Below are 144179 nucleotides of genomic sequence, written 5' to 3'. Positions count from 1 at the left end.
GGGGTTAAATAAAAATGGAACCTCCAGATGACTGAGTATGGGCTGCATGGCATGCTCACATCTCATCTATGAAACGGCCATCAGGAGGCACCTGGGTGGCTCAGTGATTAAACTTCTGCCTTTGGCTTGGGTCATGGTCCCAGGGTCCTGGGATCGAGCCCCGCATCAGGCTCCCTGCTCCACGGGGAGCCTGCTTCTCTCTCTCCCATACCCCCTGCTTGTGTTCTCTCTCTTGCTGTGTCTCTCTCTTCAAATAAATAAATAAAATATTAAAAAAGAAAGAAATGGCCATCAACCTCCATATAGAATGGCTCAGTCACGTGGAAAGACATATAATCTGACCTGACTCCAGCTGACGAAATATTTTGGATCCTGTGGTTTTCTCCCTGGGCTGAGATGTAGGCAGTCACGCTAAGAGGAATGAACTCCCAACAGCTTCAAAAATCAATCTAACCTGATGAAGGGCACATGCCACAACAGCCTGTAGGACCCAGGTGTTCGAACCACACAATCTTGAATTTGTTCAGATCCTCTGTGCTTTATAGATTTTTTTTTTAACTTCTCACAATGTCTGAAATTGATTTAACAATAGATCTTTTACTGACTCCAGAGTTGAAGAAAATGAAGTATTTCTTCCAGGTTTGGTCTGAGGAAACATCTTTTCATATGAGAAGAAGTGAGTGAGGTTTCAATTTTACCTTGATAATACTTCAGGTTACTCTGTTTATTTTTAAAGGGTTCTGTCAGAACATCAATTTTCCTGGTTCACATTGTGTTGCCATGTAAGCCTTCACATGCTTGCTTTTAGGCCTGGGGTGGGAGAAAATGAGAATCAGCCCTGTTATCTTGCTCTGGCATTCCCTAGAATGCTGGAAGATAGTGACATGTGGCCCCAACATTAACCAATAATAGCTAAAATATGCTTCTATTACAAATACTAGTCCTGCCAGATGGCTGGCATCAGGAGGAACACACCAAGGAATCATTCCCACACTTTGTAATTAAACCTGGTTTTTTAAAAAGGGGACTTGAAGGTGAAGGGAACCTTAGTGAAAGGGGTTAAGATTAAATGATTTTATTTGCCCTGCTTGCTCTAAGATTACTCTTTAACTTGGGTCATCCTTAGATCTAACCCAATATCTACCCCAAACACTACCATATTTTATTATAATGAGTCCCAGGGCCAGAAACAATTCTCTAGTATGGGCTTCGGTTCCAGTAATGAATATTATCTCTGTAAAGAGAAAATACAGATTGTATTGCAGACTGAAATAATCAATGGCAGAGTCTACATGACATCCAAAATCCTCACTGGGATACTAAATAAAGTTGGTCTGACCTGATAGAGCTTGCTTTCATGACTTGGACTCAGAGTTAATTTCACCTTTTTTAGTAGCATGAGGCAGAAAAACAAAGTCACGGTACTATTCAGTTCACTACTGATACAAATTTGACTTTAAAGAAAAAAAGATCTTCACTTAGGCATATGAAGGGACTATGTCAGACACCTGGGAGACTCAGGAGCATTAAGCATAGCTCAAGAAAAGTTTCTGGGGTACCTGGGTGGCTCAGTCAGTTAAGGCTCTGACTCTTGATCTCAGCTCAGGTTGTGATCTTGGAGTCCGGAGATCGAGCCCCAATAGGGGCTCCATGCTCAGCGGAGAGTCTGCTTGAGATTCTCTCTCCTCTCCCTCACCCTCTGCCCTTCCCCCCCACTCTCAGATAAATAAAGAAATCTTTTTAAAAAAAGAAAGAAGGAAAAGAAAAACTTCTGCCATAGCATTTTGGGTCTGTGAGTCCTAGAACTATTGCTATGCCCAGTCTATAAAACTCACACCACTTTCCACCTGCTTTTCATTCCATCCTTCTGTATTTTTAAGGCCTCAGGAAAAGGTATTGAAACCCAGCTCACACATGAGTCTGATCTGGCTGGCCGGACTTCCATTCCTAAACCTCCGTCTACACGATTCATCTAGCATAGAGTGCTGCCCCACTGCCTTCCTTGACTGTTTAATTGTATCTCATTTATGCCTTCCCTTCCGCAGGGAGTCTGAGAGCCTGTCAAGCGTGCAGCCAGACCTTGGATTATGTTGGTACTTTTCCCCTCCTTCCCCGCTACATTTTGAGTCCATTGCCTTGAAACAAACCACTTTATTGAATAAGACTATATTCCTTTATAGGGAAAAATGCCTACAGACTAACTGGTTCTGTGACACTAGAAGTTTATATCCTAACCCCATGGGCAAATTTTTCTAAAAGGTGCCACACTGTAACACAAAGTTCCTTCCAGGAGCAATTAAAAACCAAATCTGAGTGGACAATACTGTCTCATTAATGGACTACAGAAAATACCATGGTGATATTTCTGAAATTATTTGACTTGGGAATAATATTATTGTTTTAAGATCATATTACTTCATTTGCCACTTTTAATCATTTAGAGTTTATATCCCCCATATTGAAAAGGGTTGATGAAACGTTTAATAAGTAAAGACTAATTTTGAAAGAAATTTGCTGGCTCAGTTCTCTGTAAAAAATAAGGCTTAAAAAAAAGAATTATATTTTATGAAAGACCCTCTGAGACTGTCCTTTTTATAAGAAAACAATTTGTAAATTAACCTCATACTACAAACTCTCTGTCTTCTTAGTTTCGTGTGTGGTGCCAAGCTTAGTGATGTGTAGCAAGGAAAGGCATGCATCACAGCTGGGGGGTCACGGTGACACCTAGGTGCTGTTGGTCTGGAAGGTAAGCCACACAAGCAAGCGGATGCTCTGCCCCAGGAATGAGTACATTCCTGAACCATGAGGAGAAGCAAGAGAGCATGTCTGGCCTACGTTCTCTGGAAGTCCTGACTTCCAGACTTCCAGTCTGCCCCAAGTGACAGCCTCCCATGCTTGAAGATGTAAGTTAACAAAAAGCAATTACGTTCTCGTCAGCATGTGATCTTGCTCTAGTTCTTCACATATTTATACACATACTTAAGCCCAGAGTTCTGATAAATAATCCACCCCTTACACACACACACACACACACACACCCCTTTTTCACTATCTACCCACACACACTGACCAACATTTTCTTTTCTCCTGAGACCCAACAGAATCAAGCATACAAAGCCTTAGATTGTCTTTTGAAGCAAATTTTCATTTTATGAAGAGCATTTTTAAATGCATGGATGCTATTTTATGGCATGTTGCCCCAGAGGTCTTGGCATTTGGTTGGTGGTTATCTCCAACAAATGCAGCATACACAAGTTCCCAGTAAGTGTAAAATGTCTACTAAAATCATTGATAATAAATTCTCTGTTGTTTCCCATATGAAAGCCCTCTTACAGGCATAGGAAGCTTCAACAACCGAATAATATGCATTGATTCTTGGATGAAATGTCATGCCATGTCATAACCCATTATATTAATTAGCGTCATTGAGCTGGTTCTATATGCTAACACTACTCCTGGGCTTTTGCAAGTTCTTTTTATTTAGTATGTCTTTTAAGGTGTCTTTTTTAAAGATAGTTAAACTAATAACTCACTCATACTGTAAAAGTAATGGGAAATGTCCTACTCATTTCCTGCCCTCATTTCTATCCTATTTCCCATGGCTCAGATAAAGGTCAGAAGAAAAGCATATTCTAGGGCCCTGTACAAACATCTAGCTCCTGTGAGGACTCTAGGATCCACTAGGACAGAAACCTGAGGTTTCTAAGGGAAGCTAAAAGGAAAGAATTGTGCTTCCATTGTGTTTCCGTAGAGCGAGCCACAATCCCACTGACTCTGAAGAGTAGGGGTTACTCATTAAGTCATTTGCTTTACATCTCAGTTTCTAATCTTTCACTCGTAAGAGCACTGGACAAAGTTCATCAAGATTTATTGCTCTGTCCAAATGTTTAGACAACAGGTCATACGATGTTAGAGTCATCCTGAGTAGTCTGTTTCCATAGATAAAGATAATAAAAATTTACGACCATGCATGTTTTTAGCAAAAGGAAATTGAATTGCATCCTCAAGTCCAAACAAAAGCACTGTAATGTAATTGAATAAAATAATATGACAGTTAATTATTTTGTTATGATAACTCATTGTCTAAGTATCATCTTCTCTGGGTTATTTTATTGAAACCAACCAGTGCATCTTCCTTACAGACTGAAATTTCTGGTATTCTTGCCTTTACCATCTCCTCTGATGGCCAACTTGCAGATATCAGCATAAAAGCCATAAAATAGAGCACAAAGATGCTAAGAAATTTTCAATATTTGTTCAGAAGAAATGCAAATGGAGAAAGACAGCTTCAGTGAACAACAAAATCTGTGAAACTTTTGGAGAAGAATGGTAACAATCTTTCTTTACTTAGGAGATGCAGGGCAGCACAAGGAATTTTATTTAGATCAAATTTTGGACTGCATCAGGAGCCCTTCAGAAGTTTGTTCATAATTCAGATATTGGCTCCTCACACCCTTGTATATTCTGATTCAGTAGGTTTGGATAGAGCCTATAGTCTATTCCCTGTTTCCAGCATGGTTTATCACCTTCCCTGCTTTACTTTTCTTCACAACACTTAACACCTGCTAAGATACACAATAAGTAAATTATCTAGAGTGTATATTTTCTCTTTGTCAATCTCCCCCCATATGTTTTGTCTGGCACAGATTGGTGTTGGAAGGGAAGAAGGGAAGGTACATGGGGTGATTAGCTGTGTGATCTTTTCCAAACCCTTTTAGTCTAGTGTTGGGTCTGCTGGTAATCCCAACACGGAAATGTCCACTCCAATTCCTAATAACTGTGTGCCAGGACTGACATGGGCTAATGATGATTCTTTTGAGGACTGGTATACAAACAACCCCCTCACCTCATTCTTACACACCAGCCAACTTCCTTGCCTCTCCTTATTTCTCCATCGGACAATGCAAATGTCAAGAGAACCAGGAAAGGCTATGGAAATATTGTCAAAGACTAAAAGGAGTTAATTTGTCCTTTCTTATGTAAACATGAAGGAAAAAAGGCAATGTGAAAGAAGGAATACAAAATAGACTACTGAGCAAATTCTCTAGATCCACCGGAGGCAACTGAGCAGAAATTTGCCCAGAATCTGCCTAGTTACAAGTGCAAATCAACTTTCACATAAGAAGCCTCTACGAACTCCACAGAGCATATCATTTTCGATCCACCAAAGTCAAATCTGAATCATCTTAGATCTCTTCTTCTAAAGAGTTTGATATGCATTACTTTTAAAAAGAAAATTATGAGAAATTGGAAGTACTGAGACATTAATGAGCTAGAAACTTAGTTTAGGTTCACATTGAGACTGAAACTAGGCTAATTAAGTAGAGCCAGAAAAAAAAAAATGAAATCGGATGAAATTGGGAAAATCTTAGGCTATACTTCAAGCTGTGTCATTTAACTATGTAAATGTCTCTCTTGTTTAAAAGAGATCTAATAATGTTATAAGTATGAAAATTGTGTAATCGATATTTTTGGTATTGTTTTTTGTAGGCATCATGTTATTTATGGAACAGATAGGCTCTATTGACTTAGATCAGAGAGTAAGTTTTTTTGTATTTTTTTTATTATTATGTTATGTTAATCACCATACATTACATCATTAGTTTTTGATATAGTGTTCATGATTCATTGTTTGCATATAACACCCAGTGCTCCAGGCAGAACGTGCCCTCTTTAACACCCATCACCAGGCTAACCCATCCTCCCACCCACCCTCCCCTCTAGGACCCTCAGTTTGTTTCTCAGAGTCCATCGTCTCTCATGGTTCATCTCCCCCTCCGATTTCCCCCCCTCATTCTTCCCCTCCTGCTATCTTCTTCTTTTTTTTGACATATAATGTATTATTTGTTTCAGAGGTACAGATCTGTGATTCAACAGTCTTGCACAATTCACAGCTCTCACCATAGCACATACCCTCCCCAATGTCTAGCACCCAGCCACCCCATCCATCCCACCCCCCACCATTCCAGCAACCCTCAGTTTGTTTCCTGAGATTAAGAATTCCTCATATCAGTGAGGTCATATGATACATGTCTTTCTCTGACTGACTTATTTTGCTCAGCATAACACTTTCCAGTTCCATCCACGTCGTTGCAAATGGCAAGATTTCATTCCTTTTGATGGTTGCATAATATTAGCTCCGAGAGTAAGTTTTTATAAAGGAAATTCCCCCTACTGACTTCTATTATATATTGGAGTATTCCCAGAGAAAAAATAACAGTATAATAGTGAGAATAGTAGCCCCTTCCTCAAAAAAATGTAACCTAAGAGATGCCCACAAATGCCTTTCTCATATCCTATAGCTCATGGTGTTACAAGCTAAGAACTTGAGTTTTCTGATGTGTTTGCACCATATATTGCATGAATAAAAATTAACTTGGGGCAACAATTTATTTTTTAAAACTATTTTCTACGTGGGTTAATCTTACCACTTATTCATTCGGTAATGTCTAATAACACCAAGCACTGGAAGGAATTGAATAAATTAAGTCCCTGGTAGTCTCTGTACAGCAAACACACAGTGGAATGTCAAATAAACAAGATCCATTAAATACACAATATAAACTCAGCATTATTCTAGGACTGTAGGGCTGGCAGAAAAGGTACATAGAAATAAAAGGTGATTTAGTCCTTAGGTTATGAAATTAACAAACTTCAATATCATGCTGTATTTTTCTATGAGGCACTGATTTGCAGCTTGAAGAATCCCATCAAGTGCCTAGCAAAATGAATGAAAAACAAAGAGCTTAACATAAAAGGGCAAATTTAAGATTTAATATATATATGTCATATCAATAAACAAATGGTATGGAAGGCATCTATTATGACAAAAAGATCCTCAGACTGGATATAGAGTAAAACCCATGTAATGTTGCATATGGCATATTTAATACAAAGTGATTTGTGAACACATTTTGGAAAGTTTAAAATATGGTTCCTGAAATTTAAAAATAGTAATAACAAACAATATGGTTGGAAGGTAAAGTTGAAGAACTCTGTTATACCAAAGCTAAAGGAAAATGAAAGGTTAAATAATGCCCAGCCCGCAGAATTGAAAACAAACACACAAAGGAGTATTACTTTGAAATTTTAGAACTCAAAAATAAAGAGAAGATCTGAAAAGCTTCTAAGGAGGAAAAGAAGGTCAAATGCAAAGGTACAAGAGAGCAGACATCCCAACAGCAACATGGGCTACTAGAAGACAATGGAGAGGTGCCTTCAAAATTCCAAGAGAAAATAATACCAACTTCAAATTCTAGAATCAAATGTGGATGGAGGTGGCTTGTGGAATTTCAAGCACTCGTAGTAAACCTTTGCTCTGTAGATTTGAAGTGATATACTTTTAAAAGCAAGTCCACAAAATCATGATTAGTTACAAATATTAGGTAAAATTAAGTTAAAATAAGTTATTTTCTATTTGAAAAAAAATTTAAGTGGAAATTGTTTAAAGCAGTCAAAGTACAATACAATATTGGCATCTTGGTGTCTGAAAGCAATCATATTACCATATTAAGAATTTTAAGAATATTGTTTCTTATATGGATTGTTGGTTAAAGGGCACAAACTTGCAGTTAGAAGATGAATGTCAATTCTGGAGGTCCAGTGCACAGCATGGTGATTACAGTTGAGCAAGACGGTGTTGTATACTTCAAAATTGCTAAGAGACTGGATTTTAAATGTCCTTACCACAAAAAAGAAATTATAATTATGTGACTTAATGATGGAGGAATTAGCTAACACTGGTGGTAATCACAAGGCAACATATAAATGTATCAAATCAACTGTGTACCTTCAACTTACACAATGATGTATAACAATTATATCTCAATTTGGTTACATTTTACACCTTAGACTTAAAAAATATTGTTTCTAAATATGAAAATAACTTACCGGAAGAAATACTTAAGAGTTAAAAATGGTTGCCACTTACAGTGGGACTCTGTATTAGACTGGTTTTGTGGGGTTTTTTTAAATTATAAAGCCTCCTAGTATGGTTCGGTTTTTTAAAACTACCAAATGTGTTTTGTTTTAAATGTTTAATAAAATAAAAGATATTCATTACAAAACAAATGAAGAACAAACACCTTCAGAACTTACCATTACTTAAAACACTGACCACACCCATCTTTACTCTATGACATATACCAAGGTACTTTTTCTAATTCCCAAAGTGTAAATATCACCATTATGGTTGATTTCAAGCTACCAACATGATGTTACTGAATGTAGAATTGGGAAGAGATGCAAATTAACTCACCATTACGTAGTATTTCCACTATACAGAAACAAAAATTTTAAATAACCTTAAAAACAAAGATAATACCTAAGTGTAGTAAAATAATTAGGAAATGATGAATTTTAAGTATTTATTAACATTTTTAACTCATTTAGTTCCTTTATTTTAATTCATTTAAATGTGGGTTTATATCAGTTAATTTTTTAAAATGGCTGTATTTAAAGCATGCAAATTTCCAGAAATTTAACAATTGTCACACTTGTAAACCTGTTTGAACACGCTTGAGGGCACAACTGACACTCAGCATTAACATGCCATCATACTCCTGTGGAGTTGGATGGTTGTTAGATGGATAGATAAATGGATGGACAGATGGATGAATCAAAACATAACTAACTGAAAACACTAACCATCCAAGAGGCAATTCTCAGGGAGAGCTTTCCTCTTTTATAATAAACACTTTGAAAATTGAAGGCAATGTATCCACAATGACAGTCATGCTGTGTGATAGCTGTAGTTATTTATACAAGCACTGTTAGTTGCTCTGTTATTAAGAGCATCATTGCTTATTATCTGACAGTTTTAGCTACATTCATAAAAAAAATTGGAATGTTTCATCAAGTAGCACCATCTTGAAATCTAAAGAAACTATCAATAATTATCAGAAACCATGTATCAGGACCCAGAGTGGATATTTGCCTGGATTATCTGATGAGGTTGTGTTAATGGAATTCAATTCTTCAAGGAAATTACAAGTATTTGAAGGCAGATATTGTGTCTGGCTTATTTTTCTAGCCTCCATAACACTCACACAATGTTTACAACTAGGTTGGAATTTACCAGCCAGTATTGCAATGACCTATTTATGTGTTCTTTTCTAATAGACTGTAGACTCTCCTTGAAAATGAAGTTTTATCTTGTCAACTCTGTATGACAGTGCCTGGGTTATATTAACCACTTACTAAATATTAGTTCAGTTAGATTGAAGAGTTGCCTAATAATTAATCATTGAGTTAAATTAACTAGATTTATTCAGAACTCAATTTAATGTCTTGTTGGCACAATCCAAAAAAGGCTATTAAATAGGCAAGTCTCTGTATCATTAATCAGTATAATATATAGTAGTTGAATTCAAATTCTAGCTTCATCTCTTACAAGCTTCCAGAACTTCATCAAGTATATAATCCCAATAAACCTCAGTTTCTCTATACTATCATGTAGCTAATAATAATACAATTGTTAGGATTAAACCCATGTAAAGTGCTTAACATAATATCTGACACATAGTAAGCTTTTAATAAAGGTTTGCTGCTATATTATTATGCCTTTATCTCATAGATAAATCTGATATGTGGTCATAATGCGTGATTGGCCTAAAGGGGTAGCAAAGGTGTTTAAAACAGTGAAACATATTCCCAATTGTCAGCCACAAGGCTTCTCATAAAATTAAATTTGTAACGTCCAGCAGATTGTTATAGTTTCCCTCCTAGATGTAACCTGTGATTCATTAATCTGAATCAAGATTGAGTATTAAAAGATTATTGAATTTTGATCTTTTTTCTGCCTTGGGTTTACCTTGGAGATCTGCCATGCTAATAGAAGCCATATACTTGGTCTTCTTATCTGAGTAGTTCTCATGCCAACCATGGAGGTTAACAAGTTTTATTTATTTACCTTGACAGGAAAGCTGATACTTAAAGTCAGAAAGCTCAAGCATAAATTACAGGATTTGACTCCTCAGTCCTCACCACCCAAAGCCCTTCCTATTACAGAATCTTGCCTTGCTTAGATTACAGAACATTTCATCTCACTTTTCTTCACCAAGATTTCTATCTTGAGATATGTGGTCCGGGGAAATCAATTACATGCATTCACTCCTGATCCTTAGTTGTTGACGGTAGTTTTAAAAAGTAGCTGAAGACTCTTTGGCACCTTTTCAATTGAGAAGCAGCGTCTCTTTTTACTTTCTTGGAATTTGGGTGAGCTTTTAACTACTTTAACTAATAGAGTATGACAGAAGTGACACTATGTTACTCCTGAAGCTAGTACATAAAATCTTCCACCTTGTTCCCTGGAGAACTCCCTCATGGAGTCCTGAACTGCCAGGGAATGCCTTGTTAAGAGAGGACCCAAGCTGTATGCAGAGGCCAGAAATAGACATTCTGGTCAATGGTTCTAGGTGAAGCCAAACTTGACTAAACCCAGTCCAGGAGTCAAACATGTGAGTGGAGAAGCTTCCAGATGATTCCAGCTCTCAGCCATTCAAGTTACCGCTAGCTGTTCTACTCTTCCCAACTGAGGTTCAGATTTTTTCAAAACAGATTTTATTTATTTATTTAAGAGAGAGAAGCAGACTCCCTGCTGAGCAGGGAGCCCAACTCTGGGCTCAAACTCAGAACCCTGAGCCAAAGGCTGACTCTTAACCAATGGAGGCACCCAGGCGCCTGGAGACCTCAGATTTATGGGGCAGAGAAAAGGATATCTGCTGTGCTGTGTCAGAATTCCTGGCTCCCAGAATCTATGAGCATAATATGATGGTTGTTGTTCTATATCACTCAGTTGAAGGTGGTTTGCTACACAGCAGTAGTAACTAGGACATTTACCATGAACCACAAGGGAAGCTGTAGAGGTGAAAATTCACAGGGGGAGGGGAACAAAAACAACCACCATTTGAGAAATATTGTTGGGAAATAGACTCAAGCACTTAATGTATAGATATACAGCAGCATCTCCTATCTTTGTCTGTTCAGTGCTAGCAAATGTCTTCATCTTCATCCTAATCCTCTGCCTCCATCTTGCTACACTAGACACCCCCAAAACATAGATGCCAAGACACTTTCCCTGATGAACTATATGTGAGATGCAGCTATATGTGGGAAGAAATTTTTTAAATATGAGAGGAGAAATCACTCCTGCTGGGGTAAGGAAAGAAAAGAGCATAAATTGGAGAAAGCTCTTTTTCTGAAGGTTACTCTTGAATTCTATTCTTTTGAAACAAATGATAGAGGCATGAAAGGAAAAAGAAAAACAAGATTTTTCTTAAAACTGGAAGAAAACAAAGATGCTTTATTAATTTGTCTCACTAAATCATGCACAACATCCTATGATTCCTACAAGGTCCTGGATATTTACTAGTTCCTGCTATTGTATCCTTGACTTGACTTTTCATCACAATATTAGTCATGTGACAAAATATTTAAGACTTGGCTACATGCTGTATTTTTTATTCATATTACCTAAGCTAAAAAATCAAAACACTATCAATTACAAAACTAAAAGCCATATAATACTCATGGCTGCAAAATAAATAAATCTCATACAAATAAAAGTACAAAAATAATAATTAGTACCTTTTAATTAAAAACAGAGGCTAATTTTAAAAGGTCTCTGTAATTCCGCATAGTTCTTTAGAGGTATTATTTAGCACAGATCTTGGTAATGAATAACAGCTGTAATTCAATAATAAAAATAGTAATTACCCATGTAATGCTTACAACCCTATGAGCTGAGTACATTTTCCCCCATTTTACAGCTAAAGAAAGGAACACACCCAAGGACACATCACTAGTAAGATGGGTCCAGAATAAAACAGGGTGGGGGGGGGGGTCCTATTTAAAGCCTGTCAGGCCAACTATCTAAATTGCACTTGATAATTTAAAACATACCTCCAAGTGCATCATTTAACCTCACTGGATCTGGAAAGCCATGCTGTGAGTCAGCCTGTAGTTTTTATTTTAGAGGTAAAGAATCTTCAGCTCAGGAAGGCAGAGCAAATTTCCCCAGGTCAAACCATAGCTATGAAACACTTTTGTACATCACAACCTCTCAATAAGTAATACTTTAAATGTATTCTGTGAGAACAATAAAGGATGTATCCGTTGGAAATATGGTACCTTGTGAGGAGACACCTTAGTTTTGTGAGAAATATTTTTGAGAAAAAGAAATGAATGACTACAGATATAAAATTGGCACCAAAGTGAATATTTGTTCAGAATGAGAGAAGAGATCACCATAAATTACTAATTTTAAGAAGCTGAAAAATATGGGGCACTTGGGTGGCCCAGTCAGTTAAGTATCTGCCTTCTGCTCAGGTCATGATCTCAGGGTCCTGAGATTGAGTCTCGCATGGGGCTCCCTGTTCAGTGGGGAATCTGCTTCTCCCTCTCCTTTTGCCCCTCTCCCCCTACTCATCCTCGATCTCTCCCTCTCTCTCAAATAAATAAACAAAATCTTTAAGAAAAAAAGCTAAAAAATACCTCTGACATTGCAAAAATCCAGAAAATAACAAAAAGACTTTCATGAAAAAATTAGCATAGCTCTGTAATAGCTTTTCGCCAAATTTTCGGTTGCATGCTCCTGTATCACATCTTCATATGACAATGATTTTTAAAAATAATATTCTAAAGAGAGAATAGAAAGATAATTTATTCTTTCTTTTAAAATGCCTGATTGCAATCTGTCTTTTATTATTGGCAGTTGAGATGCCTAAAACACATGACCTCATACACAGGACTGGACTGCTCCCTATCTGTAAAACGACTGCAGGTTTATGTCCTACAAGCATACAATCTCGGAAAATGTTATTTCAGCAGTTCCTATCAACAGCATTGGATGGGGGAGGGATGATAATTGTGCATCCTGCATTATTGAATATATTCCAGACATGAGAGGACTTCTATTTTGACCAGGAATCAACAAGAACTGAGTCCTCTCTTGCAATTGTGCATATCCAAGGGTTGAAACAATTGTCTGTAAATTAGCTTTGAGTCTACATACTTCAAGCTTCGTTTCTCCTCTGTGACCCACCTGCTTCCAGTGCTGGGCACTGGTGCATCGCAGCATACCCCTGGCCCAGCACCTCCATGCCACCCACCAGAACCTGAAAACAACATCATAGAGGAAAAACCAGCAATAATGTAACTGACTGTAGCTGTCTTCCACTCTAAATCTACTCTTATCTCAAGATCCCAAAATGTTCACAGCTGTTCCTAGGTCTCCGGACAGGAGAGTAAATATGACAGAGAGGAAGACAGAAAGGAACAAGACAGAGGTCTGAACAGATTGAAGTTAAACGTCATACACTTTACCAAATTGTATAACACATCTATATGAAGACAAGACTTGGATCCCTCCAGGGCTTTGGAAAGAGCTGGTCCAACTGAGGGGCCTGCAAGGGTAAGCTTCATTAGTGTCGTGGTAAACCATCTCTATCTTCGTGAAAAGGATGGTAGAGAAGAGAGCTGCAGGAAGATTAAACAATTTGGCTTTTAAAAGCTTCCATTTCTTCTTCCACTTGGACTTTCTTTGGCCAGTCAGGAGACAATCAAAATTCTAATTATCGAGTAGCACCTGGATGGCCCAGTCAGTTAAGTGTCTGCCTTTGGCTCAGGTCATAATCCCATGGGATCGAGCTCCACATGGGGCTCCCTGCTCAGAGGGAAGTCTGCTTCTCCCTCTCCCGCTGCCCCTCCCCCTGCTCATGCTCTCTTTCTCTCTCTCTCAAATGAATAAATAAAATCTTCAAAAAAAAGTCTAATTATCTAAGGATCTGCCCACAGTGCTTTCATCTCTTGGAAGAACTTGATCTACACTGGGCTGTAAAGGGACTAACTGGAGCATTTAGAGTATCCAAATAATTTAAGCTGCAGAACCACTTCATCTAGAGCAATTAAAAAGTGTTCTTGGCTAACTTCATTTGCATATTTATATTAATTCTCCACTTTACTTGTATCGTATGATCTAAAGGGCTGCATTTAATTATAACACAACCCTTCATTTATCAACCACAACCGACACTAACGGTAAATAAGGGTTATCTATCTATCCAGAATAAAGCCATCATAATCCACAAGGAGAAGTCATCCTCAAGCTGGAAAGGCTTGAACAAACATGATGGCAAGGGAATAGAGACCCAGCATAAGTGGAAAGCAGTTGGAAATAAAGCTCTTGGTGGTTTTAAATAAACACAAGTCTCCAGACAGACATTAATTCCTTCCCAAAGTACTGAGAGGATTTGCAAATGTGAACACTGCTCATTTTTGTAACTTTTGCATAATTACAGAAAACAGAGATGCTGAGAATCTAAAAGTGGAAAAGATGTCCACTCCAAAAAAGAGGAGATAGATGTATTTGAAAAACACAAGACTGAGGATCTTAGTGTCAATTCCTAGCAAAATACCAAAATAGATTACTATTTTATTAAGTAGGAATTTAACAATTACTAGCTCAATAATCAAATTTGATTTCTGGTTATCAGCCATAATCCTAGTTGATAAAGAAAACAATCTGTTCATGTCTAACTTAAATTCCATGCAACTCAGCTATTTTCTCAATCATTTGGATTTACAGTTCAAGAACGGTTAAGACCCTCTGTCAGGGTGTTTTGTTTTTTGTTTTTTGTTTTTTTCTTTCCCTTTCCTCCTTGAGGTTGATCCTAAGCCCTAGAGGGCCTTTAAAAATGGCTATGTTGTCTCCTTCCTAGTAGGGAGGGAGGGATTATATTTTGAATTTGCTCTATCTGCCATCTTCCGGTGTGAGCTTTCTGCTCCACACATACATCATCCCAGAAGAGCCTCAGGGGCAAATAATGGACACCACACACCCCCCAGTAGCAGCCTGGTTGTGCACATGGACTGGGATAGGCTGCCACTGGAGTGTCCACAGAGTCAATGTCAGCCTGAGATAAGCCCAAGGCCCAGCGGCTCTTCGCAGAGAGACCACATGCATTGCTAACTTGGTTATTTCAGGATAACCTGCTCCGTTCCAATACGTGTTTGTAAACAGCCTTCAGAGCAAATTCATGCTGCTTCGATGAATTCTGAATGATCTTCCTTTTGCAGAGGTAAAAATGATAGGTCGCAACCTGTACTGTGCCAAGATGAGGGAAAATGTCCTGAATTGCCTGAGAAATTGCAGAATTCAGTGGCGTTTTCCTTGATTTCACATCTTCTCTTAGAGAGCAGAATGGGAGTTAAAAGACGAAGTGAAGCTTAGTTTTCAAAAAAACTAATGTTCTGGTTTTGTACAGTGATCTAAAAATTCATACCTGATAAATTTACCACTGTCTTTTAAGCACCTTAAAAAGGAAGCATTTATCACTAAGAGCCCACATGAGTTTACAAATAGTAACTTCTATTAAACTAACCACCATTTTTTTTTAAGTTTAAAAGAAATCCGGGGAAAACTATAAATATGAAATCTTGATTGAAGAAAATTAATACTGTTTTTCCTCACAACATCTCAGAGCCAGAAATGGCAGGAGAGAAGAATTACCTTAAATTCCAATATTTCCAATGAGGCAACTGAGGCTCTGAGAGATTGTGACATCCTCAAGGTCAAGCACTCAATCAGCTACAGAGACTTAACTTGAAATCAGGGGTCTCGTCTCTCAGACCATTCGCAAACCTGCAATGTCTGAATCTGTGCCTCAGGTTGAGGACACAGAGATGAAGATTCACAGCCTCTCTTTAGAAGCTCAGAGCTAAGTCAGGGACAGTAAATAGACCCCAGACGGCTGCTATTTCATCTCCAGGCCCAAGGGAGCTCCTGGAACTTTTCTTCACAGGCTGGTGCAGAAGCTGGCTCTCAACCAGCTCGCAGGAGCCACGTGCATGCATGTCTTCCCAGGCCCACACCCAGTGACGTCATGTGGGTGTACTGAAATTGGCAGCGGTGGGAAAACCTACACGGGGGGCACTGGAACGTGCCACCCCCACAGCGAGTTTGCACCCGTCTTCCAGCACACCTCTGCCTCCAGGCTTGCCTCACCGCCATGATCTTTCCCTGCCCGGCACTCTTCTCCACAGAGCAGGCTCTGCAGTAAAAGGAAGGCTCATCTGTCTTTCTGTGGCCCCTAAACATAAAACACAAACAAACAAAAAACAATAAAACAAAAATTTAAAAAATCTTTCCGCGGTTAAAGGATTAAGGTTATTATAGAGGTAAACAGAAATCAGGTGAGCACACGAGCAAGTTACAAAAGTTCATAAAAGTTCCTATCGTTTGCATTGTTCGTCCCTCCCCGGCCTCTAGTCCTTCCCTTCTGAGTCCATGAATGGATACGATAACGTATATATAAAGTTCCTAGTGCAGTGCCCTGCACCTAGGATCGGTGTTCAATACAGGTAGTAACAATTATGATTATAGCACTAACATATGGGAATACCATTGGGATTCTGGCCCCAGAATCCCTGTGTTGTACTGCTGTTGGAATACAACAATCCCCCTGGCCAGCCCTCCCTCCTCAGGGGAATAACCACCCTCCCTGAAGTTCCCTTTGGAAAAAAGGAGGCCTGGAGATGCAATCCCTAGGGCTAACATGTGCCCTATTTCTCCGGTGCCTAATGTGTTTACATCGCTCGTTATGACCAGGCTGAGGCCTACTCTTTCACTGGGACCCCAATCCCCATAAAGATGACCATCCCCACACACACTGTTTTAGAGAATTCCCTCATCTAGAAAATTGTCAAAAATGAGGTGGCCAGTACAATAGTAAGGAGAAAGGCTACGTGTGACAGCAGGTTAGCCTGGAGTGGGGGCAGTGGGGAAAGCGAGAAGGCCTCATATGTTCTTCCCGTGCAAGATACATTTGCGAAGTAGATGGAGAAAGGAGGATTTATAGCTAAGGGGGAGATTGCCTCGTCGATCCAGAGGGAGATACCTAGGGCTGGGCATACAGATTTCTACTTGGCCCCGGGCTGTTTGGCCATCTGACGTAAGGGAAGACACAGGAGATCAGCTCCTTGCATTTTTGTATGGGGAATGACAAATAATGCACCTAAGAGAAAGAACAAGAGACCTCATTAGGCTGGTCAGATGAAGCCCTCAAGAAACAAAATGAAATTTGGATGTAGGATAAGCAAACTCAGGTTCTTGGGTGTGCACTTAAATGATCAGCATAGGGAACATCCCGTCCTTCAAACACGATCTGGTTAACATAAGCCCACACCAGGGAAATTTGAGCCTGCTCTCCTCATTCCAGATTTGAGGCCACGAATTTGGGAGATTGCTTGTTGGCTTCCAGGAGATAGCCCATGGCTGAGGCACCAAATGTTTCTTTTTATAAAATTATCTGGCCCTTAAAGTGATTGAGCCTTGTTTTGACATTAAATGAACCATATTCTAACAAACAAGCTAGCCAAACTCTAATATATGGATTGGGAGGGAGCTCGGTATTGAATTATCTGGGCAATTTCTCAATTCTTTATTTAACATTGCTTAAGTCATAGACATGACTTCATGACCAGTTCTAAGACATGCTTAAGCAAATGAACTTCATTACATACAAGGTGTCATCTTCTGATGAATGCATGAATATATTTTAAATAGCCTCAAAATATATTCTTTAATGGATGCAAAAGATATTTCCATATTTAAATCCAAATGGCCTTGTCTGTTTCCTTCTGAGATGCTAAATAAATAAATAAATAAATAAATAAATAAATAAATAAATAAAGTTTATTACCTTTCTTGTCAGTGGAATTTTGTCCATTAAGATATATTATTATCCCATATAATAAAAATCAGCATAGGTTGTAAATCACACGGATTATTTTTCTGAAATGCTTCTGAACTAGATAATACTAATGATTGCCCTTGTATAGAGAGAAGATACGACAAACCCATCCTCAGTTTTTTAATATAATCTCTATCCAAATACGTTTAAAGATTTAAAGTTACATTCAGCAAATGTATCCACTCAATAGAATAAAGAATGCAGAGTCAATCTGTTAGGTATAGGTAAACTATTTCTGGTAAATCAGGGGATATAGTAAAAGAAATACATGCATATTATAAAGTCCTATCCATTCATTTCTGAATTTTCAAGCCAAGAGGGTATAATCAAACTCTACATTCATAAAGTCTGTAAGATAAATAATAACCTGTTGAGGGGAAATGTAGTTCGTGCCATATAAAAATATCTAGGAGATTTTCTTCTTATGGATGCTCAGCTCATCAACAGCAGACCTGGAGTTTAATTAGTTCAGTAAGCTTTTCTAGTAAGCACAAGAACATGGTTCAGTCCACCCTCAGACACCTGGCACCATTCCTTCTGTGGTCGTTGAAACTGGTGATCGAGGCTGTGACAAAGAACAGTGGTGCTAATGGATGCATCCAGTGATTTCCCTCACTGTGAGTCATGGAGGATTGTTTGTATGAGGTGATATCTGAGAGAGAAAGACAGGGAGGAAAACAGAATGATTTTTAAATATATATTTATTTATAGCACTGGAGTTAGTCTTCTCATTTTGAAACACCCACTGCTCTGGGAGAAGGGAGCAAGGCCAACTCCTCCTCAAAATATTCTGAAAAGCTTGATAGATTTTTGAGAAAGAGGTGGAATTTGCTTGCATATTGAGCCTAAGGATTTGGGGGCGAGAAGGGAGGAAGATTGAATCTGTAGTTATCTGAGAGTGTCAGTTAGAGAAACCAGTGGTCCGAGTGGCTTCGACTATGGTTTATTGGCAGCAAATATCACCAAAGACTCCACATCGTTCAAGGGAAGTTCATTTTAATGACCTTCACTCTACCGAAGGTCTTAGAAATTGGAGAGAGGACTGGTTCCAACATAGAGGGAACCGAAGCCGGAAATCACTCTGTAGCTTAGCCCAGTGGCTGTGCTTGGAATAACAGCCACTGGCCATGTGTGTATAAACTGAGAGAGCATTAGCCTAGGAGTCTAAGCAGAGGGCACCAGGGGGTCCCGTCCAGACAGCAAGCCACTCACCAAGCATCTGACACTGGACCGCGGCAGCCAGAAGCAGCGTCAGCAGTGAACTGATCTACTTTTCCGATTTTCTGTGTACTTGGCTTTTGGAAGCATGGTGAATCCCAGCCCCTCTCCCCAAAGTAATTAAACCTTTGTGGTTGCTGGACAATTTAATGGGGGTGGAGAAAGCATTAAGAGACTGATTCTGGACCTCCCGTTAATCAGAGAAGGGGTCTTCTCAAAAGACTGTTTGGAGAAACGCAGGAGCTGTGCCCATATTGATCCCCGAGGCTTGTGGAATGGTTAGCAACGCTTGCATGGGCCCCAGGTATGGTGCTGTGATCCAGCAGGTGGAACGGATCAGCCACACAGCTCTAAATTTGCCTGTTCATTTCTGCTAATCTATGTAAAGATGAAGGGAAAGGAGCCAGGATGCACACTTACCCAGTGCCTATGTCAGGGAAAAAAAAAAAAAAAAAAGATCATGTCCAGAGGATGTTCAGAATGAATCTTGGCATCCTGTTTTAATGCCTAAAGTAGCTTTCCATAATCAAACGCTTCTTTAAGTATCTTGGAGAAGTGATTTTCTTTAATAATATCTGGTGACTTTTGTTCATCCAGAGTGCTTAATTAGTGATTATTAAGACCATCGACATATTGTGCACTTGACATTTCCCTCCTGCACATCTTGTAAAACTGAGTGAAAAATTCTCCACTGGTTAGTTCTAAAAGGGGGAAAAAGTTACAAATAAAAAGAACACATTTCCCTTGATATTCTGGTTTCCATTCATTTGTTCATCCCATTACTCATTTAAAGGACCAACTATGTGATAGTCATTTGCTAGGCACTGGGGGTATACAAATGTGTGGAGCACAATGCCTAAGCTCTAGAGATGCCCAGTTACAGCAGCAGAGGAGAAAGATAGGCACATAATGTGTTATAGGATGCTAACGGTGGGTTTCACACTTGGCAAGCTCAGGAATCATGGTGTCATTAACCAAGATAGGGAATGAAACAAGGAGGACTCCTATTTGGGAGAAGATAAAAGAGTTCAGTTTTGGAATTTCACCTTGATTTTGCTGCCCTGGTTTTGAGCAGCATGGCATAGTTGATAGGTACTGACTTCCACTTCAGCAGAACCAGACTCATATCCTGACTCCAATGATGCTGGCACTAATGATGTTACCGTAGGCAAATTTCTTAAACTCTTAGAACTATGACTTACCTGTCTGTAAAATAAAATTGATGATACATACTTCATAATGGTAAGGATTAAAATGTGCAATGGTAACTAAATGTGTCATTCTTTTAATAATCTCTCCACACACCTCCCTGCGCCCAATCTGAACCCAAACTAGATCCATTTGCTTCCGCTTCCTTTTAGTCTTTGCCAAAGGGTGGTGCCCTTCCTTCTGTTGCCTACAACCCCATCTTTCCTGCCATGCTGGCTGGAAAGGCTGGACGTTCCTAGCGTCACCCTTCAATCTAGAGCTGAATCCCCGTAATCCCAGCATACTTCATAGCTAGTGTTGAGAAGCATGTCCTATCTCACTGTTGTCTTTACACCCTGGGGGAGTGAATGAATAAAAATAAGGATGCAAGTTCTCTCCCCTGTTCAAATTATGTATCACCTGTTGTGACCACACCTTGCTGATGGATTGGGCGTTTAGGTCCATGAATTTTGTCCTAACCTCCTTCATTCTTCAATCCTCCATCCTCCACGGGGACCGATGTCCTCGCACAGTCTTGGAGCGAAGCCAGGGTACACAGTGATGTCGTTCTGCTGGACTGCTCACGTGCATTGAGGGTGACAGCTGCATCCCAGTCAGCTGTTGTATGGCAGGCTGAAGTGGGATAATCACGAGCTGGGAAGGAAAAGGAAATGCCTTATGGATTCACTGAAGCGCAACTTCAAGAAACAGAAAAACTGGAGATAATTAGGAACGTCAGGCTGACACGTAGCTATCAGAAACACAGCATTTCTTTTTAAACAAAGGCAGTTGGCCGACCAGGAAACAGTCACAAACAGCAAAGTCTCATTCCGATAGCTGTGACCAGTGGTAATTAAAGCACATTTCCTGTGCACCCAGTTTAGCAAAGACTACCGGACCAGTGAGGATATCTCTGGCTACATGTTCATCCAAATTTCGGTGCTGCCTCTCAGAGAAGGGTGACTACGTGCCTCTCTCCTAATCCCCGTTTCACAGGGCATCTAGAAGTAAGGCCTCCCAGCCACTCTTCAGTCAGATAAAAGGACGTCAGCAGCCACAAGAGAAAGGAATATAGCACATGAGGCCAGTGAGCCAGGCTGTTGGGTCACTAGGTACATGACCTGACAGGCGGACACCTGGGGATGGGATGTGCTATGGCAAAAAAAGAGTCAAGGGTAGATTCAAATCCCAGCTCTGCGACAATATGAGAATTTGCTTCCTGGTCTATAAAATGGAGAGAAAGTCTTTCTTATGGTTTTCTAAAAATGAAATTAAATAACACAGTGTGCTCATGACAGGTGTTTTAAAAATAGTTCACTACTCTCTTCAATGTACTGAGGGAAAACAGTCAGGCACAGAAGGGGGATTTCAGCTGTGCCTTAAGCTACGGCGTCTGTGACTCCCCACAGCACTCTTGTTTCACTTACTGGTCAAAGGGATAAACATGATGTTATCAGAACCAAATTTTGTCATTCCATTTATGTCATTTATGAGTTCACTGGTGAATAATGCAAGTACTTTACCATCTATCTCCCTCCCTCCGTAAGGAAGTAAACATGTAGAATGCTCATAGTTATGGTACTTAAAAAAAAAAAGTCATATTTTCTACTTCAATGTCAGGAAGGGGGAAAGAGGACAAGTAGGCAAAGCTCTGAGAACTTCCCTCAGGCAGAGCAGCCTTACTCTGAAATGGTTCCCACATTGGCTTTCTCATAAGTTCTGCCTATCTGCAAAGGATTCTGTAACTGAAAAATTAAGTCTGAAAAACCACTTTTCTATAATATTTATGCTCATGAAAACACTTGAAGAAAAAGACAACAATACTTTTACAACCTGGGTCAGTTAATAGGGCCACTCCATCCATTCAGTCCATGCAGGGATGGAAACTGGTATATAATATAGGAACTGTTCCTACCAGAAATGTCTCTGACATGAACCAGCCCCTGAAATGATAGAGGAGAAGGAAACATTTTAAGGATACAAGGTTGAGGGTTCCCAAGACCATCCTCAAGTTTGATGAGGGAGGAGGACTAGAGAGGAGGACTCTCGGGAGAGCACATGGGCATACACGTGGTTATAATGATTACAGCTAAAAGATACAAAGCAAAATCAACAAAGGAGAAAGATCCATGGAGCAGAACCTGCAGGAAACCAGGAGCAGGTTCTCAAGAGTCCTCTCCCAACGGGGTCCCAGAGCAACAAGATATGACAACACGTGTGAAATGTTGTCTACCAGGAAAGCTCATTAGAAACTCAGTGTCCAGGATTTTTGTTGAGGGAACAGTTACACCGGTGTCCTCTGCCTCGTGCTTACCAAAATTCCAGGCTTGGAGAAGAAATTCTCCACTTCAGCGTAAACCAAATTATTGGTGCAGACAGTGTGAACACAGCGAGCTACTCTTACCCATCAGAATGGCATGAACCCTCCCCAAATGCAAGTTGCCAGACGCCAGCCAAACCATTCATAAGAGAGTAGTCAGGGCTGCTATGTTAACTCTTTTTTTGTGCAGACATCCGTGAAACAGTTTGAAAGTTGATGAGGTAAGCATAATATATAAACATCAGGATACGAATGAGTTTAAATCATCCATTACCGTATAAATTCATTAACAATACTATAAACCACCATGGCCATTACGCCAAGAGAAAAGAGTTATGGGAAAGACTAGAATCAGGTGAGAAGATACAGTACTCCGTTGTAACCGATGCCATAAAATGTGAACTTTGAATTCATATACCAAGGTATGCATCTAAATAGGGGAAAAAAGCAGATAGCCATGGTAATGAAATGAGTGTAGTAAAACAATCTTAGATCATAGTTTAATCCTCCTATTTTACAAGTAAGGACATAAAAATCCCAAAAGGTTACTTGGCTGATCCAAGATCACACAGCAGGCTCTGGGCCAAGCAGAGCACAAAACCTAGCTGCCTGGCTCATGGCAATGGGCTTTTCCCCTTCGCTTCATTCCAACCTTCGTATTTGGAGGTCTCTGGGAAAAACAATCTCTAAATTTAAACACATTGCTCAGAATTGTGTTAGGTCAGGGCCAACACAATAATGCTATAGGAATATTACTTGGTGGCCACAAAATTAACCGATAGATCAATAAATACTACAAAACTCCAGTGATGGTCTTGAGAAATGAGCTCCCAAAACTTTCAACCCTGTGAAACTTTCAAACATGTAAAATGTGAGTGTTATTACAACAAGGTCAATGAGATGAGGGTAGGGTTGATCCAGGGCAAGTGGATGCTAGTTGGGTGTTGGGTGAATCGGTGTTATCCCAGGATACGTTCTCAGGGAATGGCCTCTGTTTTCAAATCAGTTTTGAACCATTATATGTTTGGTGTTCATATACCTTGCACTTTCCCACTTGCTACATCAATTTTCACAAATCTCCTTTCCTCTGTGGCTTTCAGTCTTTCGTGTGTGATTGGACAGAGTTAGGCCATCGTCGGATGTCTCTAATCGGCAGCCCAGGGAGAAAGAGGGCTGACACTACAGAGGCAGAGGTGGTGTGGTGGGGAGGAGGGGGCCGGTATTGGAGTCGGAGCGGAGGGGATCACCCTTCAACTCTTTGCTTGTTCTCTCCCCACCCACGTGTTTCTCAAAAGGGAACACTTTTCAGGGTGCGTAGGAAGTGACATTGCCCAAGCTCAGATTCCCAGGGGCCCTCAGACTCCTGGGGGATGGTGAGTAGGGGGCAGTAGCAGGCAGAGAGGGCGTGGCCCTCCACAGCTTTCTACAGGATGCTAAGAGCCAAGGAAACTTTGTAGAAGGGAGCCGAGGAAGGAAAACGCAGGCCTAGTCCCTGGGGTGGAAAATACAATGAGTGAACGCCCATTCCATGTATGTTTCTCTATCGGTGTAAGTGATGATTATTAAAGCAAAATCCAAGCACTTGGCTTGGTACAAATTGGCAGTTGTTACCTTAGTAGGGACAAGGTAAGTCCCTACATGATTTGGGGGCTAACCTCATGAATAAAAAGAGTAGGCCTCATGATTTAAGATGAGTTATGCCTTCATGATCCACTCATTTGCTCATCCTCCCACCGGCCTTAAGGCAACAAGGCTTTTATGACTAATTTATTAAATATGCTGGATTCAAGAGAATAGAAGCAAAAGACAGCTCTTTCCTTTTTGCCACTGTATCTTTGAACCCACTTTTTCAACTTGTTCTTTCTCTACCCTGGATGAACGCTGGGCAGGTCTCATAGGTTTCCAGGTCTCTATGAAATACTAAGTCACTATCAAATAAGTGAAAACTTAATCTTATCCACTAACCACATAACTCCAAACTCACCTTCAATCTAAATCTCCCCTGTAACCAGCTTCGGTCTGCTTTAGGTTTGCAGGACTGCGGAGGTAGAGGATGCCCACTGCCTGCTTCTCTATTTCTGTCCTTGTTCTTAATTAAACATTGGGAGAAGAAAAGATTAAGCCAGTCCTAGCTCCCAACATCTCCGTTCAGTCGTTTATTGAATTCGTTCTCAAATCCTGCCTTCCCGGTGGCAGCCTCAGCTGGACTGATACCCTCAGCTATGGGTGCGACTGTGTCCATTCTGGCAAGAAGAGACAGGGTGGGAGCCTCACCCCCAAGGGTCTGGCCTCCCCCTGCACAAGGTCTGAGACCATTCTAGTGTATGAGGGGAAAGCAGGGGAGCGGGCTATGTTGGCTCATCGCCACGTGTCACGGACAGGACAGGCTGCCTAATTCGTGGGGTCCTGTGCAAAATGAAAATGCAGGATCCTAGTTCAAAAACTAAGAATTTGAAGACAGTGAGAGCAGAACATTGCATCAAGAGCAGGGCTCTTCTGAGCACACGGACGTGCGACTGCACCCATCACACGCCCATGAAGCTGGCTCCCATCACAGAACAAACCCAGGATGAAGTGTGACAGGAAATTAAGAGAACTAGAGCTTCTGTTTCCAGGCAAGGGTGGAGGCTAAGAACAAAGTCCAGAACAGAGAAGATGAAAGGAGGCCCTTTAGGAGGAACGGCTGAGGATTACCAAAAAAAAACAGACTCGAAAGACTCTGCTGGTTAGTAAAACCATTCATTCATCGCAGTACCCTAAGGCGAGCTCTGGGGCAAGCAGGTGCACAGTGAGTAGCGGCCTTCCCGCAACACTTGCCCGAGTTTCCCTGCAGGGCCCGGGTTCCTGGCCAAAGCCCCGGTGAATCTTGTGGGTGGAGGAAAGCAATGTGAAAAAGGGACAGGGACTGCCCACAGACTGATGAAGAAGCAGGGATGGGAAGGTCCCCAGTGCGCCAACAGGAGCAAAACACATAGGGCTTCAGACTTTTCCCAGCAAGTCTGCGTCGTGATTTCACGGTCGTGGTATCTGTGCCCACAGAATCACAAGGCTGTGTTTCAGTTAAAATGCCGCTTGCACATGGGCACATCCAGAGCCCCCTTTCTGGGAGACAAGAGGTGAGAAGCCCGGCCATCGGTCACCATAACTTCATGGGCCTCAAGTGGGAGGCGGGAGCAGCTTCCCTCTCCTCCATTGGCGGCCCTTCCTTTCGGGATGGGAGAGAAAGTGTGAGAAGGGGATGCCACTCATCTGCGGGACTCATAGGACCTTCCCTCCCTAGGAGATTTTATCTATTTTGTGAAAGTGAAAACGCCCTCCCAAATCCTAAAAAGCTGTCAGTTGTCTCCATCTACATTTTCCTGCCATGTCATTGTGGCTCAGATGACTTCAAAAGGGTAAATGGATGTGAAAAAGATCAGAATCCTCTCTATCAAACACTTGGCACTTATCACTGAGAATGTAAAACATGACAACCCGTTTTTTTCTTTATTTTCTCCTAGACTGGCCCCTTTGGTTCAGTCTACTATTGCTTACTTAATTATTCTCAGGATAGATACTTGATACATCAGAAAAGATCCTTTAATGTTGAATACTGTGTTGACACTAATATGTTTTTAAACCTTATTTTTTTAAAAAAAGGTTTACCTTATATATGAGTATGTATATATTATTATATAATATTAATGTTAATAATATAATACAATGAAAATAATATTAAATGTGTGTGTACATACATGTGTATAAAGAGAGACAGAGAAAGATTTGAAAAACTTTCACCAAAAAATTTACAATAATTCTCTGAGTAGTAGCATTAAGGATGATTTTCATTTTCTTCTTTACATTTTTTCTGTTTTCCAACTGTTCTACATTGATAAAACATTTCATATTATCAAGGGAGAAAATTATTTTTAAATGTCCTTTGGCAACCAGTAAGATCGCACATGTTTCAACATTTCTAGGCTTACAACACACTCCTTCACATTTTCTTGCAGTAAATGTGTTTTCATAGCTCCTTTCCCTACTAGACTTTATTTTCTTAAGATCTGTGACTTATTTGTTTTTATATTCCTGGCTACTCAGCTATCTAGCACACATAGTTAGTAATAATTGTTCATAGGATAAATGGGTGAATTTATGAATGAATGCAATCAGGACACTTTCTAGTTCAGACATTAGTTAAATAACTCAACTTTTGTTACCCTTTTCTAAAAAATTTTATAGTTCATCTTACGCACTAATTCAACAGCAATATTTTAAGTGATTTTGCTTTAGACTTTTTCCAAAATATTTCATTTTATTTTCATAAAAAAACACCAAAACCCTTTTTTCTTTTTGTACTCCTTTGTCTTTGGTTTACCTAGTATTCAATTAAATCACATAGTTACAAGAACAAGTGCAACTGGCATGGATAGGCTTAAATTTAAAAATGATTTCCTGGGGCGCCGCCTGGGTGACTCAGTCTTGGTTTCAGCTGAGATCAGGATCTCAGGGTCATAAGATGGAGCCCTGAATTGGGCTCATCTCAGCACAGAGTCTGCTGGAGATTCTTTCCCCTTCCCTTTCCTTATGGTTCTGCTCTTCCCTGCAAGTCTCACACATGTGCTCTCTCGCTCTCTCCCTCTTAAATAGATAAATAAGTAAAATCTTAAAAAAAAAAAAAAAAAGATACACTATGGGGAAGCATTCAACTCAACAGTGGAAGCAGAAGTGAGGGGCTGAACTAGAAAGTGGCCCAAGGGCAGTAAGCATTCATCATGCAGGGGACATTAGTCAGTGTGCTTTTTCAGAAAACCTGAGCAAGGAGCCAGCGAGCTTAAGTGAAGGTTGCTTAAGAGAGTTCTGACTTCCTTGCATCAGGCTTAGTTTGCCTGCAGGATGCTTTTGAAGGCCTGACGGCCCTCTTCTGCATCATAAGCTTTGCTCCTGCTCTTCAGAAGCAAAAGAAAACACTGAAAAGCAATAAACAGAAGAAGCTGAATCCTTCTGTGCAATGTGTGTGTGTGTGTGTTTCTGGCAGCAAAGTAACATTAAAAAAATAAATAAATCAGTTAGATGTGAGAGAAAAAAAACCCCTAAAGTCACTTTGTTACAAAAATATCCTAAAATCTGGGAAAGTGGCCCAAATCCTAAGAAGATTTGGATTTCATATTAGACAAACAGGTCAACCATAGGAGAACTTTCTGGTAAACATTTGTGCATAAGAATACAATTGGAATTAGTTGAAAGAGAAAAACTGAGAGTAAATGGGGAAGGCAAGAAATCCTAACCTGCACTTAATTTATTTCAAAGTTAACCTTGAACCTCACTCTTAAATAGAGTGTCTGCTTAATATTACCTAGGTTTAAATGATTTAATAAAGAGATTTCTTTTTTTCAAAATAACAGTTTAGTCAGGTCTTTAATTAAGCACTTGTTGTTTGAATTCTATGACCAGAGCAGTATTCCTGGAGTCTGCAGCCCACCAGCACTTTAAATTTAATTTTGATGAGTAAATAAACCTACATCCAGATATAAAGCTAAGTACAAAGCAGCCAGCAACATCATAGGGCTGTGTATTTGCAAAAGCCCAGGTGAGGTGAGCCTCTCCACTCACTTTCCTTTCAGCACTGAACTGACTTACTTCTTTGCTGTAACCAGAATTTTCCTTAATGCTCTATTATTAAGTTATATTATTAGGGAGTGCTTAGAGTATATAAAAAAATGTTTTGAAAGGCAAATTATTTTCTAATGAAACCAGCACTATTTCTTGCAGCAGATTACTGGATATTGCTGATGTTATTCATAAAATACCTGTCAGCAGACCAGAAAGGAAATCTAATTGTGTAATACGTAGAAGCTACAGATATCTTGGTTGGTATAAAGAGACTATATTATGCTAAATGAAAATTTCAGAGGAAGTTCAAGACTTATGTATAAAATAGGGTGTTATTTTAGTAATGATATATAAACAAAAGTAAATTAGTTTAAAATAAACAGTTAAATCTTATACAAATATATATGGACAACTCATTTGGCCTACAGTAGTTTTGAAAGCAAATGTATAATACAGTGATGGTTGTTTCCACCTCGAAAAAGAATCATAAAAATTAAATGTAAAATATATTGTCTGATGGATGTACTTGGCTGATATAATGTTTGTACTATAAAGACAAAGGACGATAAACATTGCTAGTTACAAGCTATTGTTCTGCTGAAGTTTCAGTTTCAATATTTATCCCTTACCAACCCCTGATCTAGCCTTCCTTTGTTTTCTACTTTTTTAGTTTTCCTTTTCATCACGATGTAAATTTCATGAAAGCAGACACTTATCCTCTGATACTCTTATACTTTATCTCCTGACATTAACAGTAACATTTGGACATCTAATCAGATTTTCCTGTTGTTCAAAAAGATTTATCTGTACACTGAGAACACAAGCTACAAAACAAAAACTAGATACAGTAGTTATCATCAAAATTGAAAACTTTTGTGTTGGAAAGGACACTATCAGGAGAGAGAAAAGACAACCCACAAAACAGAACATTTTTTTCAAATTACACAATTTTAAAATTATATAATTATATATGATTATCAGTAAGGGACTTACATCTAGAATATATAAAGAACTATTATAACTCAATAATAGAGAGACAAATAACCCAATTTAAAAAATGGACAAAGGATTTGAATAGATATTTCTCCAAAGAGGATATACAAATGACTAATAAACACATGAAAAGATGTTCAACATCATCAGTCATCAGGGAACTGTAAGCCAAGACCACAGTGACACACTACTTCATACCCAGTAGGGTGACTGTCTTCAAAAAGTCAGATAAAACAAGTCCCAGGAGGGACGGAGAGAAATTGGAGCACTCACATACTGCTAGTAAGAATATCAACTGATGCAGTTCCTTTGAAAAATAATCTGTCAGCTTTCGAATAGTTAGACATACAGTTAGCATATGATCCAGCAATTCCACTCATAGTTATATACCCATGAGAAAAATAAACCTATGTTCACACAAAAACTTGGACACAAAAGTTCATGGCAGCACAGTTCACAATAGTCAAAAAGTGTAAACAACCCAAAATGCCCATCAATGGATAAATGGATAACCAAAATGTGGTATATCCAGGTGGTGGAATATTATTTGGCAATAAAAAAGAATGAAGTACTGATACATGCTACAACATGGATATCCAGGTGATGGAATATTATTTGGCAATAAAAAAGAATGAAGTATTGATACATGCTACAACCTGGATGAAGTTGAAAACATGTTAAAAAAAAGAAGCCAGTCACAAAGGACTACATGTTGTATGATTCTATTTGTGTGGAATACCAAGAACAGTCGAATCTATGGAGGTAAAAAGTAGATTTGTGGTTTACCAGGGCTGGAGGTGATGGGCAGATTGGGGGTGATGGCTAAAAAAGCTTAAAAAAAAAGGTCCATCTTTCATCCTCCAGGTTCTGCTGTATCAAGGTGCCAGTAAGCTGTAAGCTGTTGGAAATTCCATCTGATGAGTCTCTATGCATTTGTTTACTCACCTGCTCCTGGCTGTGCAGGAGTTCTAGATTCAGTGTCACAAGCCCAAGGCTTTGTGTCCCATATTCCTCTAATTATATGACCTTGAAAAATTCACTTAACCTTTCCAAATCTTAATGAAATAGAGATCAAAAATAATCACAGGCACTGTGAGAGCTAAATGAGATGGCATGAGTCAAAAGACTTTCTAAGCCGTAAATCCTGTACAAACATAAGTGATTCCTGTCATCAGTTCTCCAGACCCAGGGCCTTGATTTCTCTTTTCCCACAAGAAGCCAGGCCCAAAGAAACCTGATCACATCACGAAATATATCATATGCAGGAGCCAGGGTCTTAATTAACAGTGAGAAATCACACTGGCAAGCAGATTGGATAGGCATGTCAGTCTGTCCACTCATTTCCTTCCCAGGAGAGAAATCTATTTGAGAAACTCAATTACCTTTGGGAGGTTGGTTAGAGAGTACAGAATCAGACCTCAGGGAGTTGGATTATCCTGGGAGCATTATCATGAAGTTATGGCAAACTAATGAGTCCCCTTCCTTCTCTACTACAGGGATAGAGCTGTCAAGCAGACTAACATACTCCCTTCTTTAGAGCAAGAAACTGCTCACAGACATGACTTTCACCCTTAGTTTTTCAGGTAATCCTCCTCCTATTCAGGTATTTATAACCACTTCAAATTCATCACCATTCTGTATTTCATGCATTGTTATAATATATCAATTCCCAATTTCAAACTTCCTTTGTATTCATTGTATTTTGCAGGTTGACTGCTTCCATGGTGACTATTTGTGACATACAAGTCTCCACACTCTACAGAAACTTTGGCCCAATCAAAGCTGACCAGAAAAAGCTAACCTAACTTACATGGTATGGCTCCTTTTCTGATCCAGTTGGTTATCTTGTCTTCTTCCAAACAATTTATATCTGACCTAAAAAGTAGAGTCTTCTATAAATGTAAATTATTGTGATTACTGTAAGCTCTGTAGATCAAAACCTTCATGTTTGGTCATCATGGCATGATTAGAACCTGCTGGTAAAATAGTCCTCAGTCCCTCTGGCCTTCCTTCCTTTCCTGCACACACTGACCACCATTTTTTTAAAATCAGCTTTGCTTTGAAAGAATTTTGATAATAGAGAAATGAGAGTTTTGTACTCCTCTAGAATGAAAAATTAATTATTAATATATTCATCCGGTCTCTCCAGAAATGTAGATATCCTTATAGGTGTCATCTGGCATAATAGTGGAAAGAATGTGGATTTTGGAGTCAGGGAGTTGAAGGGTTCTGACCCAGCCTCTTAGTAGTAATATATCTTGGTCCAGTTACTCAACCACTCGGAACTCACTTTCTTCATCCATTACAAATATCTTCATTACTGGTGTCCTGCAATAACAAAAAAATAATGCAACACAACAAAGATTGTGACTGACATGTTTTAAGTACAGCGTAAAGAATAGCTATTGTTATTGAGATTTTTGCATCCTTTAACAAGACCTCTATCATTGTGAGTTGGGTCGTGGCTTACTGTGTGGCCTTCTGAAACTGGGTCTTTCTGTTCATTATTTGAAAAGCCAAAGGAAAATGACACTTTTTCATGTTCAAAAGTAATAACAGTGTGGTTAAGTAAGTTTTCCTCAGCACACACACATTTTTCTTATACATTTCAAAAAAGTGGCTCAGAGTATTATAGAACCTCAGTAAGATTTGTAGGGCAGACTCTTAAGAAATGTAGAGAAACACAAACAGTATCTGTACCAATTTTCTCATCTGACCTCACATACTATTTCAGGAGAGAAAGAAGTAGCCCACAGCATTACAGGCCTCTGACTTCAAAGCCTCTTAGATTTTAAACTGCTGTTTGACTTGGAAAAACCATGGGCAGATGCTTAGGCTTTAAAAAAAAAAAAAAATCAAACACCATTTAAAAGTCCTGCTAACTGCATTCCCAAGGTTTTATAACCTGATCCTTTTCCAGAAAGGAAAGAATGATCTATGAAAGGAATACTATGTAATGAAACATTTTTAGTGAGTCGAATTTTTTACTTTCTAAATGTCTTCTAAGTGCTGATTATACTAGTGCAACCCTTTCACTGAATAAAACAGATGCAGAAAACAAACCCCAAAAATCTAATACAAAAAGTCTAATAAGGAATGCCAGGTATAAGACAGTCCTAAAAGAAACAAAGGTAGTGTTTCAGATTTCTTCTCCTTAAGATGATGTTCTGTGGGTTGTTCATTATCTTGGGATAGCCTGTCAGTTTTCTTTAGCCTGTCCACCCCAGCCAAGGCATCTCTCACTCACTCAGAGAGGGGCTGCCTCCCTATTTTCCATTGCCTCCTTGTATTAGTCTGCTCAGGCTGCCACAACCACATACCATAGGCTGGGTGGCTTCAACAACAGAAATTTATTTTCTTACAGTCTGGAATCTAAAAGTCCAGGATCAGGATGCCAGTGTGATCTGGTTCTGGTGAGAGCTCTCTTCCTGGCTTCTTGACAGCTGCCATCTTTCTGTGTGCTCACATGACCTCTTTGTGTACAGAGAGAGAGAGAGAGAGCAAGAAGGAGAGATTGAGAAAGAGACATTGACAGAAAGCTCTCTTGTGTCTCCTCTTACTAGGGCATGAATCCCATCATGAGAGCCCTACCCTCATGACCCCATCTATTTACCTCCCCAAAATCCCATCTCCAAATACCATCTCATTGGGGGTTAGGGCCTCAACATATGAATTTGGGGGAGGGGGGACACAACTCAGTCCACAGCTCTCCTCTAAACCTCTTACTGTATCACTTCACTAAAACTTAACAGCTTCGTGGTTTATTTGGCCTTACAGTGTGACAATTACTCACCAGGTAAAGTGAACTGATATGCTTATAGACGTTAAGCAAAAAAGTTGAACCCCATACTAGCTTTCAGATCTGAAAAGGAAAAGGTCAATGCTTTATTGCCCAAAAGATTTCATATGAAAACTTTACCTTGATGTATTTGCCAATATTCACATATTGGTCCTCAGTCTTTCAGAGTCAGAAATCAGATTTTTGTAGATGCACCTTTTAAAGCTCAATTTTGAATCAAAAAATTCACATGCACATAGCTCAAGAAGCTAGTGTATAAATAAGAATGCCAATACATCAGTAGACAATGAGAAATAAAAGCTGTCACACACACACTAGAATACTCAAATTGGCACAGACTACAAATTCTAAGGAGGTTTTTTTTTGGAAAGCCAAATTTTAATCAGAAAGCTGCTCGCTAACCAAGAATTCAAAAGACAAGAGATTATTTGCATGATTAAAATCTTTAATATCATGAGGCTAAGAAAACCCAATACATCCAGGCTCAGTGTAGAAATAGCCTTAAACCAAAGGGACCATGAAAACCAGAATCTATCAGTAGGACTTCCTCTCCCTGAGAAGTGCCCCAATTGGCCCTCCCAAGTGAGGCTGATTTTCTACTCTTCTGCTGCTATATAACAGCGTGTACAGTGGAACCCTCCAGACTTGCTCAGGTCGGGGAGCCACTGTACCTCTTTGTATAGAGATTATAATGTGGGAGTTCAGAACAAGAGCACGAGAGCCAGATGATCTCATTTTGAATCTTAGTTCTGCCACTTCTTGGCCATGTGAGCTGGAGGGCTTGATTGAAAATGCCGTACACATCATTACAACATTGCAATATGAAGAAAATAATCCCATTTAGGCGCTCGGCTGGGGCCACTGCGAAGCCTGGACTTCGTTCTTTTGCGTGCCTTGCCCTGCTTCCTCTGCCACCATGTCTGACAAACCCTATATGGCTGAGATTAAAAAACTGGGTAAGTTGATATTGAAGAAGAGAGAAACACAAAAGAAAAATCCACTGCCTTCAAAAGAAACAATAGAACAAGAGAAGCAAGCAGACGCATCCTACAGAGGCGCACGCCACCAGTATGTTCTGTACATTCCACAAGCATTGCCTTCTTATCTTACTTCTTTTGGCTGTTAACTATAAGATACAAAGGGGTTGGATCAAGTCTAAACAACCGCGCTGCCACTTATCATCAAAGAACTGAGAACCACTGACAATGAAGGCTGGCCCTGCCTCTCCCATCTGCCTGTCTGGCTGGCAGGGAAGAAAAAGAGCTGGCATCTTGGTGAAGGAAGAAGCTAGGTGGGATGACAGTGAAATCTAGAGTAAAAACCAAGCTTTGTCCAAGGTGTCCAGCAGGCTGTAAAATGCAATTTAATCAGAGTGCCATTTTTTGTTGTTGTTCAAATGATTTAAATTATTGGAATGCACAATTTTTCAAAATGTAAATTTAAAACTTTAAAACCTGAAAAGAGAAAATAATCCCATTTAATTTGCAAGGTTGTTGTAAAGATTATGCGTGTAATGCTTTTAGCACGTTAGCCTTAATAAAATACTAAATAAATCTTAACTGTTATTTGGTGGAAATTTGCAAACCTCTGCTTTAGTCCGTTATTGGATTTTATAATTTAAACTCTCAGGGTGCAGTCTCGTGCCACTTATTTCCTACCTTCCCTGCAGCTGAGGTTTAGCTCATGTTTGCTCTTGGAACCTACAACCTATCCTATTGATGACAGAGACAGGTGATGTAACTCTATAGAGTACACGCTGTAAACTTCTTTTCTAACTCACTAGATAACATAAAATGTAACAGAGGACTTCTGGGGATAATGTTATTTACCACTTTCCTAGGACAGAAGTTCAGGTCATCACTGTGGAAAGTTTGTGATGGTATTTAAAAGAGGCAGCAGGAGAGGATGAGTATAAAGGTCAAAGGCATAAGAAAACTGCTTATGTTCTCCTGAGTTTGCCAAAACCTATGGTTCTCTCTTTTATCTTATACTTTATTGCAAAATAGAATGTACATATACATATACTGGCTTTGTTAGTAATTATTTCCTTGCTTTTCTTTATACTTTTACTGCCCAAATATTAACCCATAGCTACTGTAGGGTAGTCTGTCTTCGGACTTTATATAAACGTAACCCCACATTATTTTACATCTAACTTCTTTGTCTTAATTTTGTTTTCAACTTTTATACCTCATGATGTTGGATATAGTTGGAGTTCATTAATTTCATTACTATATGGTATCCCATTCTATGAATGTAACACTATTTATCCATTGGCTTTTGATAGAATTTATTTTGGTTCCGGTTTTGGCAATTGATTACAAGGAATGCTTCTTTGAACATACTTCTACATGTCTTTGGGTGACTCGCCACAAACAAGAATCCAATGGACAATCTACAATGGAAAAATGTAATATACTAAAGAACAAAAACATACTGGTTAAACAGCAGATGGGACACAACCGGAGACAAGAGAGAAGCAGAAGAGGAAAAGGACTGGGGAAAACAAAACAAAACTGAACAGCTCCCACGTTGGATCATATGACCTGTCCCAGTGCCAACCAATCAGAGTGCTCATTTTCCCATGGCCACATGATTAGCTCAAGAGTTAGCATGTGACTCAGGTTGGTGCAAGCAGGGCTAATCCTGGAGCGTGGACTTCAGGCACCAGAATGAGATGATTTCTTTTCCACTGGACTCCAACCTGGAGTTCCTGGGCTGGCACCTAGCCAGAGCCAAGAGAGAAAGGTAATTGAGTCCTGATAACATCATCTGAGGCCCTGGAGAGCTATGCCGGTCCTATCACTGGACTGGTAGGTTCCATGAGCAAATATTTCTCTACTTACTTTAGACCAGTTAGAACTGGTTTTTGTTTTGTCACCTTCAATGGAAGTCCTAACTATAAATACCCTTATGCATTCTTATATTCTTATGCACTCTAATGCATTCTGCCCTCATTTGTACCTTCCAAAAGGAAAGGTATATATCGTATTATGGGAAACTTCAGACCAATTGTCTGGTCTATTTCCCAACTTGTAAGTGGTCTTCCCTCTGGGCCTTTCCTAATAAAGCAACAGCATTGATCTAGGGACCTGACCGCACACAGGACATCTGCATTGAATTCTTCCTTATTGGATCCCTGTCGACCTATATTCATCTAGCAAGCCTTTGCATTTCTCTGTCCCTTGTCCATTTTTTGTACCCCTAATTTTAATATATTGTTTTAATTATCATTTTAGGAGCTGAAGTCTTAGAGAGCTGTGATTAGGTCTGAGTGGGAGGGTTCATGATTACCCGGCAATGGAATCATATTCAAAGTGAAGAGCTGATTGCGAATTGCAGTTGCTTCTGCTTTTGAGTCTGAGGATGAACTTAAAATTCAAAATGGCCATCAGAAAGCCTGCTTGCCTAGATCTCTGTAAATTGACTTATGTGAGCATCACAGACCTCTCCTATTGAGTTCTTTCTCCAGTTCCCTTTCCATTTCAGGCTTGATGCTCTAAGCCCTGGGATCTGGACTCTGAACTCTGGGGAGGGCATTGTTCATTGCGTGGCTGATTATTTTCCACACAGAGAGAAACTTCCCTCATTAACACTAGATTGAAATCTCTTTTTCTTCAAGTTTTATATTGCTCCTTATTCCTTCTTTTTTTTACTGGGATAGTATTTAAAAAAAAAAAAAAACCCTCACAGACAGGCTTTTGATTTCAATCATTTTTTTTTTTTTAGTTCTTTGCTTGGCTTTCCCTTCCTGTCCCCCACACTCCCCACACACCTAAAATTAACTAAGTCAGGACATACAAACTGGCAGGCTGTAAGGCCAGCCTGCGGACATGTCCTGCTTGACCTTTGCAATATATTTTTAAAAATTGTCTTTGTTATGCACAGTTAATATCAGGAGAGTCTACCTAACAAGTCTCACTTTGGGAGCCTCTTGAAATATCAGGGTGTCTGGTACTCCACAGATTCCCTCGTGGCAGCCATGAGCTCGAGCCAAGTAGCAGATGCCTCTTCCATCTTAAAACTGGTCCACTTGCCTTTACTAGAGCCCCAGGAAGGCAGCAAAATGCAGAGTAGGAATTGCTGCAAAGCGTGACCACAAGGCCTCAGACGGGATGCTGCCGCGCCATCCCTAGGGAAGGACAGAAGTAGCTCAGAAGGCTGGACATGAATTGGCCTTGAGGTCGTCGTCACTAGAAACCTGAAGCAGTGGGTCGTGTTTTCAGACGTGCGACCGAGGAGGCGTGAGTGGATGCCAAAGAACAGATATACCATGGGCAAGATCACAAGCCCCAGTGCCTCAGCCTCACAAAGGAATGGAATGAGGAAAGGAAACAGATGAAGTTGTGTTTTCACAATTTAAAAAGTTCTTTTTTGGGGCCTCTGCGTGGCTCAGTTGGTTAAGCATCTGCCTTCGGCTCAGGTCATGATCCCAGGGTCCTAAGATCGAGCCCCACATCGGGTTCCCTGCTCAGCAGGAAGCCTGCTTCTCCCTCTCCCACTCCCCGTGCTTGTGTTCCCTCTATCGCTGTGTCTCTCTATCAAATAAATAAATAAAATCTTTAAAAAATAAAAAATAAAAATAAAATAAAAAGTTCTTTTTTCCAGTGTATCTGAATATGTAGACTGAGATCCATGATCTCCATGCTATTAATAGAGACCTCACATAAAACTATTTTTCCTCTGTGTTTAACTACTGACCACCTTATTTTAACAGTTTTTACCCCATTCACTTTTGCACAGTCTCTGTACACACCTGATTATCAGAAAAAACATTTTTCAAAGTACGTGAGCCATTTTACTTATGCGTCCCCTGGAGAATTTACTGTTTTGGTTAGCACTGGCATTTAGCAAACCACCCCCACACGGTGACTTAAAACAACAACCATCATTCGTCAGTCTGGACAGGACATGGCAGGCTTGGTTCATCTCTGCTCCGTGAGATGTCAGTAGGTGGTCCACGTGCAGGGACTGGAACCTTCGGGACACTGGCTCACTCACGTGTATTGGGCTGGCGGCTGGGTGTTGACGGGGCCCTCAGCGGCGGCTGTTGGCTGGAACGCCTATAAAGGGCCTCATCATATAGCTGCTTGGCTTCCTTACAGCACAGTGGCTTGGGTTCCACAATGAGCGTCCCAAGACACAGAAAGTGAAAGCTACTGGTTTCTGAAGTCCCGGGCCCAGAAAACTAACTGCACAGCATCCCTTTCACTGTATTCTATTGGTCAAGCAGCGACCATGCCGAGTCAAACAGAGGGGACATAGAACGCGCCTCTCAATGCAAGAAGTGTCAAAAAAAACCTGGGGCCATGTTTTTAAAACTGCTACACTTATTAAAAAAGCGAATACTTGGATTTCACCCTAGACTCTCTGAATCAGTATTTCTGAGGCTTGAGACTGGGAATGTATTTTTAATAAACATCCCAAATTTTTCTTAAGCAGACCAAAATTTGATTTCTACATCATTTTGGAACCTCTCATTTTAACGTAAAACTTCCATTTCCCTTATGTTCCTCTAGCTGAGAGTATTTTGTAATATCCACAACACCATGCTTCATTGGATGGGAAGGGGCAGTATTAAGCGGTCTGTTCCAAACTTGAATTCCTCCTACAATGCTAGCAGAGCAGAGCACAAAAGAAAGTGCAGGAAAGTAAGTAAGGGTAGGGTCGATAATCCTAAAGTCATCATAGGTAGGCATCCAGCATGCAGCTGCCCAGCTGTTAGGAAACTTCAGCTGACTTTTATCTGCGGTACCCCTCACTTGTGAGAAAAGGTGCTTCCTTCCCCTATAAATGTTAAGGAGAGGGAAATTTTTTCAGTAGGAGTGTGTATTCATTGGGTTCCTCTGCGAAACATATACCCTGAGCTGCAGGCTGAATGCACACAGTTTCTTTGTGAGGTTCAGGGATAGATGAGGTAAAAGAAATAAGGCAGGGAACAGGAGCTTATCGTTAGCTAGCTGCCTCAAGGGGAAACCAGAGTTTAATCCAATGGAGAGACTCCGGGAAAAGCATAAACACATATACATCAGAATTATCCTGCCAACAGGTGAGGGAGCAGAGATAGCTCTATTCCCACCCTCTGAAATAATTCAGTAATTAAGTAGGGATGCCCGATGGGCTCATTAATTCCTAGGCATTTTGTTAGGCAAAGTGGGTTCTAGCAGTCCAAGAGCAGGTATCAGCCATTGTAAATCAGGCTAGTTGCATGGAAGTGGTAAGGGACCCAAGAAGGCATGAGGAGAACACACTCACAACATGTCCCATCTCACATCTATGCTCTGGTTTAATCAAAACAGATCAGACTAAGGACTTCAGCATGAGAATTTCCAACACGTTCTTTATGATTATTCTCTGCCTGTTTTGTTGTTTGAGATTATACAAGGATACTCCTTACCTTTCTTGGAGGTGAAGAGTCTGCCTGAGAAGCCTGCACTATTTCATCTTTTACCGAAGAAAGCAACCTCTTATCATTGAAAGAATTAACTTTTGGAGCATTCATGATGTTATTTCCAGATGTGTACTTTCCTGACATTACCCACCCGATCCAGAGGAGCCCATGCCTCGGTGCAGTAGCTCACGTGTGAGAGCTTTAGGGACATCTTTGATTCCATTCAGAGACCTGGACACTGCAATGATTACATATGTACTGCTCAGGTTCTTTTGAGTTGCTCCACCTCATATCCAAGGCAGCCCCAGTGCCGCCCAGATGACCCTTCGGATGCTAGTCTGCAGGTCCAGTCTCTTTAGGAGGTGAGGAAATTGCCAGGCAGCTAATGACTCCCAATAAAGATGCTCTAGACTAGAGTGAAAGCAACCATCTAATCATTATTCACTCTGGAGGTGGCCTGGAGGGAGGTCCCAATTATTTTGGCTACGTTCTTTGATTTATCCATCTATCTGGTTTACTAAATGCATATCATTCCTCCCCCACAGGAGCTGGTCTTCTTGCTAGGCCATTTCTTTTTTTTTTTTTTTTTAATTTTGTTATGTTAATCACCATACATTACATCATTAGTTTTTGATGTAGTGTTCCATGATTCATTGTTTGTGTATAACACCCAGTACTCTATTCAATACATGCCCTCTTTAATACCCATCACCAGGCTAACCCATCGCCCCACCCCCCTCCCCTCTAGAACCCTCAGTTTGTTTCTCAGAGTCCGTAGTCTCTTATGGTTCATCTCCCCCTCCGATTCCCCCCCCTTCATTTTTCCCTTCCTGCTATCTTCTTCTTCTTCTTTTTTTAACATATAATGTATTATTTGTTTCAGAGGTAAAGGTCTGTGATTCAACAGTCTTACACAATTCACAGCGCTCACCATAGCACATACCCTCCCCAATGTCTGTCACCCAGCCACCCCATCCCTCCCACCCCCCACCATTCCAACAACCCTGTTTGTTTCCTGAGATTAAGAATTCCTCATATCAGTGAGATCATATGATACATGTCTTTCTTTGATTGACTTATTTCGCTCATCATAATACCCTCTAGTTCCATCCATGCTGTTGCAAATGGCAAGCTCTCATTCCTTTTGATGGCTGCATAATATTCCATTGTATATATATACCACATCCTCTTTATCCATTCATCTGTCAATGGACATCTTGGCTCTTTCCATAGTTTGGCTATTGTGGACATTGCTGCTATAAACATCGGGGTGCACATACCCCTTTGGATCCCTACATTTGTATCTTTGGGGTAAATACCCAGTAGTGCAATTGCTTGGTCATATGGTGGCTCTATTTTCAACTTTTTGAGGAACCTCCATACTGTTTTCCAGAGTGGCTGCACCAGCTTGCATTCCCACCAACAGTGTAGGAGGGTTCCACTTTCTCCACATCCTTGCCAACATCTGTCGTTTCCTGACTTGTTAATTTTAGCCATTCTGACTGGTGTGAGGTGGTATCTCATTGAGGTTTTGATTTGGATTTCCCTGATGCTGAGGGATGTTGAGCACTTTTTCATGTGTCTGTTGGCCATTTGGATGTCTTCTTTGGAAAAATGTCTGTTCATGTCTTCTGCCCATTTCTTGATTGGATCATTTGTTCTTTGGGTGTTGAGTTTCATAAGTTCTTTATAGATTTTGGATACTAGCCCTTTATCTGATATGTCATTTGCAAATATCTTCTCCCATTCTGCAGTTGTCTTTTGGTTTTGTTGACTGTTTCCTTTGTTGTGCAAAAGCTTTTTATCTTGATGAAGTCCCAATAGTTCATTTTTGCCCTTGCTTCCCTTGCCTTTGGCGATGTTTCTAGGAAGAAGTTGCTGCGGCTGAGGTCGAAGAGGTTGCTGCCTGTGTTCTCCTTTAGGATTTTGATGGACTCCTGTCTCACATTTAGGTCTTTCAACCATTTTGAGTCTATTTTTGTGTGTGGTGTAAGGAAATGGTCCAGTTTCATTCTTCTGCACGTGGCTGTCCAATTTTCCCAACACCATTTGTTGAAGAGACTTGTCTTTTTTCCATTGGACATTCTTTCCTGCTTTGTCGAAGATTAGTTGACCATAGAATTGAGGGTCCATTTCTGGGCTCTCTATTCTGTTCCATTGATCTATGTGTCTGTTTTTGTGGCTAGGCCATTTCTATATAGAGAAGGTAAGGCCATGTTATTGAGACGGTCTCATGCACATAATGACTCAAATAGGTGGGATTTTTTTTCTCCTTACGGCCTTTTCACACTAGAGACGCTTCCCACGTGCTTCTTAATGAATGTGCCTATTTAGCTGTTCTTTTCTTGCTTTGCCACATCTTGCCCTGCACTTTTCATCAGACCCCTGCAAGTTCATATCAGCAATCAGTAAGTCAAAGATGAATTAAAGTGTGTTTTCATTGAAGTAGACTGTAATATTAAATGTTATTCCTCTAAACTAAATATATGTATATATTTATATATATACCCTCTATCTATAGCCTCTAAAATATATATATATATATATATATATATAATATATATATCAGAAAAAAAATTTATTCCTCCTAGTCAGAGGATGCAACTAGAAGCTCAACGGTCAAATTTACTATACAGATATAGATATTGATATAAAGGTATATTTAAAAAGATATATAAAAATAAAAAATATATAAATAAAAATATATATCTTTATATCTGTCTATAGCTATACATATATACATATAGATATGTTTTATTGGGTCCTGACAAAAATCTGAATTATGTATATAGATATAGCTAGGAAATCCATGTTATTATGTAAACTCTACTAATTTTTAAGATAAGCAACTAATTAAAATTGTTTTGTTTGCTCCTCACAGAAACTTAAATTAACTGCCTACATTTTTAAAATAACATGTTTTGTGTAACAACATGGATTTCCTACTTCTTTGCAGGTTAAAGATCCGGCAACGCTGGCCCTCGTTACACAGCAAGCATGTGCTAGAGCAAGTAACATCTACTCTTTCAGACTGGGTAAGTACTCCACAGTTTGCCACAGACCCCAACACTCTATTGATCCCCAGCACTGGGTCCCAGTGTCATTACTACCATCCTTAAAATAGCACTCAACCACCCACATGCATTTGTATGAGCTGCCTAGTCCCTGACTGCTGAAGTCCCTATATAGGCTGGAAGTTTCACAAAGACAGAAAATATGTTTGTCTACACTTGTTCATTCGGTACCTGTCATATGGTAGTGCTCAATGAATATGATTAAATGAATGAAAGGAAAGAGAAGCCTAGTCTTTTGCAAGATAAGATACTTGGCTATACGCTGTGAATTGTGCAAGACTGTTGAATCTCAGATCTGTACCTCTGAAACAAATAATGCAATATATGTTAAGAAAAAAAAGAAGAAGAAGAAGAAGGTAGCGGGAGGGGAAGAATGAAGCGGGGGAAATTGGAGGGGTAGACGAACCATGAGAGACGATGGACTCTGAAAAACAAACAGGGTTCTAGAGGGGAGGGGGGTGGGAGGATGGGTTAGCCTGGTGGTGGGTATTGAGGAGGGCACATTCTGCATGGAGCACTGGGTGTTATGCACAAACAATGATCATGGAACACTTCATCTAAAACTAATGATGTAATGTATGGGGATTAACATAAGAATAAAAAAAAATAAATAAAATTAAAAAAAAAAAAGATACTTGGCTATAAGAATTCTATTTCTGCTAGAATGGGAGGCTTTTTTGCCCCAGTCACCAGTAACGTTGCATCACTCGCAGCCCCTTCCTTGACACTGGACGAAAGCTACCAGCTACCTGCTTGGGGGGTGGGGTGGGGGCAGCAGGGAACCAGAGTGACTACGGGCTGCGTTTATTGTCAGAGAGTCTGGAAATCTTCCCCCTTCCAGGGCACATAATACATTATTAATAAGGGAAAAGTGACCTTCTGCACCTTATAAAAGAAAAACATAGCCACTTGAGATTTGAGCAAGTCATTTGTTGTGGCTCCAGATGCCAGGAAACTCAGATATCTCTCTCTATCTTCCTCTTGCAGCCCCTGTGTTAGCTATTAGTACTGCTCAACTAATAAGAAATAGAAATTTAATTGTTTTTGAAATAAATCTTACTGGTCACAGAGAAAGTAGGTGGCTTTGCTTGATTTTTACAGAAGGTCCTTGCTTTCTTATGTTTCCTTGTGCTCAGAGTGGGATCCCAGGAGCCCCCAACAAGCAGGAAAACGTGTCTGCCAGGGCTTCAGCCCGGCCATGCTGACATCAGGGAGCTCCTGACCCTGATGATCCAACTGCCGAGCATGGGCTCCACCCACCGGAGTCCTGCCTCTTGCAGGTTTCAGCACAACAGGAGAGAAAGGAAGCTTAGCCAGTAGAAAGCCAAACTGCAAAACCGATAGAAAGCATAAGATACTATCTATGACACTGAAAGAGGAAACATTTCCTAAGGCATGAAAAGCACTCTTCTTTCGCTTTAGAAGCAAATTCAAACTCATTATCCTGGCCTCTAAAGCCTGACACGATGAGCCAGCCTCTGAGGTCATCTCTTGCCTACCTCCCCACACCCCTGGGCCTTGTTTCTGCCCCCCAAATGCAGCAAGCCCACTTTGGGGCTCTACACTCACCTGGAGTGCTGTGATCTGCATGAGGATGGCTTGTCATCATTCAGGTCTTGGCATTAATGTCACCTTCTGAGAGATGCCTTCCCAGATGGCCCCATCTTATGCACTCAACTTCCACCTTTTTTTCTTAAGATTTTATTTATTTATTTATTTGAGAGAGACAGAGAAAGAACGGGTGGGGGAGGGGCAGAGGGAGAAGCAGGCTCCCCTCTGAGCAGGGAGATCGATGTGGGGCTCGATCCCAGGGCCCTGGGATCATGACCTGAGCCGAAGGCAGACGCTCAACCGACTGAGCCACCCAGGCGTCCTCAACTTCCACCTTTACCTGCAATGTAACCACTAGAAAGTATGTTTCAGTAGAACAGGGCTCTGACCTCCATTCATCACTCTATTCCCAAATATTTGTTGGATGGGTGAATAAAAAAATAAGAAAGGCTTGTCAGCAGAATGAGGAGTTTGACAAGCTTGGAAGCAAGACTAAAAGTAGCAAGAGAGAAAGGAGTTAGGAAGAAGAGTCCCAAGGGAAGTGAGACTAAAAACAGCTGCCCACTCTCCCTTTCCTGTCATTGCAGCTTCACGCTCAGCAGAATGGGTTTTTTTTTTCCTTTTTAAAAAACTGTGATAAAATTGACAAAACATTGTATAAATGCAAGGTGCACAGCATATTTATTTGATACACTTATATTGCAATCAGATTGCCGTTGTAGCAATAGCTAACACCCCCATCATCACGTAATTATAATTTCTTCCAGTGGTGGGAACAATTAAGATCTATTCTCTTAGCAAGCTTAGTGTTTATAATATGGTTTTGTCCATAATCACTGTCCTGCGTATTGGGTCTCCAGGACTTATTTATTTACTAGTTGCAAGTATGAGCCCTTCAACTACATCCATCCCACTCTCCCTGCCTTTGGAGATGACCATTCCAGTCTCTGGGTTTTGTTTTTTTTTTTTGAGTTTGTGTGTTTTCTTTATTCAACATATAAGGACCATCATACAGTATTTGTCTTTCTCTGTCTGGCTTATCCCCCCTCTACGTCAAACTTCAAAATTTTCTGCACTGCAAAAGAAACAATTAACAAAATAAAAAGGCAACCTATAGAATGGGAGAGAATATTTGCAAACCATGTATTCTATAAGGGGTTAATAGCCAAAACTTATAAAGAACTCATACCATTCAAGAGCAAAAACAACAAACAATCCAATTTAAAAAGTAATCAGAAGAACTAAATGGGTATTTTTTTCAGCAGAACGTTATATAGGCAAAGGGATGAGAAGTACAGTCAGCAGCTACGTCTCCCTCCGGCCGTCGCTGCACTGTGCGCCCAGCCTGCCCATTCCCGGCAAGGAGCCTGGAGGACAGAGCCAACCAACCAGCGTCGGCAGCAGGGTCCTTCCCAGAGCATGGCAGCTTGCTGGAGGCTCCCCCCGCTACTCCCCGGAAGACAAGACTGTTGGCCTCAGAACTTGTGCTGTCACCTCTCCTTCCTTCTCCTGCTGGGCCCATTTATTCCTGCCTGTATCTTCCGTAGGATCCTGATTCCAGAACTTAACAGACTTTGGAAGGGCCAAGTGTATTCCCCACAATGAGCTGTGGGATCACCTTAGTCACAGAGCCTACATTTATGGGGGCTAACTAGCTGAGTTGATGCATTATTGCATTTAAATGCTCAGCCCTTCAATGAGGTAGCTATTACTATTATCCCCGTTTCTCAGATGAACAAACTAACTAAAGCTTAGAGAATTAAACGGCCCGGCGTCAAAAAACTCATAAATGGTAGAATCAGCGTATAAACCTAGCTCAAAAGTTTCTAAATGCTTTTAAGTGTCCAAATGAGTAAAGTTATATTTTAAACTTTCTTCCTGTCTTTGGTATCTTGCTCTCAGTTTAATGAGTGGTTGATTCTTTCTTCTTCCATTACTGATACGGGGGATGAGTATCTAAATACTATGGTCGTCTACTTTTCTCTAGCTAGCCACATGAATTCCAAAGAAATGTGACAATCTTTGCATATCTGTTTAACTTTTTTCACGGGGCTAATTGTAGAGGTTATTTTTTGATTGTTTACTTTTCGAGGACTCCTTCTTTGTCGGCTTCCTGACGTCCCTGACACCAGACAAGTGTCCTCTACTTGCTCCACACTTTCTATGCCGTGCTGCCCCCTAGTGGTTCAAGTAAATGCAGCCTCTGCTCAAGCCGCACTTCCTGAGAGAACCCAGAAGCCTCATCTTCTTTTTTTTTTAATTTTGTTTGTTTGTTTGTTTGTTTGTTTTATTCATGAGAGTCAGAGAGAGAGATAGAGAGAGGCAGCGGCAGAGGGAGAAGCAGGCTCCCCTCCCAGCAGGGAGCCCGATGCGGGAATCGATCCCAGGATCCCGGGATCGTGACCCGAGCCGAAGGCAGATGCCCAACCATCTGAGCCACCCGGGCGCCCCAGAGAAGCCTCATCTTCTTCCAGTGCCCAGAGACATACAAATGTAGGGCCAAACCTCCACTCAGTGGATCCTTTAAGAATAATTTTCCTGCATTTATTGAACGGCACATGGGCTGCCATACACTGTCTCTGCCTCGTGACCCAGGATTGGGCTATGGGTTCAAAATGACCGAGAGACCTTTCCAGATGAAACAGGGTTCATTCCATCAGCTTCGGGTGCAGAAGCATTTCTTACTGCTTCTCTTGCCATTGATGAGGAACTAGGTAGAGGCAGTAAAGGATGCAGAGAAGACAGTGGTGGTAATGAATGTGTGCTCAATAGGCAGGGCCTTCCTTTTACGGGTCACAGAGGGAGCGTAAGTTAGACGGCACTGTTGTTTCTACATGAAATATAAATGTGGAATGCAGCCCACTACTTTGGAATTCTTCTGAGTCTAAGGGAAGAAGTGGGGGCTTTGCCAGAGGAATAGAGAGGCTGGTAACAGTCCTTTAAATAGTCCCATGTTAGAAGGAAGTAGGAGTGAAAGCTGTAAGTGATTCGAGATACTATCTACCTGTTTACTTGTTTGTTGTGGCTTTTCCAGAGTTTGTGTATCAGAACAACAAGAACTCTGAAGTTGTGTCTATGTGACGTTGCAAGATGGGCCAGGCTGACTGAAGTTACCCACGGTTCGGTCAAGCAGGTTTCACTGATTATTTTCTTCACTGAATCCACCAGTTGTTTTGACAGTTCATAGACACAGCAAAACCAAGCCAGCGAGTTAGGCCAGACCACAAAGTCTGGTCTGAGTTTGCGAGAATTCTGACTTGGACCCAGTTCAAGGTTGCTTTCACTTCAGTTTTACTACCAGAGCAGCCGACAACAGTGCAAAGGTTGTAGATGACATCAAGGATACAAATGGGTAGGTGTAGTTTGCGGACACCTCACATATTCATCTCCAAGGCATATCCGAAGTTCAGGGCGTCAACACGGCCCAAGCGGGGTGAGGAACCTCCCCCGACAGTGGAGTCACACATAGATCTGACGGATCTACGTGTTGCCTGAGGATCACGGACTTCAAAAGGAATGCGGTAGCGGGGGTCCTGTGGTTTTTTTCTTTTGGAGAGGGTATAAATGCACTCAGTATAGAGTATGTTTATGTGTAGAAGGGCATGGATGGATGCAGATTGTCCAAGGGGTACTTGGGTAAAATACATTTTTCCTACTAAAAGATTCCTGAATCTATAAGTGAACACAGCTTTTTTTTTTTAAGCGCGAAGTGGTCACGTGTCATAGTTCTAGCCAATGAGAGCTAGAATTCCCTGGTGAGGGCAACCTTTCTCAAGGAAAAAGGCAAGGCCTCCTCAGGAAGACAGGATAGACCGCAACCATCTTTTTACCCCTTTGCTCACACCTGGAACATAAAGAAGAGGCTTGGCGGTGTGGCAGCCATCCTGTGACCGTGAGGTAACAAGCATGGAAATGAAGACTTAAATGTTAGAGATGGTGAAGTGACTCACTGATGGCCTTTTTTTTTTTTCTTGTAAGACAAATAAACCCTAATGTTGAAGCCACTTATTATGAGTTTCAGGCTGTTGATGTAACACTCTCAGCTAAGAATGCCTGATGCACTCACCTGGGCCTGTATTACTCTTAGAGAGCCCTGACAGGGGCCGATGTTGTGGCTAGGCTGACCCCGTGGCTCATAATGTTTGCAGGATTCACTACAGCAAAAACCATCTGGGTACTTTATGGAACAAGATTTATTACTCACAAGTGCTGGAGGGTACACAGCACACCCAAGGGCCACAGAGAGACGTCTTGTGGGAGTGGGAGAGGGAGCATGGACATGGGAGTCAGCCTTAATGAGGGTCAAGGGTGGGGTGTCTGGGATTTTCCCCAGGTCACCTGTTATTGGCTAATGTGAAGAACAAGAGTGGGAAATTCGTGCAGAGGAGAGTAGAGGCAGAGTAACCCAAGCAGCTCGTTGTCTCCATCACCCAGGGTTTTCTGAAAGGGGAGCTCCATGAGTGTGATTGGCCCAGTTCCTTACCTGATTGCTTTGCTAAGAGCTGTGTCTTACAGATGGCAATGTGTTTTTTCAAAATGCCTGTCTCTGAAATGGATGCCCCAGCAAGGTGATCAAAACCTTACTGTCAAACATTTAGACTACATCACTCTCCTAGTTAGTTATAACTGAATAATACATTCCTAACAGATTGTCTTAGTCTGCTCAGGCTGCCATAACAAGATACCGTAGACTGGGTGGCTTAAACAGTTCTGGAGGCTGGAAAGTCCGAGATCAAGGCACCACCAGATTTGGTGTTTGGTGAGGGCCCTCATCCTGGCTTGCAGAAGGCCACCTTCTTTCTGTGTCCTCACATGACCTTCCCTCAGGGTATAGGAAAGAAAATGAGACTTCTCTCTTTTCCTCTTCTTAATAAGGTCACCAATTCCATCATGACGGTCCTTACCCTCATGACATAATCTAAACCTAATCACCTCCAAAGGCCCCACCTTCAAATATGATCACTATGGGGCTAAGAATTCAACATACAAATTTTGGAGGGAATACATACATTCAGTCTATAACACAGATACATCTATAAACCAAAATATAAATTATAGAAGTTTACCAATATTCCTTTAACTGCCCTGTGCTTTCACTTGAGTTATACAAAGCTGTCCTCTAAGTCATCCAGTGCACGTACAAAGGTAAAGCTATACTTGGAGCCAAGAATCAAAGGTTAGCATTTGACTCATTTGAAAATTTGGTATAAGTTATCTTACTAAGCTGTGTCCACTTGAAGAGATAGAAAACAGTTTGATAAAATTAAATAAATTATTTGATTAAAGTGTATTTGATTGAAGTGTATTTGTTTGATTATTTGATTAAATTATAAGATTTAACTTTGTCTCTTTGTTAGATTCAGGTTTTGAATAACCAAAAAATTATTTATATTTGGCTATCAACTTTAGAGACATATATCAGTTTAAAAAAAGACACACATAGGCAGACTTTTAAAATCTTTATTTGCCAATTTCATTTTAGTATCCAGCCTAATTCTAGCTCCTTTCTATTTCTTATTGACAGACTCATCTGAGGAATCAGAAAGAAGAACAATCCAGGCTGTGAATACTTATTAAGTCGTCATTCTATACTGGATCATTAGGAACTGACCTAAAACTGTGAATTAATAAAAAGTTAGAAAGGAATGGATTGGGGTAGTACACTTGAAAAAGAAATTTGGCAGTAAAAGACAAGATGTCTTTGTGTTAATGCAGCAGAAAAGTATCTGGTTACCTTCGAGAGAAAGCTATTAGCATCATATGGGACACATAAACGTATGCCTAATAGTGATTCACAATTGTAATTTTGGGTCATAATTATGCCTTCCACTATTATGTGTTTTTATGTTTTCTGTTGTATGAATACTTCTATTAACGAGTTAAAAAAAAAAAAAGCAGTGTGAACATTTGAAACATTTCTTCGGGCTCCTGAATTTTTTTCATTCTAACAGTTACAGAGAGCTCTAGAGATAGAATACACTTTAAAATTTCCCTTTCACATTCATAAATCACTCAGCATTATATAAGAATCACTGAGGTTTGTAAACTATGGCTTTATAGCCCACAAGAGGTTGGTTTTTTCCTTACCCAATAAGCTAGCACCTTTCTGTAGTTCCAGCTGGGATCCTGGCAAGGATTTGAACACAGCGTAAGGTAATGAAGTGGGGAATATGTCTAGTTTCAGTGTTAGAAATTATGCCCAGGCAGAGAGATGGGTTTTGTTTTGTTTTGTTTTGTTTTTGAGATTGACATTTATGTTGCATTCTTTTCAAAAAAGTAAAAAACGAAGCAAAACAAAAAAAACCCACCAATTTTTATCATAACATTTTCGGGAAGCAGTTGGGTCAAAATATAAAATATACAACAGAGGTGTGCCAAATGCCACCCCCACAGCCAATAAATAATGCCAAGCTTTGGACAATGCTAACAAGCCATTGGGGTTTACAGTCCGAGAGAAGTGGCTCTAGAAGTTATGTCCTGCCCTATGGGGATTCTGATACCTCTCCTTTGCCCCAGCTCTTTATCTGAAACATTAGAGAGATAATCGAAATATCTTGCTGATGTTTGAAGGTTAACCTTGGAGTCTAGATGAAACTAGGTTTTATAGTCACTCTAGAATAATTTGGAGCTCTATGTTGAAAAGAATTAAAAGTTCAGGAACCCTTTAAACAAATAAACATATAAACATACCCACCCTAGGTAGATTTCAGAAGTGATTGAAAATGCCTGGCCTCATCCCTTTGCCCAAATTCTTTCTCTCCCTGCCCACTCCCACACATCCCCAAGAGACGGGAGATATTAATATAGACTCTCCACAGAAAAAGACCTCTTTTATAGGACTTAGGGACTTAGAGATGAAGTAGTGGTTTATTTCGATTATCCAGACTGTAGTCTCTCCTTTACACTAGTTTAAGTCTGTCCGAATAGAAATTAATAGTCTGATATTGCACAAAAAAAAAAAAAAGGAAGGAAGGAAGGACGAGAGGAGGGAAGAGGGAAAGAGAGAGAGGTTGAGGGGTGAGGGGACATAGGAGAATATCCAACTACGAGTGACTTATTTCATTTTACAATAGAAGATTTTAATTTTGTCAATTTATTTCTTGGTAGAAAAATATTTTTAATGTAAAATATTTTTATTTAAAAGAATTTTTAATTTTAATTCCAGTTGAGTTAATAATAGCTAACATACAGTGTTATGTTAGTTTCTGGTGTGCAATATAGTGATTCAACATTTCCATATATTACTCAATTCACATCAAGATAAGTGTACCCTTAATCCCCATCACCTATTTCACCCATTCCCCCACTCACCTCCCCTCTGGTAACCATCTGTTTGTTCTCTATAGTTAAGAGACTGCTTTTTGGTTTGTGTCTCTCTCTTCTTTTGTTCATTTGTTTGTTACTTAAATTCCACATACGAGTGAAATCATATGGTATTTGTCTTGCCCTGAGTAACTTATTTTGCTTAGCATAATACTCTCTAGATCCATCCATATTGATGCAAATGGCAAGATTTCATTCTTTTTATGGCTGAATAATATTCCATGATATATATGAGATGATACCATATCTTCTTTTTTTTATTCTTATGTTAATCCCCATACATTACATCATTAGTTTTAGATGTAGTGTTCCATGATTCATTGTTTGTGCATATACCATATCTTCTTTATCCATTCATCTCTCGATGGACACTTGGGCTGCTTCCATAATGTGGCTATTGTAGATAACGCTGCTATAAATATAGGCCTACATATATCCCTCTGAATTAGTGTTTTCATATTCTTTGGGTAAAAACCCAGTAGTATGATTACCGGATTGTGGAGTAATTTAATTTTTTGAGGAACCTCCATACTGTCTTCCACAAGGGCTGCACCAGTTTGCATTCCCACCAATAGTGCATGAGGGTTCCTTTTTCTCCAGATCCTCACCAACACTTGTTATTTCTTGTTTTTGATTATAGCCATTCTGACAGGTGTGAGGTGATATCTCATTGTGGTTTTGATTTGCATTTCCCTGATGATGAGTGATGTTGAGCATCTTTTCACATATCTGTTGACCATCTGGATGTCTTCTCTGGAAAAATGTCTATTCATGTCTTCTGCCCATTTTTTAACTGGATTATTTGTTTTTTTGGTGTTGAGTTGTATAAGTTCTTTTTATAGTTTGGCGGCTAACCCTCTATTAGATTTGTCATTTGCAAATACCTTCTCCCCATCTTCACTAGTTGTCTTTTAGTTTTGTTAGTCTTTTTCTTTGCTGTGCAAAGGCTTTTTATTTTGGTGTAAGAAGACGTATTTTTAATCCCATAATTTACATCATGCTATAAATTTTTGCATCTCTCTTTGTATCTATGAAAGATTCGTTATTAACCCCCCTGAATTTATTTCTTATCGTCATAGCTTTTATTCTAAGCAGTAGCTTTGAGGCAAAAGGGCTATTGGGGCTCTTTCATAACTCATAAGCTTGAAGACAGTAGGTTCTTCCTGTCTCCTGCTCTGGAAAGTTCATAACTTTAAACCCTTGAAATCATACCCTCCTCTACTTATATTTTGCCTGATTGTTCCCTAATACTGAGTTTTATCTGATAGTAAAATACTGTATGTCCCCTCACTTTCTAGAGAACACCTGAAAACAGCATGACTTACAAAATAATAACCTAATCTGGTGAAATTAGCCTCTACGACTACATATTACATGGTTTTGGTGGCAACTGTTTCAAATAACAAATATATTTTTAGAATATTTATTCTGTTTCTAAAAGAATTTCAGTTATGCAACTGAGAATAAAAACAAGTATGGGAAGTGTATTTTGCTATATGTGTATTTCAATAAAAACATCTTTAAAAGAAATATATGAAATAAGACAAGTTGTAGCTATTGAGTTCATTTCTGTTAAAAATATTACCCTTGTTATTCAAATCTTTCCAAATTAAGTCAGGCTCTTTGGGGTTACATACCCTTAGTGTATTGTTTAAATAGATTTTTCTTTATCTGCAGGGATGATGACCACTTCTTGGAAGTATTGGGGTTGCAATTTTTATTTCATGCTTATGAAATATATTGTACTGAAAACTCTAGAGAGTCAAATCTGTAATTCATTCTTATAACTGGTACCACCTGCAAAGTGGAAGCACCCCAGCCCCACCCATGACTCCTTCCTGGGTTTCACCACAGACAAGGACCCTGGGAATTAAAGAATCTTGATTTGTAGCATTCGAACCTGTGATTTAATCACAGTAAGGAAAGGAACTTTAACCCATATGTAAAAGTCAGAAATGGTTATAGGGTTTCCCAATGACGTTTTCCATGAAGTTATACATTCACGAGTCCCAGAGTATTGATTTGGGCATCAGTCCTGTACCTTATTTCCTCTCCCTCTTACCTATGTGTGATGTGTGTATTTGTTCCTGCATGTCTGTATATATATTTTTTTCACATGCAGTCAAGAGAGAGTGGCTGAAAGGAGCATTACAAAGGTGCATTTAAGCAATCATTACCCAGTGGTGTAGAACCATACAAGGTTAACCTACCCAGGGGCTAGCCAGTATTTCTCAAAGTATAAATTCTACCTCTCCAGATCTATTAAATGAGAATCTCTGCCACGGAAGCCTGGGTATCTGTATTAAAAACAAATCCCTAAGTAGTTCTTATCCATATTAAAATCTAAAGAATGGCTAAGTTTGATCCTTTATTCATTTATTTGTTTATTCAACAAACATTTACTGTTAAGTACTCAGAGATACAAACAGAAACAAGACAATCACCCTGTCTTCATGAAACTTCGAATTTAACATTTACTAACGGTGTCTCATAGACCCCCAGTGTCCTGTAAGAATTGCACAATTGTTACAGAACTTTGAGCAGACTTCTCTGCTGAACAGGACCCAAAGCCAGAAATAATCCACATTCTAAAGAATAAAGAGAATTTTAAGCAATTGGAGACCAGATTCTCATCATCTCTAGGGTTTAGTAAGTGGCCGCTGAACCACCTCCAATAACTGGCATCATGATCCAAGCCCAAACCCATTTTCTATGCATGAAGAATAGGGAGGGAAGGGGACGGAGAGGGAAGGCATAGGTTCAAGAGCCTAAAGTATCAAGTTCTTCCCACAGTACCATAGCTCTTCACTCTCCTCCCTGTCAAGACAGCAGTTGCCTCCTCAGCACAAAAACCAAGTAAAGGAAGTACTAGTTGAGATTCCCTTGAGATTGGCAGTACTTTTAAGAAGGAAAGATGGACTTCTAATTCCCCAGTGAAATGTCTACTTAAGCAGTGAACTTGCCGGTCAGCCAGCTGTGGCTATCTGAGAGGAGCCATGGTGGCGAGGGGGGCAGTGGGACAACTTTCACTTCTGCGGAAGATCACTAGATTGAGCCATAGTGCCCCATCTAAGAGGGCGGCTGGTTGATGAGGAGTCCCCAGAAGCGAGAGGCTGTAGGGTCTGCCATGCAGCAGGGAACTTAGGAACATTGGAGGAGATCAATCCAAGAGCTCGTCGATGCATCAGGTAGTGAAGATCCACATCTCAGAGAATGTAAACTAGAGTTTTATGAGAGAATTCACAGTTGAATGCCTATCATGCCAGTTCACTGATAGGGCTTTACAGTTAACCAGGTCTCCCCCACCCCGACCCCTGCCACCAAATTGCACTTTGTAACCTTCAATTTTTTTCCTATCCCAACGCAGATAAAATAGAACTGAGAAGGAGAGGTGAAAAGGCAGACCACCAGAATGCCTGTGCTGGGGAAGAGAATGGTGCTGCACTGGGTATGAGATTGAAGTTTTAAACTGGACCAGATTAAACTAGAATGGCCAGAAGGCTGTGGGATCTCACTATATCATTATGGCCTGGAGTATGTGATTGAAGGAGGGAACTAAAAAAAATAAGTATTCCATGTTTATACAGCACTGATATAAGCTGAATGTTTGTGTCCTCCCAGAATTCATACGTTGAAACTCAATCTCCAGGGCAATGGTACTTGAAGGTGGGCCTTTTGGAGGTGATTAGGTCATGAGGCTGGAACCCTCATGAGTGGGATAAATGCCCTTATCAAAGAGACTTCAGAGAATTCCTGACACAGCAAGAAGGTGGCCTTCTATAAACCAGAAAATGAATCTTTACCAGGCAGTGAATCTGCTGGTACCTTCATCTTGGAGTCCTGGCCTCTAGAACTGTCAGAAATAAATTTCTGTGGTTTAAACCACCCCAGGCTGTGGTTATTTTTGTTATAGCCGCCCAAACTGACTAACTTCAGACCATTTAATAAACCACATATATAGGTATTTTTGTGAAGAAAAAAAAAGTGTTCTTTGGCTAATAAGATTGAGAAATAATGTAAACTAATCTCCCATCAATACCACCCCTGCCACGGCCATCACCACCCCTATCCTGCTGAATCTAACGGTGACAGTCAGTACACTAAAGACTCTGGGAAGTTCTGCAGGAAAGACTTCTTAATTATATTCAACCTAGCATATTTCTATCTTGTTTATTCAGAGAGAACAAGAGAGACAGGGGTGTGTGTGTGTGTGACCTGTTATATCTTACAGGATGCCAATGTTCTATGGAAGGACAACATGGGAAATGCATGCTGGAATAAATGTTAGTTTGTGCAGTGCTCTGAGGTGATAGATCAAAAACTATTCACATCTTAATATTTTGTTATGTGATCACCATGGTTAATAAAAGTAACTTTGAATATATTAGCATTCATAAAATAATAATAATAACTAATCTTTATTGAGTGCTAAATACCTTCTGGAGATTTTACTAAAGGTTTTCCATGCACTATCATAATTGAATCTTTCCAAGAACCCTGTGAAGTAGGTACTACAGTTAATCCTTGAACAACACAGGGTGAAGGGCACCAACCCCTGTACAGTCAAAAACCCACATATAACTTCTGACTCCCCAAAACTTAAGAGCCTACTGTTGACCTGAAGCCTTATCAACAACATAAACAGTCAACTAATGCATATTTTACATATTATATGTATTGCATATTGTATTCTTTTTTTTTTTAATAAGTTTTTTTTTTAAGATTTTATTTATTTATTTGAGACAGAGAGAATGAGAGAGAGCACATGAGAGGGGGGAGGGTCAGAGGGAGAAGCAGACTCCCCGCCGTGCAGGGAGCCCGATGCGGGACTCGATCCAGGGACTCCAGGATCATGACCTGAGCCGAAGGCAGTCACTTAACCAACTGAGCCACCCAGGCGCCCTTGCATATTGTATTCTTGTAATACATTTTATTCAATATTTTTAGTATTTCTAAGCTACAGTGGTTCATCTGCAAGTTTTTTCAAATATTCCCCAAATTTTTCAATATATTTATTGAAAAAAGTCTGTGTAGAAGTGGACCTGAGCAGTTCAAACCCATGTTGTTCAAGGGTCAACTGTATTTATACCCTCAGGTTATAGTTGAGGAAATGGAGGCCAAAGTTGCACAGCCAGAAGAAAGCATTGTCTGTCAGACCCAAGCCCCGCTCTGGACCACTAGGATATATTGCTCTATATTCACATTTCTCTCTGCATCCTTACGGGAAATTATCCAGACTACAATTCTAATATTACTTGTGACCACCTTGAATAATCAGTCATAGTTGTGAAACTCAGGGCAATTAAATTATCCTTAATTTTCCAGCCAGGATTTTCAGGTTAAACAACAATGTGAGGGTCTACATAATAAGTGTAGTAATAATTTGAAATTGATATGAACTACAAGAGAAAGGCCAAAGAGAGGCTGAACAGCTGTATGCTTTGGAAACATTAAGGTTCCTCTGGGTGGCATATTATATGAGTCTCTGTATGTGCTGAGGGGGTGAGGGGGGGTATGGGGATAATATTTATCTTCAATATACTCTAAGTATGAGCAAATTGGTTGCAGATGGCTCACAGCTGTGAGGAATACCTTTGTTTCATTTGAAACTTGTTATAAATCTGTTCCTTAAACTACCTGCTCCAGTGACTTTTAATTTAGAGGATGTCGGGTAAGTCCCTGTATATGACCCTCATATATCATCATAAAAGTGGTGGGGTGGTTTTGCCTAGAAACCCCTGAGAGAGTCCCTAGATTTATCAAAGGGCTGGGTTACTGCGGGCACTTTGGGGAGTTTGAGTAAAGGCTTTTATTGATTATCAACATTGTAAAGAAGAAATCAATTTTTACAAAGAGTGGAATTGAGGGATAAAAATTCCCTTTGGCTTTAATTAAAAAAAAAACTTACGTTAGAATTATTTTTTTTCTCTGTAATTTGTAAACCAGAAATACTATTCTATACGTTAAAGAAGTTTGGGCTGCAATGGAAAAGTTAGTTTTTGTGAGTAAACCGTTTAACTTGCTTTTCTCTAGAAAGACACCTAAGATTGAGTCCAGGGTACATTTGCTGGGGGTGGGAATGGGGCAACGGGGGGAGGGGATAAACTGATGTTTATCACATGACTTATTTGATTTCATAAGTCCAAATTAGTGGAGCTCATACTTGGAAAACAACTTCTTTTTTCAACTATGGGTTTTTTGTTGTTGTTTTTTTGTACAGCAAATTTTCATTAAATCCTATTAAGTGACTTTATACAAAAAAAAAAAACAGAAAAAACTTTTCTTAAGTGTTGGGAGTTGCTATAATTTCTGTTCTACAAGGTTTTGTTTTATGATTGAAATTTCAAGGATCCTTTTTCACCAATTCTTTAAAAGTCAAAAGCTTTGAACTTAGAGCTTCTTCCGACTCCTTGAAAGTCTTGAAAAGACTTTAGTCGATGACTTGGTACGCTCTGCAGTTGCCTCTCTTTCTCTCTACCTCAGCTGGCAGATCAATGTTTCTCAGAGAACTGTCTAGGAGGTCAATGGACATTAAACCTCCCCATAGAAATGGGTCAAACAGAGATCTGGATCTATTAAAAACCCATGAACCATTTATAAGTGTCCCTATCACACACAAGCCATGCAAAGGAAAAACAAAATGCATCTTAAAGAGTGATCACTGAGTGGAACAAAGGAGGCACCAGCAAGATAACAAAGGACAGCAGCTCTCCATTCAAAGATTTTCTCCTTCATTCATATCATCAAATTGACAACTTTTTAAAGAGCAATTGCCATAATTTTGAATAAAATTTAGGATCTGGAACATTAAAGAATACTTCTGCTTATAATACAAAGGTTTGCCAGGGGGCAAATATGTTCCTAACTTCACCGAATGTATATTTTAAGATACATTGTCAACTCAGCTCCTACAGAAATATCCTCAAAAGACAGCAGAAGATGCTTGGTTTTACCAAAAAAAAATATTTTCCTAATAAACTAAAATTTTTTATTTCTGTTTTGTGTCATGTTCCTTTATTTTGTGATCAAATGTGCTGCTTTTGTAATAGAATGGGTTTCCAGAGACAAAAAAAAAAAAAAATCCTAGAGCATATTATCGTCCTATAAGAAATAAATGTTTTACATCTGACCCAACTTATAATGATTGTCCAGGAACTATTTAGTTGTATTTTTGGGGAAAAGTATTATCACCCATCAATTCAACTCAGGGTGTTAATACATGTTTTCATTTCCCTCTATTATAAGGGTTTTGAAAAATGGCTGCCATGTTGCAGGAAGGATGACCCAAATGTTTTAGGACAATAGTTCTCAAATTTTAGTGTGCTTGCAAACCACCCTGGGTTCTAATTAAAAGGCAGATTCTGATTCATTAGACTCAGCTAAGGCCTGAGATTCTGCCTTTCTAACAAGCTAACAAGATGATACTGATGTTGCAAGCTATTAAAACCCCTGGTACGTGGATGAGTAGGGGGAAAGGAAAGTTCCTATATAAAGGAAAAGGCACAGCATAAAACAGTGAGCACCATGGCATCTTAGTGGCCATCTAGAAATATCTTAAAAGAAAATGGCTAGGAGTGCCTGGCTGGCCCAGTTGGTGGAGCATGCAGCTCTTGATCTTGGGGTTGTGAATTCCAGCCCCGTGTTGAGTGTAGAGATTGTTTAAATAAATAAATGAAAAAAAAAAAAAGAAAGAAAGAAAAGAAAAAAATGAATAAAAAATGTAGTTAGAGCCATAATGATAAACATAGCTGGTTAAAATATAGGTAAAGAATTATAGCAAAAGAGCACCAGTTTGTAAGTCAAAGAGTCTGGTTCTAACTTTAGCTCTGCCACTAATTCTGTGAACTTGGGCAATTCAACTACACAGTGGATCTTGGTTTCACACAACTGCACAGACTGGATCTTGGTTTCCTTGTCTCTACAATAACATAGGCAGGTCCTCAGCTGATTATAGAACCTGAAACAACACGATTAAGAAAGTTCAGGAAAGTACAAAGTTCTGTAGTCAAGAGAGCTAAACCTCCTTGATGTGGCTATTGAGTGTATTTTCTGAAAAGCAGAATAACAATCCCTACCTTCTGAAAAGAATGCCACCTCTAGAAATTAACCTTGAAATACAATCAAAGGTGCATACAAAGAGAGGTAAGTACAGCTTCATTTTTCATAATAAAAATTCAGAAAAGATCTAAATGTCTAAGAATGTAATGAAATTATTAAATTGATTATGATTCATCCAACTAATGAAATGCCATGTTAAAATTTTAGAAGGATTTTTAAAAGATTTGAGAAAGCGCATACACACACTTGCACAAGTGGAGGGAGGGGCAGAGGGAAAGAATCTTCAAGCAGACTCCCCACTGAGCAAGGAACCTGATGTGGGACTCCATCTCACGACCCATAAGATCATGACCTGAGCTCAAACCAAGAGTCAGACCTTAAGCACCCAAGAGCTCCTAAAAAACATTTTTTAAGGATTTTGTGATAAGATGTTATGTAATAGGCACATGGAAAACTTCTGAAAGGAAATCAACCAGATTTAAATAAGAGTTTGTATTTACCTGATTTTCTTTAGTAAACATCTAATAGTTTTATAATCAACAATGAGATTTTTTTTAGATTAATTATCACTGGAGAATTGGGAAATCATCATAGATAATGTGTCATTTCCTATTGTCCTTGAAAAGTTGAATGAAATCATTTCTTAGGTCCTTTCCAGGTCTAAAATGCAATTATTTAATAGATGGGACCCTTTTTACTAACAAAGCAAATCAAAGAATTGAAAAAAACTATTCAGATCATCATTTAGTATTCAGAGTTTTTGTTTATATTAAGTTTTCAGTGAAGCTTATGTAATACCCACTGATTCCACTAACTCAATCTTCTATATATTGATCTTTTGGGAATTAAATATGACAATCCTGTACGTGCTCTAAAGTGTCTGCATTTTTTTTCCTTTCTTAGTCTTGTAATCACCTAAGTGTTGTTTGGCTAATGCAAATTTAATATTGATCAGAAAGCAGTACAAATCTCAAGTGTTAAAGTCTACACTGGCACTGAGGTGTAGAGCAGATTAAACTATGGTCAAGTGGTATGCGTGTCAGGCTTTTACCTACTTAGTAATCTCTGAAGGCAGGTTTTTGCGAAATGTTTAACTGACAATGTAACTGAAACTGTGCAATAATAAACTTTGTTACGAACATACATTTTCTCAAAAACCAATTGAATGACAAATGCCTTAGGACAAAGAAGAAAATCTTCAGATGCCTTCCGACTTAAAATATATATGAATCTATGTCAGTCTCTCTCTCCCTTTGACCTGAAACAGTCAACACACAGTAGAATGTCTGCAGTATTTGTTAGTTTGGGGCTGAATGCTTTCACATTTTTTCACTTCCCCTGAAGTTAGGCATGAAATCAAAATCTGCATCAACCACCCTATAGGGGTTCCCAGGACCTCTTAAGCATATTTGCAAACTACTGTGAGTGCGCAGGTGGAGAAGTCCCATGTAAGGCAGTGTAGTTAAAAATGTTTTAAATTTGCATGTCATTTAATGTTTACCCATCAATTGTTTTATTTTTCCCCTGCAGAGAAAGAGGCCAAGTGGAAAGTTTTTATTTTTTTTTTAAGATTTTATCTATTTGAGAGAGAGAGAAGGAGCAGGGAGAGGGGCAGAAGGAGAGGAAGAAGCAGGCTCCCCACTAAGCAAGGAACCCGATGTGGGACTCCATCCCAGGACCCCGGGATCATGACCTGAGCTGAAGGCAGATGCTTAACCGACTGTGCCACCCAGGTGTCCCAGTGGAAAGTTTTTAGATGGGTGAATCCAAAATCTGTTTTTAAAAGCTTAGAAAATTAGTAAGACGATTGATACCTACCTAACTTCCCAATGTTAAAGAATTACACTTCAGTTTTCACTTTTTGGCCAGCCTGTTCAGTCATTTGACTTGGCTTCAGAGATGAAATGTAAAAACCCTTACAAAGAATTCAGCCTGAAGACTTTTCCACTGCCACCTGGGGTCATTGTGCTTATGTAATCAGAGTGCATTATCTATCTGTGGCCCGCACTCTATGTGGCATATTTGACTCAGAATGTTATTTGGCAACTTCCTTGCAGGTGGCTTCATCTAGGATTTTTTTAGAGGGATGATTTCATTGTTTTTATAAAAACAATACACATTCATGATAATTTTAAGCAGAAAAGGAAAGTACAAAGAAATCCCACGGATGATCCCAAATCTTACCACCTGAAAATAAACATTTTTAATATTTGGTGAATATTTTTCCAGATCTTTGTACATATATAGAATAAATGCAAGGGAGAGAAAAAAAGAGAGAGGTAGCAGAGAGAAGGAGAATAAGAGATCATATCATAAAATATTCATGAATTTAAATTTAAGGTGGCCTTTAGGATAAATCCTGATTTTATCTTTTTTTTTTAAAGATTTTATTTATTTATTTGACAGAGAGAGAGACAGCGAGAGCAGGAACACAAGCAGGGGGAGTGGGAGAGGGAGAAGCAGGCTTCCCACTGAGCAGGAAGCCCGATGTGGGACTCGATCCCAGGACCCTGGGATCATGACCTGAGCCGAAGGCAGACGCTTAACGACTGAGCCACCCAGGCGCCCCTGATTTTATCTTTTTTTAACTTCAATTCTATTCCCAAGTTGTCCCAAATACTTTCATAGGTTCCTCTCACACTCATTTCCACCAGATCCATCCATTTTAGAGAAAGCGCTTAGCACATTCTATTGAACAAGATCCATGCTTTTCTGTCTTCAATCCTCACTCTTACTGATGTCCTCCAGTGCCCTCCCTGCCCACCCTGACCAGAAGTTCTCTCCTGCTCTGGTTTCTGAAAACGTCTAATGACCCACACCTCTCTTTTGGCACCTGCTGTTTGCTGCCCTATATCGTGAGTTGTCTTTTTGTGTCCCTTTAGTAGTGTTCTTATTAGATTATAATCTTCCTCAGAACAAGACCTGTGTTTTATTCTCCACCCCCCACCATTTGGTCACCAGGGGCTTTCCACACAGTTCTGAGGACAACATAGGTAAGTGTTCAACCAACAGTTGTCGATTGATAATTCCGAGACCACACAAATGAAAAGTCTGTATTTTGCAATAGTTGGGTGATTGTGATTTGCTGCCTACATGCTTTGCAAGGCAGATGAGGGGTCTGAAGCTATCACAGCAGTGGTGAAGTGCCGTTGGAGGATTCCCCAATGTGAACTTCCAGACACATGTTTCAAAAAACGCCTCACTAGGGAGGCCGGGAGCTTAGTCGGGAATGACAGAAACATGCCTCATAACAGCTTGGCCAAATTACATCCCTGAGTCGCTTTATACAAACTCTAATTAAATGAGGATAAATAACTAAGGGTAACATTTATGGGGAAGCTCATGCCTTAGGACCCCTTGGATTAAAAAAAAAATGAATGAAGAACAAAACATGGCAGACGAGAAATAAATATGAGAAAATTGTCGGTTGAGAGAGGAGAAAATCATGAGAAATTCCTGTGGGGGAAATTTGGGAAAAGAGAGGGAACTGAGGGCCAGGTGAAGGCAAGCAAGAAGGGGTAGTTCTTTATCTAGCTGAGTATCACACCGGCCGAAATCCTGTTTATGTGAAAGGAGCAAAACATTCAAGTGAGTGAGACCCATGATTGAGACCACATGTAACCCTACTGTCAGGCTTTCAGGGACCGAAGAGTGTGTGTACTATCAGGACAATCTGAGGAACCTACTTGCATTCATAAGCCATATGAAGCAGTTCTACTTTTTCTACCTACGAAGGTATAGTGGTAAACATGGATGAGAAAAAAAAAATCACTTCCAGATAATATCTTTTTAAATTTATTGTATATTTTTTTCTTTTTCGTTTTCGTTTTTGACATGCTCCTGAATAGATTCATGATTCAGCCAGTGTCTGAGAGTTACAGCCAGCTTCTGAAATGAGAAGGTGCTGTGGATGCCTCAGAAGCATAACCCAAGTCCATGCCACTCTGGACCAAGGGTTCTGCCACTTTCCTTTGAGACAAATCCCAGAAAATGCTCTTTGTTTTTCCTTGGTTCTACTTTTGGTTGAAAAGGGGGGTAAAAGTGGGGAATGGTGATCTTACCATCACAACCCCTATAGTATCAGATGAGTATTCAGTCTATTTGTCCAAGTATGTTCTTGTCTCCTGTCTGCAGCTCATTGTTTTCTAGTCAGGAATTGAGAGGAAGCAGGTGAGGGGAACAGGTTTGGAGTCAGACAGGCTTGATTTAGGACCTCGACCTTGTGATCTGGAGGAAGTCATTTAGTCCCTCTGAACCTCAGTTACCTCCTCAATAAAAATAGAAATAATAACACCTGCCTCGTAGGATTGCTATTACACTAAACGGCATAAGTGTAAGAGACAAGGTTTGCACTTTCCTGCCAATGCCACCCACACAGAGGAGCAAAGAGTCTCAGAGTGGCCGCATGTGTCCTGGGTGACATTAGTCCTGACTCTATTGCTGAATGGAAAGTAACTTACACAAACAAATCTTTCCACAATCGTGGCCTAAAAGTAAGAAACCCCAGGAAATCTAGGTTGGTTACTTGATCTGAGGAGATAAAAGTGGGCAATGGTATTTAGCCCCCATTAAATGCCAAAACAGGGCATGCCAAGGCAATAGAAGCTGCCTGAAGAGGAAGAGAGAGAGGGAAAGAGAAGGAAGAAGAAAATGAAACTTTCTTACCTGGGTTCCTGGTCCTTGTCCAGTTCCTAGTCCCTGTTCTTCGTGATATTTAGCTAATTTCCTGAACTTAAGATCCACCAGTTAATTCCTGGGCTCACATGGAATTCCCTTTACAGATGACATAGTTGGAAATGGATTTCTATCACCTGGCAGTCAAATGAGATTTAACGAAAACCATGTCTTAATCTCTTTAGGACAGCACATAACACCTAAAGAGTGGTAATGAACTCTTTTGGTAACCACTTTATATGCTTTGAGTGAGAAATCCTTGGGAATCTTTTAAGAAGCTTCTTAAGAAGTCCAAAGAAAGAACTGAAACATCACTTTTACTGGTATAAGGGTGGGTTGCCAAACAAGTGATGGAGATACATCTTTCAGATGATAAAAAACAAACAAGACTCATCCAACTTGGGATTTATCCCTTCCTTGTGTTCCAAATTCATATTTTGCCAAAGATGTTTAGCCAAACGTGGATAAAATATAACAAATCAATGATAAAATTACCCCAAATTATTTTTAGTCTGTGAAATTACACCAGATTCTTGAGATGCAGATGATTACAGTACTTCTCTTTCAAGAACACATTTATTTTCAATTAAAAGGCACGATACATTGTGCCCAACACGTAAAGGGCATTGCCTAGCTCTCTCAAAGAGTTTCAAAAGGAATATGGCAAGAGAATCCAGCAGATAATGAAGAAGGAAATGAAAAGCAGGAGATCAAATGAATGAGGACTTTTCCCAACTCAGTTTTACAAACTTTTTTAGAGTTCGTACAACACACAAAGCATTAGGTGAGTATGTAAGAAGATGGTAAGACTCTATCCTCAAAGACATTGTAGTTTAATAGAAAAGAGAAGACAGGGATAGAAATATAATAATTCTAAGAAGTCTATGGGAGTGTACTACAAAGGAAGCACTGAAGGGTAGCAGAACATAACAACCCAAGATATGCTGCTTGGTAAACTGATTATTTTGAGCTGTAGGCACTTGAAAAAGAGCAGATGCAGGGAGAGACTTTCTCTGAACTTCCTTTAACTGCCTAGAGACAGATCCTCCAAAAGGAACTCAATTGTCACAGATCCCCTCCTGGCGACTTTCATCAACCAGGGGGGATTGGTTTTTGTCCCAAAAAAGGAGACTAGACATTAACACTACACCCACACAAACCTTGTCACAAACTGTCCTACCTCCCATCTACCTCCCATCTATTCCTTGAAGGGATCACTCATCTTTCCCTAAGATCATTTACTCTCCCCTAAGAGGTCTATATATCCTGCCCTTTACCCTATTAAGACGGTATTTAAAACTAAATTCTAAGCCCCCTCGGGGAGTTAACTCATTTTTCTCTGGGTATTGCCCATGATGTATACAAGCATCATACATGTTAATAAATGTCTGTTTTTCTCTTGTTAACCTGTATTTTATTACAGGGGTCTCAGCTAAGAACTCAGAAGGGAGAGGGACAATTATTTTTGCTCCCTTATAATACCAAGATCTACAGCAGCAGAAAGCAGAAAGCCACACACTGGATTGAGGGCATATGGACATAAAGCCAAACATAGCATTTGAGCTGGGCCTTGGACAGCAGGTGGGTTCTGAGGCAGAAGTGTGAGAGAAAAGAGCATGAGAAGCAGGACTGAGCTCAGAATACCCTGTACCCTCCCCCCATAGCTTCCTCTCCCATCCCCCTTCCCATCCTCACCAGGCTCCTCCTCAAGAAGATGTCTTATGATCAGTCCCTCAGCAGGTCTTGCCCAGGTGCTTCTCCAAACGCAGCAGGTGTCCCTCACATTACAATGACCATTTGTTCATCCGAGTCCCTCACTGGGCCAACAATGCTCCTTAACATCCCGACATGGATCAATGACTTCTCAGTCATCTTCTCAGTGTCACCAATTTGTTGCTAATACTCATTAAAATCCCAAACTTACCCCTTTTTCGGCGTTTTAGAGAGTATTCCAAGTAGTCCCACGATAACTTGCCTCATCACTTATCTCACGCTGTGTTTACTTGGCTGGGAGAGAAAAGGAACCTACATGAGGATTTAGACCATTGTTCATACCTCCCAATACCCCATTTATACCGTGCTTCTGATGTTGCTGAACTTGATGTGGCACCCTAATCTGTTAGGCTTCAGCGATACTAACACATCATAGCAAGCAAGACATTTCTTTTTTTAAAGACTTTATTTATTCATCTGACAGAGAGAGACGCAGGGAGAGAGGGAACACAAGAAGGGGGAGTGGGAGATGAATGAGGACTTTTCCCAACTCAGTTTTACAAACTTTTTTAGAGTTCGTACAACACACAAAGCATTAGGTGAGTATGTAAGGAAGAAGGAAGGGATCCCCTCAGGCTTCCCGCCCAGCAGGGAGCCCGACGCGGGGTTCGATCCCAGGACCCTGGGATCATGACCTGAGCCGAAGGCAGACGCTTAACGACTGACCCACCCAGGCGCCCCAGGCAAGACATTTCTTAGTGGAGTAGGAAATAGACGCACTCATGCTGGAATTTGGATAGTGATATTCAAAATCTTTAACAACCCATGAGGTGTGGGCAGTGACCAGTCAGAACACACACTGGTATTGCAGAAGCATGATCCTGGAGTCTCTTCCCTGGAGCCCCTGTGCTAAATAATAACCTTTATTTATTAGAATGAGCAGAAGTCTGGAAGATCTTGAAGAAGAAGCCAGACAGCCAGGGCCACGGGGGCTACTTGAGGGCTCAGAGAATCTGTCATTTGCCAACTGGTACAGAAGTATTGCAAGAGATTTAACAACTGGACAGGCTGTACCGTTGTGTACCCGGTGAACATCAGCTCTGCCAGCTGGAGAAGAGAATGGGAACAACATTGAGAAAAGAAAACGCTCAGATTTCATGTGTGCTAAGACCCTAGCGGGGATTCTTAAAATGTATTCCATGAGAAAATGTAGCCCGAACGATATTTCTAGATGTTCCAAGAGAGTTGCTAAGGTCAGGTAAGATTCAGAAATACCGTGCACATGACACTCCTCTTATATCCCATAATACGTTGGTGAATTACAAGTCCTTGGGTGTAGAAAACGCCTGAAGTCTGTTCAGCCCAAGTATTTAATAAACTTGCTTCCCTGAGGGGATCCCTTTGTCATGAAATGATTTAGCTTTTGAAGGAGGTTAATGTTCTACACTACAACGTTTGGGAAATATCATCCAAAACCTCCTCTCCACATTTAAATATACCCAGGTGGGTGAGTTCTCACAGACAGCTCACCACTGATGTATAAGGCCAGATTTGTCCTGATGCCATTATTTCCAGGAGATTTCTCTTATACTTTATTTCAGAGGCTCAGGAGTCTTGACCATTTGCTTGCTTGTTTCCAACACCCAGGAAAGTCCTCAAACACTAACCCATAGTGACCCTGGGTCAGCAAATGTTATCTATAAAGAGCAGAAAGTTGGGACGCCTGGAGGGCTCAGTCAGTGGAGCATGCAACTCTCAATCCTGGAGTTATGAGTTCGAGCCCCACGTTGGGTGTAGAGATTACTAAAACAGAAAACCTTAAAAAACAAACAAACAAAAAAATAAAGAGCAGAAAGCTAATATCTTCAGTTTTGTGTACTGTCACGACTTCCTGACTTTGCGGTTATAACTTAAAAGCAGCCAGAGATACCATGTAAATGAATGAGCGTGGCTGTGTTCCAATAAAACTTTATTTACAAAAATAGGCAAAGGGACAGATATGCCCTGTGGTTCACAGTTTGCCAAGCCCTGAAGTGGGCTGAAAAAATGGTAACCTCCTCAGCCTCTGTTCTTTTGGCTTCAGAATGATCTTCGATCTATTTGTGTCTTATGAAAGAAACTAGATATCAAAGATAAATTAACTTAAGATTTAAAAATTAATAGAGATAAATTAACGGAACAAGTCCTTGTTGCTTTTCAAATCTATAAGAAGGAATGAAGGTGGGGTGTAGAGGGCAAGGAAATTACAAATAGCAATGTAAACCATGCACCAGGGAGTACAAGTAGGAAAGACCTTTCACTGAGCTCCCTGAGATATTTAAAATGAGCCTCACTTCAGCTACTTCCATGAAACATTTTGGGACTAAAAGCCTAATGACAATTTTCTGGCTGAGAATCAAGTAGCTGTCACTTCAGTGTTGCTGCTGTTTGCTACTATTTTCATTCGATAAGCAGAACCTTCTACGTGGGCCTAGATTTGAGGCAAGATCATCAGTGATTCATGGTTTAGAGACAAGAGGCCCCCATCTCCAGGTTGTTCGGGGTTCTTTGGCAGATGTGTTGTAGATGTTTTCAATTAGGTGAAAAACAAAACCTCCACAGAGTATGGCTTTAACCCAAATAAAACCTCCCCCTGAATATAATCTCCCTCTCTCTCTCCTTCCCTTACTCTCTCTCGCAATCTCTGTGTGTGTGTGTGTGTGTGTGTGTGTAAAATGGTTGAGACAGCTGCATTACACAGGTGGTATCCTAGGCAGTAAATAATATGGCTTTTATAGATGCCTTGAGACATACAGTCTCAGAACAATTAATTTTCCCACTACACATTTGACCTAAGAGCACTTTTTATCACAGCAGGAACTCCTTATCAAATTCTCAGGTGCAGGTGTCCCCATAAACACTTTGGAGGCAAACGGACCTCATGGCTGAAGCGGGTAGTAACTTGAGAAGGGAGTAAGAGGTGGCCTGGGAAGACAGGGAAATAGGAAACACTGACCTCAGCTCAAAAATGCAAACCAGACTCGTCAGCCCTGCCCTTCTGTGAAGTCTGTACATCCCTCACCCACTCATTGTGCTAGCAAACCTGGGGAATTAGGAAGTCAGCCATCACCGGGAGAGTTTTGCTTTGTTGTCAGAAGGCAGGCATGCTCATGTAGTTACAAGTAACTATATTTGTATTTCAAAAGTATTGACAAAAATTACCAAGTGGAGGACAAGGAGGTCATCCTAGCAAATCAGGGCTATGGAGTGCTCACCAATGCAACTAGCCAACAAGAAGGTTTCACAGAAAAAAAAAAAACGCATATATATATATATATATATGTATGTATGTATGTATTTAAATAGTCATCTGGCTCTGTTACTAGAAATGATTTGTCTTATTTATTCATAGATTCATGACTTTTATCTCCAGAAAACTGCTAGTCAAATATTTTCTACTTGATTAGCTAAACAAAGATTTACTCAACCCAGACACACAATCTGCAAATTAGAGATTCCACCAGAATTTATATTTCAGAGTTTTGTTGTTGTTATTTGTTTGTTTTTTCCATCAAATGGCTGCTGGGGCATGACATTTTTGTTAAAAAACAAAACCAAGGGGGGAAAACTATTACAAATATTTTTGAGACCCATCAAAATCCTAACACTTTTCCAAGTTCAACAAATAATTTTTGGTGAGCGAACAGCCCTAATGGCATCTAAATGAATAAATCATTACTCTTAAGACAAAGGTGCAGAAACATTCATTTACTGACCATCCAGGAGGCTCTCCTGGGCCAGCGGTCCTTATCTACTGGGAGAGAAAAAACAGTGGGAAGGACAGGGAAAAGCATCAAATGAGAAAAACCTGACAAAAATTACTCTTTAAATCTGAGCCCACATGTAAGTTTCATGTGGAATCACAAATTTATAGACTTAAAATTTCCTTTTCTGCTTAAAAATGGTAAAGAGAGTATAATTACTTCTCTACATCTCTTACTTAAACCCCTTTTTATTACTTTTTTTTTTTTAATCCATCACATCGTTATCAATAAGATTGTTTCTTCCTGAGCAGAGGATCCTGACTTCGGGTGACTGGGGGCCTGATCTCAGGGGAAGAATTAAGTGGTTGACACAGGATACACATGACATTGACACATAACTGATTAGAAATAATTAGGAAAACAAAATCTCTGACGCAGCTTTAACCTTAGTCTCTTTCTAGGAAAATTTTATTCTTTCTTTAAAGTCTAGAAGGCCTATTTCAAGTACTATTTCATTACTTTTTTCAAAAGTCTGAAATGTTTGGCCCCTCCTAAGTCTCCCAAAGATGGCTTCTCTTTCGAAGAGCAGAGCGTTACACACGTTATCTTTTAAGGAATAACCATCAGTAAGATAAGAAGGGCAGAATATTTTTTCTTTGAATTTAATTGTAATCTGCCTTTCCCCCCACAAATAAATAAGAAGGAATCATATGTTCAAAAGGACCATAAATATGAGAATCTTCTAATTTATTTGATCAGAAGCCAAAAATACTTGCATGTCTGCCGTGTGTGTGGAGGTAACTGAATACTGCAGATACACAGATTTACGATTAAATTCTACAGATGTTAGCTGGAGAAATAAACCACTCTCCATTGAACTATGAATTCATGAGAACACCCCATAAATTTTTTTAATTTTAAAAAAAGTAATGGTGAGACTCCAACTCTGTGTCCATTACACTTGAAGAGCTGGGACGAAGAATAGGCTGAGGAGGTCTCCTGAGGCAGAAAGCACATCCCTTAAACATGGCTCCCCTCCACACATCTGAGGAAGCCACAGAACCTTCTCTTCTCCTACGTGCCCTCTATATCTTTCTGTCCACTTGAAGAGCTTTCCCAGTTTCCCTGTGTTTCTTCTATCTCCCAGATAATCAGAGAAGCTTTCCCCAGGTGTTCTAGGGATGTGCTGGGACCACCTTCTATCTGCTCATGTGAGCCAAGTCTGTGGACCTCTTCTCAATTCCATGTTCAATGACATCACACTGTAGCTAGAGATTAGTCATGGTGAGAGGAATTTACATCATGGAAACGGGCAAATGCTATAGATCAGGGTTGTTCTTCTCTCTGGAGATGTAACCAGTTGTTAAACATATAAACATATACTAGCACACCCGTGCCTTGGACACATCTCTGCTCTTTCTCGCTCCCCTTCTCCCGTATCAAATCCTATCTGCAAATAACCACACACTTGAAATACTCCCCTAAACTAATTTGCTCAGTTATTAGTGGGGAAAGAAATATTTAATGTACTACCACTGTCAAGCATATGTTGAACAGCATTCAATGGTAATGGCTTCACCTAAAGCAAAGAGTTTATATCATTAAAGTCTGAGTATTGATGAGAGATAGTGCTTTTGTTTAGGACAAACGTCTCAGCATTCTTCAAGTCATACCATAAAGGCAGCTAGTGACTCTGCATAAAGCAAGTGTTAACATTACGCATCTGGGTGGCTCGGTCAGTTAAGCATCTGCCTTGCGCTCAGGTCATGATCTCGGGGTCCTGGGATCAAGCCCCGCATCGGGCTCCCTGCTTGGTGGGAAGCCTGCTTCTCCCTCTCCCTCTGTCCCTTTACCCCTCTCACCTTCTCCGCCTCTTGTACTCTCTCTCTCAAATAAATAAAATCTTAAAAAAACAAAAAACAAAAACAAGTGTTGACAAAGGATGATGAAGGCAGAGTGGGGGAAAAAAACACTACCTGGATAGAGAGTCCTCTGTCAATTGGCAGGCAGAAACAGTCTTGTCGAGACAAAAGACAGAAGCTAATTTTTAAATAAAGATCTTGTTATCATAGGGGGAAGAGTACAGAAATAAAGGTGTTTCTTGGGTGTTGTCCATCTTATAATCAATAATCTTTTTCTTTTGAAAACATAGTTATTCCAACATTGGATTGTTACCATATTTCATTTAATCTAAGTTACCTTTGGTTACAAAACATACCATTGCATTATATACCACTAAGAAAGGAGATAAAATTGCTACCAATTAAATTATGACTCAAACTTTTATTTGGAATTTTTCTCTTTATATTTTTTAAAAAGTTCTTTCTGATTTGTTTAAACAGATTTTATCATATATTACTCTTGTGCAGAAATAGCTATGCAGAAGAAACAGGTGACATAATTTACAAATTTCCTTCTCTTTCAGAACTGACTTTTCTGAATCACTTTTTGATTGAGAGTCGTCAAAGTCTGCGTTACACACAATATTGCTGCATTTTTTTTAAAAGATTTTATTTATTTATTTTTTAGAGAGCGAGCGAGCGAGAAACAGCATGAGAGAGGAGAGGGTCAGAGGGAGAAGCAGGCTCCCCGCTGAGCCAGGAGCCCGGTGTGGGACTCGATCCCAGGACCCTGGGATCATGACCTGAGCCGAAGGCAGTCGCTTAACCAACTGAGCCATCCAGGCGCCCCAATATTGCTGCATTTTTTAAAGGAGTACAATACCGGTCTGAGCATCTGTCTCCAAGCTGCTCTCACCCTGGCCACAGGCGGTGATGGACACGTTCAGGCTGGCCAGGCACCTGGCCTGCTGACGGCATCGCATCCCAATTTCAGGGACTATAAGTTTGGCAGAGATGGGTAGAGGCTGTGGAGTACACCTTAGAGTCACTGAAATATGATCAGTAGGCTCTCAGGTGTAGACTCTATACCTGGGGTCTAAGCCCAGGGGAGATGGCCCTTCTCTGGGGTCTTCTGCCTGTCTTTTGTTCCAGCTAAAGTTGACTGCACGCTAGAATCACCTGGCAGTTTTTAAAATTATCCTACCCCAATTAAATCAGAAGTTCTGAATTACAAAAAGATAAGCAGCCAACCAAACAAACAGAAAACCTCTCCAGGCAATTATAATGTTCAGTTATTTTTGAGAAGTGCTGAGCCGCATCTTCCAAAATCCCATACACTACATTTTGTCCTTATAAACTTTATTACATACAGTATACAAAAAAAGTAATGTTCTCTGCACTATCTGGGTTCCCTCAGGCTAACTTGTCAAGAAGTTGTCAGGGCAGAAATAAGTTACAGCTGCTTTTTTTTTTTTTTTTTTTTTTGACATTTTCCCCCCTTAGGCTGAAAATCTTATCTCATAATTCGTCTAATTTGGTTTCATATTGATGATTTTCCTTCACTATTGCAGATCTGTTTAGTGCAAGTTTCTAAAACTAGTAATTCTTCATCCTTTAAGTGGTATATTCTTAAAATTTATTTTAAATATTTGAAAAACACTTAAATATCATTTTGATAGAAATTCTGCACACACACACACACACATATAAAATGGATCTGGAAGCATGAACCAAAAAAATGGAAACATTGTTATCTTTGAGGAACACTGGGTGGCGTAGGATCAAGAAATGAAGGGGATTTTTCATACCCGTTCATATCTTTTGAATTTTTAATCCTATAAATGCATTGCTTTTAAAAGAAAGAACCACCATTTAAGAAATAAATAAGATCCCCTTGTAGATAATTTTGCACTTCTGGGTTTTGTGGCCACCTGTGTCTCAAACATTCTGCTCTCACCCACATAGAAGGAAGCTCATCAACAGCTTCATGATGACCAAATAAGGCATAATAAAATAATTTGGGGAGTAATTTATTTCTTAGTTCATGAAATCATTGTGTGTATGGTGTGGACACATTAAGCTTTTCCTGAGTCTACTCACCAACACCAAAGTCAGAATCTCGTTAAAACACAAAGGCATCAACTAGAGGATGGATATGTTAGTGGGAGCAAAAGGGGATTACCAACAGAAATCTATAGATGAATACGCTCTTCTTCCCATAACCCCCTTTTTCTTTCCTTCTGCATAGTAAGCTCTCTGCATTCTTTGTTGCCACACGAATGGCCTGGCCAGACTGAGACCAAGGGCACCTTATGATCAGGGGTTCCCTAAACTGAGAAGGCAAGAAGCATGGATCCCAGAGGAAAGCAGGTGGCGCAAATCTCTCATTTGCCCCTCATATGTCACATCTCGAGGGCAAAGACCAAGACTACTTCCCTAACTGGAACCTACCATGGATAAAACTTGCTTATTCAGGGGCGCCTGGGTGGCTCAGGCGTTAGGCGGCTGCCTTCGGCTCAGGTCACGATCCCGGGGTCCTGGGACCGAGCCCCGCATGGGGCTCCCAGCCCGGCGGGGAGCCTGCTTCTCCCTCTCCCTCTGCCTGCCTCTCTGCCTACTTGTGCTCTCTCTCTATCTCTCTGTCAAATAAATAAATAAAATCTTAAAAAAAAAAAAGAAAACAGAAAACAGAGCCGAAGTAGGGCCATGTTCAAGCCATTGCCGCCTCCACCATTCCTCCTTCCTCTAAATTCATAGAATGTATTGTCTATTTAGTCCTTTGTCACTTAACCTAGATTTGCATTTTCAGAGCTCCTAGCACACAGAAGACAATAATATTAATCGGATGATTGAGCTCTTTTTCTTAAGAAAACCCCTTTTAAGTGTTTTTTATTTTTTTCTTTTACTGGCAGTTTATTTGTGTCCTTTTGGATTGTTGAGTTGGCCTAAGAAGAAGTGATTTCCCCATTTCTGAACAGGTTATGTCACTACTTTAAAGGCAAGGAGGGACTCTTTCTGAAAGAGCAGAGAGGTGTCTGGGTGAGGGGCCGAGGCCTGTGTGACCCTAGCCTGGCTGTGTGGTTTTTGCCCTCCTGCCATTAAAGCCTGGAGCTGGCAGTTGCTCTCTGGAAGGACACGCGTAGAGCGAAGGCGGGAGCCGGCACATCCTTAGCAGCACAAAGCGCCTGGAAACCGACTGTGGCCATCAAGGCCTCGGCTTACTCTGCCTTTTGGTTTGAAGTTCCACTTGTCTGTGTAAAACGCAAACATATTAAACCCTGATGATGACTCATGGGCTGTTAGTGAGCTTATTTAATGGAGCAAGCGACGGCTTCTCATTACTCTAGACTGATTCTAAACACGTCTGGAAACTTGTATTAAATTTTCACCACTTCACTAAGCTGGCTGAATATGTCCACTAAAAAACCAGGATTCAGTTAAATTCAACAAGTAACCATTGTATATCCCAATACATCTCTATTAGGTACACGATAAATAAGTATTTCCATTTCTGAGCTTTTATTGTGGACCACAGTCTGGGCTGAGCATTTGACCTACATTATCTCATTTAATTGTTACGATGCTTCCCTAGTAACTTTTTATCCTCATTTTCCATTGAAGAAACTGAGGCAGGGGATTAAGGGATTTTTTTCAGGGCCATATAGCTATTAAAGGGCAGGGTTCCGGGCGCCTGGGTGGCTCAGTTGGTTAAGCGACTGCCTTCAGCTCAGGTCATGATCCCAGGGTCCTGGGATCGAGCCCCGCATCTGGCTCCCTGCTCAGTGGGAAGCCTGCTTCTCCCTCTCCCACTCCCCCAGCTTGTGTTCCCTCTCTCGCTGTGTCTCTCTCTGTCAAATAAATAAATAAAATCTTTAAAAAAAAATAAATAAATAAAGGGCAGGGTTCCGGTGACAGCAGTCCGACTCTAAGCTTGGGCTCTTACCTCCTTTGTCATACTCTCCGCTCCTGCTTGTGTCTAGTGCACTGGTTGAGGAATCCAGAATTTGAACTCAGACTCCTCAGGTCTGGCCTTAGATCCAGGCAGTTCCCTGTGACCTCCGACCCAGGAAGTAGTCAAGAGTCAGCTCATTCAATTTTCCTTGACCTCACCTTTTCTAAGTGATGCTACCAACATTTAACCTCCACGACTATTTGATAAAATTGCCCTGAAAGACATTAGATTCCAGCAGGGGACTCCCTAGACCGTAAACGTCAAGGCCCTATTTGTACAGGAGCACCCACTACAGTGGGAGGAGGGCGGGGGTCACAGAAGCAGCTCCCTTTCTGTGACCTCCCCTCACCGGAGCCCAGTGCCTCAGTTCAACTGAGGTAAGATTAGAATGTCTGTGAAAGAATTTCACTACAAAACAACAGTGGGAGCATGACCAGAGCTAAGAAAGGAAAACCCCAGGGGCACCTGGGTGGTTCAGTCGCTCAAGCGTTTGACTCCTGATTTCGGCTCAGGTCATGATCTCAAGGTCATGAGATGGAACCCTGTGTCGTGTTGGGGCTCCGCACTCAGCGGGGAGTCTGCTTGAGGATTCTGTCACCCCTCTCCTTCTGTCCCTACCCCTGCTCACTCTCTCTCTCAAATAAATAAACTAATCTGAAAAAAAGAAAAAAAAGAAAAGGAAGGAAGGAAGAAAGGGAGGAAGGAAGGAAGGAGGAAAGGGAGGAAGGAAGGAAGGAGGAAAGAGAGGAAGGAAGGAAGGAAGGAAGGGAGGAAGGAAGGAAGGAAAGCCAGCCCCAAAGCAGAGAAATGGTAAGTTCACAGACCCTAAGTGGTTTTTAGCTCACAGTCCTTTCAAGCACAGATTCTAGTTTCTTCTTATCAGCTCCCCATCAGGGCCAGGTGGTTTGCATTCACACAGCGCTAGGCGAGGGCAGGTTCTCAGACCATTCGTGAAGCTGCTTTCTCTGGCTTGGTTCTGGGCATCAGAATTGAAGGTATAGGGTAGGATGGGAGAGGCAGAGAGGCACATTTGTCCAAAAAAATGCTTTGAGGAAATGTGTGGACGTGAGAAAAAGATATTAGAGAAGTACAAGTAAGACATGTAAGCCAAGGGCATCAAGGGCACGCCATTTCTCCTTACACTGTCCCTCTTTCCCCACCTCAGACTTGCTCTTCCTCAGGTGAGACCTCAAGCCTTAGAGCCACATTCCCCCTTTTTATCTCCTGGGTGAGAAAGGCACTTTTTGATCTAGTCTACACAGTCCTCCTGAATTGCCTATGAAACCACCATCTTCATTCCTCAGAAAGGAGCTCTGACTCTGGCCCCCAATTTTGCTCATGAATCTTTTTTTGTTGAGTCCTGCTCATTTGCCTAAAATCAAATATCTGCCCTAGCCGATTCTACTCTCTGGACAAGCTCAGTTGCTTCATCTGCTCTAAGTTAGCCTTCACTTCCGATCCAGCTAAGACCTGTGCTGGCTTCAGAAAAATCAACCTGGACACAGCATGTTCAGTGAAGGCAAGCAGACCCGGTAGATGGCACCTCAAGTGTTCCAGAACGAGGCTGGGGCCAGTGGGTACGGTCTAGCCCCAGACCAGTGAGAGACAGTGAGCAATAGCATAGAAGACTAATTCCCCTTGGCCCCTCTCCCTTCTAGGATCGAATGAGGATGAAGTGAGACAACGTGCATAACACACTTAGAATAGTGCCTGTTACATAAGAAGTGTGCAATAAATGTTAGCTGGTTTTTTCATTAGTTGCATACACTGGAGTTTGCCTTTGTTGCTGAGTAGGGCTCTCTACTACTGGTATTCATTCTTCAGTCAGGGAATCGGGTCTTCATTTGGAGAAGGAGCACAGAGTAATTGGCTGCAAAATGTTACCTTCCACTTACTGCATCCATTCGACAGACCACATACATTAATTCATATACAGGGACAGACGAGGGACAATTCACTCCACTGCGGCAGAATTTGTAAAACCAAATTTGTTAGAAGTGAGTATAGGATAGTCATCTTGGAACTAACTTCCCATATTCCTGGCTTAAAAATGTACCCTACTGATAAAAGTTACCTCTGGATAGTTATTCAGCTCCAGTCCTTGTTTATAGCATGTTATTTAACCACAACGCCACCCTCCCTGAGTTTTCTCTCTGCCCGTTTTCATGAGTTCGGGTCATTGCCTCGGGCAGGTGACCGGACTATCCCTGCGTCCTACAGAGGGAAAGGGAGCATGACGCTGTTGCCATGTGATGCTTGACTTCCAACAGCCTCGTGTTATCATTAAGAAAAAGGAAAACTGTGGCCTTCGCCCTGGGAATAAGGCAGATTTTTCGGCATGTCTGACTTCTCTTGCTCTCAGGTCTGTTCTAGTCAATATTTACCTGTCAGCCCAAAACATGTTGATGTTGAGCCCAGAGGAATCAAATTGATCCATTTTTTTTTAATTTAATTTTATTATGTTATGTTAGTCACCATACATTACATCATTAGTGTTTGGTGTAGTGTTCCATGATTCATTGTTTGCGTATAACACCCAGTGCTCCACGCAGAACATGCCCTCTTTAATACCCATCACCGGGCTAACCCATCCGCCCACCCCCCTCCTCTCTGGAACCCTCAGTTTGTTTCTCAGAGTCCATAGTCTGTCATGGTTCGTCTCCCCCTCCGATTCTCCCCCCTTCATTTTTCCCTTCCTACTATCTTCTTTTTTAAAAAAAAAAACATATAATGTATTATTTGTTTAAGAGGTACAGATCCATTTTTTATCTATCTTGTTCGACTTTTCATTAGCTACCGCTTTTTGTGAGCTGAATATCTTTAAGCAGCAAAAACAGTAGAAACCCTTTATACCACAGGCAAAGGAACTGGATTCACACTTAACTTAGGAGCTCAACAATTGTGATCCATTAGGCTATTATCATCCATAGTTGTAGTGATTCCGGAAACATTAGACCTACAGGGTATCAAATCCATGTAATCAATAGCTGTTATGAGAAGATTCTTTTGTAGTTGAAAAAAAGAACAGTGCTTAAAAACAAACACATTTAGGCAACCATGAGTACTATGTAACCAAACAATTTTATTGATTTTGGCTTGTAAGATTTCTTCTTCTTCCTCTCCTCCTCCTCCTTCTTCTTTTTAATTGAGATGCCATATATTTGACTGCAGTACATTCCCCCAATAAGGCATTATATCCCTTAGGCATGAGTATGCTAAAAGTAGGCTCCATATCCAGCATGGAGCCCAACATGGGGCTTGAACTCACGACCCTGAGATCAAGACTTGAGCCGAAATCCAAAGTCGGATGCTTAACCTACTGAGCCACCCAGGCACCCCTACAATGGTTTTTTAAATATAATTTAATTTAATTTTAAGTTCCAGTTTAGTTAACATACCGTGTAATATTAGTTTCAGGCATACAATATAGTGATTCAACATTTCCATATATCATCCTGTGCTCATCACACCAAGTGCACTCCTTAATCCCCATCACCTAGCTAACCCATCCCCCACCCACCTCCCCTCTGGTAACGTCAGTTTGTTCTCTACAGTTAAGAGTCTGTTTCTTGGTTTGTCTCTTCTCTCTCTCACTCTCTTTTTTCCCTTTGCTCGTTTTGTTTGTTTGTTTTTTAAATTCCACATATGTGTGAAATCTTACAGTATTTGTCTTTCTCTGACTGACTTATTTCACTTAACAATATACTCTGTAGTTCTATCCATGTCATTGCAAAAGGCAAGATTTCACAGAATGCAATAATTAATGAAATCTACACAGTGACTTCAGTTGTTCTGAGGCTTTATATTTACTTGGGCTCTCTTCCTTAGGGGTGTGAATGATTTTTTTTTTCCAACTTACAATTGTTTTCTACCTGCTTGCCCTCTGTTTCTCACTGCCTTCATATAGAGGCTATTAGAGAACAGAACAGCCCAAAACTCATAGTCTTTTTGCAGGACCTTTTCCTCTCAATGTTCCAGAGGGGCTGGAGAGAGATTGCTCCCCATTGTGAACAAAAGTTGCATACGTGCAGAACAGATTCTCCGGCAGAACTCAGCAGAGATATTCAGGGAAATTAGTATGGTGAGATAGTCATTTCTAACAATACGTGCATAAGAAGAAAACAAGACTTTGGGGAGGGAAGAGACTATGGATCACATCAGTGGTAGTAGCCCTTCCTAATTGTAAAAACAGCCTGCTTTAAAAAAACAAAAGCAAAAACAAATAAAGTATATTCCACCTTCATCTTTCTAAGATAATCACCACAAAATTTCTCAGTGGGATTCTCTAAAAGGTTTCTCCTTGGCGTGTTTTAAATGATTATCTTATAAGAATTAACGTTGCACATGACTTGAGGAACACATACCATTTAATTAAGGTAAAGCCCACCCTACTGCGGTTCAAGATGAGAGACCACCCTGATCTGGAGCAGAGGAACCAAACAACTTCCAAAGTGGTAGCAACAGGTCAGGGGTATGCTGAGTGCTTTTCTGTGCCGGACACTTATCATTCTCCATGGTTCGGAGACAGCAGGAAATCAGAGAGACAATGCTACTAACCTCAAGTTCCCTGGCTGCATTAGCAACAGAACATTTAATTCCTCAGTTTTGGGCTGATGCCCTGCATTTATTTTTTCATCCAAAACAGTGATGGATACTTTTACATAAGGAAACTGGTCTACCTACAAACGATTTCGGTTTTGTTTTAGTTTTGTCCAGAACAAAAGGAGAGTATGCTCCAAAGGTAAATTCAACCTGCCATTTCTAATAAAGCAGAGAATACTTTTTAAAAATGTGAAATGATGGGGCGCCTGGGTGGCTCAGTCAGGTAAGCGTCTGCCTTGGGCTCAGGTCATAATCCCAGGGTCCTGAGATGGGCTTCCTGCTCAGCGGGGAGCCTGCTTCTCCCTCTCCCTCTGCTGCTCCCCCTGCTTGTGCTCTCTCTTTCTCTCTCTCTGTCAAATGAATAAATAAAATATTTTTTAAAAATGTTAAATGACATTTTGCTTGGTTTCTCCTTAGAATTTAGAAGAACAGGGGCACCTGGGTGGCTCAGTCGTTAAGCGTCTGCCTTCGGCTCAGGTCATGATCCCAGAGTCCTGGGATCGAGCCCCGCATTGGGCTCCCTGCTCCGCAGGAAGCCTGCTTCTCCCTCTCCCACTCCCCCTGCTTGTGTTCCCTCTCTCGCTGTGTCTCTCTCTATCAAATAAATAAAATCTTAAAAAAAAAAAAAGAATTTAGAAAAACAATTAAGTCCAAGTATCTTCCAGGATATGCCATTATATTACCTCTGAAGAAAGAAGAGCTAGGATATAAGAAGTTACAGTTAGATGGCCAAAGGGGCCCCTGTTAGAAATAATTTTTGAAACCATGGGTTTAGTGTCAAAACTACTAAACAAACACTAGTTGACACTTGCCACTCATCTTTGAAAAAACCTCCTCTAGGGCTGGCTGAGAGAGTCAAGAAAGCATGAGCATCACAGACCACAATCCGGGCCCCAGCATCCCTGGAACCGACTTAGAGTCCTCATGTTGTCAAGCTTCGTGAAGGCAGCCCAAGCTGCCCTTCCCAGTCCTTGCTCCAGGGAATAAAGTCATGGAGAGAGACAGAGAAGAGGCCTGTGTCTACCCATCAAATTGGGCCACACTTGAAGGGACAAGATCATAGTCTTAAATAAAATCTCCAGAACCCCGTGTACTATATTTTTGGGCCACATTTATAACTTCTACCCTATTCGGCTGAATAAAGGAAGCAATTTCAACATAAATATTAACTAAACTGTCGTTGTCATTCAAAGCATCACCTTTTCCCAGGCGCATATTAGGTTCTCCTTCCTTTTAGAGAACCGTTGTCCCCCAAACCATGCCCTCAGCAAGGTCCTAAATGGCTGTCAGGAGGAACACGGGGCAGAGTTAGTTACTGCGAAGCCTGTTTGCTATACGATGGCATGAGACCATATTGCACACTCCGTTGGCCACGACTGGGGAGAAAGTTGTTTCCAATTTGGTTGCTGAGTAGATTAAGCCTGGAAGAATGTGATGCAAGCTGGGGGCCCCCTGCCCTCCGCACAAGCCGGATCCCAAGTCTGTGCTGTGGGACATTTGGCGAGGCTTATAGCTGGGACATGTGTTTCTTAATCCCCAGTGTTCTGGTTACCCAGAACCCGGTGGGTCTGATCCCAAGAAAGCCGTATCTAAAACCCAGCTGAACCTGCTTTGGGTCTGGCAGTAACGATGGACACTGGGTTGCACGCCTATCTAGCATGTAATGCCGCTTAGTGGAGAGTTACAAGTGGAATGTGTCTGTAACAGTTATAAATTGGTTTGTTTTTATTGGGGCAGATTCTTATTCTCTGAACACAGTAATAACTCTCCCATAGAGCTTCAGAGGATAAAAATCTGGAATCTGGCCTGGGGTTTAATCTTTGCCGAGCCTGAATGTTTGCTTCCTTCCAGAATGTTGCAGTGGGACGTCTGAAGTCCTTCATTCCCACATTTGGGGAATGGGGTTAACTTGTCCTTAGGTAGCATAAGCAGGACAAGCCCAGATCAGCACCAATTCCTAGAGGAGGTGGCTATGTCTCTGAGCCATAAGAGGGCTGAATTTTGAACCCTTGGTAGAGAGGATGCGGTACAGTCAGCGAATTGCCCCCGTGCCTGATCCTCACAGCTGTCGGAATGCGTACAGCTCCCTGAGTATCTATGACCAGCATCTGCTGTCATCCGTGGCATGCATTTACCCGTTAATGTCAGGGTACCCTCCTATACTTCGGTGCAGCTTTTAATTCAGAATTATAAGAGGCTCAGGCTGTAACTATGGTAACATCACCAATAACAAAGACCCAAACATAACCCTAAGTAGTTTTTGCATTTAGCATTCTCCCATAGACCTGTGTTTTTGCCGTGATGCAGAATTTAAAGACTATTCTTTAAATTGTTACTGTGTGTATATTATCACCCATTCTACACGGAAAGCCCCTTGGGGACAGAAGCCATATTCCGACCATCTTCGCGGCAAAAATAGGACAATGAAAAGGACATAGCCTTTGATATTAAATTGACTTGTGTTTGAATGCCAATCTTCCTAGGTTGGCCTTGTGTGATTTAATTAACTTCTACGAGCCTCTGTTTCCTTATGTGTAAAATGGGGATAGCACCCTCCTCATAAAGTTCTTAGTTCCTTTCTTGATTTTCCATTGCCTTCACCCTCACCCAGTGTCTATTAGAATGTTTTACATGCATGCAGTAGATATTTTAAATATGTGAACTGAATTCCTTACAATAAGCAGCTAACATTTTTAAAAGGGGAAAATGTTTTATTTAACAGTCCTATATATGAATGAGTGAAAGAGAGAACCAGAGAAACTCAATAAACTGCCCAAGGCCCTAGAAAGCATTGGTGGCAGGTCCCAGGATAAAAATCAAGACTCCTGGATCTCAGATGAGCTCTTCAAGGTCATCTAAGCCTTCCATAACGCATGATTTCACAGTGAGCAACAGTCCATGAGGAGACGAGACAGAGCAAGGAGGTGGCAGGGCCGGAAATCTTACCAGCGCTGATGCCATTCTTGATGGCCCCAAAGCGCAGCCCCGTGGCCTCAGTCAAAGCCTTTATAAGAACAGAGACAGACTCCACAAAACCTGAAAGGTACATTTTATTAACTAGCAGGATAATGTCCATTCTGTGGCCTCCAAGGACAGGGAAGGGAGTTAAGACAGAGAAGAAGAAACCACAGTATGGATACGTTCCCACCCCCACCGACTCCTCTCTGCCTTTGTCTTCCGTTTTCAGAACACACGGGAAAATAAAGAGAAAGAAAACAAGAACTGCTTTTAGACAAATACCACAATCGCTATTGCTGCAGACGTATTAAAGGGACGACTGCCGAGGGATTCCCCAAGGGCTCCCTCCTGGTTCAGGTGGCAGGCTATGCATGAGGAGCTCAGGCCTGGGAGCCGTGGGCCCCGCTGCTCCCCAGCTGTGTTCTTGCACACGATGAGCCCACCCCAGAGCTCAAACTTGTGAAAAGATACATTGGGTCAAACCAAGTGATTCTCAAGCCCATTGAAATCTAAAATATTATCCATTACATCGTCAGTGCCTATTAGGACAGGCAGTGCTAGTCCTCTGGCCTTGTGCGTTCACTTAGCTGTCCTCTGTCCTAACGTTGGAAGTCACTGGACTAGCTGATCTCTTTAAATGTATGATGAGTATCAGTGATGGGAAAGGAAGTGAAGAAATTGTTATGGATATACAACCTTAGGGGTAAGAGCCACGATCTGCCAAAGACCAACCAGGCGTTCTGATTAACCGTCTCTGAAGTGGGGTGCTTGTGTCCAATGAGAAAATATATTTCCATTCACCAGACCCACCAGAATGAAATACTACTTAGGACGAGTTCATTGAACAAAGAGGGGCGTGCTGAAGGCCACACACTGTGTGAAGTTGACAATGCAGGGATGGTGGCCGCCTGTGGGGCCTTGTGGGCTTCTTCCCAAGGAGTATGTGCCACCCTCCCCCCTGTAGGACTTGACCTTTTCATTTCAACATCACTGAACTGGGTGGGAATGTTGATCCTGGAGAACCTGATCAATGCACTCTTGCCATCAAGGAGGGGAACCCTTAATACCACCACGTCTCCATCTGCCTCGGATCATCTTCTCCTTCATCTCCTGCTCCCAGACTTGCAAAGGAGAAAGGGCAACGTGTCGGGACTCCAGCACACCTTATACTACATAAAATATCCCTAAATGCATCCACACAGTGGAATATCCAATCATATTTGGAAAGCTGAACTCAGAGAGTGGAATGTTGGAAATCAAAGAGTCGCACGCACACTGTCCCAGAACAAGCCAGCCGTGTCCTGGTGGCACACGGCGTCCTCGAGGGGGCGGGGCACAGGTGTCATCCACACTCACACCGCTCTTTCCTCAGTACCTCCAACTTGACCGGTTTGTTCTTTTTTGCTTATTTGTTTGTCTTTGCGAGGCAAGACAGTTGAGATAAAACTGCCATCTAAAATACTTATGTATGTCAGGTTGTTCCTTTTCTTTTTAAAGGGGAACTAGAAGAAAGAGACTAATCGACTAAAGGGGAGCCATGGGCCATCTTTGTCCCTCTTAGTACCTTAGCTCCATGTCTCCATTTGTTTCTGTCTGTCTCTGGTTCTTTATCTGGTTCTGTTTCTGTCTGTCCCTGTCTCTGGATAGAGGGGAAAAGAGGGAAGAGATGAGCTGAGAAAGAGGGTGTAGAAACCAGGGAGAATAGAAAGGTATGTTTGTGGGGAGGGAGAGCCCCTAGCTGGGCAAGTATGGAAGGTGGAGGGAGGGAGAGGAGGAAGGGAAGAGGGTGGAGGGGCCAGGAGTTGAACACTCAGATGCCGAAGGCCCCCAGCAGGTGACCCAGGAGAGTGATGCTCAGGCCAGGGAGGAGAGCTCAGAGGGAGTGGTGAGGACCTTTGTGAATGGAGAATGCATGTCCCCGCTACTCTCCTCCAGCTTGCATTTATCAAGAGAGAATGTGGGCTTGGTAATGCTAGATCTTCTGATTTTTCCAAAGCGGTTTGAAATCCAAACTTTCTTTTCTTTTTTTTAAGATTTTATTTATTTGACAGAGAGAGAGAGCACAAGCAGGGGGAGCAGCAGGCAGGCAGAGGGAGAGGCAGAAGCAGAAGCAGGCTCCCCACTGACCAGGGAGAGCCTGATGTGGGGCTCCATCCCAGGACCCCAGGACCATGACCTGAGCGGAAGGCAGACGCTTAACTGACTGAGCCACCCAGGCGCCCAGAAATCCAAACTTCCATATGAACCATTCCAGTTTCTATATATTGGTAAAACATTGTTTGTCATATAAAATAATTGGCAGGGCAGATTTGATGCAAGAGCTACTGTGTGTGACCAGAGTGTAAGCAAAGAACAGGTGAGGAAAGGGTCAGACACCTATCAGATAAGAATGGGTTGATTTTCACAGAACAGGAGGGTGGCTAAAAACAAGAATAAGGAGAGAGAGTTGGCCGAGCCAGGCAGGACGCTGGATAATCAATGCCCTGGGGTAAGCAGCTGGGATGTGCATCTTGGCGCCTGGAGTGCCTGTTTGAGTGCCAGGTGTCTCTGAGCAAGTTATTGGACTTCAGGGAGCTTCCGCTGCCCTGGTCGCGAACAGGAGAACGACACTGACCTTGCATGGGTGTGGAGAGGATTAGGTGAGCTGCTCTGTCTGGACATGCCTGGCATGTAGTTGATGGTCCATGGATGTTGTGAACTTGTTTTATTTTTTCCTGTCAGCAGAGGGAATAGTTGGATCCCAAGAGGATAACTCATTGGTTTAAGGGACCACATTCATACTCTGGAACGCCATTTGGAAGCGCCACTGAGGAATTATGAATCCTTTGGAGAACTCTTGAAAACACATGGACTTTCTCCTCAGAAAAGGGTATATAACAACACACAAAATATACACACACATACAGTTTGCATTCCATTTCAGAAGGTCATAGGTCGTCTGAAACCTATCCATGAACTTCAGGGCAGGGTCCCTCGTTTATGATAATTTTGTTACAAAGCATTGGAAAAGAGAAGTGCCATGAGAATTGGTCCCTCATGTTCATGGTGATAGACTCAGACCCAGAGCCAGATCATGGGACGAAAATCTGGGATGCATGTGAACACATATGTACACGTTTTACGTACCTTGCTCATTTAGGTTGACTTTTCATTACCCCAGCGTCATAAAAAAGGAATTGTCCATACCACCTGCATGAAGGACCATCTGACTGAAATGTTTCCAAGGAGCTGGAAGACCCTTTGAGTGCAGAGATAGCATTGAGGGGGAGGCAAACCACATTTGTCACTAAGAAAGAGGGTCATCTAAGGAACACTCCTCCATATGACTTGTGAGTAACAGGCTGAAGGTGAGCAGCACCCAGGAGTGGGCCCGCTGAGATATTTGGAAACATCTTTTGCAAACAAGAAGGAATCCAAGGCAATAATGGAGACCAGGTCTCCCTTCCCTGAAGGTGATACCCTTACGTGTGCTAACAAAACACTACGAGGTAACAGGTAGCGACACACTCCCATGATATCCACCCACCTTACCTACTGCTCTAGACTTTGCAAGGTCATTTTCAGAGGCTCTTTGAAAATTCCATCTAAACACATTCCTCACCTCTCAGTAAGTACCACACTTGACACAGAAATGGCTCTAGTATGTATTTGGTCTTTCTTCTACATTTACCAAAACTCAAGGCGGGGGCCTTCTGTTTCCTAAGAGATATACTTATAAATACGACTGATCCCTCTCAAGCTGAAAAGGAGTTCCTACGTGTTGTGAATTGAAGATAAGTAAAGAGAGAACCATGCAGGGAGAAAGGGCCTGGGCCAATGGAAAGGGAGCGGGTCTAAGGAGATCCCTGGTAGAGGCAAAGCGTTGTCGCCCAGAAAGCTCCAGGGCTCCCTCTGCCGGCCATGTGTGAGGTGGGAGCATTTCCCCAGAAAATCCAGAGCCCTCGTGATCCGTGATCCGCCAGGCAGGGCGAGTTTGGGGATCTGTGTTTCTCCTTAACTCCAGGACCATTAAAGAGGGCGGGCAGCACCTGCAGGAAATGAGCAAAATCTTCCGGGAAATCTAAGTCGTATAGGAACTTCCTAGCTTTCCAATGTATGGGGTTACCATTTTTCAAGTTGTTTACTCTGGAAAATGAAAGTCAGTAGCCCTATTTCTTTTTAATCGTTAAAAACATGATTTCATAAGAAACATTTCCCCAGTTTTATTATCTATTTCTCCCCTTACCATTGTAAAGAAACAGGAAGAAATATAATAGACAAGCAGGGGTTCCGTATCCTTAAGGAGATACGATTTAAACAATGTCCTTGGACTCTTTTCTGGGAATCCTGTGTTTTGGGGGTCCTGTGGGATCCCCTGCATCGGGATCTGCCTTTTGTATAGGACGAATACCGGAGTAAGTGCTAACCCATACAGTGTAACCTGCGGGAGGCACCAGAGGCTTGAAGCAGAAACTCAGCTGAATGAATCTTCATCTCTGCTGGAGTTCTACCAAGTTGCCCTTGAAAAGCTAGAAATTTATGTTCAGTTATAAAAATAAAGATTTATTTCTGCCATCCTACATTTTATGGACTGATACAACCCCAAAACAGCACAGCGGTTACAGACACTTCTGTGTGAATTAATGTAAGCAGGGCATTTATTTTCTACCTGGGGGAGGGGGGGATAGAAAAATACAAGAAGCCCCTGTGATAATGGAGGCAAATAATCAAGGGAAACAATATTTATTGTGTTCTGTAAGTGTTATGGTGTCCACTTTACAGAGAAGGAAACTGAGGCTAAGGAATTCTTTTACTTATGGCCATACAAAAGTGACAAATCTATAATTCAAAAATAGTCTACGTCCTTTCCCTACAAAAGGGAGGATAGACATGTCAAAGGTCTATTCTGCTGGCTTCACACTTTTGCTTAAGGCTAAGTTCCCACTTGAAAGGGTCCAGATTTCTCCTCGCAAAGTTCAACCATTTCTTGGAGCCCTCCGTGCTTCTTTTCATATCTGCCACAGGGTGGCAGCATTTCCCCAACGATACCGCGGCCAAGCACCTAAAAGGGGAGAATCTGACGATGGAGCCAGAAATGCAAATCAAGAGACAACCAATACAGGACATACAAAAAGAGGAAAAGTTCCCAAACTGTGATGGCACCCTAACGAAGTAAAAGCTTTAAACCCAAGGGTAACTTTCAAACTGAAGAACTTACAGCCCCCCTGCTACCTAGGAAAATGAGGTCCTGTGACAATCATTTTAGAGCTATCTTTGTTTCCACCACCTGACGACAATCAAGACCCTGAGAATATCTAAAACCCATTCTTTTTCTTGGAAGTTGGGAATCCCGTTTGGAAAGTGCAGCAGCCTCGGCCTTTATCCGTAATCCCCAGGTGTGGTGTGGTGTGGTGTGGTGTGGTGTGGTGTGGTGTCCAAGATGCCATGAGTGGGATACCCTGACCATTCATTAGGTCCATGGCCTCTCTCAGAGCTCCTCCTAGTATGGGATTCACGGACTCACATTTTCTCTGTGGTGGGTCTAATAAGTTTCATAATTTTCCACCCCTAAGCTTCAGCCTGCCACAATTTGGGTTGCTCCTTCAAATAGCTTCTGAAACAACCAACTTCTTCCTGTTCAGCTCTGTCCCATCTACACATGCAACTCCCATGATCCTCCACCACCTGTCACAGCGCACACAGCCCTAGACATGGACACTCTGTGGAATGTAGGTCCTAACTCATGTATCCAATGGTAGAAGCAGCCCTCAAATTGCTCCTTGAAGCTGAGACCGTGTCTTAGGCACTCTTTGTGAGGCCAACTTTAAGCTGTCAGCAAAGAGCCTAGTGCCGTGTCTGTGGAATGGGTAATCGTGAAACTGCGATTTCCTTGGCTTCAGGGATGCTGATGATAAATTTCCTCGGAGTGCCTCTGCTCTGATGTGAGCATCCATGAAGATGAGGACAGTAGGGGGGAGTCCGTGTCAGAAAGAAGAAGGGGAGAATTAGTGAGTGAGGGGAGAACACTGCGAGCAGTGTGCTGGCTCCAGAGTCCATGACACAACTCTTGGTGAGCTTTCAGGAGCGGTGAGAGCCCACACTGCACCTTCGTCTCTCTAGGCTGGGGTACCTCCAGGATCGGTGGTGGGCTCGAATGCAATGTCAACCTGGTGTAGATTTTTTTCTGAGACGAGTTAAGTTATACATCAAGATGCTGTTGCTTTGGCCCTCTTCGCAATAATTTCTTGGCTGAATGCTGTTGGAAAGAAACAATGGAGAGGATTCAGGAAGGCCATGCGGTGAGGTAAATGAGGGAAAAGCTAGAGGCTAGGCCCTCTGAGGTGGGAATCGGGAAAGCTGGGGAGATGGATTCTTTATAGCTCCTTGAGTACTTAAAGTTTAGTGAAGAAAGAAATGAATGAATGAAGAGTAGTTGTCCTCACAGAAAGGAAGTAGTCTTCAGGAAATCATTTTGATCTCTATTCTTCTTTATTTTTCTGTGACTGTAAATGAGGATGCCCTATCTCTTTTGTGTACCATGTTGCTGCCCAGATTGTATCTTTGTGCTGAGTGAGGAAATGACTTCTTGGCATCCACATCATATGCACTTGGTGTTTGTAGACAGTTATCGTATCATTAGTCATTGCCTGCTTAGCTCTGCTTTCATGTTTCCACATAAATGAATCCCGCCCACTCCCTCAGTCTTGTCTGTCCTTATTCTCTGATCTTCTTCCAGCATTTCCATCTCTTTGGGGCCCCAGAGTACCTCACTGACAATTTATGGTCTCAGGTAAAATACTGGAGCTACCCAGAAGAAAAATAGGGTTGTGTGGACTCAGAGGAGAGTTAACCCTCTTGCGTACAGTTTCAAAGTGGGAACCGGGCACAAAGGAACTTCCTGATTGGCCGCCTTATTGGGATGAAATGCCCAAACTGGTTTTGAAGGGCTTGACTATTTACTGGCTGTACCCATAAGGAAATTTTGAAAGCAGGCCTCTATAATACGTTATTAATACATTTAATGTCCTTTGTCCCCCAGTACTGAAACTTTAGACCAGGGACAATAACCTTTCATAAAAGGAGATGGAGCAAAACCCAAGGCAAGTGGGGAAGAGGGGAGGAGGTTGCAGGAAGAGGCCTGAAGCTTGGGCAGGAAGGGGCTGTCCCCAGAGAGCCCTGGCAGATGGTCACGCTGGGTACCAACACACAGACCAGTCGGAAAGGAGGGTGGGTGGTCGGTGGAGTGAGGTGGAAATTGCTTTGATTTTCCCATCGACCTCAATTTTCTTGATGAATCAGGAAGGAAGACGGGCAGCAGAGTGTGAGCAGGAGTGGGGGGGAAGGAGTTTTGAAATCAAAGGCTGGAAGGACCCCAGGAAGAAGGAAGCGTTGAGAGCTGGGCTGAAACGGGGAAACCCTGACCTGGGAATGGCTTTCATCTACAGCCCTACCATTTTCTCTTCCAGCATGCCAATGGTATCATTCTATTGGTTAGATCTTCCTGATCCTGCCTTTTCTCCTCACTGTGCCTCTCTAGATTTTTGTCACTTTTCACCCGCACCCGATTGGTCTCATTACCTCCCATCTCTCTCTGCCAACCTTCCTTCTTTCTCACCGCTGCTGGAGTGACATGTCTCACCACCCTCTGATCTGATCATAGGACTCTGTGGCTTGAAAGTCTTCAATGGCTCCCTTGACTATTGATTAGAAACCGAGTTCCTTTCCTGGGCACATGAGGCTCTGGTAAATTGAAAAATAGCCACGGATTTTTCCTTTCCCTGTATGGACGCCCTTTTGCAAAGTCAAGAGATGGAGTCCGTTTCTCCACCCCTTCAGTCTAGGTTTGGGCACAGGATTGGCTTTGAGCAATGGAACAGCTGCTAAGTTGCTACACGCAGAGATGTGAAAAGCGCTGGTGCCCTCTCCTTACTCTTCTTGGGGACCTTTGGAAGTCCATGTGAACGAGCTCAAGCCAGTGCGTTGGTGGACCAGAGACCACCTGGAGAGAGTGTCCAGTCATTCTAGACATTCCAGCCAGGGCCGTCACCAACCAGTCAAATCCGGCTGACCACAGACACATAAACAAGCCTAGCCCAGACCAGCAGAACTGCCCGGCTCGGCTCACTCCAAATTACTGACCCATAGGTTCCTGAGTCAAACCACGAAGTGTTGGGGTGGCTGAAGATCAGAACTAGGGTAAAGTAAGTGAGGTAGCTATAGTGCAAACTGTAAGGAGGCTCTCCCTTACCTTACAACACTGAGAGGGAGCGCCATCTTGTACCCCACATGTCATGCTGGCCTCCCTCACCTGGCCCTAGTCCTGGCCCTTTGTGGGTGTTAATGGCTGACTGGCACAAGGTTCTTCTTGACCCGGCTCCTGAGGCTTTATTCTGGTGAGTCACAGCATCGATACCATCGACCCCTGCTTTCATCCCCTCAAAATGTGCCCTGTGATATTTCTCCCTGTCCTCCCAGTGACAGCTGCTGGGCGCCAGGGGCTGGTACCTGCCCAAAGCTTACAGCAGATTAAGAAGTGTGCTGATTCAAAAAGTTCTGCCCAGAAAAGGTCAGTGATGTTTATCTAGGCCAAGAGATTCTCGACCTTGGATATTATCTCCTGCATGTGAGATCCCCAGAGCATCCTGAATCCTGAATCCCCTTCCCGAATCAGCATCAGTGAAGTGTCAATATATTACAGGATTTTTTCCCCCTAGATTTCCTTGAGATTCCTGCCTCTCTTGAGCTAACTTGCTGGATTTTTTTCCTTAGTACCGCAAAGTGCTTTAGCATTTTTCCTCCTTATGTTCTATTCACCCTTTATGCTGAGTGATGCTGCATCTATTTCTCTAAGCACACCTAAGTTGTGGTGCCTTTGCTCAGTCAGTTCTTTTGCTTAGAAGGCCCTCCCTTCCAGATCTTTGATGGCAGACAGTGCTGGTATGGAATCAGATCCCCTGGTTATATGTGATCCTTTGACCATATCTTGCACCCTTCCTTCAACTTCAGCACGTTCTGCCAATGGCCCACACCCAGCACCCATGCCCTCAGAGGATTGCACTGGAGATGCCCTGCCTCTTCCCCATATGCTGGGAGTTTTATACCCCCACCCCCTGCTCCTCCATCAGGGTACCAGTGACAGACCACTGTAGAAGTACAAACTTCCACTCTAGAAGGACAAACTCTGAGTGTCATTTATGCTCCAGAGCTCCTCATGGGCGTGGGGATCAGGCTGAATCTGGGACTTTACCTGAAATTGCCCTTTTGCTTGGCTTCTTCTGATCCTTATATGATATCCCTAACCCCCTTACGGCTTTCTCCTGGGAGCATGCCCCTAGCACATATCCCCCTGCAGAACGCATCCTTGTGCTCCTACGTTATGCTTAATAATTGCTTCTGTTGTGTCCCTGACCACTTACGGGGAGGGAATCAACCACTTCTCTCTGGGCCCTGCAGACCCCAGCAGCTTCAATGGTTGCAGTTGAGCAAAGTCAACATTTACAAGTCAGCAGACTGGTTCTCTTACTGGTCAGTGAGCCCTTTGAAGGCAGGGGTATGGTCACATTACTATTCACTGAACTGTCTCTCGTAACCACGAGAGACACAGGGCATAGTTGTTGATTAAAAAATTCTTTGCATTGACTTGAAATCATCCTCCTGGCGATTTTCCCTTTTGAACCCTAATTCCTCCCTTTTACACAATAGAGGGAGACTTCTGACAGTGGTTCCTTTCCACCAAGTCTTCCCTTCTGGCTCAATAACTCTGGGTCTCACATGGCTTTGATTTCTAAAACTTCACCGTCCTTATCACTGCCTTCTTGGTGCTCCCGAGTTTATCAATGTCCCTCATCAAAGCCTTCTTGGTGCTCCTGAGTTTGTCAATGTCCCTCATCAAACCTGGCACTCAGAACTAAAAACAATAGGATGACAGGGGCGGCTGGGTGGCTCAGTCATTTAAGTGGCCCACTCTTGGTTTCGGCTCAGGTCATGATCTCAGGGTTGTGAGATGGAAACCTGCATGGGGCTCCGTGCTCAGTGTGGAGTCTGCTGGAGATATTCTCTCTCCCTCTCCCTCTGCCCCTCCTCCCCTCTAAAATAAAATAAATCTTAAAAAAAAATTAAAAATTAAAAGCCCTATTAGGATGACAAAACAACAAGATGACCTAAAACAGACGTGGATTAGCAGGCCCTTGACTATAGACCTCTAGTCTTCCTCCATCTGGATGCAGGATTTGTCTTAATAGGACTGAAGTGGCTACTACAAATACCTATTTTGGTCCAATGAAGATATATGTCAGTTAAAATCACTAGCGCCCCTTACATGAACTTTTCTGTTAAGACCCATCTTCCTCCACCTGAATTTACAAGAGTGAGTTTTAAACCTAACGTCAGTCTGTCAAGCTTCATCTGGTTTGGTTTAATTTGTCATCGCAGCAAAATGAAAACTCCATCAGTATTGTGAATGTTTCAAGCGTCATGCTGGTCAATCACAAAAATGAGAACAAAACAAGGACAGAGTCGGAGCACCGTCACTGCCTGAGCAACTGTATGTGAGCAGACATCGATCTCATGCTGTACTCCGGGAGCCCCTGCCCAGCAAGCTCTGAATACTGCTGTACTGTGCTGTGATAGGGTCTCCATTTGTGCACTGATATATGGATGACAGAAATACTTATTTTAAAAATTGCTAAAATCAAGTTTTCTTATGTCTTTGGAATTTTCCTAATCGAAGAAGCAAAATGACATGGCAATGAAGAGCATGACTTTTCTAGTCTGACACAGATAAATCTAAGTTGTGTCACTTACCAGTTTTGTGATGTTGAGCAACTTGCGAACGTTTCTGTGCCACGGTTTCTCAACTCCTTAAATAAGAATAAGAATGATTTCCATGCCATAGGATATTTGTAAGTAACTTAGTTTATGTCTATCAGGAGTTTAACAGAGAACCTAGCATGTAGTGGTAAGCTTGATTGTGTGTTATTCCCAACTTAAAGACACGTTGGGAGGGGGCTGCTGATTTAGAGAAAATAATTCTGATCACTAATTCCAACATGTGGGTGGCACACCACCAAACAATTCTCCAAAACCAGCTGGATGTCCTATGATTCAGTGAATTCTAGATCAGATCGCATAGGTTAAGGGCTAGGCCCTGCAAGACTGCCCGCCGCTCCCACTTCAGATGCCAATCGCAAGTCCAGGTTGTAACTTGAACTTCTGACCTATTGGCTATAGATCTGAAGTTTCCACTACCTCTTCGTTGGGTTCAGAGAAACATTTCAGTTAATAGATCACCGGTTTGTTATAAAAGAATATAATAATATATTATAAAAGAATATAAATATAAAAGAATATAACTCAGCCAGCTGGAAGAGAAATGTAGGGCAGGGTGTAGGGCCAGGGGTCAGAGAACCTCCATGCCCTCTCAGAGCACACCACTTTCTCTGCTTCCCCATGTGCTCACCGACCTGGATGGTCTCTGAACCCTTCCTTTTCAGTTTTTATGGAGGCTTCGTTACTTAGGCATACTTGATCAGATCATTTGGTTATTGGTGATTGGTTCTGCTTCCAGCTTTTCTCCCCTCCCCCAGGTCAGGGGAGGTGAAACTGAAAGTTCCAACCCTCTAACCACAAGTTTGGTTCTCCAGGCAACCAGCCTCCTTCCTTAGGTGCTTTCCAAAAATGACCTCATTAACATAACAAAAGACACCTTTCTCACTCTCCTCACTTAGGAAATTCCAAGGGTTTAGGACCTCTGTGTCAGAAACCAAGAAGGGAAGAAAACCAAGCATATATTTCTTGTTATAATTCACAATATCACAAGAGGGCATCAACCAGAAGGCCTCACTGAGAAGGAGACATCTGAGCAGAGCTGGTGAAGAAGGAATGAGCCATAAAGCTGATGGGGAAGAGGGCTCCAGGCCAAGGGGATGGTTGGGACAAGGCTCAATGTGTGTATGGATTAGTAAGGAGTGTGTGCCTGGATCTGCATGAGCAAAGGGGAGGAGGGTAGGAGGTGAGGCCAGAAAGGCAACAGGGTTAAATCTTACAGGACCTCAGATTTCGCTTTGAGTGAGATGTGAGACCACTGTTGTAGGATGGGCAATGGGATGAGTGACGTAAATGGACTTGTGTCCTAAACCACCACCCTAGCTGAGATGTGGTACATAGGCCACGGGGTTTGGGATGCTGTTGATGATAGTGTCTTGACCTAGTGGAAGGGGTAGCAGTGGTAAGTAGTCAATTTCTAGACATGTTTGAAGGTGCAGGCCACAAGACAATTGATGTGCACTCGAAGAAAGAGAGAGCAAGGATGAGACCCAGTGATCTGGCCTGAACAACCCAGAGAACAGAATTGATGTTTACAGAGATGGAAAAACAGGAAGAAGGACATATCTGGGAAATACATCAATCAGGATAGACTAGGCGATGCTGTAGTAACAGACTCCCAGGTTTCACTGGCTTAATCCACACGCATCTTTCTCCCACTCATAGTACATGTCTGTTGCCTGTTGGCAGGGAGCTCAGCTCGGAGCATTCGCTCGGGAACCCAGAAGGGCTGGGGCTTCCTCCTGACACCTTCCCTCCATAACCACAGCAGTTGGAAGGGAGCGCCATGAATTGAACTCTGGCTTTGAAAGCTCCTGCTGGGAAGTGAAGTCACTTCCACTCACATTTTATCAAAGCAATCACAGAGCTCTGCCTCACTTCAGAGGGGATGATGGGAGTGCAATCCTACCACATGCCTGGAAATCAGAGTTGGAAAGACTCAGTGACTAGCACCGATGACTACCACTGGTGAGAAATTCCCAATTTTTTGCTTTTGTATTTGGACACAGCCATCCAAGTAGAGGTATAATGTACAGGTCTGCAGTCTGGGGGACAGTAAGATGTGGATCCAGGCTTGTAGGAACCTAGAGTTCATATAATTTTAGGGGAAAATTCTTTAAGATCAAGGACTTTGAGACTCAATATAAAATTAGGGCCAGGGTCTTCAAAGGGGTTGTACCAGTGAGAGGGCTTGAAGCTTCAAGGTGAATCCACCTTTAAGAAAAATTCTGCCCGACACCTCATGGCCGAAAATCCTTCAGTGGCTCTACATAGACATTTAGGGGAAAGTGATATTTCTCAATACAGAGCCCAAATCTTTCATCCAGCTGGCTCCTGCCTACCTCTCAGGCCACAACTTAAACCCTACCTCAACCGTCACAAATACGAGTTGGTTCTTTGACTAGAGCATTTCATCGGCGCCCTCTTGCAGGGACGCTGGCAGTGTATCGAGAGCCTCGGTGCCAGTTAGGAGCAGGCGCCTCATGGGGAGGCTGGATGGCACCAAAGCATCCCGTCCTCCAGATGGAGGCTGCCTCCACGGAGGCTCCACACCGCTTGGTGGGTGGGGGCTGGTTGGATTTCAGTCCGGAGCTGTCCTCCTCTGCCCGCGCGGAACACAAGGATACACGTGGCCGTGGACCTACACGGAGTAGGAGCTCCCCCCGCAGACATTTGTAAAATCTCAGGTTTGCATCCACCCTGCAAAGGGCTCTGATCTCCCAAACTAATTAGACAAAAATAAAACGTTCAGGTGCAGCGTCCAGGAGAGATGAGCTCCCGACATCAGTTCCACTATAGAGGCTGATTTCCTCAGGAGAAGCGGAGCCCTCCTGAGCTGGTAGAGGATTTTAAAGCAACAGCGCAGGTGCTGGGTCTCACTCACACCTCGGTATCTCTGGCATTTTGCATAGTGTGCAGCGTGCCTGCACACTATGCAAATCTTGGATGAGATTTTCCCTTTGTTTTCTTGACAGTTAGAGAACCTGTAACTTCCAAAGTGCCGGGATGGCTGAAAACAGCACGAATTGCTAAGGACGGGAACCTGGGCAGAGTCCCAGGCAGGCTGGCCTGCCTTAAGCAGGCATCTGCTTAGTGCAAGGGAACAGTCCCAGATTGTGGTTCGGGTCCCAGGCCACTCACCAACCAGCTCGATGGCTAAATTAATCAATTGCTTAGTAAAACCTTTAAAGCTCTTACATTTTATGGCTTTAGAAGTTCTCGTCCTCATGTCTCCCCTCGCTGCCTAAAATTCATAAATGTCGCTCTACTGGGTGCCCTAAAATTCTACCAGTTAGAAAGCTAACATAGAATGATTCTTAGTCAATCACTTAATAGAATGAATTAGATTAACAAATTTAAACCTTCCAATTGCTAGCTTAGATCAGTAAACCCTAATGAAAGTGATGCCTTGCTTTGGAGAGAGGGGTGAGTGGAAGCTCCAGGACACAGAGCAAGTTCAGGAGGTAGGATGGGAGCTGGGAATTTACCAGCCTTATTGGGAACAGTGTTCTCTGTCATGGGCAAGGCTGAGGTTCCTCCATTCATCCCCCAATCTGCTGAGCCATGTGACCACCGATCTTCTGGGGCCCAGGCTCATTCCAAGCAGAGATACTTGACAGGATTCTTTGTGAAGGCAAAGAAAAGAGAAGCTCTATGCATACAAAAGCACCTGGGAATTGTGTTAGAAGAGGTGGCCGATCTTAGCAGTAACACTACTTTCCTTCATTCCTTCCATCTCTGCTAGAACCCAGAGTTCCACTGAGGACAGAGTCTGGAAATTGAAGGCCACACAGGGCTGGATGAGGCAGACTAAAACTCCCTTCGGACTTGTTCCAGATTGACAGCTATGGGTTGAAAAAATAACTCGAAGAGAAAAACCAAAGAACTGTTTGTATCATATCCTAAACTCTCCGAACCTAGGACATTCCATGTATAAGAATATATTTTGGTAATTAGCCTGCACCCTCACCGCCTTATAAAATTTAAGGGCAGAGATAAGGGATCTCATTTATTCCACTGTGCACCTGACACACAGCAGGGCTGGACTGACGGGTGAGCCAAGAGAATAGTCTGAAAGAGAGAAAGCATTTCACAATGCTTGAGCCTTTGGGGGGCACCCAAAAACCCCGCAGGTTATCCTTACTTCCTAGGTCCGAACTGGCTGAGAGGCAAGCACTCCAGCTAGCTTCTCTTTGCCCTGCGACAAAGGGCTTGATCATTTTTGGATAAGGGGAGAGGGAACGATGACGCCCATTTTCCAGAATTTCATAAAATTGTATGGAATCAGTCAAGTAAGTGACTATAATTAAAAGCAATCCTCCTACATATCTAGGTCTATTCATTTATCGAATACCTATTTTGATAGCAAGTAGTTTGTAATTTCCCCACATATTGCCTAGCTTCACTGTTTTATTAGAGTTTACATCTTCTGAGCGTCTCAGAAATTCTGACGCTGCTCATATCATACCTCTTCTTAAACTTGTCAAAAGCTTTGCTATGTACAGATACCACCCCCTCCCCGGCTCCCTACATTTTTTTCTCCCTCTTCTGAGTTCTTGCCTGTTGTGTTCTTCCTTTGATCTTTTCTCCATGGCAGAGGTCTTCCTGGATTAGGATTCCTGGAACATGGGTAGCTTCAGGAAAGAAGGTGTCCATCCTCAGGGGACTGGCGTGTGCCCCTCCTGGTCTCCTTCAGTGTGGGACTTCCTCTAACAGGTAAGTCAGATTCTGCTGCTTACCACCGAGGAGGGCCCCTCTGGCCCAAGACACGAAAGTTGACAAAATGCAGAAGTGGGCTCTGATCATCACTTGTGTGAATCTGGGTCTTTTGAGCCAAAGCATGACTTATTTGTAAATGACTAGGTGTGAACAGGCAATTTCTATATGATTTTATCTACATAAACAAGCACAATTACAACAGCTGCTGTGGCAAAGATTAGTCTACACAACAAAGCTATTCTTGTCATCTTCAGACACTGTGCTTTCTTAATCTAGCAGCTTTGAAATCATTCCGCTGGCCTTGCACAAAGGGTATTTTCTGATTTCTGGTCTAACGGGCACTTTTCACTATAGAGAACTCTTTCCCCGGTGTGGGGAACCACTGGGGGGGGGTGACTTGAGCCTCTAGTACTCCTTTGTCTCCTCTGAGTAGCAATTAGCCTCCGATCCCTTCTGTCTTCAAACACAAGGACACAAAACACAGAAGAGGCAGGGGGGAAGAAAAGGTTGCAGGCAGAGATGCAGGATGCTGTATTTACTTGCTAATTCACCTTTCAGTGGGGCAGGCTGAGAAGGGCTTTCCCAAACTACAGACTCTTAGCTCTGGAATGGCTGTCCCACATCAATTAGTCCAGACCCATTATTTACAGAGGAGGACACTGAGGTTCAGAGAGGTGGGGAGACTTCCCCAAAGTCCCACAAATCTCAGCACGGTGCAGTTTAGCACTCCGTTCTCATGTGACTCATCTAATACTCTCACAGAGTGGCTTTCCAACTTATCCCAGAACCCTGAGCAATCTTGGTCCCAATTAATATTATTTTTAAAGATGGGTTTCTTGTTACGATTGTTGGTACCAGTAAAGACAGGGGGATGTTAGCAGTCTAATTAAGCATCATCATAGTAAAAACAAACCTCAGTGCCTTGGATTTACCTTGTTGATCTCTGGGCACCGATGAGCATGGACCAGAATTACTTAAAGTTATACTTATTTCCAAAATCCAAATGTCTTAGAGGTACGTTTGCTATTTAGTCAACCCAAAGAAAGCAAAAACCTGTGAATCTCCAGTAACCAGACGGATTAATTGGCTTGCTCGTGCATTCAACACACTTACTGAGCACATGTTAACTCCCCACACCACTCACATGCCCTTAGGAGATTTCATAATTGCTTTGCAAAAAATTTAACAATGCCCATGGTCCTCCAAGTCCATGTTTCAACCAAGTTGACAATATACTGTGCTGAACTTAACTTTCCCACAGCAGTTCATCCAGAGAAAGATGATTTCAAGCTAACTATCATTTTCTCCAAGCAGTGTAGGGTGGAAAGAGGGAAAGAATGCAAACTTTGTTTCATGGCACCCTTCGAGAAGTACATCATTTTCTTCTTGACTCTAAGAAATATCAGTTCCCTTCTTCCTCTTTAATTCCCTAAATTATGACCTACAAAACCATTGCCTAGAAGTAAAAAAGGTTGGATTCTGTGCATATTTAAACTTAAGTGTGCTAACAGTTAACAGTATTCTAAGATAGATCTCTCATACTGTCCAGAGTGTGATCACACACATTTGGAATTTTTCTTCTCTTAATAGATCAAATCATAGAGAAATGAAGCAGGGTTTTAGGTTTTCAGAGTGGGAATTAAGCCTGTTGAAGGCTGCTAGCACTAAAAAGGGAATTAGCTGCCTGGGAACCTCCTTATTGCACTAAGTTTAAAAAAAGTATGTATACATCCATTAGGAGGAGTTGATTTTTTAATGTAGAATTAGGGCAGTGGTCTTTTTTGCATGGAGCCTTATTTGCTAGTTTTGAATGATAGGTCCCTAACATGCTAGGTTCGGATGCATAAACCTCAAACCCCAACATCTCTTTTGTTGGCATTTAGTGGAGCCAGTGATCTCGATTACGTGAAGCAGACAGTTGAGGGGATGATCTGATCATTCAAATCCGGAAAAAAAAACCATGGCTTGACTTATCCAGGAAGTTTTAATTTTTTAGTAAAACTCTCGAAGCCCAAATCTGGCAAACGTCTTTCCTTTTCAAATGTCTCCAGGGTGCGGCAGCTGGCCGGCTCAGGGGGTCAAGTGTATAACTCTTGATCCCGGGGTTGTAAGTTGAGCCCCATTGTGGGGGTAGAGATTACTTAAAAATAAAATCTTAAAAAAAAAAATGTCTCAAGGGTAAAACTGACAGAGTTGCTATCAGAATATCTTTTTTTATGTTTGGTTACCAGTTTCCAGGTAACTCACATTTTTTTCCCAGGCAACAAATTTAGGAATTCCTTTGAACCCTTAGCTCCAAAACCAAATTACCCCCAGTTGCACACCGTCGGTCAGGATAATAAGATATGTTTGGAAAAGAGGCAGGCACTGTCTTTTGTTGAGACAAGTCACAAAGTAAACAAAATCTACCCCAGCAGCAGGTAGAGGATGTTAATAATCCACAGCTCAACATTCCTATATCGTTCAGTGACTCAGCTGCCAGTGGTAGGCTGTGGTTTCTTGAGATTCTAAGTGCAGGAGGCATATGGGCGGCAGTTAGAAAAAGAAAAGCACAGAAAGAAAAGTGTGCTAGGAGAAAAGCACAAGATGGGTGAGGCATCGGGCCGGGGTGCCAGAGCCAGGTGGAGTGGAGAGGCAAAGCTGAAAACCTTCAAAGCAAAGGTAAGATGACCATATGCAAGGATGTTCTTTGTGAGATGAAAGGCAGGCCGCCCCTGGGGAGCTCAAGCCTGTGTTGGCAAACACAGGAGACCCTTGCCACGGAGAAGGGTACATTCTTCCTTCCCTACCCAACCCCGGTTGTTCGGAGGCTCCCTCCAGGGCTCAGCGCGGAGCCCGCTTTGGAATGTCTGGCGCGCCTGGACGGAGTACCTCCTGAACCGAAATCTACTGACCGAGGCTTCCGTCCAGCCACGTAAATTGGACATGGATCTGTTAACCTGCTGAGGAGTCCAGATACACGGCATGAAGAGGAGAAGAGTAAATGATTGCCACAGATCAGTCAACTACATGCTTTAAACCCCCGGTTTAGCTAGATATTAAGACAAGAGGCTATGTGTGAGAATGGCAACCCTTTCCATGAAAACTGTTTAAATAGCCTTAGCATCACGTTTTAAGCCTAATTCCACTTTAGTAAAATTTTTCCAGCAGCCACATGTATGTATCTAATGCTCTAATAGAGACTGTATAGCATCTTTGCAAACTCATTTATGTAATGCTCAAAATGACCACTTGAGATCAGGGGCCGGTCAGCAAACTTTCTGTAGAGGGCCAGAGGGTGACTATTTGAGGCTTTGCGGGCCACGCTGTTTCTGCCACAACTAGAAGATTCTACAGCAGAAAGCAGCCACAAGACAATGCCTGAGCGGATGAGTGTGGCTGTTCTACTTTATTTATGGACACTGAAATTTAAATTTCATATGATTTTCGCAAACCATCAAATTTTATTCTTTTGATTTTTTTCAACCATTGTGGCAGATTTGGCCAGCAGCCCGTGGTTAGCTGACCCTGGATGTGGATGGTTGAGAGAGAAACAGCACAGTTGTCACGGCAACAAGGAAAGGGGCACGGAGCTGAGGGAGAGGCCTTCCTCAGGGAAAAACAGCAGTATTGTGGGGCGCCCTCCTACTCTAAGCAGATTCCAGGACCAATAGCATTAGCAACCTCTGGGCCCCACCCCAGACCTGCAGAATCCAAATGTGCACCGAAGCACGATCCCCGGGCAGTTTGCAAGTTTGAAAGGTCATATCGAACTTGGAGAAGGCTTGGCAGCACGGTTCAAAGCTTGGCCTCCTTCAAATTTGGGGGCCTTTCAATAGCTGTGTGGCCTTGGACAAATTATTGTTATTATCATTATTATTACTATTATTAATATGCCGTTCCCCCACCTAAAAAGAGGGGATGGCGATCCACTTGGAGAGTGCCTGGCAAGTGCTATTTATTAAATGCTTGCTCTGATCCATTTTTAGAAAATAAATATCCGCACACGTACTCCTCAAGGCCACTTCCTCAAGGACAGACACCCTCCTAGCCAGTCACTTGAGTTGACTTGCTTTGACGACAGCCCCCACCCCAACAACCCCACCCATAAAAGAAAAGAGAGACGCCACAGCTCCTGGCCGCAGAGTTTAAAATATATTGATGGTTGTACAGGGACAACGTGGAGACATTGTGGGTCTGCTGAGACGGCGTGCAGCATACACACATGCTCTGGTTTTGGAAACCATGTCATTCAGTTCTCAAATACATCTCTGTTTTGAACATGATGTTTTGTTTTTTTCATTAGCACGGTTTACTACTCTACAGTTTCTCCTAGAGTAAATAAATATAATGGCCGTTTGCAGAGCAGCTACAGACTTATTGAGATGTTTAACAAGGTGAACTATTTCACAATTAGATCGACCTTTGAGTTAACAGCAAGATGTTTTTCATTTGTTTTTGTTCACTGCTGCAGTGGAGGGGAGGGGGGATTAACTCTTCCAATTTATTCTTTGTTCACATGTTTAGTCACCAACAGACTCCCAAGCATAATGAAAAATAACAGTCTGTTCAAAAAATTAAATTGTAATTAGGCCATGGGTTTTTTCCAAGACCCTTAAAGTCAGATAATTTAAATTTACAAGAGGAAAAACATAGGCATGATGGAAAACTAAGTAACAAAAAACTACTGAAAAATACATCTGTAGAACACAGTGGTCAGTTGTAAACTGCTCAGAAGGGCAGAGAAAACAAAAAGTCCTTCTAGAACGTTAAGCAGTCCAACGACAAACTCTGCTTTTTTTTTTTTCCTAGTGGCTATTTTCCTACCACAGTGTTGAGCTTCATTATATTAAATAACTTATATGGGTAAAAAGGAGTTTGCTAACCAGCAGCCAACTCAAAATCTTGCAGGAAGAGGGAGGAGAGGAATTCAAAACACAGCACACACTAAGGGGAAACAAAGTCCAGAGTCAGCAGTGAACCATCTTACCCCTCCTAGCAATACCGTGGAGCTGAAGTTGGGATCTACATGGAAAGTTCTCTCCCCTCCCTCCTCTCCCTTTCTCATTTAAGTTAACAAAGAAACATGGGCTTCCTAAGAGCCAGCACTCAGCTGGGCAAGTCCCATTAGCAGCAAATGTTCAACCAAATAAAAAAAAAACACACACACACAAAAGAAAGCTCCATCCAGGTGCAGAGCTGTGATTCACATGGAAATTCCAGAAGATGAATCATGTGCAGAGCCGGATCGGTAGAGGATTCTTTCTCAAGTGTCTTCAGTGAACATGTCAGTTCTCCCCAAATCCGAGTCAATCTGTCAGCTGTGGGAAATAAGTTCCCCATCTAATCTTGGGCGAGCTTGCTTGCAGGGACTTAGCAGGCTACTTTGTAGAACTAGATGCCAAATAACAAAGGCCAGCCCCTCAGTGATCCGAGTGACACAGCAGTGGTGATGGTCAGTATCCCGTTCCTTAAACTCTGCCTAAGAGGCTGGACCTGAGTAATAAAGAAGACAGTGTGAGAACGAATGTGGCAGATGATTTCAGTTAGGATTAAAAGGTCTTGCCTAATACTAGTTTCACCTCTCCTAGGCTTTAAGTTTGATTACACATAGTTAAAAAGAGGAAGAAGGGCACCTGGGTGGCTCAGTCAGTTAAGCTTCGGACTCTTGATTTTTGGCTCAGGGCATGATCTTAGGGTTGTGAGATCGAGCCCCGCTCGGCGGGGAGTCTGCTTGAGATTCTATCCCCCTCCCTCTGCCGCTCCCCCCGCCTCCAAGTGCATGCTCTCTCACTCTCTTAAAAAAAAAAGGAAGAAAAAAATATTAAGCATTGAAGTCCTTCTGGTTTTTGTGCTAGTGACTGCTAGTCACTTCAAATAAATATTTATTAATGGAGTTGGCAAAAGCTTTGTTTATAGGTAAATCTTTATTTTGAGTGGCTTTATCTTAAAACAAAAACAAAAAGACAAGTCATTAATTATTAAAAGCGTTTACATCTGCACTGGTCTTATCACAGATGGGCTTACTCAGTAAATATAAGCATCTTCACATTCCAATGTCCATTGAGAGCATGTAAATAGACAGTGACAAGAAAGGTGTCTACCGTCAGAGGCATATTTGTCATTGCCACTGCTGAGCCTACGTGTCCGACTGAACGGCACTAGGGTCAGCAGGAAAAGCATCTACGGGAAATTATCTAATTGCCTTCAAAGTTAATGTGATGTAAGTTTCAGCTAGGTATTATCATCCTAGAATAGTCTTTGTATCCACTTAACACATGCAGCTTTGCAAACCAGCACAGCCTGTTTTCTCTTCTTTATCCTCTTGGTGGTTGCTATGATTGGGCCAACACCTGCCTTAACCCAACGTCATTCCCCAACATGGCAGGAGCACGGGCCCAGCGCTGCAGCGGGCATGAAAGACGCTGTGCTTGCCCTCAAGGGGCTTACATTGTAGTAGGGATAAGAAGCAATGCACTACAAGACAACCCGTTGGCTTGTAACAGGAGAAGACTGCCTTAGACTCCTTCTGGGGAGATATGAATCAGAGAGGGGGAGGCATTGGAGCGGGGCCTTGAGATGACACAGGATGTGGAAAGGGCAGAGTGCACAGCTGTTACCCAGACTCAAAGGAGAGTTTGTTCTTCAAGTCTCCTTAAAAACAATTTTCATGTAGAAACTCGTCTGTTATACCAAGAATACATCTTCACTGTGTTTAGATACATATTTCCCCATATACCGTCCTCTCTATTTGTGCTGGGGCTAGCCCCTCAATGAATGCTTATCAGAAGCATTATTACTGAACACTTCTGAGTTGAGTACAAGTGCGGACAGATTCATGGATTTGTGTCTGAATTTAAGCCAGTACAGGGCACCCTCTTTTTCACTTCCTATTTCTAAATTCTCCACTAAATTCTCTGGTCATATTTCAACCAATAGAATGTTAACTGTTATTGTATATTGTGTGTACGGTACATATAGATACGGGAAGAGATTGTGCAATTCGATCTTTAGTTTTTACTATCAACTCTTTGACTTTCCGTACGCTTCCAAACTAACCACTAACCACTAGGAATATGGCATAAAAGAATAACAATCAGAAAATCCTGGGAAAAAAAGTATATGGGAGGTTTGGACTATTTACCGTGTCTGGATTTCACAGGTAAAATGCCGACACCAGGTATCATTTAAGTATAGCCAATTTCCCTGCTTACCAGTTTTTAAAAAATCTATAAAAGTCACAAGAGTTCAGCTATACCCAGGGGCCATATCAACTTCAGACTCTTAAAAAAAAAACAGAAAGGGAATTAAAAAGAGGAGAAACATGGAAGGCAAAGAACAACAAGGAGTCATTCCTAAAGCTCTTATCCAGCAAGATATGGGCTCTGAGGCTCGTGTTTTACACATGAATAACACTGAAGAGTGCCGTAAATATCTTTAACCCCAACAGAGTAATACAAAATTTTAATATAAATATGCCACTGGCAGGCACACAATTTCATGAAAGTAGACTTGAGCACCAACCCAGCAAGCCTGTTACATTCCCTTGATTCCAGGTGTTGGCCACACCTTCTTTACGTTTGTGTCTGGGATAAAAGAAACATCTCCAATCCTTTACCTATCACCATGACGTGTTCTAAGGCTAATGATTCCATTGCCTCTGCATCCCTCCCTCTTCACTGAGAGGTACACAGAAAACCTAAATTTTCCTTTGAAACAAATGAAATCACACAAACCAAATATATCTAGGATACCCTAGTTCATGAAACACAGCCCAATATCAAGTATAATGAAGACTCCCAAATGACTTTGGGAAGAAGAGAAATGTGCTTGTCCACCCTGGTACAAAAAGGCACATGTTCCCAGAGTCTCTTATTAGAAATACAAATAGAGCAATTTTGATTATACGATTACTGAATTCTGGGCTATTTTACCTATTAAAATATCTCAAATGGTTAAAATATACATTTACCTATTACCCATCCTTGTTTTTTTGAAAATACATTTGCTTGAAAATACCAATAGATTAACACAATTCTTCAATTTGAATAGATTCTGAATTATGTTTAAAGTCCCAAATTCTGGGGTGCCTGGGTGGCTCAGTCGGTTGAGTGTCCGACTCTTGATTTCTGCTAAGGTCATGATCTCAGGGTCCTGAGATCAAGCCCTGCATCAGGCTCTGTGCTCTGCTTGGGAGTCTCTCCTTCTCCCTCTATCCCTTCCCACCCTCTCAAATAAGTAAATCTTTAAAAGATAAGTAAATAAAGTCCCAGCTTCCTCTTTCTCTCAAACCAAAATGGGGACCAAAATCCAGTCGGTGAGAGAGTGACACACTCAGATTTACTGAACCAACTGGTGCTTGGGTCTCTTTTATCTCAGGTCAAATAAACTTTTAGTGTTAGAACTATTCAGAAATAGAGTCTGAACTTGTTATCTTTTAGATGAAGGGAACGAGTCAGTGCTCTTTCTACCATACATACTATGGGGTAAATAATGGGAGAAAGAAAGGAAAGCAGAGTCACCGCATGTGTGACAGTATAAAAAAAGTGAAAGGCGATAAAACTGAGTGATGGCAATGAGGATTCTCATCCACAAAGATTCAGGTGACAAGAGATAAGGAGCAGAGAGGACTCGGAACACACAGGGAGGGACTTCCTACAGAAAGCATGTGGCTTTCCTCAAGTAAGTCCAACATGGCCTATCGAGCCGCACAGCAATGAGAAGCACAGAGACTCACCTTAAGGACTTCCATCTGTCCTTCTCTATATGATTTTCAGGTCCTTCACTCTCATAGGAAGCCAAGTAGAGTGCTACAATCAACAAAAAGTAAGAATGCATGAACACTGAGGCCTTCTCCTGGGATATTACCCACCACCATCCGCCTCCTGTTTAAGGTGAGCTAAACCCTAAAGCAAAACTCTTTAACATATCCAATTACAACTGAGAAGCATCATAGTTTTATTAAGAACACAAAATATCACTTTGCCTGATTGACCATCTCAACAAAAACCCAAGGGCCTCTAGGCCAAAAAGGCACTTAATTAACTGACAGTTTATGGGGAGAAACAGCTTACAAATGCAAGCCACATGATGCTATCACACGCTCACAGTTATGTTCTTTATGAAGAAGGGGATGGGAGGGGGATCCTTTCCTGGTAGCCTTGATTTTTAAAACACCTTTCATAGCTAAAAAGCCAGAATTTCCAGGCCACTTTTTCATTCTTCTAATATTTTTTTCTTTATTTTTAAATCAAAAAGTATCTCATTCAAAGATTTAAAAGCTTGGTATTGATCTTATTTGTAAAGGTTAATAGCAACCAAGTCCCGTCTGGAATGGGTAAAATACTAATGCAAAATGCACTTCAGTCATATCACAAACACTATCAATCTACTGTGAGAAATTGTTAATAATACTAGTGATTTTGAGAATATCAGAATATAAAAGATCAAAAGAATAAATCCCTAAGTCTTTTACAAACTTTAATTCTCTTCTCAACAATTTTTTTCAGTACAGACAATCACTGTTTCTGCCTCAAATTCCTTAATGTCTTAACAGGTCAAGATTTTCCACTACTTTTTCAAATAGCAGCAGGTAGCAACTACCTGGTTTTTTTATTTTTGTTTTTTCAAATTACTTTTAATGTCAACATTTTTTGTCCAATGAAGCAAGTCCAAACAAGGGGGAAAAAAGTCCTTCAAAACCTTTCCACTTGTGCCCAAAGCTCTGCAGCTCTAGTATTATAAAGAATGTTTAAACATGGAAACAATCTGTTTATGGGTGAAGAGTGAGTGCCTGGCAAATATTTTAGGGATAAATCATATGGTTTCCTGTGCAACAGAAAACTCTTAAGATGGAAGAGGTCAGAAGACAGGCCTCATGTTGTATGAGGAACCAGACACGAGGCATATAGTATGCACCCATTCCCTAATGGTAGGGCTTGGGGACGCTGGTAGGAGCTCCAGCTACGAGGCTTACTCACCATCTTCACTGAAGACTGGCACCGTGAGCAGATACTGCAAGATCTTCCGGTCCCTCTCAAATGGACACTCTACCTGTTTCCACGTCATGAATTCACTCACTTGTTTGGCCAGTTCCCAAAATTTCTAAGAAAAAAGACAAGAGTTGAAAAGGCGGTCATCAAAAATCATGAGCATTCCATTTAATGTTTCCCCTCTGGCTTCGAATCAACTGAACTACATGATTTGCTTAATTTAATAAAAACTAGCTATAGGTATTTATGAGGAACAGGTAAACACTTACTCACATACCTCTGGATGATAATAATAACGTTGCAGCTAATTTATTCTACTCAGTAGTGTTATTTCCTTTCAAAACAACAGAGAAAGAGAAAACTGGGTTCTAGAACTTCAGAATCTGCTTAGGCTGCCTGGCCCGGGATGGAACGTCAGAGAGGCCGGCCCCTCCCCATGCTCAGATTCTGCGGCCTACCCTTACCTCAAAATTGACGTGGCCGTTTGGAAGGCGGTTGGCACAGCCCTCATTGAGGAAATAAATATCTTTGATTAAAAGACTGAAGAACGGTATCACAATCTAGAGAAAAGAAAAGATTTTGGTTTGCTTGGGCAAATAGATATTCAGCGTCTCATCAAACAATACAAGAAATTCATGAAGGACATTAGTGCTGGCTTACATAATAGGCTACAATGAATTAAGATACAGTGTTTTGTTCACGGCCCATGACAGCAGTTTCCTCCCTTGCATAATTTTGCTAAAGATGCAAATGCTATTAATAACCAAACCCTAGCAAAGACAACAAGCATTAGGAGGCGGATAGCTTCATGTAGCTTTTGCAGTCTTCCCCACTGCAACAGCATATCATAAATCTAAAAGATCTAGCTCTAATCAATGGAAGAAGATCTAAAAGCACTCTTGCTTTTCACTTAGCAATCCCTTAGTTGGAGCAAAATATTAACAGAACACCTGTCACTGCAGGCATTTTAAGATTTTTAAGATGTGTGACCCCTGTCCCTGCTAGAGATCTGTACTGTTGTATCATTTAGACTTCTACATTTTAGATGAATTTCTTTTTAGATGAACATTTTACCCTTGAAGACATTGCTCAAGATAATGTGAGAGCTCAGGGTTTTAGGTAATAGTTGCTGCAAACTTCCTATTGGGTAAACCTGGCCTTCAGAAGAGAACAAGTAGGCACCTGTTCTCATGGGAAATCACCTAAGCAGTACCTTGCACAATATGTTGTGAGATACGTCCAAGTGAAGGAGGAATATAAATGTGTACATTAGAATTAATGGGTGTTGGAAAAACACTAAACCCCTAGTAAGACTCTCCTGCCACGGGTCTTTGACTTGATGAGGTGGTATTTACTTAATTAACCTAAAATAATAATCTCTAAGAAACTATCCTAAATCCTACTAAGCCCATAAGGAACAAAGAACAAAGCTCAGACATGGTAACTTCCACCTTTTCTCAAATGCCAACAAGTTTTTGAAGTTTCTAAATTTGCTACAGTGCGAACAATGCTCCAAACACAAGTTGTGGGCCTCTGTTGTTGACCCAAGAGCAGGTTTTTGAAGTTTCCCAAAGCCCATGACTCATAGGGTACATCTACACCAGATGAATGGGAGCCCTGGAAAACATACATTTGGGCTCATACGCAAAAATATGACGTATCAATTTTCACTTCTAGAGATAAATTCAGATTTCCCCCTCTAAAGTCATTTTAAAAAACAAGCTTTGGTTATTTTTTATTTCACTGGTCGCTGGAACAGCCAAAGCGAATCTGTGGTTTTGACAGCGTCTTTGAGTATTCTTGTAATCATTTGCTATTGTCTATGGAAGTCTCCTAAGCCAAATTAGGAAAGATCCCCTCATTACCTTCCCCTTCAAATAATACTGGCTAATCCTCTATTATTTTAGGACTAAACAGCCATCGTAACAATGAAAAAGCATACCCTGGACCTCGCTTCTTTGAAAGACCACCTCTAATGGGGAGGCCTGGGTTTTGGACTCCATTGGACCTCGGCTTAAAATGTGGCCCCACAATTTATTGGCAGTACAACCCAGGAGTCGACAAATGGTGGCCCGCGGCCCAGCCCAGGCCCACCACCTTTTTGGTATAGCCCAGGAGCCACACATCAAAATAATATTTCATGAGCATGAAAATTAAAGGAAATTCAACTTACAGTGGCCAGAGAGCTTTACTGGAAAAAAGCCATACTCGCTCATTCATCTACATATTGTCTGTCTGCTTTTATGCCTGCACGTCAGAGTCGGCAAGAGAGGCCATATGGCCTACAAAGTCTAAAATATTTATGATCTGGCCCTTGATGGGAAAAGTTTGCCAAGCCCTGATGTAAGCGTAACATACTAAGAAAGCCTAGTTTCCTCACCTTAAAATGGGAACAATAGTAACTACCTCACTGAGTTGTGGTGAGGATTAAATAATACAGGTCTGACCTCAGTTAAGCACTCCCAAAAAACCAATGGGGCCCATAAAAAGGGAAAAATACTATTGATACACTTATAAGATAATAAGGATATGTCATCCCAAGGCAAATGAAGACTAAGTTATAATCAAGATGTGGTACTTGCATAGTATAATAGCTTTTAAGCAAGAACTTTATTCTCAGCGCTGGGCTGTGAGATTCATGTGGTGTTGACCATTCTGTCTCACACTGATATTTAAACTTTTCATAACTCCATGTCATGTGCCTCTAGCTGAGACACAGAGGCTATATTTTATGTAATATTCACATTTATGGTGCCTGCAAGATGATCATATATATATATATATATATACATATAGAGAGAGAGAGAGAGAGAGAGACTTCACATATAAGAGAGATCATCTAGTATTTGTCTTTGTCTAACTTATTTAACTTAGCATAATGTCCTTGAGGTTCATCTATGTTGTCACAAATGGCAAGATTTCTTTTCTGTTTTTATGGGTGAATAATATTCCATTGTGTATATATACCACAATCTCTTCATCCATTCATCCATCAGTGGATACTCAGGTTGTTTACATATCTTGGCTATTGTAAATCATGCTGTAATAAACATAGGGGTACAGGGATCTTTTGGTTTTCTTTGGATTAATATCCAGAAGTGGAATTGCTGGACTGATCCACTATTAATGGTTTGAATCACTCTTCTAAGAATATAGAAATATAAGTAATCTCCCTTCACTGTTCTGTTCCTTATGCCCATATGCCAGAAAGAAGTCTCATAGGCTCTTCAACTTCTAATTTACTCATTGATAGTATTCTTCATATCTGCAGCCCCTATAACAAATCTAACATAATAAGAATCAGGAAATTATAAGGACTTTGGATTTCCAGGCACTAAGGTAGATGTATGGGTTACCAATAGGAGGGAGCACGAGCCTGGTTTCTGGGAGGTCCTGCCAATGATGTCTTTAATGGGAGAACTTCTCAAGTAATAGTGTTTTCTAATTCCCTTTCAAAATATTCTTTTTTCTTTTTTTAGATTTTATTCGTTTAAGTAATCTCTGCCTCCAACGTGGGGCCTGAACCTACAACTCTGAGATCAAGTGTCATATGCACGCTTCACCAACTGAGCCAGCCAGGCACCCCTCTTTCAAAATATTCTTAATTCAGGGGCACCTGAGTGGCTCAGTCGTTAAGCGTCTGCCTTCGGCTCAGGTCATGATCCCGGGGTCCTGGGATAGAGCACATCGGGCTCCCTGCTCCCTGGGAAGCCTGCTTCTCCCTCTCCCACTCCCTCTGCTTGTGTTCCCTCTTTCGCTGTGTCTCTCTCTGTCAAATAAATAAATAAAATCTTTAAAAAAAATATTCTTAATTCAGTGACTTGGCAAATATACCTTAGAGGCATTACTGGTTTCATACCTAGAAATGAATGCTGTTGAGCAGGAACAAGTTCCCACAAACATAAATGGAACAGTAAAAGGATTTAAAACCATGTAATCATATGAGGAATGGTTAAAAACCTGGAGGCATGAGTACCCATAGGAAAAATAGCTGTTTAAAGATCATTTAAGGGCCTCTGTGAGGAAGACAGAATTGATTTGTTCTATGATATGGTACCTAGAGATATGCCACCCTGGCCACATAAACTTACAATTTGAAAGAATATTAAAGATGCTATTATCCCAAACCATGTTGCTAGAAAGATTTTTAAATTACTTAGGAATAAAGAGAGTTTCTCCTCACTTCAAAAAAGGAAAAATAAACCCCAACTCTCCTGAATAAAAGATGTGTTTTACCCGGAAATGTTTTCATTCACAGCCTTTGAGACCAATTGTGAAAAAGCAATGGCCTTTTTTTTTTTTATGGTGGTGATTTCATTTGTTTTATGAACTAGAGAGTATAGTTCATATGCTCACACAGAACTGGTGTAAAAGAACAACAAAACTAAAGTGGGCAGAATTTATTAAATGATGTAAAGGGTAAACACTTTGGACTGTTCTCTGGAAAAAGCTATGAGAGTCCCACAAGTCTAGTCTCTCTGGGGGGCTGGACTTCAGAATGACTTTGGCCAGGGCTCCCTGTTACAGATAGGATTCTATAGCCTCCTGGCTCTCCTGGAGGCTCCTGCAGAGAGAGCCTTGCATCTGTCTGGGAGGCGGAATGACAGGATGTAGACAGCCCCCCATGTGCTGATTTCCTGAAGCCGAAGAAACTTCTGATTCGATTTTTTCTCAGTCTTGTCACAGGGGTGCTGAGATTTGGGCAAGTAAAACTTAAAAGCTGGTACACTCTGTCAGGCTAAATTGAGATAGTTTTCCCAGCCTCACCTCCTCTCTGACCTTGTCTCTTTAAAAAAATAATGTATTCACAGTGTCTCTCAAATGTTATCAGAACTGATATTCTGGATTTTGTTGAGAACCAATTTAACATTTTCAAAAGGTGGTGTTTCTTTTTGTGATTTGTTTTTATTTTAGATCACTGAGGCTGAAGTTTTTTTGCGGAAGGGATTGAGATGCCCTGAAATGTTTTTTACCCTCATTTCTAAAAATTTGTTGAAGATACAGTTTAACCTAAGAGATGGATAGAATCTAAGCGAAACATAACTTTCATCAAACAACTTCATCAGCCCATTTACCGTAACCAGGTATTTATTTTGCAAATAACATGATCTCTAAATGTCGAAATGACTGTTCCTTTCCACCTAAGGAAACAGGACAATAACATGGGCCAAGAAAGGACCCTCAGAGTCGAGAGTATGATAGATCCAGGATAGTATTAAATTGTTTAAGGGGAGAGTAGATAGAGCAAGGACCATTAATTTCTCAGACATCATCCCTGTACTTTTTCTGCCACCCACGTACCCAATTAGTAACAGCAGGCCTAATGCTACAGCAACTAACCTACTTTCTGAAAATAAATGACTTAACCATGGGAGGTAAGCTAATTCTTTTAAGAAGAAAGGTTACACTAAATCAGCTACCTTGTGCAGAGCTGAAATGTCTATTTTCCATTAAATCAAATTACTCTAATGTTATCAGTCATCTTAACATATGACTTAATTTATTGCTTGAAAAACAACTAAGACATATTACAAAATGATCATTTAAATAATGCAATAATGACATAGTAATATCCATTTATAATGGATAATAACATGGTACCTTCCTTTAGCATTCCCCTTCTCTCTGTGGCAAAGCATAAAAATTTCCATAGTGTATCAACTTCTCTCTTAGATCTGAACAGGTAAAGGAAGCTTGGGACATTAGTTCACGTGGCATTTATGCAACACATGGCAATTCTACCATGAATAAAACTCCTTTAAGCACATACCTTCTCTCTGCTGCTGTGAGCAGTTAAAGACCTTTGTGCTGCCCCACGAAGAGCTGTTCGGTAATTGTAGAAATTACTTGAAGGGTCCATCTGATGCTGTCCACAAAAGAGAGAAGAGTATTAATCATTTACTTCTCACCAGCAGAAAGTTTGCAAGATCATACTTTTAACCCTACATAAAAAATTGCAATAGGCAAGGGGTGCCTAGGTAGCATAGTTGGTTAAGTGCCTGACTCTTGGTTTCAGCTCAGGCCCTGACCTCAGGGTCCTGAGATCAAGCCCCGTGTAGGGCTCCATGCTCAGTCCAGTCTGCTTGGATTTCTCTCTCCCTCTCCCTCCTCCCTACCCATTAGCTCTCTCTTTCTCTCTATAATAAATAAATAGATCTTTAAAAAAAAAATTGCAATAGGTGAGAGAACTCATTAAGGATAGGATCTACCCCTCTCATACACACATGTAGGCATAAAACACATCATAACACAAATGTTTTCTTTGCTGAGGCTTGGTTCATTTAGATAAGCTGATGTCAGCTTCAATAATGTCAAACCTAGACCAAATTCTTTCCAGGTTCACTGTGGACACTAAACTTAAAACTGATAACAAAGAATCAAACACCAGCGTAAGAAACCATTTCCAAGTTTCATTTGAATGTTAATGGGTCAGTTGATGGTTGGCCATGCATAGGGATCCAACCCTTTGTAGTGAACTTGTTCTTTGCATTTGTTAACAAATCATTCACAAATAGTTGAAGCATACTATCTTATAAGAAGGAAAAGACATTTATTAGATAATATGAAAAAAAGCAATATATCCAATGATACTTCCCAATTTGGAGGAAAACTTAGGAAAGAACATTTTTTTATTATCTCCAAAGACCGCTGATTCAAAGCACCAATATGCCAAGGTGATAATGACATTAGTATGACCCAAACACAAATGACTTTATGTATAATTCTTACTATCCTCAGAATTATCCTGGAAGAGCTTTTGCATAGGTTAGCTAAATTTGCTGAAAGGATGGTGAATGAGTATTTCTATAGGGATGGGAACTCTTCCCCTGGGACACTGTAAATAAATGAAGTTAGCCCACCCTGAAGTAGAACTCCCAATGGTTCAAGATCCAAATTCCATCCTGGCAAACAATGGGATATGTAACTGACAGGTCACCATTTCTTCAGTCAGTTCACCCCAAAATGGACACCTCTATCTATGAAAGGGCTGGTCTACAACCTGATTTATTACCCCCTCTGCCAATTCTAACCCCCTTCCATTCCCTACGTCTCTAAGGAGAGATGGGCTTTCTTCTCTGTAGTACTCCCTAATCAAGAGCAAGCTCACATAGAAGAATTTCACTTTCTGGGTGTAAAATGTTAACAGCAAGGCATAAGCTTCACATACCTCAAGAACATCAAACTTTGCAGTCTTCACTTTGGCCCATGTTTTTTTCAGTCGAGACACTGGGCTCATGTTCATGCCAGCTTCCCGTTTAAAATGGAGTCGGACGCAGGGGGAGAAAAAGTTGAAACAGACAAATAAGAGAAGTCATTTGAAGTTATCCTCTAAAAAAGTGTTCATTACTAAGTGTAAGTTAACTTGATTAAAAAAAAAACAACAAACTGCCAGTTTTCCACAGTAGAAATACCATTTCGTACTCCCACCAATAATATACGAGAATTCCTCTTGATCCTCATCCTCAACAATATTTGGTTCACCCAGTCCTTTAATTTCAGTCATTCCAGTGTGTGAAATGGTTTTACACTGTGATTTTAATTTGTATTTCTCTGATGACTAATGATATGGGACGCATTTTCATATACTTATCATCTATAATATAACAATAAGTATATGAAAGCATACTTTTGTGACATATCTAAGTATCTGCCCCATTTTTCATTGGGTTATGTGTCTTCTTATTATTGATTCATAGGGTCCTTTATAGAGTCTAGATACAAGTTCTTTTTCAGCTATAATGTATTATAAATACTTTCTCCCATGACATGCCTTGTCTTGACATTTTCTTAATGGTATAAGGGGAAAAATTAAGTAATCTTCTATTACCCAGACTGTGAACTTTCATTCAGGTCCCTGATTTAGATGATCTTTCTGTTCACTACTTTCAAGAAGTAAACCAAAGAGCCAAAATTTGGTGAGTATTTTCAGGGAGAAAATAGGAAAATTATGTCAAAAAGAAAATGGAAAACAGAATTGGTGAGGGGTGGGGAGTTATCAGGATCAAAAGCATTGAATTTCATTTGGTAGATTCTCTGACTTCAAATTGACTCTGACTCTAAAGGGTCAGGTAAATACTCAACTATTTACTAAATACCTACAATGTGTAGGATAAACATATGATTTATCATATAAATTAGCGTATTTTTAAATGAAAGAGTCACTATCAATAACTGTGGCATGACCCCATGCACTATGTTTATAGGATGAATGAAAAGAAACACGGTCCCTGGTGTTAAAATCCCCATGTTACAAAGGAGGAGCAGAGTTCGTACACCAGGGTAATAAGGTGCTGTGGGTGGTAAGTACTAGGACCACAGGCAGTCAGGAGACGTTCCAGTTTCTCAGGCCACCCTCCAATCCATGCTGATAGAACCATACAGTGTAGTCTCAGATCATACATTTCTATAATGCTTGACACACTTATAATGCCCAAACACTTTTTAAAATCCTTCATTTGGGCAAATCTCTCACTTATGAGCTTCTATCGATAAATATTCAGATGAGGACAAACTGACTGGATGTATTCCATGAAGTCTCATACACGTCAAAAAGAGTGTACACACTTGTACGACGGTGATATTTAAAGCATTCTGAACATTCTAAAACAATTCAGGATTAAAAAGCAGAGTTTTCATTAATAAAACTGTACTACGTGTATATTTCTAGTAGACACATTTCACAGAACCTATACAAATAAAGGACACGTATCTTTCAGAAAACACTCACAGATTATCGCCATCAGGGAATTGAAGTTGCCAATGTTAAAACACTCCCGAGCTACGTCAATGAAATACTCAATCATTCTTGCTCGGTGCTTCTTCTTTACAGGCTGTATAGAAAAGGGGGAGGGGGGAAGAGGGCAGTGATCCAACACATAGACCCAACAGATGTAAAATAAGTATAAAAAAATAATAAAGTGAGGAGAAAGAGAAAATTCATTTCCTCACCATGCAGATTTCTGTGGCAACCAGGTAGCTGAGGCGATTGAACCATTCCACGTAAGCCTCTAAGTTTCGTGTTTTCTTCCGTTCACTGTAGCAACTCTACAGAGAGAGCAAAGTGAGCAGATGAGTTGGAGACAAAAAAAAAAAGAGTGGATTAGGCTCTCATTTTTGTCAGATATGGGCCTTTATTCCAGTTTATGGAGCAAGACAGCTTTCTAAGACAAGGGGATGGGGACAGAGAGAGAGAAAATCACTAACATTCTTGACTCCCTTTACAGAAATATCACAATCTCTTCGTACAGTCCAGTGAATCCCAAAAGATCTAGAAAGGTACTCTGATGCATTCAAAATGGTGCCCCTCCCTCCTCGGAAACTAAGTTACTCTCCGTGGGAACTGTCCTCAGAAGCACAATTCAAAGGGTTTTGGATGCATTCTAAAACAATCTTGACTGATTAATGGGGTGTGACTGCCAATTGCTAGCAACACAGCAAGAAGAAGCTGAGAGAGCAGGGGACTAGAACATTTTCTCTTAAAATTCAGTCTAGGACAAAATTTTGGAGCATCATGTAGCAAGAAACTAAACATCTTCCAAGGTAGGTAAATGGAAGTCTAGGCCATTATGGTCTTTAGTAGGGTGAATGACACCTTATTCAAAAGTGAAGGGAGTTCAGCTCATCTTGGAGCTCAAGGCCAAGGCTAAACAGGTTAATTACACACCTCTTTCCTTCCTTCAAAAAAAACCTAACAAACAAAAAAGTCCACTAGCCTTCTGCAAAACCTAATCCTCGCTTCCTGTACTGAGGGAAGCTATTCTAAGGCCGGAAAACAGCTGTTACCCCTAAGTTCCAAAGGGGGGCTTTCATTAGTGGGTGATACAGTCTTTGCCTAACAACTTGAGATGTTTCTGGAGGTCACTGGGTGGGGGGGGATTTCTTATGTGTGTTTTATAGTCCATGCCCAGTGTTATTTGCTTTACATGTGGGCTTCACTAGGGCAATAAACCTGTCATGAGAGGTTCACCTTAAAACAAGAGGCAAAGTGGCAGAGACCCTTACTCAGCACACTGGATGTGCATCCTGTCTTTAATGCCCTGTTATTGTTGAATCATGAGCATAGCATTCTCTTGTATTTTCTTTCTGACTTAATCTGCTAAAGCCATTATGCTTTTATCTCCTACCTTCATCACCACAAATCCTGCATCTACTTGCTTATTAAATTTCCCAATAAGGAGGAAGAAGAGGTTAAACGTTTGTGATAGAGTAAGAATAGGATGAAGGCGCTTGAAGATTTGGCTTAAGAAAACTGCAATGAATCAGACGTGGCTAATGAAAAAAAAAACTTTCTGATTGTAAAACCTAAGACAAAATAATTCAAATTTCCGCCTCTTGTACCTACTATCACAGACAAATAAAGTCCATTTCCAATTTCAGAGCTGACCTCTAGGTAGCCTGATTTACCTTGTCATTGTCCAAAGGGTCCTTCTGTACAAACGCCTGAACAAATTCTTCTGGCCCAATATAATGGAGCCTTTCCTGAAACACAAAACCAGCAGGTCAACGTTGTTAAAGAAAATGAGAAGAAATGGACTGTTAACTCCTTCTGTTGACTTTTGGCATGACCCCTACTTTTTATAAATAAGCCTTTAACCCTAAATATTGTCATCATCATCAAGATCTGAGCAGAGGCAATTTTCTGTGTAAGTCAATGCTACAGGACATAGTGAAATGCTGGGCAAGTTATGGAAAAGTAGAGGGGGAAGATGAGGTAGGTCAGTAAATACGCTCTTCAGTCTTGTTCTCACAGTATTTAAAGTGAATTCCCGGGGCGCCTGGGTGGCTCGGCTGTTAAGCGTCTGCCTTCAGCTCTGGGGATCAAGCCCCACATCGGGCTCCCTGCTCTGCGGGAGCCTGCTTCTCCCTCTCCCTCTGTGCTCTCTCTCTTTCTCTCTCTTGCTCTCTCAAATAAATAAATAAATAAATAAATAAATCTTAAAAGAAATGAAGTGAATTCCCAGAATGTCAAAAACATTCAGATTTGAATGTCTAAGGAAAACGAATTCTAGCTATTACACCTATTATTTCCCATTTGGATTATTCTAATATAATCTCCCATAACATGACAGCGGATAAACAACTTGTGTGGTTGCCACAGCAAAGGGTGGCAAGGACCTTACCAGCTCTATGTGAGTCAGCTGCTGAGCCAGAGTGTAAGGGTCACTGCAGACAGTGATGATGTCCCTTTGTATGGACTGCGGCTTGGTCTTGAGAACCGTGAGCCGATCTGTGGACGTGGAGCTGATTTTTGCCAGGACTTCCTCATACTGGCTGAGTGTGGCCAGTTTGCGGATTAGACACTGGATCATCTGCTGGACATTCTTCCTGTACGTCTGCCGGGGGATAAGCAAAGGATTACATCCTGGCTCTGCGTGTCGACTTTTGCCACCATGCAAACTCAGAGACTGTGTTCTTAAGTGCTTTTACCCAGATGCTGGAGAACCACCAGGGCAGGTACAGGACGATTCAGCCTGGCTCTCATAGTTTGAGAGAGGTACATCACACATAAGGTGTCTTTTCAGACCTGTAAAATTTAGCTCTTTCCTCAGGCTGCTCTTGAGAGTACAATTCAGGTTGAGCCAGGAAAACCCCACAATGACATTTTAGATTAGCTACTACACAGAAATAACTGCTCTTTGGGCCGGCATAGGAATGTCCTGCTTTACTTCTGGTAGGCTAAAATACGTTGATCTCCACTCAGAGCATCCTCTTCCTAACACTTTTTCTGTCGGGTCACCTTCTTGATTTCCCCACTCCTCTCATGCCCAGTCTCATTAGTCTACAAGCATGGATGCCAACCGGACTCCCCACTCCCCACCCCCCCAACCACCTTCCTGACTTCCACATAGGACATGGGTTACCATGAGGAAGCAGTGGCTATTCATTTTTGGTATCTGACCTCCCTTTGACTCATGTCCATTTCTCTCACATTCATGAGTCAGTGCTAACATTCGCAACCAACCAGACTCTTCCACGGGGCAGTTCTCCCTGTTACCAGTTGCCATCTGTCTGCTGCTGCATCATGCTAGAGCCATAACACTTAAGATCAGCTGGTTTCAAAAGCAATTCACGTATTAGAGATAAATGTCAATCTCTTGACTTTTTACAACACTTGTTAAGTCAAAGAAATAACTTCACAATTGATCCATCCCCAGGGTACTGTTATCATGATAGAAGTTACAGCGTTCTTTTATTCTTCCTTTTCTAGTCCCAGACTGCCAAACAAACAACATTCATCCTTGTAGGTAAATTACCTGAGAAAGGCACACGCGCTAACATGGTCCTTAAGTTAACAGCTCCAAAGGAGGGCAGCACCAGTGAGCTGAGATGTGGAAAGGCCTATGGCTATGCTCCTCTGCGTGGTCAGACCCTTTTTAAAAGGTACTACACAGTATTACTTTCTGAGATGAATTATTTGAAAACTGAATGGCAATCTTACCTACAAGAACCATATTATTTTACAGAGGCAATTTGGTTTACTGGAGCAAATTATGAAAACTCAAATGGATAGATATTTGCATACTTAAGGAAAATTACAAATGCATCTGGAAATGATCAATTCTTATTTAGTCAAGGCAAAAGAGCATACACAGCCTTCTTTTTCTTTTCTTTCTCTCTACTTATCTGGCATATATTCCACTTAGTTCTTTAAACTGGTCCATTAGATGACCTTTTTTTTCCCTCTATTATTCACAGACCACCCTAAATCATCAATGAAATACCTAAGTGTTTAAAAAGTTGAACCTTGGGGTGCCTGGGTGGCTCAGTCATTAAGCGTCTGCCTTCAGCTCAGGTCATGATCCCAGAGTCCTGGGATCGAGCCCCGCATCGGGCTCCTTGCTCCACGGGAAGCCTGCTTCTCCCTCTCCTACTCCCCCTGCTTGTGTTCCCTCTCTCGCTGTGTCTCTCTCTGTCAAATAAGTAAATAAAATCTTTAAAAAAAAAAAAAAAAGTTGAACCTTCAAAAAACCCTATCTTCCACCTAGCGTTATCAATTTAGAAGATGCTATCTATTTGGTAATATGCTTGTCACTCAAAGAAAATGTCTTTTTCTTTGGAATTTGAAGGAGTTCAAGATTGAATTAAGGGCTATTTTAAATCCCTCATGGTGGGGTGAAGTAGGGGACAGGGGATGGGTAAAGCAAAACAGGTAAAGCTGGTCAAAAGGTACAAACTTGTAGTTATAAAATAAATAATCATGGGGATGTAATGTACAGCATGGTGACTATAGTTAATAATACTGTACTGCATCTTTGAAATTTGCTAAGAGAATGGATCTTAAAGTTCTCATCACAAGGAAAAAAATTCTGTAATTTTTTGTGTGGTGATGGATGTTAGTAATACTTATTGTAATCACTTCACAATATATGCAAATACTGAATCATCATGTTGTACACCTGAAACTAATATAATATTATATGTCAATTACACCTCAATAAAAACAATAGAAATAAAACAAAATAAAATAAATCCCTTGTCCCTATTTCCCTTGCTCTTCTGCTTTCATCATCTTGAGTTACACTAAAAATCTATGAACTTAAATGGTTTCTTCAGCCCCCTGTCCCAAATGTCATAATAAATATTCCCAGGTGACTCTGGTATGTAGCAAAGTGTCACAATCTATGCTCTAGTGGCATATCTGGTGAAAGATTCTTATTCTCCACTTTAAAATATGCTTTTTTAAGGGAAGAGGTTGAGGGATGTACAGTCAAGGATTCAGCTAGTGAGCAAAAGGCAGGAAGCTATAAGGGGAAAATGTATACAACAGGGTGTAGGGTAAAGCTATTCAATAATTAAGAACTAGTGTGTGTGTGTGTGTGTGTGTGTGTGTGTGTGTGTGTGTGACAGAGACAGAGACAAAGAGACACACAGAGAAAGAGAGTATATATGTATGACCTCTTTTAAAAGTTTCCTGCTGCCATTTGATTTCATTCCAAGCTTTGTGTTGTTAAGCATGCTTCCTTACTGAGTCATGAATTGCTAAACATGCACTTATTCTTTTTTATAACTTAAAATGCCAGTGACAGTAATTACCTGGCAAATAAAGATAGAATAAAGACCAGCCCCTTAAGGAAGAGAAAATTGCATTTTACCCACTGTAGTCATTTGTCATGTAATTCAATCATTAGCTCCATTTCATGTTTCTTGCAGGCAAGTCCTAATAAACCACTTCATTTTGGGCAAATCCCCAGAGGGGAAACATATTAAGCCAAATTATGCAGAACTGTTCTAGCAGATTCAGCAGAACCCGACAAAATTATATATAGGGAGCACCTGGATTCATTGATTGCCAAAAAAATTCCTAAAGTCTCGGGCAAGAAACAACAAGTCTCAACCCAAGTCCATACTCCTTCCTATGGAGGGAAATATTTTTTTCCTCTTCCAGTAACTGATTAGTTCGTTCATTCATTCATTCAGTCAGTCATTCAAACACTACTGAATACCTGTGAAATGCCAGGCACTGAGCTAGTAGTTAAGGATGATATGATGAACAAAAGGGGCACAGCAAGGAGTCAGGGGAAAAACAAGTCATAAAAAAAAAAAAGCAAGTAATTACTAACCACAGAGTGTTATGAAGAAAACAGTGGTGAAAGCCAACAATGAGAGAGTTGCAGGGTGACTGTGGCCGGGGTGGTGAGGGAAGGTCTCTCTGAGGAGAGACACTTGAGCACATCACAGATACGTGGCCTGCCAAGCACAGAACTGAGGAAAGAGCATCCATCGCAGAATTTTAGAGCTGACAAGGATGTTAACACAGAGCAGTTACCTCTACAATTTACAGGAATCGGAGAAGAGGCAAGGAATTGAGGGAACACACTGAAGCACACTCAGATCAACCAGATGCCAAGTGTGGCCATGATTCTGAATACTGGACTGAAGGAGCCAAAGGAACAGTCTCTCCTGGTAAAACCCAACCTGATCAAGGTAGGCGACTCTCGGCTGTTCGATCCCTAGGTTAATCAATTCCTTGGTTCGACCTGGCTTACCTTCTCATCTCCTCTTTTCACACTCAAAACCATCTGAAAATCTCAAGGTTTATCAAGGATTTGCTATTAACAGAGGAGTGCTGACAGGAAGCCAGGTTAGAAGGGTGGTGTGGCCCTTTGTATTTCCCCCCAACCCTAGAGTGGCTTGAGTCTGACAAAAAAAAAAAAAACAAAAAAAACGGACTGGATCCAATCTGGCTGACACAGATAGAAAGGATCTCCCTCATTGACTACCACGACAAGAAAAACAAAAGGCCACCCATCTGGCACTTTCAGAACGCTAACTTTTTATCTGAAAAAGATTTTTAAGGTGTTCCTTTGGAAAGGATCAAGGGACCATTCCTACTTTTTAAAAAGGCACTAGAGGGAAGGGCAGTTGACTGACTATCAGGTTAAGCACCTAAATACAACTTAACTAAAATGCAGTACTGACTGACTCCAGACTCAGCCTTCATATAAGAAAAAGTCCTTATGATGCCACTAATCTTTTGAGCATCTTGTCCTAAACTAAGTTCACTGAGCCAGGATTGACCCTGCCAAGGAACCCAATAGATATAACTCCTCTAATGTAAGATTGACTACAAAACTGCCCTGGGATACTGGACTTTTGCCTTTGTGAGTGAGGGACCTGCCAATTCATACCTGGCTAGAACCTGTCACAGGCAAACTGGCAAAATAATTTTAACAGTCATAACTTGCAAAACGACTCAGGAAACCACTCATTCAGCCTTACAGATATAAATCATGGCTGTCTTGAGCACCAGGGTTCAATAGAATGTCATAAGGGAGCAGTAAAAGGGTTAAATCCATTTTCAGGAGGACATAACTGTAGGGAAGCAAGTAAAGTTTTTTAATTGCAAATCTTATATAATTTTTTAAGGTGGGGGAGAAATGGTATTAAAATACATTCACCAGAAGTAGACACAATAGATAGGGTATCTTGTTACATCTTTACAGCACATCACTGAAAGAGTGAGTTCTCAAGGACGGTACTCGTAATGGGAAAATTCATTTTTTTTTAAAAGATTTTATTTATTTATTTGACAGAGAGAGAGACAGAGAGGGAACACAAGCAGGGGGAGTGGGAGAGGGAGAAGCAGGCTTCCCGCTGAGCAGGGAGCCCGATGTGGGGCTCGATCCCAGGGCCCTGGGATCATGACCTGAGCCGAAGGTAGACGCTTAACGCCTGAGCCACCCAGGAGCCCCTGGGAAAATTCATTTTAAGATGAATGAAACAAGACATCTCTGCATCTGCCAAATGCTTCATCAGTCTTTTCCTGTGTGAAAGTGTTGTATCTGCGCCTAAGAAACTTGTTCCCAGGGGCTCACTGGCAGCACAGAAACTACAAAGACACCCTTGCCCAACAAGCCTCAACACAAAATATCAGCCCTCCAGGCCTGCTTCAAAGAGGATCACCTTGAATTTGTTACAGCTAGTTAATTCTTATCAAAGGCTCGAATGAGGGAAATGATATTTATGAAAGAGTATCCAAGAGACTCACTTTCTTTCTCCACCTATCCTAGGTGCTAGCCTTGAACCAACTTCCAAGCACCAAGAGACTTGGATCTTTTTCTCTTTGTCTTCTCTCTAGAAGAATGACCTTAGCTAATGACACATTAATTGTGTAGCCTCAGTTTTTTTTATCAAGGAGCATTTGTTATAAAAACTATACAGAGCAGTTTCCCAATCTCATTCTACGCCCCCTAGATAAAGTCCTCCGTAAGAAAATTTTTAAAATTTCATTTAGTTTAATGCCCTGAAGAATTAGTAGGTTTTCTCTTTCCTGATGGTGAAAATCACATAACCATCTGTATTTCTCTTTTACCTGGAGTTTATGCTCAAATCACAGCAGTCCTGTCCTACTAGACTGCTTCTCAACATGAGCCTATTTGTTTTCTCCCTTCCATAGTACAAAGTACTATGTATCAATGTACAACTTGTTATCTGTTAATATGTTACTGTTATTTATTTGATATCTATTTGTGTTTAGATCTATTAATATGATATGTATTATCATACATGATATGTAACTTTCTATGTGAAATCTTTTTAGAAGGAAGAAGAGTATAAGTAAAATTGAAACACACTTGCAATGTGAATCCTATGCACGGATTGACATGAACATACCCCCAAATTAATCACATAAAACTCCAGATGATAGCCCTTAGAAGTGGGATTGTATAATCATTCCCATTAGACACACCAAACAGGCCACTATGCTACATCGAAGACTTGCCCAAAGGCAACACAGAAAGGAAGAAGCAAAGATTGTGATACATAATTCAGCACCAGTTCCCACCAAGGCTCGGCCCTGGAAATTCAAGTGCTTTTGCTAAAATTCAGGATACCAACCTCCTCACCACTAGCTATTCGGTGAGCCAGATCTTTTAAGTTTCTCATCATTCTTTCATCCCGAAAATCATAAGGAAACGTTTCCGTCCATTCTGTCAGGAGTTGAAGGATTTTGGGTGCAATTTTTCTTATCTGGTTCTGGGGAGAAAAAGCAAATCTCATTCAGCGATCTCTATCACCATGGACTGCATCAAATCAATAACTGCGAACAGAGTCACTGGAAAACTTCTAGTACAAAGTCTTTGGGGTTGAAGAAGAAGTCTAGTCCCCCTTCCCCAAGTCAATGCCAAGTACCACCAGCTTAAGGCAGGACCTAGGGATCTTCCATGGCCTTAAATTTATATTGTGGGCATTTGTTTGTTTGGCATGAAGGACATGATAGTTTATTTTAAAAAATTCAACCACACTGATCATAATGACCAGCATACACATTTCGAAGGCTTTTCTCTTGGGTATTAACATTGCAGTATTTTTATATATTGAAATGTTTCAGTAGGACCAAGAATGTTAGAGAAATAAAGATCTTAGATGAAAGTGAACACTAATAATTCCGGTGTCCAACCCTATCTTGTGTTCTGTAGCCCATTCCCAGTGCCCTTTGCACAGCCATGATACCATTAATGCCCTTCAGCCCGGGGGGGAAGGAAACCAACTTCACAAAATCTAAGCGGCAGAGTTACCATGCCTAATAGACAAAATGGTAAATTTCAAAACACATCATTACCTTATCGCTATTAGGATCACTTAGTCTCTGGTGCTCAACACATAAGTGGCAAACTTTGGCCATTAATTCATACGGATGCATAAATAACCGAGAACTGAGTAGGAAGGTAAATATGTACGTTCTCTGTGGCAAGAGAAAAAAAAAATCATTACGGTTACATTCTCTCCGAAACTAATATCTTTCCTATAGTTTATACATCTTATTTCATTAAGTTCTGTTGATCAAAGTTAATATGCTGCAGTTTCAAAAGTAATGCTTCGTAGTAAAACACCTTAAGATGGATTTTTCCTTTGCCTTCTGATGTATCTCTTCCCTTAAACCATACTAAAAATTACAGAAGTACAGGATTAGTTTATCTACTGAAATTATTCAAAGCACACTTTCACATCTCTCCTCTGGGAGCCAGGACACCAGGACACATAACTCATTCCAGGTAAGAAGAATGAAATTCAGCCCAGAGAAATAGATCTAACTTAAATATACCACCCATACAGAATCTTGTTCTGGGTCCAAATATTATGATAACTCAGTGGAAACCAAAAAAACACCCAACCACAAGAGCTCAAGAAGTCTCCAGTGTGTCCAGCGTGGCACACAGCAGTGTCTGTAAGCTTGTGCCAGAACATTCAAACGCGGGCTTTCAAGTAATCTGTTTCCTTGCTCAAAGGCTAAGCAATTTGATAAAACACAGTATCACACTATACACTTTTCTTTAACTACATTGTCTCCCAAGAAGCCAGTAACGAAGCAGGGTTTATTTGTTATAGTAGTTTCAGACTCCCAGTGAAAAGAGAAATTCCAGGGTTTTTGTTTTTTTTTTAAGCCCCCTCCCCGCCAGGCATCTTTACTAGCTCATAAACACTTACAGGGCTGAACAAGGGATTCCTTTTACTTTTGATTACAAGTTTTCCCTGTGTGGCAACATATTTCAAAATGCTATGTAACAATCACACAGAGAGATAACTCAGGAAGAAACACTATGGTGAATTACAGTGGCAAGCACAAATTGTCCTTCGCACACCAAGGTCATTATTATATTTATAAAAACACATGAATCTAGTGTCTAGATCATTTCATGAAACCCTTATCAACAACCAGCTGCTGTTGAGTAACAGGGGCAGCTGTGGCACAAGCAAAGGGGGAGAAAAACACCACTTGCCCAGAAACAGAAAAACCTAAGTTTGATTGCTGATGCTGGGGGTGAGACCGTGTGCGGATTACTCAACATTCTGAATTTCAGTGCTCTCCTCTCCGGCCTCTTGGAATTGCCGTAGAGAAGATGTAAATGAATCCCTTAGATTAGAAAGTATCATCTAGGGGCGCCTGGGTGGCTCAGTCGTTAAGCATCTGCCTTCGGCTCGGGTCATGACCCCGGGGTCCTGGGATCGAGTCCCGCATGGGGCTCCCTGCTCCGCGGGAAGCCTGCCTTCTCTCTCTCCCACTCCCCCTGCTTGTGTTTCCTCTCTCGCTATATCTCTCTCTGTCAAATAAATAAATAAAATCTTTTTAAAAAATTTAAAAAAAAAAGAAAGTATCATCTATATAAACACCAGCTATCAAAGTAAAACATAAGCAACCTATAAAGAACTGCATCTTGAATATGACTGTTGATCTCCTTTCTATGAAGTTTTCCTGTCAAACTTCACTTTTCTCAGCATAGTGATGGTCTTGGAAACAAAACAAGGCATTAAGTATTCTAGGAGTATCCAATGTCCTCTGGCATTTCTATGTAATGACCAATGTGTATGCATGAATTAAACCTACAGATACTTCACTTAGATGGTATCTGACCGTCTACAGTGTGGTACCAGCCCTGGAAAGAAACTGATATGCAGACAATAACCAAAATCTGAATCATAAGCAGGCTCAACTTGATCTCAAAATACTCAATAATCAATACGCATTTTCTCATTTGGAAAAAATTCTTAGCAACCCAGATATTCTGAAGAATACCAAGGATGTGTTTCAGAGGAATAGGGATACATACATCTGGATAATAATCCACATTAGGTACTAAGTGCTGGATGAGTGCTTCCAGAGACCCGGAGAGGAGGTTGTTGTCATGGTAATACAACCCTCCACAGCTGTCGTCTGTAGCCTGATAGAGGTTTCGGTTGTAACCACTGCTGTCAAACATTGCTGAAAAGGGAGGAGTCTGAGGCATGCTTTCCTAAAATGAATTTTAAAAGGAGAAAACACAGTGTCAGTAATATGCCGTCCAGAAGAAAAGTAAGCTTTAATAGCAACAAGGGAATAGGTTATTTTAAAAATAGGTGAGGTTCTGATAGAATATAAGAACCCATCAAGAAAGCAAATTGCTCTTTGAGTAACACATGTATGCATATGGGTGAGTACCAATCTCATTCAGTTGAACACCATAAAATGCTTAGATCAAAGGATCCAGTTTGGATTTGAATCCAAGTCTCCAGCTGCCATACTTAGAGATCACTCCTTCACATGTGGGGAAGAGAACTGAGCTTCCGATTGCTTTATCTCACTGAGTCAAGTGTCAGTCATCCTAAGGTAGAAATGGGCAAGCCTTCAAAGTTGGCTGGGAGAATTACATCACATACGAGAAATATTGGACTAACGATGGGTATAACAGGAGATAATCAAAACAGATGTTGAAAAAGTAAAATTGTAAGAGAGGCCTAGAATTAAAGTACATTGTGTGCGTGTGTGTGTGTTTACAGATGTATGTATGTAAATCCAGAAATATAACGCTGACTCTCCAGCTTCTATTGGGAGATCCAAAGCTGTTGATTTTCACCCCTTTGTGTCAAATTCTTTTGGGGTGGGGGCTCTATAAAGCCTCTGTTGTCAGCAAACATGTGGGCTGAGGGGCCCCTGATTTGGGCAACAGAAAGGAGAGTGCTGGTTCTCTCCATTTGTATGCTTTGCAACTCACACAGCCCTTGTTAGAGGGTGCTCAGTAGAGGCTAGAGGCTATTAAGTTATTACTCGGATTCCTAGGGGCAGAGCTCGGGACCCTGAGAACAGACTCTCGGTTTCTGGCAGCATGTCTGGACAATGGAGGCATTCAGGAGCTGCCAGACTGAGAGTTTCAGAAGGCAAACAATGCGGGAAGCCAACTCCAGGGTTTGGACTGACGGGGACAGGGTGTATGGAGGCTGCAGGAGGACACAACCTGGGCTAATCCTTCTTTTTGAGATGCCAAAAGATATTTGCATCCGGATGGGGGAGGGGTGTGGAGCCCTGTGCATCTGTTCCAACTCCAGCTAGTGGGGACCACGGCTTCATAACATGTGCGCGTGCCTCGGCAAGGGTGGCCACGGGGTGGGGTGTTGGGGAAAAAAAATCTACTCTTAGGACAACCTGGCAGATGAAAACAGCATTTAGGGAAGGAAGCATCAAGAAAAAGAAACGGAAGACAAGCTTCAGCATTTTGTCCTCTATCCCATCCACAAACCAATGCCGAGGGAGAATGCAAAAGGGAAAAAACAGCCACCAATGGGAAGAAATTGATTACTGAGGATCACTCTGGGAGTTCTGTCACTACCTGCATCATCACTGCCATGCCTCTCGCTGAGGCAGGACAAGGTCAGAACAGCCAAAGGATCAGGAACTATGGGATGTAAGCATTAACACAAATGCTCCACGCTTAGTTGAAATCATTGTTAAATAAATAACTCCATGTTAACATTTTATAAGACAGTGGACAAAGTGTGTTTCTGTCCTCTTCAAATTGCCGGTTTTCTGTGAGTACAATTCTTGTGCAATATAATCTTTGCAAATGAGTCGTCCTGGGTAGGAAGGTAAAAAAATAGCCCATCTACCCTTGCCCTGAGAAACTCAAAATGTCCATAAACCGAGACTCTGGGACCCGAGATGAGAAGCGCCTCAAAGTTTTACCTGATAGCTTGGAGGGAACTGTCCATCTGAATTTGGTTACCTACTTCTGGCTTAAAAAAGCTTTAGATGGTTAAAAACCATACAGTGTCCTTTGTGAGCAGGATCACAGGTGGAACTCTATCATGCCCTGGGAGTTGAGTTTTTTTTTTTATTTTTTTCTGCCAAGAACCATGAATTTTCTTTGATTTCTCCACCTATTCATCACTACTGAAACCATCCTAATAAAGTGATTTGGGGAGATGGCTGGCCAAAAACTTGGGAATTTCAGAAAAATCAGAAAATGTTGAAAGTTCAAAAGGATCATAGAAATCATCTGGTCCGGGATGAAAAATAGATTTCATTTCACTTTCCAAATGCAATCAATTAGAAGTGGGTGCCTCGCGGCCTGAGGGTGAGTGAGAAGAATTTAAAGGCTGTAACTAGGTGGGAGAATGTGTGTCCTAAGTGATTAGCAACGACTGCAAAAACAGTCATGGAAGAGGTCAAAGCCCAGTCTGCTCCAAGCTCCTATTTTTATAAATGTGCAAACCCTGGAAGGTGGAACGAAGTGACCAGGCTAAGATCTCACAGTGCTGTGGCTACAGCACCAAATGAACCCAATGGAAGCCCCCCACCCCGTGAATCTTGCACCCCTGCTGCCTTCTGTTTATTACCAGTAACCATTAGCCCGTGATAGTCAAGGGTCACCCAGTTCCCTTTCAAGGAATCAGCACCAAAAGCCACAAGTATTTGTACTTCTCAATTATTTACTCCCATGAAGCAGACAAGGACTCAGATCTGACCAAGGACTCAGATTTAATGAAAACCTAACCTGGTGCTTCACGGCGGCAAGAACTTCAAAAGGTAATATACCATCACCACCTCCCCAACACGTTTTTTATTTAGAAAATTATTCTCAATTTTGTTCACTCCTTCTCAAATCCTAAATTATAACAAAACTATTAAGTTCTTTTATAGCAAAGTTCTTCTGAGAGCATTCTTAGAGTGATGGCAAAAAGCTTCTGTATTGTTCCTTGGAAATGTTTCACTCATGGGATTTCTTTGACGAGGTAGAAAATATCCACACTTAGAAAATCCCCTCCAACCAAGCACCAAAGAAAATACTGCAAATAGCAATGGAAACCAAACTGAGGTAAATGAATTGGGGTTATAGCTTATTACACCTACAAATCAATTTTAAGAAGAGGGTATGTCACAGGTCATTTTCTGCCTTCTAATCAGCCCTAATTTCTATTGCTCATCAGCTGATTTCATTCTCCTATGATCCATCTTGACTGTTGAACTTGCACATAGCAACAATCAACTGCTGAGATCTGAGTCACTCCAAGAGACTCCAGCCCCTTACTTACGCACGTTGGTCGTATCTTTCCGATGTTGCCTTATACTCACGACAGCATCTTTCCCATTCCTTAGGCCCTCTCCCTCCCTCCCCATTCTGCTACTATGAGATCCTTTGTGCAAGGGAAAGGTCTCTACATTCTGCCTTCCTTTACTTCTCTGATTCCCCTTCAAGGCCGCTCACCTGAGAAATGCCTAGATGCACGGCACGGAAGGCTCTGAGAAGATCAGCAGCTCCCGTCTGTGTAAAGTTTACTGCCTACAAATGCCTTTTGGGATTCTTAGAGCTACCCTGTTTGGCAGACATCCTCTCATTGTTTGGACTGCATAAGCTGAGGTTCAGAAAACCTGTCGTAACTGACTGGGGTTAACAGCAGATAAGGGACAGATAGGACAGTGTTTCAAACCTCGATCTTCAGGTTCCAGGGTCCAAATTTATTATACTACATCATGTTGTACTACAAATGGACTTCCTTGAACCTGTAATATTTCACCATAAAATGAAAAGTCTGTCAGTCTATCCCAAATTGTAGGCTATCAGAACAATTTATATGCTTTATATGTTTTATGTAAGTCATTGCTCCAAAGATGCATTAGTGACACTAATTACTCTTACAAAGAAGCAATACTCCCACGATAACAGAAGTATTTACGCTACTGACCTTTGCAATCAAGGCACAGTCCCATCTAGACAGAGATTTCGGATTTTAACATATACTTCTTTACATTTTAGTATCTTTGTAATTGGCATGCATATAGTGCTAAAAAGGCATGTGTGACAGTCTTTTTTGTCCTTAGCAATATGAAAAAAAAGAGCATCTTACAATGGATGGCATCTCAGATTCAATTAAATAGAGTAATATTTGCTTGTGTTTACTTTATAGATTTCCAGTAAAAAATTCTTACTGAGACAAATGACCAAAATAAAGATCATGGATCAGAGTATTCATCACCCATTTCTGGAGAATCTCTAACAAGTGGCCAGTCTAGCCATTTTCTAGAAAGATCAACTGCCTTGTGTAAGAAATGCATTTGACAAACAAGGGGAGGTGAACAGTATGGTACAGAAAGTACTGTCTTTGAAGTGTAACTTAAATACCTAAGAAGATAAACATAGTAGTTTTTTTCTTTCAAGTATCTTCCCTGTTATTACCCACATCAAGAACTATTGTTTGTTCAGTATTACTCAGATTTGTCATCCAAGACTTGAATTCTCTTGCTTCAGTTCTGGAGTTGAAAACAAGGCTCAAAAGATTAAGTATTAGCTTGGTTCTTGTTTTAAAAAACAGAGAAAATATCCAAGTACTGGACACGAGAATCCAGAACAGCATTTATCCCCAGGCGCTATTAATGCCAGGAATCATTTGCTAATGATTTCTGTAGTAGAAGAAGGGCAAAGGGTGAGGCTGCTCTTATCCCAGAAATCCCATTTATTTATTTGTTTTCATCTCAGGGTAGTTCTGATTTCTTATCTGTAGCTAACCTTCTTTTACAGCGCCCACAATTAATATTATCTGTCTCTAGGGTCCTTTAAACTCTCAATCCACTCCCCTCCACCCTTTCCAATATAATCTCAAAACCAACTTCTCCACTGTCCACCACCCTTCCTTAGCGCAGATTTTGCCCAATCCAATAGACCTATCGGCTAACCAAAAATCTTGTTCAGGAGAGGGGCGCCTGGGTGGCTCAGTTGGTTAAAAATCTTGTTCAGGAGAACCTGACTTTTCCAAAATTAGAATGTGCAACAGCATTCGGGTAAATGCTGGCATTAACTTACTATTAAGTCAAACTTCAAAGTAGTTAATTCCTTTGGGAAAAAAAAGAGATTTATATGAGATACTTGAAAAAAAAAAAAAAACAACTGCTGACTTTATGCAAATCATTACCAATAAGATAAGGCAGAGGACAGGCTCACCTCGCAAGCAATTCTCACCTTAAAATCATTTCCTGGGAAACAATATATTCAATGTGGCCAGTGGCTCTTAACTTTTCGGGAGATCACAAACCTCTCCCCACACTGCTCTGAGAGAAATGTACCAACAAGTTTGCATATACCCTCAGAGAGTTCAGACCCCAGTTTAAGAAACATTATGTGCAGACCTGTACAGAGCCTAGATATGATTTATCTAATCATCTTCAAAGAAGAAGAACGTGGCGGTTCTGAAGGGAAGCTTGGTCTAGCACATCCAAGCCTGGCTCCTTAGAAATCAAGGAATACTTGTATCCTCCGGTAGTGCCAATCAAATGGAGCTAAAGAGGCTTTTAAAATGATACTACTTTTGGTTTGGGTAGAGATATTTAAACAGGTATTCCCCGCCCCAAAATTGAGATGGCACTTTGGGGTGGGGAAAGATGCGATGAGACAGTGGGAAACAGACTTTGGGTTTTAAAAAAATGAACCAGGCTAAAAGAAAGCTTAGAGCCCTGAAATTAGCATACAGATCACAGGTTCTGTTGGAAAACTTCCCAAAAGGAAGTAAAAGATAGATCCAACTCAGGTGTACGAGATGAATGTTCTTTCTTAAAATTAACTTGGTAAGCTGAAAAGTTGGTTGACAGACTAGATACGTTACAAGGGCAGCTAATTCAGTCACGAAGATATATCATGTTCTTCCAAGGACTCTGAAAAAGTTCAGCCTGACATTGATCCAGAAGCAAGGAGGCAAGGTCTGGGTGATTTAAGGGATGAATGGATTTGAAAGGCATGCCTAATGGTTTCAATCCAACGAAAGCACCAGATGAAAAGCTGCCTTTTTCTAAACAGCAGACTGTGTTTGAATTAGCGACTGCTTTTGCACAATGTTATTTATGATGAGGCAGGTGCACCAGGATAAGGTGGTTTCAGGTGACATTTCAAATTGGAAAAGAGGTTGAGGAAAAGACGGGTGTGGGAACTAAATCCAAAGCTATCCTTCAACATCTGCTGTAGGTGCTTTGTAAATCTCTACCAGAATGTCAAGTCAGCATTTCCTTTACACTTAAGAGCATGAGCTAGAAAAAGTAGGACTCAAAAAAAAAAAAAAAAAGCATGGGGAGCTTTCGATCCATATTTCATCATAGAGTACTTTGGTGAAATATTTAACAAATCCAATGCCTTTATATTGATCACTATCTTCTCGTTTCTGTTCAAGTGCTGGGCATGTGTCCCAATTTAAAAAAACAAACCCACTGAAGTAGAGGAAGGCCTCCCTATCACAGCTGAACTTTGAAAGTATATTTGTTTAGTGAGGAGAGGCTTAATTTAATATCCTGGAATTACCGGTTTCCCCATTCCCATCTAGATTCCAAAGGAACTTTGCACTTTGGTGAGATGCACCTTCTTCCTTTTCTCATTTGATGTTCCAGAAAGCTGAATGAGAAAGATTCACATATTTCAGCTTTACTCCAGCTGGTTTTCTCAAGCACTTCTAGCCTCCTTTTGGCACCACTGGATCTCAGAATACAAGGATGGACTGCATGCTCATAGAGGGTAACGAACTATGGATTTGACTCAGGGTGAAAGTAAAAGTCACGTTTCTGACACTATCTAAAACACGGCTTCTTTTGAGCTTGAAAATGTCTAGAAGATTATCTTCTCACATTTTCCTGAGCCAGGGAAAGTCCTAAAGGCAGAGATTTCTAGCAACAGCTCTGGAAACTCTAGAAACGCTACACTTCTGCTGACCTCCTTAAGAAAAGAGGTACAGTTCCTGTGAGTACAAACGATGCAGAGTAGACAACTCTAAATCAACTCACTTCTTTGGCACGTGAACAGAAAGGAACTCACTCCCAGATAGGTACATTCTTTGGAACTGAACCCCAAGTGCTTAGTAAATTTCATACTCAAGGAGGGAAAAGTGAGTATTTTTTATTAAAGAAGGTCTTATTTCTCTCCATAACGGTGAAATTGGTGGTATTATTTACCGATGTTACAGACTTTCATTAAAAAAAAAAAAAAAAAGAACTTGCATTTTTCTTGATTTACCCTGGATGCTACTTAAGAAATCTTTACTGATTCCTAATTGATGGAGGAAGAGGATTGTGACTCAAATAATTACTATCTTTGGTTTCCTTGGAAGAAATTAAAGCTTTAAAAAATGTGTCATCTTTTGTCTTGGAGATATCTTGTTAGCAGTTTATTTATTAAAACACAAAACAACATTTCACTACATGGCAACTCTAAATGGGCCTGGAGAGTGATTTAAAACTTTTCTACAAGATAAATCTTTACTGCGTGGGAACAGATCACAGAACACTTTGATATTCTTTATGCATTGTTTTCAATCTACAACTTCCATGTAGTTCCTGAGCTGAACAGTAGATGGCTCCACGTTCCTGGTCTGTGAAAAGATTGGTGCTTTCCAGCTTTAACAGCAGGTACTGGTTTAGAAATGTAGGACAACTGGAGTTCTGGGTGAAAAAAACCTAAGAAATTGGTGTTTGTGATCTTGGCATATTATTGAGCTTCGGAAAGTGGCACTGTTCGTGCTGTACAGTTGAAAACAAATACTGGCTGAAAAAGTCAGTCGGTCTTATTTTGTAGGTCTTAGGTGCCCAAATACAATGAGAATTAATTATTTCATTTTCCCAGGGGGACAAAAGTGATCTTCTGGACAATCAAAATCATCCTGATCTAATTACATGCTGTCAAAAAGAACTTTGAACTTTCTGGGATATTGGAAATGGTCCTCTTCTACACTGTCCAGTCAGTCGCTATTAGCTGCAAGTAGCTATTAAGCACTTAAAATGTGGCTGGCACAACTAAGACACTCAATTCTTAATTTTGTTTAATTTAAACATAAGTTTAAATATCCTCATGTGCCTAGTGGCTACCATACTGGATGGCATAGATATAAGGTGTTGTATCATCTATAGATAGCTCTCAAGCCAAATTACAGAATATCATATGGGGAGCATCCTTTACTAAAAGGGTTTATTTTTCTAAACCCAATTAATTTCAGCAGGAAAATGATCTGATACTTAGTGAGGACATTTAGTAAACAAGCAGAATTTTCTATTTACATTTTATTATGTAACATGGTTCCTAGGATAATTTTATTTTTTGGCTGCAAGTCCTTGAAAAACTATGCTTATTCCTCCCCCTCCATTCTTCTCTTTTTGATAAATAGAACGATCCTGGCGGTCTGTAAAGTGTTTTCCTTCCCTACAAGGCTAATTTGTATTTTCCCTGTGTGAAACTGATTTTCATACGAGGGCTTCCTAATAAAATTTGAATCAAATGAATGACTTCTAGATATAGACATACCTTGAAATGGAATAGTAAATATATAAACCTAAGGAAAAAACCTAGGTCAGAGGCCGGTTAAAAATTTCATAAATGGTGGGATGCCCGGGTGGCTCAGTCAGTTAAGCATCTGACTCTCTTGGTTTCGGCTCAGGTCATGATCTCAGGGTCATGAGATATAGCCCTGCATCAGACTCCGTGCTCAGCGGGGAGTCTGCTTGAGAGTCTCTCCCGCTCCCTCTGCCCCTCACGCTTGGGCTCTGGCTCTCAAATAAATAAATAAAATCTTTTTTTAAAATTTCATAAACGGTAACACTGACTTAAGTCAAAAAAAATTTCTGACTCAACTTTCTTGATAATTAGTATTTTTTAATACACTTATAGGAGAAAAACAAAAGCAAAAAGGAGGTCAAGAAAATATTAAATCTCTACATAGTTGTTATCAATACAAAGAAACTTCACTCTCTTCTTTTCATTTCCCTACACCCAGAAAGTAGCTGAACATCTAATTGCAGACACTTCATCTTTCATCTTCCACCTCAACTAGGGTACAAATGCATGAAGGGATAATATAGCAAAATCAAGCAGTTGTCACAGAACTAAAAGGGACTCATAGATCGTCTAGTTCAACACCCGACCAACTTTATAGATATTGCAGGTAGAGGGAAAGAACAAACAGCTTGTGAGGGCCCCAGGACTCATCTCCCTAATCCCAGGGCAGAAATCTGTCCAGAGCACTAGGCTACAATATCTGTTATTTTAAGATAATCAAGGGCTGTATAGATCTATTTTTTTTTTTAGTAGGTTTAATTGGAGAACCAAAAAAAGGACAACTGTAGTTCTAGAAAAGTGAAGGGGGTGAGAAGGCAACACCTAAATTCAACCACGAACATCAAAAATGCCACAAATCTTAAGCAGTATTTTCAACAGTATAATTTGTCTCTTTAAGACTTCACAATACGTTATAATGTCTTTTCCATTTATTATTTGTGGCATCAGAATCAAGATTCTCAATCCCTGCTTCAGGAATTCCAAATTCTTCTCTAAGTAAGGGGGAATACCTTCTTTTCCCCACCTCCTGTCTCAGGGAGACTTGCTGGGGCCATCCAAATTGCTTCTCCAAAGTCCACTTCTTCCAGGTAGCCTTTGGAGATTGCTAATCTTGATTCCCTCATTTCCTGTGCCATTATTGGGTACCTTACCCTGTATAGACACTCACCCAGCTTCTCCCCTTCATTTCTTTTTCCTAGATAGGAGTTATTTAATTGTTATTTTTTTGAAAGGGTCTATTGTACTTTATTAGCCGGTGGTTAATTTTAGATTATCAGAATGTAGTGTTACTAATAATATAAGAAATATGTATTATGATAAATAATACATTTTTAGAAACATTAAGTAATATAGACCTAAGACTATATTAGATTAGATGCTAAGCTGGGGTAAAAAAGAAAACAATTGTAAATACTTTCTGGTGATTTTCTATTCCAAAAGACAGTGTGATCTCAGGTATCAGGTGTGGTAATAGAGAAAATGTCTTGTGGACCACATAAAATGGAGCAAGACTGAGAGTGAACCATGGGAGAAATAAATTCTAAGAATTTAACACTCCATTAGACAACTGGAAAGTACAAGGCCAGTATGCTTAGTCGCCAGAAATGTTGCCACCTCCAGGAAAACAAAGGATTGACCGACATGTAGTGGAATAATGCCAACAAGAAACTTTCTAGTCAGTAGCTGATCTTCTCATCTTTGCCAGAAAATCTGCTTAAAGGAATAATACAGCAATGCTTGTGAACCCTGATTTCTGTCAAAAGTGGCCCAACAACTGTCCCCCCAAAATTAAAATAACCACTAATGATAGGATCTAACAAGCTGCCATTCTTTTATTCTGTTATGAAAATCTCAACAGCCAAAAAATTTTATTTGTATTTCTTTTTGAAAATCAATTCTATATTTACCCCAAACCTCACCTGATCAGCTATATTCCTCCCAAATCTCCAATGAGGCATACACTCTGGTTAATTGTAACCTCCTTGTTTCTTAGCATAGGTTTTATCACAGTGGTCCAACTATGCTTTAAATTGAGACATAGCTATCACATGCCAAGCTCTGGCTGCTGTCTTCAAGAGGAAAGAATAATTATTCACCCCATCTGAGTCTGACTGTACCAGACATTATTCAAGAGTGCAACACCCTGATCCCTAGACTCTTCCCCTTTATGCACCCAGTTCAGAGACCCTCCCTCGGCCTTTGGAGATCATCCAGGGCTAAATATAGATCTACGCACACCAGCAGTTCCTGGCCGCTGTCACATGGTGCTGCTGACGATGGACTCCTTGGAGACATGCTGGGCCCAAACACACATACACAAATTTGTGTGCATATTCATCTATACCCACCGAATTCATTGGCAAAGATGGGCACCTCCACATTCACAAGAGAACGGCGCGCCCTAGAGATCTCCTCCTGCTATTTACATCGCTTGGACCACCCTCTGCACTGTCAGAGGACTTAGCTACCTTGCTTTAGCCTGAACTGCGTCAATTCGATTGGGGTAAGGTGCGAAACAATACTCAAACAATGCTCAAGTGGTACGCGGATGCGGACACACACACACACACGCACAGGTGTGTACACACCAGACCCCCCCACCCCCGTCTCCCCCTTTGCTCTTGTACAGCACTGAAGTTGTTCCCACAGTTCCCCTACAAAGTGGAGCTTTTCTTATGCTGACTGCCGCAAGCCTCCTAGGTACTTCGGCTGACGTTATTATAATCTAGCCAGGTGTCTCGAGGCGACTCACCTGAGCTCGGGCAAAACCCAGGAGACTCGGTGTGTCCCAAATTCGCCAGGTGAACGGAGGGATGAACAACTATCGCCTCGTCAGTGGCAAGCACATGACTTCTGTTTCCTGTCCTTTCCTAAGAATCAGAGCTTAGATTATAGGGCACCCACACCAAAAATAAACAATCCTCCCCCCCACCCCCAACACACACGAAACTAGCCAAGTAGTAGAAGGAAACAGCCTAGCAGCGCGCTGGAAAGGAGATGAAAGGATGAACGCGACTAGAACTCAGACAAATCCTCAAAAACTACCAAGATTTCAAGCATAAGGCCTGGCTGCGGGATCGGGGCGAGAGCAGCAAAGCAAAACGCAAGCTTGTCCCTGCCCGGGCCCCAGCGGCTCGGCCCCGCACCTGTTGGCACCGGGTCCGCTCCCGGAGCAGCCCCAGGCGCCCTCGGCGGCCAGGCAGGGGACTCCCTCGGTCTCTAGCTTTTGCCAGGTGCTTTGTGCCAAAGAGCATTTGGTCGCCCCGATTCTCCCGCCTCTTCGAGGCGCACCCGGCAGCTGGGGCGCCTGAGAGCCAGGCTTGCTCGGAGCGCAGCTCCCGGGCCGACCGTCTGGGAGAGCGCAGAGGGCAGCACGGCCGCACATTCCCGCTGCCAGGCTCCGGTCCCTCCGGGAGAACGCCTGGCCAGGGAACAACCCACCTGCAGATGGACCCCGGGTCCTCGGCTCCCCCGCTGTTTGCCGCGCACCCACAAGCGCGACCAGAGAACAGGGAGCTAAAGCGCGCGCGAAGAGACGAAAAAAAAAAAAATCCGCCCGACCAGTCCGGTGCCTTGTTTATACTGAAACTACGGCCTCAGCCGCGGCGCACACCCCCTTCGCTCCGAGTGCCCGCCTCCCGCCGCCAGCCCCGCCCCGCCCCGGCAGGCGCGAGCCAATCGCGGCGCAGCTGACCGCCCACGCCGCCACCGCCTCCGGAGCCCGGGACCCGCCCACGCGTCGCAGGGCGCCCGGGACTCCGGCCCCGCCACCGTCGCCCGGGTGCCCTCCCACGCTGCGGAGGCCGGCCGAGCCCGGCGCAGCGGTGTTTACCTGAGTGGGTTCGGCCCGCTCAGATGGCGTGCGTTTCTTTCTGAGTCCGCCTGCCCGGGGCTGTTTGTGAAGTCATGTGTATGTGTGTGTGTGTATGTGTGTGTGTTCATTTACCTGTGTACTACCTGTAAATACCGGCCCGACTCGTTATACAGTATCTATTAACATAATTATGAGCTAAAGGTTACTGTCCATGTACTTTCAGAAGAGAGCTGAGAGAAACCACAAGAACATTTGCTTAGCAAATATTTACGCAGAGCCCGACGGCTAGGCATTGTGCAAAACGCTGAGGGCATGCTCTAGGCAAAAGTAGGCAGGTCGCTGCTATTCTGAAGCTTACAGCCCGTCTGGTGGAGGACAAACGTTAAGCAAATGGTCACCCAAACAAAATAAAAAATTGCGGCTCTTACAAGTTCCACGAAGGAAGGGAATCTGTGCTGTGAAATATGACTCTGGAGGCAAGGCGGGGAGGCCAGTCCTCAGTAAAGGCTGTGTTGTCATGGTAACCACATACTCTATCATTGGATACTTGATAACTATTTTAGAAAAAAGACAAAAACCTCAATACTTCACCTTGTACAAATAAAAGAGACTGAAGGGAAGAAACGATGGAAACAAGGGAAGAAAGGGACGCATGGAAAGAAAAAAATTGAAGCATCCGGAGACTCTCTTGCTAGCTACATGACCTTGAGTAAGTAAAGTAGCTTTTCTGAGCTTCAGTTTTCCCATATATAAAAAACAACACTATTCATACCTGTCTTATAGGACTATAATTAGGATTACTGAGCTAGAGGAACCCTTTTTGTCCTGGCTCCATCCTCCTTCTCTCCCTCCTCCTTCCTAGCCTGGAAATGGTCATCTTCAAGTTCACCTTGCCTATTCTTAGCTGATTCTTCCCCTCATTTTCTTCATCTGTGCCTCCTTTCACTTCTCTTCCTCTAATTATACTCTTTCCTTTTCTCCTGCAAATGGGTATCTCCAACTCAGTAATTCACTCAGCCTCTCTGCAGTTTAAAGGAGAAACCATGCAGCCCAAAAGGCTTGGTGGGAGTCCGCCATTCAGAGAGGCACCAAGGTTCAGGCTGCCCAGCCTAGCTGTTGCGGTTGTGCTGGTTGTTTCGTCTTTCAAGCTCAGTTTTCCATCCTGGTTCTGTAACAAACAAGCCATCTGAGGTTGTGCAAGCCATGTGCAATACTGAGGTTCCTGAGTCTGTAGCAATTAATTAAAAGGGTTGGAGTAAATCAGGATTTCTTAGTGGAAATGTTTAGCATATCCTTTATAACCTCTGGGTACACCCACCCACCACCCCAGAAGATTTTGCCCTGTTTTACTTTCTTAAGTGTTTTCTCACCGAAACAAAAGATGTTTATTTTAGATTCTCAAAATACAAAATGGACACAGTGATAGCATTGATTTAATGTTTTACCAAACCACGTTCCTGTTCCCCATTCTGGTGGATCCCTCACGGCCCCTTCCAGCTCCCTGTATGAGAGGTGATACATATGGGGATAGCTCCAGAGCTGGGTGGCCCAAATTTTGATCCTGTCCTATGGCTTAGCCAGTTATCAAACCTTACAAGAGACCCTGGGCCCCAGTTTGCTCATATGAAAACAGCAGTCATAGTTTATAAAAGTAACTTCTTCACAGCATATTGAGAAGATCCATTAAAAGAGTTAATAAATGAAGTGGGTTTGGAGCAATGTCCCTCAGAGTAGCCTTCCCTGACCCCCTCTCCACAGCGTCCTTCCCTCCTTTCATTGTTGTTTCCTCTATAGGATTTACCACCATTTAACATATTGTATATTTTACTTATTGCTCTCTCCCCTTGCTAGAATATAAGCTCCAAAACAGTAGGGTTTGTTGTTGTCATTGTAGTTGTTGATTTCCTGCTGTATTTCCAGTGTCTAGAACAGTGTCTAACACAATAGGCACTCGATAAATATGTATTGGCTGACTTAATTAATGCCTAGTAAATGGTAAGTACTCCATAAAGGCTGTGATGATTAGGTATCAATTATTCGCTATCATGAAAAGATATTTCTTCGGTGTTCTACTTCCCATAGTTTCTTTCTGGTCTTTTGACTCCATTGGCTCAATTTTTATCCCTATAGATGTTGGTAAGCTCTATAAAACCAGTCACATTGATGCAAATAAAGCCCTGCTGAGTAGGATACTCAATAAATAGCCACTTATATGGAGCTTCAAGTATATGGCAGGCCCTGTGCTAAACATATTTTTCTCTTATTTTCCTCTTGGACTTCAAGTGCACAAAATTAGAGCAATCATCATGACTAATCCATGTCTAACACTCTTTTTAAAATTTTATTATTTTAATATATTTATTTTATATTATTAGTCTCTTTCATTTCCCCTCTAAAGTTCGAGTTTTCACCATTCCAAAGGCACTTACTCTTTCACAATGTATTTAGTGTGTTTTCCAATCCGCCTTTCATGCACAATGATGGTATTGTTTTATGTGAGTACCACATGAGTAATTTACCTAAATGTTATTGTACAATCCATCTGATTCTGTTTCTCAATGTGTTCCCTCCAACTTTTGACTTTGCTCATCTATCCATGTTGATATATGTTGATGTTGTTCACTCCTTTTACCTTCTGTTGAGTATTTCACTGTATTGGCGTTCCTTTTTTTACTTACATTATCTTTGATACTTGACAAAACTCTGAGAGATAGGTACTATTTTCTCCACTTCTGAGATGAAGGAATGATGCTTAGGAAGGTAAGTAACTTGCCATGGCCATATAGCTGAAGAAGCCATAAATTAAACCTGTGTCTCTCTGATTCCAGTGCTCTGGTCTTTCTACTCTATAAAATGGATTTAATTACTGACTGTAAGATTTATGAAATAATGTCTGAAAAAATATACCATTAATTTGACTCATTTTACATGTCTAAGATATTGTTGTTAAAACTAGTAGATATATGTATTTAAGCTAGAGTTGTTTTCATTGGAAAGCAATGTTTATTATTTGTCCGAGACACAAGTTCAATATTAATTTGTGATTTATGATTTTCTTTTTTTTAAGGATTTATTTTTTTATTTGAGAGAGAGCGAGAGAGAGCAGGGGGAGGAGCAGAGGGTGAAAAACTCAAGCAGACTCTGCACTGAGCTTGTAGCAAGACCTGGGGCTCGATCCCACGACCCTGAGATCATGACCTGGGCCAAAATCAGAAGTCAGATGCTCAACCGACTGAGCCACCCAGGAGCCCCGGTTTAAGAATTTCTTAAAACACTTGAACTTTAAATGAAAGTCTCACAAAGCATAACTGCCTTCAAATATGTAAAACTTGCCCTGTGAAAGACGAATGAGGCCCCAGAGCACAAAATAGGACTAAAGAGAGAAAAGAATAAGGGAACGGATCACAGCTTCAGTGTAAGAAAAACATTAAAGATATCCAAGGTGGAATAGCAGCCTTTTTCAGCATTGAATTCCCTCTCTCTGGATCTTAAAAGGCCTTGTGAAATGGCCAAGTAACTCTCCAAAACACTTTGACATTTTCTCTTTCATTTATTTTCTCAGTGTCACTCTGGAATATGGAG

At 41.3% G+C, this 144179-nt stretch overlaps 1 protein-coding gene across 1 annotated transcript; it reads right to left on the bottom strand.

Annotated features, from left to right (window-relative positions):
- Window positions 1–102375: 102375 nt before the first annotated feature.
- Window positions 102376–140360, bottom strand: RASGEF1B (RasGEF domain family member 1B). The gene is made up of 14 exons (XM_021702235.1): window positions 140225–140360; window positions 128285–128467; window positions 126298–126420; window positions 125574–125711; window positions 119354–119566; window positions 118638–118712; window positions 117183–117278; window positions 116962–117064; window positions 115402–115481; window positions 114004–114099; window positions 108698–108793; window positions 108222–108345; window positions 106979–107051; window positions 102376–103737 (listed from the first exon to the last, which is right to left on the bottom strand). The coding sequence occupies exons 2-14, from the start codon at window positions 128459–128461 to the stop codon at window positions 103713–103715; spliced, it is 1419 nt and encodes a 472-aa protein (XP_021557910.1). The 5' UTR covers window positions 128462–128467; window positions 140225–140360; the 3' UTR covers window positions 102376–103712.
- Window positions 140361–144179: the final 3819 nt, after the last annotated feature.

The sequence above is a fragment of the Neomonachus schauinslandi genome, chromosome 2 (assembly GCF_002201575.2).
Source record: "Neomonachus schauinslandi chromosome 2, ASM220157v2, whole genome shotgun sequence".
NCBI lineage: Eukaryota > Metazoa > Chordata > Mammalia > Carnivora > Phocidae > Neomonachus > Neomonachus schauinslandi.
The sequence above is the reverse complement of the archived record's forward strand: the minus strand, read 5'-3'. Positions and strand labels throughout refer to the sequence as shown.

Excerpts from the sequence above, each read along its gene's own strand:
- RASGEF1B (XM_021702235.1), bottom strand. The coding sequence starts at position 128,461 with ATGCCTCAGACTCCTCCCTTTTCAGCAATGTTTGACAGCAGTGGTTAC. Across the intron at positions 107,052-108,221 it reads GCCAGTCTTCAGTGAAGATG|CACTCTACTTGGCTTCCTAT; the intron begins GTGAGTAAGCCT and ends TGTTGATTGTAG. Across the intron at positions 103,738-106,978 it reads GACAGATGGAAGTCCTTAAG|GTCCAGCCTCTTAGGCAGAG; the intron begins GTGAGTCTCTGT and ends TTTATTACTCAG.